This window comes from Chaetodon auriga, chromosome 14, assembly GCF_051107435.1.
Source record: "Chaetodon auriga isolate fChaAug3 chromosome 14, fChaAug3.hap1, whole genome shotgun sequence".
NCBI classification, from domain to species: domain Eukaryota; kingdom Metazoa; phylum Chordata; class Actinopteri; order Chaetodontiformes; family Chaetodontidae; genus Chaetodon; species Chaetodon auriga.
Genome location: NC_135087.1, coordinates 22,269,436 through 22,413,614, shown reverse-complemented (window position 1 = coordinate 22,413,614; position 144,179 = coordinate 22,269,436). Strand labels below are relative to the sequence as shown.

The window sequence follows — 144,179 nt, the reverse complement described above, 5'->3', positions numbered from 1 at the left end:
GATAAGTGTCAGATTGTGTGTTTGTGTGTGTGAGAGAGACAGCATGTAGTCCAAATGGCTGCAGGGCTGTATTTTTAAGTGTGTCACCCAGCATGCATCACGGGGCCCGAGATCATCAATATTCATTTCCTTATGACAGCAGCAGTCAGCGTTGTGTAACGCTTAGCACTTAACAAATGCTGCACTCTCACCACTTAAACATATGTCAGCGTACTGCGAAGATGTTTTCATCAAGGACAAGGGGATTTGTGCATGCAAACATGCCATAAACACAGGGCAACAGGGAAGGGTATCCACACACACACACACACACACACACACACACACACACACACACACACACACACACACACAAGGATACACACAACCCCTGGGCACAAACAGTGAAACAAGCCCCTACAGAAGGCATCATGAGGAAGAGGAGAGGCAGAACCAGGAGACTAGAGGAAGAGAGTAGAGAAGTGTGAAACACAGAGAAGAAGAGACATAGGAGGAGAAAAAGAGAAGAGATACATTAGGATGAGAGGAATAGAAAAGGGGAGGAAAGGACAAGAGAGAGGTGGAGAGGAGAGGAACAAGGAGGACAGGAGAGGAGGAAACAGGAGAGGAGAGGAAAAGAAAGAAGAGAAAGAGGGCAAGAGGAAGGAGAAACATGACAGAAGAGAAGACAAGAGAAAAAGAGGACTAAAGGAAAGGAGAAAACAGGTAAAAGGGAGGGGAGGAAAGAGAAGAGACAGAGATGAGAAGATGGGAGGGGAGAAGAAAAACCAAGAGAGGAGAGGAAGAAGAAAGGAGATGACAGGAGAGGAGGAAGCACAAGAGAGAGAGAAAGGAGAGATAGATAAAAAGTAAAGGAGATGGAATAGCAGAAAGAGGGAAAAGGTGAGAGGAAAGGAAATGAGAAGAGGGGCAAGGGGATGAGAGGAGATACGAGGAAAGGAGTGAGGAGGAGAGGAGAGAAAAGAGGAATCAAGGAGAAAACAGGAGAACAGAAGAGAGAGGAAAAGAGGGGTAGTGAGAAAAGAGATGAGAGGACAGGATGTAGGCGGTTTGCCAGGGCACACAGAGTCAGTCAGAGCAGAGGGCTTGGACAGGATGCCATGTTGGCCGATGGCTGCTGATCTCCTCTCCCTCGCCCACCAGACAGCCTTTGACACCAATGAAACGTGGCTTCTCTGTCCCTAATGACCACATGGCTGAAGGTGGTGGAGGGAGGGAGGAAGTGCATGGGGGGGGGGCTCTGATCAGGCTGGAGAGGAAGGAAGGATCAGTGAGACAGAGAGGAAGCGGATGGGAAGGGGTTACTTCATTATGCATCAAATTAGAAAAATTCATAATTTATCATTACACCCAGCCCGAAATGCCACCCAACTGAGCCTCACCCCCGTGAAAAACATCACACCAAGTGCGGAGAGGGGAGAAAAAAAAGAAAAAGTAAAAAAAACTGTCAGAGCCCCAGCAGCAGCCGATGGGCAAAATTAATATGCAAATATATTCAAGAAATTAAAAAGCAGAATTACACAGGCAAATGAGGTAGCTACACTTGAATTGTTAGGATTATGAATAATTACTGTGAATTTCCTGCTCCTAATATAACTTGTTTTTTGATAAACAAAGACTTAATTATCGAGTTGCGCTGGAGAATTTCCGCGGCACTCATTAATCTTGCAGAAAAAACAAGTCCCCAGTGGCCACCAGTAATGAAGAGAGCGTGCCCTGAATCGGCGCGAGGATCACAGCCACGGGGCGCCGGGCGAGCCACCACCAGACGCCGCCCTGCCACTGTCCCTCGCCATTCCCAGGAGGGTCATAACTTCTTCCGCTAACTATCAAAGGGACTTATTTATGCTGGCAACCCAGCCATAAGTCCAATTTTATGAGGCCTGGGGCTGGGGAGGGAGGGGAGGTGGGTGATGCAGAGAGGGTGAGGGATGTAGGGGATAGGAGGGGGTATCTATTGATGCACTCTGGAAATGCCACTTTTGTCGCTGCAGCCTCTCCACTCCTCCCCCTCCCTCCCTCCTTCTCTCTTACTCTCACTGTTTGCTCTCCTCTGATACAGACATGGAGCCTAAGGTGTCTTGGCAGAGGTCTGCCCTCTACAGGGGGCAGAAGGACACTCAGGGGCTGTCCAGTGCTCTGTGTGTGTGTGTGTGTGTGTGTGTGTGTGTGTGTGTGTGTGTGTGTCTATCCTTTTAGAGACAGTTTGAGGCATAGACCTTCAAAGTGAGTGCATGTTGGCTGGTGTTCAGCTTTTAAAAGGGCCAGTTTTCATTGTTTTTTTTAGGGTGGAGAAAGGTCCCAGTAGTGGTGGAAGAAGCATTCAGATCGCGAAAATGCAACATATTTAATAAGCTAATTATGTATAATGCACGTGTTTATGAAACCTTGATTTATAAAGTGACAAGGAACTGTAGCTATGAAATAAATGAAATAAATATAGTGAAGTTTAAAGTATATATTTTCAGAATCAGAATCAGCATTATGGGCCAAGTATGTGTACATGAGGAGTTTTGGTTTCTGGTTAAAGATGACAATGATGTGCTTTCTTCCCAGCAGACATTTGATTTGTCACAGTGGGAAAAGCACAGGTGTTACTAAAACATAAACCATGGCTCTGTTCTATTCAAGTGTCTCATTAAATCATGACTGTGTGACAGTGAGTCAGCATGAACAATACAGGACCTGATGCAATTCAACCTTAATTTTCTTTAATAATTTACACCTGTGCTTTTCTGACTGTAATGTGTCAAATTGTCCTGTGGGCCTCATTTATAACCACTGAGTATCCACAAAATGGGGCCTGAAAGAGGTGCGCGGCACTTCCCATGCTAAAGTTGTGACCTATAAAAACAAACTTGACATAAGAATGTGTACACCTGCACGTAAACTCGGACCCATGACTACGAACATTTTGGAGACATGAGAATTTGGTGATGCACATGGTGAATTGAAACCAGATTGTATTATGATGCCTCTCACACATTCAATTTCACTTAATTTCAAACATTAACAGTCAGACTGTATGATAACTAACTGATGAAATTACAATCACGGCTTGTAGAAATCCAAGGTCACATCAAATGACATTAAAAAGTTGTTGAATAGAGTGACAATAGTTTTTAATAATATCTTCTAAACTGTGCATATCACCAAGTATGCTTTTAGTTTTAACCTAGTTTAATGTAAAATCGCTGCACTGAATACGGCTGTGCTGTCAGGCACATAGAGCACACGGGAGACAGCACAGTGACTGCCACACGCACTCATGCCTTCTCTAGTCACCTCATCCAACTCACCCTCACCACCTGCAAATATGAACTGTGTAAATCAGTAAAGTCTGTGTAAATCAAAGTCTGGAAATAAAGCCAGTGACATCTCTCACACAGTCGTTACACTCGTTACTAATCACTGATTCCTAATCATAATGCAGGCTAAGTTCACTAACAAAACTTAAATAAATAAATAAATTGTGTTCACCTATCAAACTTCCATTTTCAAATGATATCCAAGGGTGGGGGATACCACTGATTGACACGATCATTTTGGCAGGGTGTGAAGCAATCAGCCTGATTGCTGTAAACATATAAATACTGAGCACAACGCACGAGTGACACTCGTGCGTAATGATGGATTACATGATGGATTCACTGGCATAGCTAGAGGACTACGTGAATGGAAGAATAAAGAGGGACCAAGTGTTCAGGAACCACAAAGTTTCCTTGCCAATGATAATGACCGATATAGAGTCCCTACAGTCGTGCTCTTGGATCTATTTGTTGAACTGGGCCCAGCATTACTCAGACCAACCCCATGAAACCGTACCATCCCACTACAAATACAGGTACTAACCACTTAGGGGGCTTTGGCAATCAGCTGTTAACTACAGGAATTAGCCAACAGGTATGTATTGGATATGATCAACAATAAATAATGTTTACCTTTATGCCTAAAGCCCCTTACGTGAGTAAAACTGTTCAGTTATATTCTGTCCTTAAGGCTGGGATAACATCCTTGAGTGCAAAAGTGACTGGAGTCTTGAATGGAATTATTAAAATTAGACAATACATCAAGTTCCCTTGCACTGTAGGAGAACTGGCCAACATTAACAGGCAATTTGTGACCATTTCCAGTTTCCCAAATGTAATCGACGCAATTGACTGCACTCATATTTCTATAAGGACACTCTTTGTTCTTGAACCCAAATTCAACACTCAGATGCAGGGACAGGGAGGTAGTGAAAAAACAATGATCTTTAATGATAAATTCAATCATTGTGCAACTGATGAGAAAAGACGATCGAACAAAGGGCTTGATAGTTGAACAGGCAGGCACACAGAGAATACAGACGGACTACTCACGACCAACAATTATCAGATACCAAGGAGAAGGTGGCTGAAGAAGGGGTGGCGGTTAAATCTGAAGGTGTCTGGGGAGTGGATAGTAATGTTGGAGAGGCTTGCATGCTATGATGGTTTGAAGGTGGATGAGGTAGTGGTAAATTTTGAGCACTGTAAGAAACCAATGAAGGGTAGGAGGAACAATGATTCAAGGGCTGAGCCAATGGAAGGGTATCCTTTACAGAGGGTTTGGATGCAATAGATGAGGGGATCTGCTGTAAAGGTAAGTGTTTTGAGATTGTTGTGAGATTGTGTCTTTTGTAGGCCTTTGGTTAACATTTCGATGTGGAGGTGAGAAATGGAAGGGGCTCAAGCTCCAGAAAGCAGTTAGATAAAGAAGTTAACACTACCAAGATATACTTGGATTGTGGCTATCCTGATTTTTAGGACTGATTGGGCATGGGTGATGAAGCTGGTTAGTGTTATAATGTCGATGGAAGGAAATGGTGTTTTGTGCGATTATGGCACAACACAATCGTGGATATTATGATGAAAAGGTGTTGGGAGCGAGACTATTTATGATTGCTTGGTGTGATGCATTGACCAGGAGGAGAAGCTGGGGGTTCAGGTGAGGATGATATCTAAAAAAAAGAGGGACTAGTGTCAGATGAGGACCCGTGTCTGCTGCCAAGGATTTGAATCTCTAACATGAAATGGGAGAGGGACACAGTGATGGAGGTTTTGTAGCCTGGAATGTGGGTGGCAGAGATGATATTGGTGTTGGGCTGAGATTAAGGTCATTCTTCGGATGAATTTCATGATGTCTAGTAATTATGAGCAACCTTTGTATGTGATTTAAGCAAAACTGTGGCAACAATGACGATAACGCTTTTAGACCGCTCATGTCCCCAAGGAAGGATGGCAATGGCTATGTGGTAGTTCATAGCGTGAAGACAATTCCAATGGCCAAGTGGAGGTGAACCATCTACGGCCGTAGTAAGCTCTGAACTGAGGGTGCTGCATCAGTGTACAGTTGGATGTTTTTGGGCTGAGTTACGTGGTTATCATAGTAAAAAGGAAACGCTGTTCCAAGAGGAAAGGAAGTCAGTCTCACTTCCATTTTACAGGCGTCATCCAAGAACTTGTAATCATGAAGGGATGGGGCAGTGGCAGACAAGAACAGTAAGTGAAAAAGAAAAAGAAGGTTCGACCTCGAGGGACGATGCAAATGGCAAAATTGAAGAATCTGAGCAAGGAGAAAAGCTGGTGCTACTTACATCTTTTGAGATAAAGTGGAGTTTCTCAGTTGGGAGAGAGCCTTGAAAGGTGAGTGAATCTAGGGTAATGCCAAGGAATTGTAATGTATGAGGAAGGGGAACAGAGACCTGGAGAAAGACAGACTTGAGGGCAAAGAGACCACACGATGGAGGTCAGGAAGATGATGTGACGGAGAGAAAGTCATCTAGAAGGTGAATAATATGAAGTTTGTAGTTGTTGAATATGATCCAGCAGACTGCTTCAAAGAGGAATCAGATATTTTGGGGCTGCTCTTGCACCTAAATAGTAAGAGCCAGAAATCTCTGGGATGTATAGGCAGAGCTTTGACGTGTAGAAGAGAGATCTGTAATAAGTCTCTTCATGTCCTCCTGGTAGCTCCTGATGGCAATGCCAATGGGGCTGATGTGGTGGAATTGAAAGGGGGGGCAAGTGAATGAGCCATCTATCCACTCATGCGTCTGTTCACTGTGTCGGGCTCAGTAATGGCAGACTGGAGATTATGACAAATGAATGATGATCCAGGGATAACCTCAATACCTGGATGGAAACCAAAAGTTAAACCATGGATGAGAAAGTGAACAAACTCGTAGTCAGGATGGTCCTTCATTGGACTTCTTTGGACTTTCAAGATATCGGCATAGTCACAGACCGTCTTTAGCGGGGTTATGGGGTAAACTGGACCTGGTGTGGACACCACCGCAAAAGGAACAGGTATGGAGAAAACAACACCTTCAAAAAAAAGTGCGGCTGTGAAGATTATCCAATTGGAGATGGTTGTTGTATGGAAAGGAGACAGATCCGGGAGCGGCAAGTTGGCCACTGTGCTGCTTGGGGTTTAGCAGCATTTCTCTCTTGAAGGATGTCAATGACAGCTACAGCCTCTGTTTGGATCCAGTGGTGTAGGTGGTGTTTGACCAGAGCAACTGGATGAGGAATAATGGACGATGCGGTGCCAAGGGACATGGATAGTGTAGCATGGACGACATAGCTTGGTGGCTGACTGCATCCAAGTGGGGGTGAGTGTAGACAGAGGAGATTCAGAGACTATGGATTAATTGTCAAACAGATCACTGAGAACCAGCTTGAAGTCCATGGTGAGTTGAGAGAATCTAAATGTTAACTAGATTAACTTTGAAAAGTTAAAGTCTAAGCACAAACAAATTGTATTGAGAAATGAGACAAATGGGAGAAAAAAGGATTAGATACTCAATCCATTAAAAATATTTTCACAGTGTAAGGGAACATGAAGAAAAAAATATTCAAAAAATTGATGTGTCTATTGGCTCCGAGCAGGAATGAAAATGAGGAACAGGCCTACATCCACATGGAAGGAGTAGCCTTTCCAGTAATGTAGGTTAATTAGTAAATGTAATGTGATTCATTCTCAGAGATAGATAGGGGGTAGGTTTAGGTATGCCAACAGCAATTATTTGACAGAAAACCCAAGTTATATTACATAAATACAACAGTCAGTGTACCATGCGGCATGTCTGGCAAGCTTTGAGTCTTACAATAGTAGTATTGTCAGGGCAAGTGTTTCGCCAATTTGAGACCATATTTCCCACCACATGACTGCCTATTGGTTGCTGAAAAGGATTAATGGCAATCCCTCTCTAATATTTAATACCTAGTAAGCATACATAAACATGCTTCAGTCATGGTGAACTGCTGTACTGATTAAGGTGTACTTCCTACAATGCCATCTCTCAGTTTAGGTTGTTACCAGTGTATCGTATCCCTTAACTCAGGAAACACCTACTCCAAAGTATAATGCTAATGAGTGTAGTTAGTATGGAAAAGTAATCATTTTACTACTAACAAGAGAACATATCAGTGGGTATTTTTTCAGTGGTTTCTGCTCCATTAATACATTCAATGAAAATGAGTAATTAAGTACTTAGTAACTATTATATAATGATGAGTAATTTCATATGTTCCTTTTTGACAAACTAATTATTGAGTTGCTATCTATCAATCTGTTCTGTGATTAGATGCAGCATTAAATTAAGAATAAATTAACTTGTTACTGTTAAGTGCTGCATTTTGTGTCCCTGAAACAATCCACTCAACTTGCACTGTTAAGTTTTTTCATTCAACTAAAAGATACAAATGCAAAATTTTTGTATTTGTCATCTTTAAATGTGACACAGTTGGTGGTTATATTTAGTGTCACTGGGTAGAAAGAAGTGAGAGGAGAAGAGATAAAGCTTCAGGGATCTGTGATACAGATGGCAGCAACTTGGCATGGATGAAGCAGTTATTCTTCGAGGAAATCAGTTGTCCGTCCAACATTTTCATCCACAGAACTCCAGCAAACAGACAGACAGACAGACAGACAGACAGACGGAACCAGGGCAGAAAAACAGACAAACTGAAATAATGCGAGATAGAATCATTTTAATGACCTAACACTGAAAATAAGAATAATTACCACTAAAAAACTCTTCAGTACTGTTTGAATTTAGAGGACTTCATTACCCAGAAGGCCTGCACCATGAGAGGCGGGGAACTCAAGTCACATGACTTGACTCAAGAGATACTTAAGTCGCAAATTTGAGGACTTGAGAGAGACTTTCTTAAATTAGATTTTCAGACACTGAGACATTTTGTTTCTGAAACACGATTGGGTGATTTCTAGTGCAATAGATGCAAACCTGGCAACCTATAGGACACGGCAACCCAGCAGAGGCCAGCTCATGAGGAAGCTATCATGGGGCTATTCAAGTGTTGGTGATGACAGTGGTAAGAAGTGAACAGCAGTGTGCAAGGTCTGCAGCAAAAAAATCAGTGACACAATCACCACAAAATCCAACTTCATCCACCACTACAAAACCAACAAAGAAAGGTATGTGACTTTTTAGCGAACTATATTGGCTGGTCAAACATTAGTTAGAAAGCTAACATTAGGTTTAAGCTGTGTTTGACTTGGCTTTGAACTGATTTCCATTTTATTGAGAAGACATAACATAGACGATGATCCAGTGACTGATTCAGGGCCATATAACCAGAAAAACTATGCAGGCTTGTTACTAACATAGAAGTGTGCTCATCACTAAGTGGTTAAAGGTGTAACAATGGTCTTCTCATGACATGCCATTGTACCCCTTTCTCTGCTGTTTTAAATGCATCTTCAACACGAATTTTAATTGAACCTTTTGAGCTGTACTATAATTTAAGAGCCTCACTCTCCGTTGTTGTTCGTTGAGGAGGCTATTTATTGATTGACGCAAAAGTCAAATACCAATAAAATTTGTAAGTACAAGTTTAGGACTTGAGACTCACTTGTGACCTCCTCCCACCTCTGACTCGTTGTCGTAATACTGTGACTTCATTCATATATCCCCCATTTTTGCTCCTGATGTCACTGTGCTGAGTGGTATTAGCACAGGATTTATCTGATGCTAATTTCATTATTTTGCTCAGCATCTTGTTTCTTCTTCTTGCAATGTGTGAAATAAAGTCTGTCAGCATGTGTGCTACCCTCACATGGTCCAACTGCCGAAAAGGCATCACTCATGTCTAATGGAAATTTTAAAAAGCCAATATGAATTAACATAAGGTGCTATTGAAGGTGCATAATAAACAATTTACTTTTAAAAAATATCTTACTTCTTTTTTGTCTGTCTGGCCATCCATCCAGGAATCTGCTGAAGGCCTGATTTGTTTTAGTTTTTTTTTTTTTTCTATCCTGTTTGGCTCCAAACAAAATAGAAATTTTTGATTGGCCAATGTCAGCTCTACCTGCTCACTGCTGGTCTGGTTTTATTAATGACCAACATGTCCATAGCAGTAATAAATCAACAATACAAACCAATAGCAGTGGAAGCAGGCCAAATAATATATCAATGCATAATTCACTGAACATAATATACTGTATTTTACATGCTTTCAGTCTTTAAATACTAGTCTACAGCACCTTGTAAAAACAGAAAATATTGAAGTAGAGACCAGAATTCAAATTAGACATTGATAGAAAGATACTACACAGATAGAGTACTTTATTCATCCCAAAGGGAAATTAATGTATTAATGTGATAAATCAAATACAAAAACAATGAGGTAAGTACAATAAACTAACATAATTTAAGGCTAAAGCACTATATTATTAATTATAGTATATCATTACATTACATATTATCAGAACATCGTAAACAGTAATTACAGTTAAAAAAAAAAGGGGGGGGATCTGTTTCTTCTTCTTCCCAAAATTGTTGAAAAGAAAAAAAAAAAAAGGCTAAACTGTTTGCAGTCAACCTGAAGAGACAGATGGAAAATAATTAGTTAGATTTAGTATAACCAGTTGTATTTGTAAACAACTGACGTACCAGGTACCATCATTGTTAGCTAATAGTTATTAAAATCAACCAGCTAATTCTGGGGTTTAGCTCGTGATTAGTGCCAGGGGAGATATTTAAACAACACCATGTTGATCAGACAACAATTATACGTAAACAAATTGCACATGGATACATTGTTCGCACTTAACGTTACTGGTTCATTCACCAGCAGTTACAGCTAGTAAGCTTGGCTGACCTGCTATTGACACGATACTCCAGTGTTTCAGTTTGACATCTTTCAGTGAAAGCCACACTGACACCAAGTGGTGTTGCTGTTCCACTCTTCACCCCAAAGTACCAGATCAACAAATTCTTCCACCCGTATCACGGCTAGGTAGACATAGCCAGGTACAAAAATATGTTTGTCTTACCTGTGGTTTCAACAAAACACTCCAAATTCCAAAACATGCATGTTTAATTCCTCTTTAATGTCAAACCGTCATAACAAAGACATTTCAAAGAATGTCAACTATCCATTAAAAATGACTTAACTGACCAAATGACACTTAATGACAACAGTCATAAACAGTAATAAAGACACTTTATGTTCCTGATCGGTGTCACGTCAGTCTTATGCACAGCCCTTCAAATAAAGTCTCACCAAAAGTTGTAACTGCAGATACTGTATTATCCTCTAACTACCTTACCATAGCTTTTCAAAACAAAGACACAGCACCATGAGTGTGTGTAAAACACCAGTTGTTTTTCTAACCCTGACCCTGAAATCGATTTTACGAGAGTTGCAAAGCTCAAATAAAAACAGGGCATTATGAGCTGTTGACTCTGGCTCAATAAGATCCACACAATGTAAACCATGAAGTGTCCGCACTCCAAACAAAACCAGACTTTTATTACATCACACCACGGCAAGGGTCTGCAATATTTAACTCATTTATAGAGTTAGGAGCTGTGCGGGTGTAGCCGATGCAGTGCATCTTGTCAATATTTCATGTTGAGAGCAATTTAATATATTACATTCTCTCTCTGTGCTCTTTGAGCCAGAGCAGTCATTGGCCTCTTCTCTGATTTTCTTTGAAACATATTTGTGTACAATATATTTGCTCTGTAAGCTCCCATCATGTACCAGAGCTGCCAGCTCCTCCCTGCTGGCCCTGATCAGACTCCCCACACATGTCAGCCTTACGTCAATAACGGACAGGGCAGCAGAGAAGCACTACATAAAGCAAGAAAATAGGAATGTGATTAGACATTCAGTTGTTAAAGGGGTACGCCAGCAATTTTGTATTGTACTTCCAAAAAGGGCACTTTTAAACAAGAAAACAGACTTAAAGTAGAGGCTTCAACCACAGTGCCATCAATATGTCGACATCCCAACTCAAGAGTACTCAGTAGTTATTAGTACATTATTACATGAGACTCAGTACTCATGGGTCGGACCACACCTATCTTCGAATGCTGCCTTTGTTTTGATGTCAACTACACACTTTCATTGACAAAATGTTCACAGATAGACAGAGAGACAGACGTCTCAGATCTGCTTATCTACTGAAAATTGGCTCAGTTGTAGTTCCCGTAGCTACCGTGTCTCCAAATCCTCATTTTGCCATGTTGACACGCACAAATACACACACACAGAGATTCACAAGGTGAACTTGACATTGGCCTCTTATTTTTACATACTTTGTTAAGTTTATTCACAATGCATATGTTACATAAATTTCCATGAATTGGTATGTATTTGTTTGCGCAGCTATCCTTAGAACATTTCATTGAGTTCCATTCATTGTGGACAGCAGAAACAGAAACCCCTAGCAAAGTACTCAAAACTGCTTTTGTGGTTGTGAATGAATGTGACATCACTTCTGGATAAATTGTAATGATTTTGGTAATCCCCCGAGTTTCCTCTTAGCTTGACATCTACCAGATGGATTGGTGCAAAAGTTTGTGCCGACACTCAGTTGTAATGACTTTTCTACTGACACCATTAGAGGTCATTCAAGGAACTGCAGTTTTTGGCACTTCCATGTGGTTTAATTTTTTAGCCCTGGAGGTTGCTGCTTGGATGCCCAACATCAAGGGTGCAAGAGCCACTTCTACCTCATACATGTCATGTCATGTGGGTAAATGGTCCACTTTTCAGTGTTGGTGTGTGGAAAGCTCAGATCCCGCTGCCTCTCCTTTTAGCCTACCTCCAGATGTTGATTGATAACAAATTGGCTGCATCTACCATTAAAGCATATGCTGCAGCCATTTGATCCTGTTATCCATTCAAACAGTGCTCTTCTTAGCCTTAATGCTGGGAGGACAGGAGCACCTCTAATCTGATCATCACGGATTTGTGGGCTGCATTATGGTATGTAATCAACGTCCCACCCTTCTGCAGCGGCAATACTGTGTGGAGGGAGTGTAATGTCACTCAGGCCCGTTTCCCACACAGGGCATGACATTGTGTTATACACGGCACAGCCAGTGCCTTATTATGCTTTGTGGAGTTGTGAACTGGTATTCTATATATATATATATATATATATAGATAGGTAGATAGACATTTCAGCCCCTCAATCCATTGCCATTAGCTAAAGAAAATGTTGGCTTTTTGAAGCAGAGCTCAGGCCTTGACAGTGTTACAAGCTGTACGAGGACTTAAGAGAGGCAATTAACTGTACAATGTGCAGTGGTGAGAAAGAAAGTATTCATTATTGTGTACATGCGGGGTTAACCCCAGTAGCAACGTCTCAACATCTCCATAGGCTACCGCTACACTCATAGTATCTGGTGTTACGTTCAGAGTGATCCATCCACAAACCTTTGTCTGGCACCATTATGGCTATAAATTAACAACATTCCCCTCATCCTCAGCTGTACAACATGTGCAAATTAGGAAGTGTTTGCATGCCAACACGCTAAACTAAGATGGTGATTCTGGTAAATATTACCTGTTAAGCATCAGCATTTGTACATGTTAGATGCTGATGTTTGTATTCAGATCATAGCACCAGTTTGGCTAACTATGACATAACAAAACCGCTAGCTTTACTGCAGATTCTTATGGTCCGTTCAGACAGAAGGCTGGTACAATATATTGCCTGTTTGACACAAATAAACAAAACTAAAATGGTGTGAGAGAGATGTAAGACAAAAAATTTGCTCCACTTTCTGTCTGAACACATTCTAGTATTGTTGAAGAACTGTCACATTTTTGGGAGCAATAGGTTACTTCCTCCAAATTAGCCAATAATTTGGAATGAAACTCTTCGCTCCTGTTGTTAGTTAGGGCTATATTAAAAAATCTGAATTCTGCACATGTAAAAAGACAGTCAACAACCATATGAATACCAGCCAGCTGACATGACAGCACAGACAAGCTACTACGAGGCATAACACAGGAATGACAGATATCCCAGCATTTGTTTCCATGCTCAGGGCCAGTAAAAGAGTATTTTTCTACAGTGCTGCGGGGTCAACTACAACATATCATTATCTTTGTTAGGAATTACCATGGGGAGGATATGAAGAGGAGAGAGCCTGACAACCTTAATTTAAATCGTGATGGGAGTGACATTCAACGATGAGTGACGCTAACTTTTTTAGGTCAACTCAACGCACACACACACATACACACACACTCACACACAGACACTAATTAGACAACACCCTGCTATTGGCTCAAGATGTCTGTTTGAAAAACAAAAGAAAGGATGGAAGAAAGGAAGGAAGTTGATGAGGCCCGTACCTATGAGCTGACAGGCCTTCTTTGATGCCGCCATCCCTCTCTCTCTCTCTCTCTCTCTCTCTCTCTCTCTCTTGTTCCACATTTGCTGATAGGTCTGGAGAGAGGGAGGGGAGGGAGGAGGCCTTTGTCAACATAAAATGCAGGCATTAAGTGAGCAGAGTCATGTCTCATATTGTGATTGACAGTATCATAAGGAAAGACCCCCTCCCCTCCACACACGTCAGATAGAAAGGCTTTATTATTTTTATCTTTTACTATTACAGTGGAATAAATTATCTGCTGCATGACTAGAAACCTCTGTAAACCTGAGAGTGAGATAGACTAGGTTTGTGTGTGTGTGTGTGTGTGTGTGTGTGTGTGTGTGTGTGTGGGTGTGGATGTGTTTGGTTCAGAAATGGTGTGTTCTAGGCCTAGATTTCTGTGTGTAAAACTTTGGTTCATTGTGAATTTGTTTTTATTTAGCTGTAGACATGCATTTTCCATATTTTGGTCTGAGGATTGTACCATGTGCAATGTTTCCTCAAAGGCATTAAAGCCAGACCAATGAAGAGCCAGACATCTCAGGAGTTGGTGGAGACCAAAAGAGAGCTAGAAGAGAGTGAATATTGGACTTGCATTCATCTGGGGGACACAAACATGATTTTGCCTGGACTAGTCATCAGGAGTACCAGAAGAAATCCAAGTGCCCTGGCAAACTGAGTGGCGTGGAGCATCTGTCCAGTGTTAATAATGCTAAATGAAGTGATTGAATCAAACACAACACAGGACAGCTACAGTCCTGCAGAACTGTTGACCATCAGCATCTGCCTGCTCTTACCCTGACAGTACGATCTCTGTCTGTCATCATATACAACTGGCCGCATGCACAGACACCTCAAAACAACGTTCAGTCTGTGCATGGAGAGTGCTTGGCTGAGCAGCGTGGTGAAAAAACGGATAGCATAGGAGAAAGGGAGAACAGGGATGCATTAAAAGGATAAAAGCCTAAGAGGAAAGTGCAGATAAATGCTGTAAAATTAAAGATATCTTCAAAAGCAAGGTACATGATTGATGTTCAAAAAAGAAAAAGACAAACCAGAAGGGCCGCTGTCCGTGCATCACATCACAACTACCTCTCCCACGTTTATTCTATGCTTTAAATAACAATAATTCTCAGAGAGCAGGAGCTCCGTATGCATGGAGGTGATCTGGAAAATAACTACTTGTGTATTCCTTTCTGTCAGGTGGAAGTATGTCCAGGTACTCTGAGGTACTGGAGCTTCATGGTGATAAACAAGTCCACTCAGAGCTCCAAGGAAATGCAAGGTGAAAACTAAACACTCCTGAAGTGTACAGAAAATATATATATGAATTTTTATCCCTGTTGGCTTAATTATTGAAGTACAATTGATGAAATCCTGAAACTGAGGACACTAGGCTGTTTTTAACTATTTTAGATGTTTGTTTGTTTGTTTGTTTGTTTGTTTATCTAAAAGTAAAACATATGTTGCCGTACACAATAAACAGAAAATGGATGCTTCTTGCCAATCTTGAAAACATCTGTTGTGAATGTGGAGATTAGCCAAGTGCTTGCTCATGAGGGAATTGAAGGGTCTCTGTAGATGAACAGTTTGGTCTGTACCAGCTCTATATGCAAAGTATCCTGAGACAACTTCTGTTGTGATTTGGCATTATATAAATAAAGTGGAATTTAATTCAATTGAATATCCTGGACTGTCACTAGATTCCTGGCTTGTACTATTATCCCAGTCTACCTCTGGTGCTGGATGTGTAAATAAGCAAGAAGTACCTCATATCAGCTTCACTTGCCCCCAAGTCCCCCCCAAAATGCCCCCCAACATCAATCAGTGTTGTGTCTCATTTTGTACATGGTCTACGGAAACAACACATTTTAAAATCAAGTCATCTGTGAAGTGGTAGCCCTATTTTGAGCCACCGCAGGCTCATGCCTCCTTCCATGTTGGCAGCCAAGGTGATTCAGCATTCCCAATTCTTTGTATTCATATCTTTTTCCCATTATGTGCTACAGCTACAATAGGAATATGCTCCTAAATATCAGGGAAATGAATGCCAAGTGCTGCTTCTCCAACTTTTTGTGTCTATCAAAGGAAATCTATGACCATGTACCCCCTGTAGGAAACTGGAATAACTGCCTGACATGAGTGCCCTGCGTGGCACTATAGGGATCAACAAGCAGATGCCCTCCACAAGTGGAGGAAGAGAGGACACTCCACACCACTCTCAGTCAAATTTGTGTCAAATGTGCACTCTCCCTACAATAAAATGGATGAATTCATTCTACTGACGGAACTCTGCCTTCTGTCCATCCAGGACTACAGTAAGGCAGTGTACTGACTAGGAGTCTGTGAGAGGACAACAACTATGCATGTGCTGACACTGTATGCTGTAAGACATATGGTCTTCTGTGAGCAGATCTGCCTCCCATCCAAAACCATCATCAGGTACAATTACCACAAGCTCTGGTTCACCAAACAGCTCAGAGATCTCAGGAACCACAAAGAGTGGGCATTCAGGGAGGGTGAAATGGATACATTCAGGCTGGCTAGACACAACTTAAAGAAGACCATCAAAGTCAGACTGGAACATGATTCAAGTCCCAACAACCCCGTAGCCATCTGGAACACACTCAGGACAATACAAAAATGGACAAGAAGTACACGGATATCACTCCATCGCCTGGACTAAACTGATTAACTCAACATCTTTTACACTATGTTCTGAGAGGTCTCTGCCACACACAATGATTGTCCACTGCCCCCATCACCTTCACGGAGAAGGACATCCATAAACTCATCACACCACTGAATCCAAGGAAAGCCCAGGGAGAAAACAGTGTCTCCACCAGCACACTGAGGCACTGTGCTACCCAGCTCTCACCAGATGCTGTTAACCTCAGCTTCGACCACATACTTCAGCATCTGGTTACAGATGACACAAAGTCAGAGCTCTGTTTATGGACTTCAGTTCAGTTCAGTTCTTTAGTACTGTCCTCACTGTCTGCACACCAAGCTGCTACAGCTGCAGGTATCCTCTCTCTACATCTGTTCTCCCTTTACACAAATGACGACATCTCCAGCAACCCTTCCATCAATCAAGCTGGTCATGTTTGTAAAGGTGTTGGAGTCTGGTAAGTTTCTTGGTACCACAATCACCAGCAACCTGAATAGGAGACACACTCATCTCATGTCATCAAGCAAGCTCACCAAAGGCAGGGGCGGGGCGTGCGGACAGGCAAGCCAGGCAGTTGCTTGGAGCCCCCCAGCTTTTGCGCAAAACCAAATTTTTGCAGTGTGCACGGGTGGGGTGAGGGCCCCAGGGATTTCTTGCTTGGAGCCCCAAGAGACCCTAGCAACGCCACAGACCAAAGAACGTTCTTCCTCAGACAAGAAAATGAATATCTCCCCAAAAGTTCACACCCCATTCCACAGCGCCACCATTAGCCACTCACACAGGACAGGATCAAGTATCTCTGAGTGTTCTACATAATGCCAGAGCCAGACTGTACAGGCAGACCCATCACACCTGGCTGACTGCCCTTTCAGAAAGCTTCCAACTGGCCATAGGTTTGGCTCCAAGAGCACCAGGAGCACTGAAAAAAAACATAAATTACCAAACATTCCTCCATGATACACAGACTCAATCTCATCAACACTGCTGCTTTACAGCTGATTGGGAGTGGTTGCGTCATGTTCAAGAATGCTAACAGTGCATATTCATGTTGGTGCTTACAGTGCATATTCATGTTGGTGCTCGCAGGCTTCTCCCCCCCCCCCCTTGCTGTTGTGATGCAACCCTAATTTTCCGTTGCAACACCACTCTTGCTGATGCAATCTTGTTGGCAGTAGAACATGCTGCTGTGATTACTACTACTTAATTACATCCTGTGTGTGTCCATGTGGGGGGGGCACTGTGTACATGTTCAACTTGCATTGTTGCGCTTAATAAAATCATGTGTGCCTGCTCTGAGCCTGCTTAGCATACATTGTTCATTTTGGGTGTGTATGCGTCACTGCGCTGCACATTTGTGTGTCTGAGGTGTCCTTGGAGATCAATCCTCTGCATCTCGTCATTAATGAAAGCCCCAAGGAGAGAGAGAGAGAGAGAGAGAGAGAGAGAGAGAGAGGCATCAGGCCTCTGGGGTCAAGGCGAGCATTCAGTAGACAGTTAATGCTGCTGGCTGGCATTGTGCTGGCTGAGCCTTGCCACCTCCCGTGGCCACTTTACAATCACTAAACTGACAAGGGTAGGCTGGGCCGTGGCCGGGCAATAGGGAGATCAGTCTGCAGCGACCATCACAACACACTAACTGCCCTGATGACACAGCAGCCATTAGTTAGCATGGCAACAGGCTCCTCATCAGGGAGAGGGAGCTGGAAGAACACATACAAATAGGCTGATCTCAGGGGAAATTTGGACTTATTTATATGAAAACAAATGCTCTCCTTTTGTCACTCCATTTGGAACCACCATGCTATTTTCCATTAAGGTCAGGTAGATTTTGACCCAAAACCTTAAACTTAACTAGTGCTGAAACAATTAGTAAATGAATCAGTTCTTCAGTTGAAAGTGTATCAATTTCAATAACTGATTAATCTCTTTTTCAAGCTTCTCAGAAATCTCACTAACTGCTATTATTCAATTCCAAGCTAAAGAAATCAGAATTGTCAAGCTTTCAATTTTATGTAAACCTCCTCTGTCTCTTTTTTGTTCTTATTTATGTTCATTATGTTTGCAAAAAGTTCGTACTATTTTTCCCTCAGTTTTTGTAACTGCATGTGTCGACATACTGAAAAACGTAATGCCAAAGATAAGCAGTTAAAAGAAATTTGTCAATATAGAAACAAAAAAGACGTTGACAGCACATCTCCAGCTTAGAGGTCAGAGGCTAAGTCACTGTGTCCGCAAATATGTCCAATGTTGTTTTTTGTTTGTTTGTTTGTTTGTTTTTTTGTCCTCTTTTGGAAAATGAAAAAATATATATGTACAAGAACTATACACATTACGAAATCAATATTGATGTATTTTCTTGCACACAAAGTGAGCTGAGTTCAAAATTCAGGTCAGTACAAAAAAAGAGACAGAAGAGGTTTACATAACATTGGAAAGCTTGACAATTCTGATTTCTTCAGTTTGGTATTGAATAATTGCAGTTTTGATGAGGTTAGATGTTTTACAATAAAATAAATGGCCGTATAGGTTGTCTGTGAAAGCAGGTTATTATGTCCCATTTTTACCTTTATTGTTAGGCGGCAACCTCTAGTGGAAATTGTAATTTTGATGGGACCAAGGAGTAAGTCAGCTGACATAGCATAAAAAGCAAGACACTCTGCATTTTGAGGAAGGTGGGTTGGATGTATGAGTCAAACAAACTCAGGACTTTCATTAGGAAGACTGCTGTTTGTGCTTTGTGGGAAACTGGAAGTCAACATTGACCTATTATAACTTACATGACATACTTAAGTTAAATGACATGTTGTAGTAACATAGCTATTTTAACCCATGATCTTTCCTAAACCTAACCAAGTTCTTTTGGTGCCTAAACCTAAGCAAACTGCAACTGTTTCATGTTAACCATGTGAGGACAAAAGGCCTATTCACTTGTTTGGGTAGGAGGATGTGTTGAAATCTTTGGCCCCTACATAGCGATGGACATTGATAATACAACTTCTTTGGAGACACACACTGATTCCTTTTCTTTGATGTTATTTTATCACTCACTGGGTTATTGGGAGTGCCTACAGACTCTGCTGTGTTCATCCCACATTATAGAAAGCTAACATTAGCTGTCTCTTTTTTCTGGGTTAAGATGTGTTGATGGCAGACCAGACTGTCAAAACCTACAGCAAGGTTTGATTATGGGTACTGGAATTACAGTTACATCAATTCAAAGTACAAAGTAACATAGGGATTGCTGAGGTCACAGAGAGAAAGCAAAGAAACATGTATTGGCATCAGCTCTCCAGCACACTCAAACCTAGACAGTGTGGTCATAAGTGCTGGAGTCTTTTGGAATTGAAGTCAGATAAATACATTTCACCACCATGTAGCACTACATTTGCAGAGGAACAACCTTCACCTTTGACACAGTACACTAGTCAAACATGTGTAGGTTTACTAATTTATGAATTAACTTTAAAAGGTCTGTTCCAAATTGGGGATATGCCTTTTGAAAAGACATAGCCATTTACCAGGCAGGGAGAGTCTAATGAAATGACGGTCTTGAGCTATTATGGAAAATTATACTGATTTTTTGGAGCTTGACTCGTGCTAGGGAAGAAACATCAAGATGTCCCAGTCTCTGCTGCTCAAGTCCCCCTACTTTATAGAAGTCCAATATTAAACCAATGAATCAATCTTTAAAAATGGAGTAATGTCAAGAAAAGCAATAGGAGGTTAGTTTAAGGCCTCCAGGAGGTGATCACAGTGATATACTTATTTTAAGGCATTATTGTAATACAAAGTCCAACATGAAGAGGAAGAAAGCTACTCATCTTCCAAATCAATTCTTAACGCAATTTTATCTTAACCTGGTGCGTCAGATAGTTTGTTACACTGAACCATTTGGGAAGTCATCCTTGGAAACTGTTTGGACAAGGGAAACATTCGAAAAATGCTTGGCAAGTGATTGGATGAAACATCTGACTATCACCGTCTATCACAGCTTAACTTCAATGCACAATATGACATAGTGGGATTCTTGCCAAAGAGAGAAGAGTGGAAATCAAAAAATGCCTTCAGTGCTGTTTATTGCTATTCTCTCAAAGAGAAAATACTCTCTAGTTATGATATAACTGATGCCATAGCAGCGTCTTCATCAACCACTGCAGTAGCTCCCATTGTTGTTTTCAAATGAGCAGTCACTTCTCTGGCTGTACCTAAACCACACACAGCATTGCCAATAGTTCTTCAAAGAATATTGACTTGCCCTTGCCACTGTGGTTTAGCCACAAGTGCCTAACTTGAAGCCCTGCAAGATGGTTTCTTGGCTCACATGATCTTGAGTGATCTTGAAAATCAAGCTGCCTTGCAAGGTAATGGGTTTTCAGCATAAAGATCAAATGTTGTTAACACTTTTCCACAACTATCATCCTCCCCCTTTTTTCTGTGATCATCAATATGACCTATATGGAGCCAATCGGACCTCAGAATGTTATCAAGACTGGTGAGAGAAAGTGGCAGTATCAGCAGCAGGATACTAACAGTCACCATCAGTAAGTAGGCAGACTCACACGAGAAGTTAAATCATGAAACGTCATGAGTCTGTTTGTGGTGCTTCTCATTTTGAAAAATGGGTTAGGATTTCGAAAGTCTTGAAGAATGTCCCCTGTATGACCGACATACAGAGTCAGATTGATACGGACAGCCATGGCATTTGTGTCCTTTGTTCCCCGTTGGCAAACACACCTCCATAAAAAGAGGCCTGCAGCCACGCCTGGAGGAAGTGCTGGCTCAGCAGTGCTCTGACTGTCTGACCAGGACCCATGGACCAGCACCATAATGTGCTTTTAATTGGGGACCGGGAAGCATGGTGCGAGGCCAGGTTTCACAACACATGTTCCAGGGTTACTGCTTAATGTATAATAAATGGGATTTATGGCACATTGCTCAAACGTGTCCCCATGGTAGTTTCAGAACGAGTGATATAGGGTGACGCACAGATGGGGGGAGGTCTGGTTTAGCAGAGATTCAAAATAGGGCCACACAATATTTACTGCTTTTCGTTGCGGATTTTTTCTTTGGCATTGGTATTTTACATTTGGCAGAGAGAGAGTGTTGGCCATGGACAAAGGTGACTTAATGGAATCCAGGGTGTTATGTAACCATGACATGCTGGTAACTAAAATCTATCCAAGTCAGTGACTGCTGTCCATTTGATTGGTGTACAGTTCAAAGAGAAGAGGACAATACCTTAACTGTCCCAGCCCACAAGTCATAATTAACCTTTATGCATCATTATCATCATTATGCCATATGTTGTTGGCAAAGTTGTTACAAAATGGATCTAAATCATATCCCCATTTGATTTAGTTCCTCTACCCATTTGCCATTCGCATTATTCCTGGTTATCACAACTTTAGTTTTATTGTCAGCGTTTTGGCCATAATTTCCAATAATTAGATTGTATTCACCAATGTAATTGCTAAGATCAGGGAACACTGCAACATTAAGAAAAAGAAGTCAGAGGGGACAACAAACATGGGCAGTCAGATGATCAGTTGTAAAGAAAGTCACAGGTTAGTCAAATTATTTGGAAGAGAAAGCAAGGTTGAACACTGAAATTATTCAACAAATTCCCGTTAACATCCATCACAGTTTACAGAGTGACTTCCTGCTTCAACTTGGACCTTCTGTACTTGGACCTACTGTCTACCACTGTACTACTGTACTGTAGTGTGCACACAGTCTTCCTGTGCAATAAGGGTTTACAGTATTAATGACATTTCAGTGCACTGATAATCTGTCTTGTCTACAACCTGCCTAATCACGTGCCTGCTTATGTTTCTTGACCTATCAGATTTAATTGTCACAGTACCTGTATTATTTTCTGTCGCTGTCAGACTGACATTATTTAAAAAGAAGATCAAAATTGGTGCTGCTGAACCAGAGATATGCTCTTTTTTATTCACCTTTTTATTTTTATTTTATACTTGTGAAAACCTGGAGTCTACATCAGCCACAATGCAACTGGAACACTGACAGTTTGGTTCTTAGATTGCAGTGTGTTGTACTAGTAGCGGCTAATGTAACCTGGAGCCTCTAGCCTGCAGCAGATATGAGGAGCGGGCTGCAGAGGTCTGGTAAACTCACTTCTTTCTAACTCCATACGCTCAGATATTTTTCATTTTCACGCATACAGCCCAACTTGGTTTGTATTCTTTAAGCATATCAGAGATGTATTCTGGGTCTAAATCATTCAGTGATTTATAGACGAGTAGCAGCAGTTCTAATTCTATTATGTAACTACCTGGAAGTTATTATAAAGATGTTATAACCAGTCTAAAAGTGCTCTGTTCATTTGATCGTGGAGACAACTCTAGTAGTAGCATTTTTGGGCTTTCGCTGCTAAATGGTGTTTTTAGACCCATTCAGACACCTTACAGTAGTCCACTCTACTGGAAATAAAAGCATCTGGCTATATTTTTTAGATTATGAAAAGTTGTTTTAATGATTGTTTTGATATGGCTGGCAAAACTGACATCTGCATTTACAAGATTTCAGACTCTGTCTATGGTTTTTAGGTCCCAAGAGTTGAGTTATTTACTGATACTAACTCTCTTCTCTTTGGTGCCAAACACAATAATCTCTGTTTTTGTCTTTATCCAACTGAAGAAAATGTGGCTCATTCAATATCTGCTCTAAACGATGACGCAGTGAGTCTATTGAGCTGAATTCATCTGGAAAAAGAGCCAGATATATCAGAGTATCATTTGAATAACTATGATAACCAGTGTTGTTGTGCTGTGGAATCTGGCTCAAAGGCAGCATGTAGGATTAAACAGAAGAGCTCTAAGAACTAATCTCTGGGGGATTCCACATGTCATAGCCACTCTATCAGACTCATAATTGCCAATGGTGACTAAGTAACTCCAGCTTTCTAAATGAGACATGAACCAATTGAGGGCTCCTCCAGAAAGTCGTGCTCAATTTTCCAGCAGTATTCTGGAACCTACAGTGTCAAATGCCACACTGAGATCTAGTAAAACCAAAACTGATATCTTACCTGAATCAGTATTCAGTCATATATCATTTAACACTTTAATGAGAGCTGTTTCAGCACTGTGTGTCAAGTCTAGTAATCTAGTGATTTTTTGTTGGACCCAAAAAATGGCATAAACAAAGCACTTGAACAAAGGTAGCCGTTGAACGGTTTATTATAATCCACAAAGAAAAATAACAAATACAACCAAACAATCCTGAATCTAAATGAACACAAATTTAGCCCTAAACTAAACTATCTACTACTCCGTGGTGAGCGGGTAGGAAAACAGAGGATAAACACTAAGGATAAACTAACTAAGGTAGGAACCGCTAAGGGAACTATACAATAACAGACCAAATCTACAACAAAGAGAAGAAAACCAACAACCAAATAACTTGCACAAGGCGACAAGAGCATGAACAAGGAATCTAGGACTAGAGAAATGGCTGGAAAGTCTGGCAAGGACTATAGACAATCTGGCAGCGAGGCAAAGCCACCACGCTGCTTAAGAGCAGGTGAAAATTAGCGAGACGAGCCTCAGGTGCGCTGTCTGCCCGCAGCACCGCCAGGCCACACCTGCACTGCCAACACAGGAGGAGAAAAACATGGAAAATGTGAGCACAAGCAATAATGATAAATAACAAAGAAAACCAACTCATAACACTGTGGTGACAGAAGCCTGACTGAAATTTGTCAAAATGACCATTTGATTTTGAGAAGTTGCTGGGTTGATTAAAAACAACTTTCTCAATGAAATCAAATTCATTTACACTTCTCTATGGAAATAAACACTTCTCTGTGGAAATACCTCCTGGAGCAATCAATTTTGGGGATTTGCAAGCTTGTCAACCTTCGCAAATAGAGTACAAATATTATTGATGTTCCAGTTAATCATCCTGTTAATGTTGCTGTCTTGCTCTGCGTAACTCATAGGTATGACTAGAAAGGCTTTGTTCATAGAGGTCAGAGGGAATTTAAAGTTATTATTTCTCTAACTTACACTCTTTTCAAGGCTTTTACTATCATGGTATTTCTCCATGGTGCCCTCTGTTTGCTTGAACATTTTCTCAAATTTTACAGGTACGACAATGACATTTGAAATTTGCAAGTTAAAGTCATCCAGGAGTATATCAACTACTTCTGCATTCAAGGTTGGTAACATAGTTATTGCTTCCGTAAACTGAGGCCCAGTTCTTCTTATCTTTTGTTAACAGAAACAGAGCTAATTTGAACATCTGGAGAGATCAGTAAGTCAAAGTCACAGAAATTATCAGGAAGTCCTTCACTGTAACAGATGAAATGATGAGACCTTTAGAAATAACCATACCCACAGTGTGGCCTCAAGTGTGTGTAGGCCATGTTGCGAGAGACCAAGAACGTAAAACATTCTATGGCATTATTGTTCATGCCATGTGATGAAAAAAGTTGTAAGGAAGGGCTGTTGATTTAGTTGTTAATCATGACCGTATTGCATCTCTGTGTTACAGCCACCCTCACCTTGTAAAAATCATCAAGGCACAACAATGTACAGTCATTGATCACCCAGTGTTGGGAGAGAATGTTGGGAATCTTTGCATTTAATGCTGACATACTGTCTCACTGGGGAGACAGCATGTGAACACTGATCTGCTGCCTATGTTCCGGATAGTGGAGTCTCCTGTGGTCAGAGTGCTCAGTGCAGTGCTGGCATCAGGCGAGAGCCACTGATTGTTACACCTTGTGTCTTTGCTAGCCCGCTTTGACTTTCTTCTTTGTCAGCATCGCTGATTTTGCTTCATTGTCTTTACCACTCGGATTGTCTTCACCTAGATTCATTAGCAGTTCAAAAAGGTTCAGCAAATGGACCAGTTTTAGCTGCATTATTGCCTTTTTTCCACAGGGTACAATAGCGTGTCATCAGTAGTGATTTCCAACTGAGCCAATACTGAATAGTCCAGTGTGGAGGATGTTAAGACAGTAACCTGGTGTGTTCATGCCATTCATTTTGCTCCAAGCTTTGTGCCATCAGGTTATGTGTTCATCGGTTTTGACTGAGCTCCGTCAAGTTCAGGAATTCTTTTGAACTGGATAGCCATAGCTTAGGTTGTTGTTCTGTGTTAGCATTCATTTGATTTTCTAACCCACAAGCACCTGTGGGATAAGGCTGGAACAATTTCTCCCATTCTCTCTTGGATTTTGTTCCGGCAGAATAAGGATATTTTTTCATCTCTAGCACAGCGATTTTCTGCAAGGGTCTGGTGTAGTTGGAGCAACATGGAGAATCTGTCGTAGAAAGAGGAGCCATGATAGGAGACTGACTACGTCCATACTCTGTGTCTCAGTCTTGATGCAGCTTCTGGATCCAGTTTTAATCTACACAGGGTTCTGTATGGCTGTAGCACCAATTTAGAGTAAGCAGATCAAATCAATCTGTAGTGTATGCTGTTATTAGTGGGATCTGAGGTTGTCAACACAAAACATTGATGCTACCTGATAGCAGATGCAGCAACAACCGGAACTCTCTGGAGAAAGTCCTGGCTTCATTAAAGACCGAGCAAATATAGGTTTGGTCTCATTGTCCTCAAAATAGGCCTGAAAAGATCTGCATTCAAAATATTACTTTCAGAAAAGTACAAAAGTATGAAGAGAAAATTGTACTTAAAGTATCAAAAGTACTTAATATGCAGAGTGCACCCTGTGAGTGCTACATTTTTATATATTATTGATTATATCCATGGTCAACTCACACTAGTGTTTTCACTTCATGCCGCCTCATTTCAGGACAGTATGAGCCTGTACAAACTGTATTTAATTGACACCTCTTTTTGGTATTGTTGTCAATAAAATTCTTAATTCTCAGACTTTTTCTCTTTAAAAACAATGTCCTGCAAGTAAAATGAAAAATTTGGTGATATCAACTAAAACCCAACATCGCTCCACCCATCTTAGACCTGCTTAGAGGTCTAATCAGTCATAGTGATAGAAAACACCTGTGTGAATGTGCAGACACTTTAATTTGCACCGTAACTATAGCAACTATAGCTGTCAAATTAGTGCTGTGGAGTAAAAAGTAAAATGTATCCCTGAAATGTAGGGATGCATTTAAATATAATGTTGTACAACACAGACATGCTTGAGTAAAGTACCTCAAAATGGTACTTCAGTACAGTTCTTGACTAGAAGTACTTAGTTACATTATCTCTATGTGTGTGTGTCCTCTAGCCTGCAGGTTTGGACATTAGTGGGTATGTCACAGATGACTGTTGGCATGTCAAAGTGCTTGTTTGTGGGGAACAGACTCCTCCAGTTAACCCTCTGATGCACAGTCAGCCAGTCAGATAAACACCCAATACAAATGCACTCAGAGCATTAATACCAAATTCATAACCTACCATTAAAAGTTAATGATGAAAGAAATGCTCACAACCATGAAACTGTCGCATGACCAGATGACAAAAACATGTTTACCCATCAGAGTCTTTTGTTCAATTCCATACAGTCACAAAACAGCCGATCCCTGAGGATCATCCCTCTAAGACACGGAGACACTCGACCTTTTTAAATATTAACATGTCCTCGCTTTTTTCCATTTTATTCACATTGCAGGAGTGAGAAAATAAATAAATAAAAACGCGCGAGGTGCTAACAGGCATGCACCACGCTGCAGCCTTGCAGTGTTGCGGAGAGTGCATACAAGTAGTTTAAAGGTAATTTCATAACATCAAAACTGTGCTCTTAACTCTCCAAATCAATTTCATCTTATCATGGCATTTTGTTTTAAATATAGTCATATATTTGTCTTTAAACAAATACAAAAGTGCTTTTTGTATTAGATAATGATGCAATAATCAGCAGAGAAAGGGCACTCTGAGCAGAAATGATAAATTCTAGAGAATACTAAAAACAAATGCATTTACATAGATACACAGAGATTTGACTAATATGCGTATCATTTCCAGGGTAATGATAGAATGAATGTGGTGGGGAATGCTCCCCTGGTGCAGGTGAGTAACAGGTGTAGTATTAGTGAATGTACCCCGAGGACCGACTGCTCCCCCAAACAATTCCCTTATCAGAGCCAGATTATTTTAGTCACCTGCTGGCCTGTGCTGACTCTTTGGCTCCCGTCCTCTGTCTCTGTGTGGCTGGTAGTGTTTGGTGTAACAGGTGTGTAGTTACAATGATCACTTAACTACGGTGGCCGACAAGGGCAAACGCGCCGCAAACGGCAAAACACTGCAAACACAGAAATGATGCAAAACCAAAAACACACAAACACATAAAACAAATGCAACAGAAAAATGCTGCAAGAGAAAAATACTGCAATCACAGAAATGAAGCAGAGGCAAAAACTTACAAACCCACAAAACAAATGTGAAAGAAAAATGCTGCAAATATCAAGAAAACACACAAAACCCCAAAACAGAAGCAGAAATGCTGCAAAAGAGGAAAAAAGTTGCCTAAGTTTTGGAGAGGAGAGTGAAAAGATACGTTTTCCTTTATGTATTTAAAAAAAATAAAATAAAAAATACTTGGCCGTAATATTGTAAAAGATTAAGATTTCTCTCTTGCAGTTGTTTTGGGGTTTTGTGTGTTTTTTTGATATTTGCAGCATTTTTTTTTTTTTTTTTTTACAGCATCTTTTGCTCCTTATTGTCTTGTTTGGCATCATGGCTTGTTTTGCTTGACTTGTCATTCTTTTCACTTGTATCGTTGAACCAACTGGGCTGTTCATTTGTTGATTCTTTTTGTTTTCTCTGTCTTTCAGTACAGCAGAGTGACATATTGTTGGGAGGCCAGACATCCCTGGTGAGATCCATACACTGTACGTATGTGAGTAAAAGCACCTGGGATACAAATGTAGATTACACCCGTTTTGCTGGGAGGATTACTGTGTATTTCATGGTTCAACTTGTGGTTTTTGATCTTGAATTAAGGCCTTTTTTGCTCTATTTGTAAGAAAGTACCATTTCTTGTTTCCTTACAGGAAACCATGAGGCTATTAATATTATTTTCTCAGCAGCAGCTCCAGTGATTGCCTATTTCATTATTTCAATTGATGTTGTTTGTGAAACATGTCTGTCTTGTGTCAGTAATGGGAAATTCAAGACTTTAGTTAATCTGCAATACTATCAACGCCAGTCAACAGTTGACTGGTTCTTCACCAGCAGAGCTCCTGGACTTTGGATCAAACTTGCTGTTGATGCATGATATTTGAGTATAGCTGTTGTCTAATGACAGTTCAGCTCAGTCTTCATCTTACAGTGTATATTTTGTTAATATCTTCACTATTGGGTTTATATTTTTACTTCATTTTAAGTGTTTAGCTGTACTTGAAGATCATGAACTCGACTTTATTTATTGTTTTGTTTATTGTCTTTGCTTATTGGATTTCCATTAGCTTCCAACACAACCAAATCAAAAAGATGCAACCATCAATATCAATTAAGAACTAATGACCTCTTTTAATATAGATAAAATCAACGTACAAAGAGCCAAACAAGCAAATAGAAATGGCAGTTAATTACAACATTACAGCTACATTTAACTGTTTACCCATCCATAAAATTCATATTGTATTTGTGTCTGAACAGAGTTCTCACAAAGAAACGAACTGGTTCAGGTGTCACTTATGCAGTAACAGGTGGTCACATATGGTGGGAGTTTGTAACCCCTGTCTGGGTTCAGAGATGGTCTTCGCATTTAATGGCCTCCTGCTCCCAAGGGTCAGGTTGGGGTACTTATCCATTTCCTGTATCTGTTGGCCCAGAGTGCAGTGTTGTGCTCTGTGTAGGAGGGTCCTCACTACACATCTGCAATGTTGTAGGAGGTGTTTAGAGTTCAAATGGAGATACTGGTTGGTGTGAGTGGGATTCCTGTACACTTCAATCTTCACATGAGGCCCAAGGTCAGCAGGTATGAGCAGCTGATGGCAAGAACATGATGGACCAGAACAGACACTGCTATCTGAACAAGGTCCACTAGAGGCATCACAATGGGGCTCTTTTTTGTGGGTGGGCTGTTAGAGAGTCACAGACTTCAAGTCACAAGTAGTCAACACTTACCCAAAATCATTCCACACCTCAAGATCTCTGTTGGTTCACCTACAGACAGGACCAGAAGCAGACGGTGTTATCAGTCTGAACACCAAACAGACCAAACCTGCTAACAGCATCCAGTGGAAGAGGTCAAAGGTCATGGACCAGGAGTCAGCGGATAATGGGAGAATGATCAAGAACGCAAACCTATACCATAACAGATGTGTGCTGTTTGCTTTTTTCAATTTCCAGACAGAGTCAATGCACACCCTGAAGAATAAGAAAGTACATCCAATCGGAGTTCAGCATGTGTGTGTTGAGAGGACTTGCTGCAGGCCACCAGCTGCTGCAACCAAACTGTGCACATGCAATCTTTTGTCAGTGCGTGTGGTGTCGCCGTTCTTGCTACAGACACGTTTATGCCTTTGTGTCTGTGCATGTATGTGAGTCCATGTCCCTTCTCCCACAGGAGGCCCTTCAACACGCTCTTAATTAAGTCCCATGGAAAGCATGGAGGGGAAAGAGGAGTGTGTGTGTGTGTGTGTGTGTGTGTGTGTGTGCGTGTGTGTGTTCTCCTTGTTTTTCTCCCCCATCACCTTTTGAGCCATGGCCCTAATATGGGCCCAAGCGTCCAATTAACAGTGAGCCAGCATGGCCGTTTGGTACGGCAAACATGCGGTGGCCAAATATAATGTTTTTGTACAGACCCAGCCCACGTCCCCCTCCCCTGACCTCCCCAACCCCCCACCCAGGGGACGTCCTCTTAGCTTGTGAGACCACACGGGTTAACAAGTTTCCGCCTGGCGCCTCGTCCACTCCACTTCACACTTCACACCTTGAAAGAGGTGAGTTTCTTTTCCAACCTGTGTCCTTTGTCAACCACCCTGCATCTAGGTCACAAACAAGGAAAAGGAGGTGGGTGGGTGGAGGAAGAGGATAGCAGGGGGATGGTGGTGGAGGAAGAGGACAGGCTGGGAGAGAGAAGGGGATGCTGGGGGAGTCCCTCGGTCCCTACTTCATTAAAACCAAATAAAAACGGGAGGTCATTTATCTCTTTCCCTGCAAAGTCATAAACACAAATAGGTTCACCGTGGTCCTCCCTTTCTCAGCCTGCGAGTATATATCACAGCAGATAAAGCCGGCCTGTGATGATAGGTTGTATTCAATTGGAATGTAAGTGAAATTTTAGATTGCTGATATGACTGGAGGGGTGTGGAGCTGGTGTGTTTGTATGTCTGCTGTTTCACGTGTGTGTGTGAGAGGGAGATTAACCCTCACCTCCCTTTCTTATTCCCTCATTGAGGACACCATTAAACCACAGCTCCAGTCTGAGTGATGAGCACTGCTGCTTTTCATTCTGCATTCAGGTGTGGTGGAGTGTACTGACGTGTGAGCTATTAAGGTGAGTACCGAGGTGTTGTGTTGTAGATCAAACTACAGCACTCTGGGATGAATTGGGACGTATCAGTGCCCGGTCACAATAGTATTTAGTGCGTACATTTATACATTTGTGAACTTTGGCTTTTGAATTTGCGATGTCAGAGAGCTGCAGGACAGGAATTGACAATTACTGTTGGTAAAGTTTTCACCGATGTGTGCACCATTGGCTTCCTTTTCTTCATCTTCTTGACCACCTTTCACATTTTCATAAGCATGTAATTTTGAAGCAATTGGATTAAACAAAAATTAGGACTATGCAACATGTGAGCACAATCAAGGCCAATCTGAAATCAAGTCTTGACCTATGGAACATGTGACAACAGCTGGTTGTGCAGATGTGGAGATGGTAACCTCTGTCTCTGATCAAAGATGGTCTCTGGTGTCTGATGTGAATGTCCTTGATCTTTCTCTGGTTACCCACTGACTCCTGGTTGATGACATTTGACCTCTCCCTCGTGGATGCTGTGGGTGGCTTTGTTCTAGTGTTCACAGACAGATGATGTCTATCTCTGGCATTCATTCAACTCTTGTCCAGAGTTCTTCCTGTTTCACTGATGTAGTGTCCCCAATAGCTATCACGTGATGTAATGATGATGTCAAACACCACAACAGAGATCTTGTTGGGTCCCCTTTAATCGCCCTAACCCTCCCTTCTTTGTGCTTTGTGTATGTACGCTACGTCAAGTTCAAATCAAGTGCAGTGTGCTGTAAAGCAACCTTTATTCCTGCACAGTCCTGGAACAAGTCACCTGACCGCAGGTTTCCTGTGTGTCTGTTAGTTAGTTTGAAGCAATTTGATTAAATAAAAGTCAGGAATTGCACCATGTGAGCACAAGTGAGGTCTTGAAACTAGATTTTGACACAGGCCTCCTTTAAAAGACAGGACCAAAATGTACTTATTCAGGAGGTGCCTTAATTCATATCTTTTTTTACTTTAATGTTAACAATTGCTAAACAACATTTTTAATGATGTACAACTAATTGACACAGCGAACCTGGAGCTTCTGGGGGTCCTGGAGTTCTAAAAACAAGAACAATGTCATTATTTTCTTCTTCACCTTTATACTATCATTAATGAGCAGATATGTTCCTTTCTTGAATTGATGAATAAGATTAATCCCATTGTCACGAGACATGTTTCGTATAACCAGTCAGTTCGTTTGATCAGGCATTAGTGCTGCCGATCCAGCTACAGTCTGTGCTGTGCTGCTTTTGTCCAGCTGAGTCAGCAAATTCATGATCCAAGTCTGTCTCAGGTCACCTGCGGCTCTTAACAGGCGATAGTTTTACGGCTAGTTTATATTGCAAATATTTGCAGTTTAATGAGGTGTATCAGTCCTAGTCCTTAAATGACATGGAGGTGCTCTGACATTGTGCTTGTTGTAATTGGATTACCATATTAATAAATGATTGGGTGTGACAGGCAACCCCACTCCAGACCCTCCTAACTCCCTCCCCTCTTTCTCCAGCTCTGTTTCTAGATAGTAGGAGGAACCAGGAGGAAGGTGACAGTGAATAATCATTACTAAACAATGGGTATTACCTCCTGGCAGGGAGAGGAGAGCAAGGAAGGGAAGAGGAATACAAAAGAAAGAAGAAGAGGAATGAAACAAAGATTTTTTATTTTTTTTTTATGGCATTTGCGCTTCCAAAATCCCCAAACTGCTGCCATCAGCCACAGGGGAATGCTGGATCTGATATCGACTGCAGCGCTGCATTGGTAACGTGTTGGCTTTGAGTCGAGTGGAAGTGTCCATGCTCAGACATCACTAAGATTTGATTCCACCACTGTTGCATTAAAACATTAAAGTTTTCACTTCAAACGCAGACCATCGCACCAGTGTGGAGCTGCAGTTTTTTTTCTGCCCAGCTTTTCTTAACATCTGTACACAGGCAAGAACAGCACTGATGCATAGTGATGGATCTGGTCCAGATGTGTTTCTCCTCTGTTGCTCTTTCAAAATTAAAGCCTGAAACACTGATGTTATGCTGGCCGCATTTAAAGCCTTGGATCAGTTAGATGGAAGTTACAGTTAATTCTCAAATAGTGATTTTTACTTAAACTGTAGGAGAACCAGGCCTATGATTTAAAAAGGTGGAAAGGTGGACTTTATTGCAGGTCTGTAAAGGGATGTGAATGCCTGATACAGCATCAACGGTTGATGAGCTACATGCACATTCACCACTTCAGCCTGTTACTTCCTACCTTGCTACAAACACTATTTTCTGCATTGCCTCTAGTGTGGCAAAGGATGTACATGGTGATGGTTAGAATCATCTGATGTGGAGTGAAAACCTGCTGATACTGGGCTGGGAAACGTAGGATTATGGACTTTGAGCCACTTGAAGGCTTTTATTGTGTAACATTTATGCGGAGGATGCTGGCAAAAAAGTGAAAGAAAAGTTTTTTCTGTGAAAAAGAGAAACTGAGGGGCAGCAGAGTAGTGAGTATGACGTGACTCTGCTGTTGTGATGGAATTAGAGGTGTAAATATGTACATTACGCTGACTTTACCATGTGAGCCAGGACAGGACAAGTCATTCTACCCCCGCTATGTTTTTTAATTTAGGATTTTACTTGACAATCATGGCATGGCCTGGCTTTTAATCTGTCATAATGTGAAAACAATACTTACTAGTGATACCCGACACTAAAACTACATTTGGACAAGTAGTTTGAGTCTAATTAGAAGGCTTTCTTTCCTCCGTTGTGGCCCCATGCTGTGATTTTGGCTGATGAGACGGCTGGATTTTTCCATGAGCCATTATTCCAATCCATCTTCCTCCTTATCTGCTGTCTGGAGGAGCGGAGGAGCGCAGGTTAGCTGGAGTGAGGCCTGCTGCTTCGTCCTGTCCTCTGAGAGCCGGGGGGAGTACAGGCTGAAGGGGAGCACTTGTCATGTGGACTGATGAGCAATAATTCAAAGATGAAAAGGCATTTTGTAGCTAATTTTACTGTATATCCTTCCCATCTCTCTCTCTCTCTCTCTCTCTCTCTCTCTCACACACACACACACACACACAACTCATGGTTACATTTCCCAAGACACTGACTTCAGGGGTCTTCAAGTGCTGTAAAACAATTACACACACACACACCATCATTTCTGTTGGAAAATGTCAGTTGTAATTTGTGTATTAAAGCTTACATCATTTAATGAAGATGCTTATGAAAATGTGCACATTATGGGATGGGATTTGGTACGACTCTGAACCGAAAGACTTCTTTCACTAAGGTCTCATTTTTTTCTTTGGTTAGTGCAGTTTTTTTATTCAACCTTTGGACAAATTCCTACTAATGACTTTATTAATGCTAGCACATCATTTGCTCTTCTTTACTGATCAGTTATGAGACATTAATAAGATGAAAATTTGCTATGCTAGGTTGAAAAAAAAAAGGCCTTTAATAAATTATTCATAAATTATTAAGAATTATTGGGGGGTCAGAAAGTGGGAGCATGATACAATGTTTTTGGGTTAAAGGGATGGTAGTAGTCTGACCAATCAATAGATTAATTGATAAGCAAAATTATAATTAGCTGCTGCCAGACTCAATATTAAAATACCATTATTGTCTTACACTACAGAAGAAAAATTGCTGTGATTGCAGTGTGCAAACCTAATGGTTGGAGAGGTTCTATGACTACATGCAGAAAAGTGTCCCAGTTAAACAGACTCAGATCCGTTTTCAAATCATTGTTCAATCCAGGAAGAAGGAGAACCATGCAGAGACCCTCTGACAGGCTACAGGCTGGACAAAAACTTCATCTAAAAGATCGTGTCACATTACACCTGTTCATTTTAGAATTGATTTGGAGCTTGAATAGCTAACGTTGAAAGCACTGGATGGATCCACCCGCTTACATTACTCAGCTGTTCCAGCCCTGTGAGCTTACATGTAGTCTGAGATCCTCAAGAGCTGGCCTCTCAGCCACCCCTCAGTCGAGGATAAAGAGTAGGGGTGAGTCCTTTCTGCGGGGGCTTGAAGCTCTGAAACAAGTCAGTTTCCTCCTCGAATTCACTTTTCAAACTTTGCTCCGATCAAAAAGCTTATCCTGATTTTACTAAATAATACAATTTAAAATCCACATTGTCATAGTTTATACTTGAATTGTTCTTCAATCTTTTAAACAAATGCTGCAATTACTTGAAAAAAATGTGACCAAATCAGTTTCACTCAAACACCCGCAGAGATCCTGCCCATTAGCTTCTGTCCTCACTCCCTCTTCCTGTGACTTTCACTGTCATGGACTATGTCAGTACGTCACCCTCATCCTGTGCTCTCGGACAGTCAAACAGCAATTCTAAAACCCAGATATCTATTTGAATAGCCCCCTCTGTAACCCTTCCCAGCTGCCTGTGACCCCTGCTACACTCTGCTGCCTGCCGATTGAATCTAATGCCTAATCCAGACTCCACACTCTGGGCCCCACTCCCACCTTTGGCCCAAACCTCTGACACTTTGCATCCCGCTTGCCGTGTACATAAGTGGGTTAACACTCGGCTAAGACTACCTGCCTCTCACTTCCATCGGGCTGCGAGGGGTCAGCTGCAGCAGCAGGTCTTAGGGAATGTCCTCTTTTGAATGAAACCCATATTCTGTAAAGCGTGGGAGAAGGAGGAGAGCGGGAGGGGACTCGGGGATCGGGGGGGGTCAGAGGAGGGAGAGAAACACCACTCCTTTGGATATGAACTTCAACTTGTCCTCTGACCTCCATCTCCCTGGCTCAGATATCAAAACACAGAACCATCTGCCTCTTACTGCAGGGCTAGTGGGGAGCGTGGGGTTAATATCATACACTTAGGGAACAGAATACAGACTGCAATTATCCTCTTTTCAGACAGAATCCTATTATTTGATCCTGGAGTCGCGACAGATGGAAGGGGGCCAGTCACAGCCTCTCTCTCTCTTTCTCTATCTCACTCTCTCGCTCTCTCTTTGCTGCCATTCCTGTGCAAAGCTAATGTGGAGGGCAGGGTGAGTGGGGATGAGGACATACATGGTGAGAAAGGGCGAGGAAGGGGCAAGGGGAGGGTGAGAGAGGGCACAGGATGAGGCGAGGTTGCAGGGTTGTGGCAGAAAAAAGGAGGTGGAGGAGGGAAACCTGAGCCTGGAGGCGCTGGCTTCCTCCTCCTCCTCCCCCCTCCCACCGTCATCTATCCATCCATCACAATGGGAGAGGGAGCGTTTGAAGGCGATAGATAAAGACATGTAGTCTGTGGTAAGAGGAGGAGGAGACGGAGGGGAACAACTGGTGGAGGGAGGCCAATTCTTTTTTTTTTTACCTGAAAATTTGATATTTTTCATTATATCTCCTGAAATATTAAAACACGGTACTAAATCCTTTCATGTTTCACAGTGTATCGTGTAAGTAATCTGAAAGCAGACTCACAAATGATCAAAAACTCTGCAGTTTCCCTCAGTTCAACAGACTGTTTTAGCCTCTTTCGGCTTGGTTTCTATCGTCTACACCTTCACTGTTTTGGTTCAGTAATACAGCTCTCATCCACCTTATTTCCAGCAGGTAGCTGTTTTCTATCAAATGCTATGAGAAGCTCACTGTACATTAATTTTCAGCAGCAAACAGGACACAGACACGATTCGAGCTGGTGAACATAGAGCAGTATTTAGCAGCGAAAGAGCCAGATATATCTCAGAACTTGGTAGAGACCAAAACAGAGCTAAAAGGGAGTGTGTCTTGGACCTACGTTCATCAATTGGACACACGTGACTCAGACAGAGAGTTAATGTTGCTCTGTGTCTGCTGGAAGTGTAAATAAACGTTTACTGGCAAGTTCATCCTAACAAATTTAAAGCAACATTATGCAAGAATTGGTATTTCTTGGGGACTTGGCGCACCTACAGTCTCAGACTGAGATTTACTCCCTCACCAACAACTAAAAGCAAGACAAAGATTGACTCTTGTCCGACCTCTTGCTCCGTCACTTAGCTTCCTCTGTCAATGTCCTCTCTGGTCTCTTCACCCCTGCCGTGACGTCTAAACAGATAATGTACTATGCCAGCTAGCTGACGACCTATAACTGGTGAGTGATGTAGAGCTATGAAGCGTTATGCGCTTCTCGCGGGACATCATACCTGCTCAGCCTAACGTTTGTGGAATACCTTTATATGTTTTCTTTTTGAGGGTCTAGGACATGTTTTGCCTAATTGGCATAAAATCTTGAAGGTCAGTTCTGGATCAGTTCACTTTTTATTTTATCTTATTTTATTTGGAGAGCCATCCTAGCTTCTAGCCTTTATGCTAAGCTAGACAACAAGCAACGCAAAATTTACTGATAAAGCTTCTTTTTCATTTAGCAATTTATTTACTGGTTACAATTAAACACTTTAAAAGTCTATAAATATTCAATAAGTATGTTGCATGAAAAAAATTTTTAAAACAAGATATTTTTGAAGGCACAAGACATTTTTGAATGTCATACAAAAATACTCACATGAATACCCAAATGTTTTTTTTTTTTTTCCAAATAAATAAATCATGAATATCAGAGCCGCATTTCAAACACAGATTATGATATGCATATTTTGTGGGAGAAAATATTGAGGTTAAAAGATTCATTAAGTGTATTCCCCAAATCCGGCACTTCCATGTACAAGTGCACATGTGGACACACACACACACACACATACACACACAGTGAGGGCTGTGTTTTCCAGGCAGACATCTGAAAGTGGATCCTCAGAGCTGAATTTCCATGTAGTATCGGGCCCAGGAGAGCTGGTTTACAGGGCAAAGAACCAGTCTCGCTCATTTAATTACCGCCTAGTGGCATCAGAGTGTGTAAGCTACCAGTTTAAATGGAAAGTGGGCGCTGGCATCAAGGGCAGAGAGCATGTTGTGCTGCTGTAACAGTTTCATGCATAGATTCGAAACTTTCCTCTCTGGTAGCTGTTGTTTATCTCCTAGCCCTCCATGCAAATGTGAAATATGAATGATTTAGGAGATAAGGCAAACTACAAGAGAGATTCACTCTGATGTCTTCTTATGATAACACATTTGAATGCTTTGTTATGCACTCATAAGTGTGATATTGGTTGGTTTGAAAGCAGTAATCAAACAAGATTTAGACCAGCTATGAGGTCTGTTTCTCAAAAATAGTCTTAATGCAATGTTTAATCCATTCCTCAGGAAAGACCTCTTCCTTTGGGACATATTTATCATTACATGTTATTTTTGTACAGATAAACAAGCTTCAGATTTGCTGAACGGACATGACAGTGGTATTGATCTCATAGCATATTTCCATATGTCAAATATTTTCCTTAACTGGCACAATGTGATTATAAGCTCTCTACTGCTGAGGCATGGGAGGGCAACCTGCAGGAGTGCTGCCTCAGACCGCAGTAACAAACTGGGCTGGTTTAGCCTTGGCTAAGTGATGTAGTTGGACTTAGAGGCCTTGACTTGGTTCTACGTCTGCTTTTATAAAACACACCCAGCTTTGCCATAGACATACTGATAAGCCAAACCACTTCACTGCCTGCAGCAATTCAATCAATAAAGAAGCACAATAAGCTATCCAGTTGTGTTACCTGACACCGCTCTTCAGGTCGTTCTCCCATCCAATGATAGTAGAAGCCAAGGGTACGATTATATTATCCTCCTAAAGGTGTGACAGGCACTGCGACTGCCTTTTTTGACTCACTCAACTCAGATTCTAAAAAAAAATGACAGCTTGCATAACCACGATTTGGTCAATTGATGAAGTTCATCTGTTGGGTTTGTGTCACCTTGAAGATGGTCTCGCTATGACAATCAGCAAAGAGCCTCACCTACATTGAAGGGACACTGTCTGCTGTGGAAAAAAGTTATTGAGAAATGTACCTGGAACCAAAATCAAGCAGAGTCGAGTCAAGCCGAGCTTCACCATGCAGTAGAAAAGAGGCCTAAGAGACAGTCTCACTCTGAGGACAGAGGGAAAGTCATGCAGGACCTGTTCTCCAGCTGACCGCAACTCTGATGTTGCTGAACCCAGAGAGTTTCACCACAACATTGTTCTGTGGCCCCGGTGTGGGACATTGCCGGGGGCTCCCCACTGGCCCTCGTTGTTCGCTGAATGAGCATGACTTCCCCACGGACCACTGACAAGCTCCTCCAACCTCATCAGAAGCCCTCCTCCTCCCAGCTACTGCAGCCCAGCCCTGGTCAGAGAGAGCGCTGCCTGGGGCCAGTCTACCAGCCGGACCCTGTCGCCACTTCCAGACATCCAAGAGTACAAAACAGGCTCCCCAAGGACTGAGCGCCCCTCCCTCATGACACACATACTGTCTGTGGGCTCAAATAATGGAAGATCGTGGTGTGGTGCCAGAATTGTATCGGGTTATTTTTCAACCTTGGTTGGTTTCACTGTTTTTTTCTTGTAACTGTAGCCATTCTGACAATAGGCCATGCTAACTTTGCACCAGCCACTGCTGTAGAGATGTTGGTCATCTCACTTTGGGAAAATAGGCATACAGAATAGGGTCAAGCAGCACAGGCCCTCCGAAATATTTCCAAATTAATTTATACTTGACAGAAATCATTAAGAGCACTTGTCTCTGAGTCTGAATGTAAAGACAGAAATCAGAATCCTGGATTAGCTGCATAGAGATCTACTGCTCCAGCTTGTCTGTAAACTTATCTGACTTTCCAAAAGCAATATATAAAACAAATTTCCTCTCTTTTGCTAAAACTTCTCTAGCAAGTGCACACAGTAAATTGACAAAAACCCAACGTTTAACACATTTTAAGAAGCAGGCGTGTACAAGGTTTGGTTAGCTGACAACTTGCCCCAAATGTTGTAGCGACAGTAGCAAAGGGAGCTGTTGTCAGTCTTTAGTATGACCCAAAGTCAGAGCAGCCACTTATGAGACCAACCCAGGCTGAAAAATTCAAGAATTCCCTAAAAGATGCCAAAAAGTAAGACGTCATACAGTATGATGTTCACAAAGCAGTCAGATCAACAAGCTCCTCTGATTAGCCTCTAATAGATGTTCCATGGCCTGAGGTGCAAAATTACTTAATAAATATGTCCACATAGGTTTATTTCCTCTTAATGGCACTCCCAGCATGGAATCCATTAGTCGCTGTGACACAATTTAAGAGCCATCGCTCACGCAGCCAAATCAGAGCAGTTGCCAGTATCATTTCACCTTCCTGCCGAACACGCCGCCACACAGTGATCCATGATCCGACTGTGGAGAACAGGTCCACGCTATGGTGGGGGTGTCTTGAGTGGCACGAGGGGGGGTGGATGACTAGAGGGAAGATATGGACTGCAACGAAGTTGAATGAATAGGGAAGATAATCAAACAGAGTTTGCTGGTGCCATCATGGTAACCTTTATTTCACTAAAATTCAACCTGGGTCCCTTCTGTATCAGTTGCTATCCCGATCATTGTTATTGATTGATAAAAGTTGTGGGGTCAGCAGCAGGAAATTTCATCTTCTGAAGAGGGGCATGCCAGAAACAGACAGTTCAAGTAACCTTTTCACCACTGAGTCTTGTCTGCCAACCATGCTCGTTTTGTAGACCAGTTTATACTTTGGCAGAGGCAGTGGGGGCTGTGGCACTATGCAGCAAGGCACCCGCGAGCAGACAGTTAAGCATTTACGGCCAAATGCTTCCAAACCCTGCTTAAGATTTGTTTGATAATGTGACTCAGATTTAAAGACTACTTATATAATAAAAAACACAGAGAACAATTAACTATTAGACCCTTCTCTCAAAGGTCTTCACTGTCGATGCAGTTTCATATTGGTCAACAGGATGAGTTTGTTGGAAAGATGGAGTGATGACTCCTAGACACTGCTTCTCTTCTTCTTCACATCACTTGATTCTGACTTTGGTTTCAGTCTTCCACCGTTCATCAGAGTAATTACAATCCTCCAAAAGGTGAGAAAATGAACTCATATGTAGTGAGAATCTGCAGCTCTTGATGGAGACGGTTCATTTTGATGATGGCAGAAACCTGACATGTGTTACCTTGGTTTATTTTGTGCACTGTTAAGATATGCATAAAATAAAAATGAATGTTTTTGCACTGCTGATTCTAAAGCACCTTCAGAGATGATGAAAATTGAGATTTATATTTTTGGTGCCAATCTTTTTCGACATATTTAGCACAGTGTTGTGCAGCGTCTGCGAAGTCCTTCGTGGAGTTAATGAAACTTTCTGAAATGTAGAGAGTTCAGTTCTACATTGTGCATCCCCAGGTGATTTTTGTGGGTTTGTGGTTGTTAGATATTTTTTCGTCTTGGTTTTTAGTCTGTTGGTCAGTAGGCAAAGCCCACTCCCACCGTTTGTTAGCTTTTAAATCACCCTTTGTTTCGGACTGCATCAAACTGTGAAAACAGACACACACTCTGTTGCCTCACAGCTGGCCAAGGCCGTGGGTCTGATTCCGAGCTGGGGCCGGGTCGTTCCGTGGGGAGTTTGTTGGCTTCAGTTCCTATCCGAGGTCAATCCTTTCTCCTGTCACTTTAGAGCTGGAATCAGCTGCCCTCTGCCCCTCAGGATGGGTTAATTGCACAGAACAAATTCCACGTGTTAGACTGAGTATGATTGATCTGCTGCAAATGTTGACAACAACAACATTAAAGCTACAAGAATCCCAGAAGTAATTGTGTCGTGTGTGGCAACCATTGCTTCAGTCATATACGCATTACAATATGTGGCTGGGACGGAGCACTGACGAACACGCTCTTCATGACCACGGAGCCCAGCCACATACAGCCTCTTACTGACTTCACAACAACATCTCTGCAGCTCCCACCTCCCTGGAAAAAAAAGAAAAGAAAAGGAAAAAAAAATGAAATTAAATGTGTGTGTACATTTTATCATGTCTGCTATCGCCTTTTGAAAATTGCAGGTAGCGGAGTGTTTAACATTCTCTTGTCAAGCGTCCTCCTGCTGGGACAATAAATGCCTGTCCAGTTTTGCTCACAGCGGCGGCTGCAGATTACAAACAGCAGGAGCACGCCGGAGTCTGAACACAATACCGATAAGGACGCCTGTCTTAGTGCCGCCGCTTTGGCTGGCTTCTCTTCACGCCAGGAACCTGCTGCTTTCTAATATTTACACACAACTAGAATGGCAAATGTACCGTAACTTCACCCACATACTGCCCCCACACCTGGAATCGGTGTGCATATTTTTGTGTGTTTTTGTCTTTTGGGAGAAGGGGTCTCTTTTTTTGACGAAAACGGGAGAGGGAGGGCTAAATTACAGCCCGAGCGGAGTGAAATTTCCATTGCTTCTTTTCATCCAGGAGTTTCAGGAGGAGGTAGGTGTGGATGATTGTAACTGTTGGAGAGTTTTTATTGTACTTTTTTTGGGGTGGGAGCCGAGGGAAAGCCAGAGTTTGTGTTTCACTTTTTTAGGTGAGGGTGGAGGGTGAAATGCAGATTTACTGTCTAAGCTGTGACAATTGAAGAGCCAGGCAATGTGGAGGGAAGACACAGGAGGCCACTGACACAGCATATCAGTCACAACCGCAAGACAAAGAGCTCCATAGGATTTAGATGAAAACACAATGAAAAGAAAAATCACTTCTTTTTTACCTTTTTATAGCCAATAATGCCAAACAAATACACATACTCTGTCTCGAAATTTCAATACTGTTACATAGAAACTTAGAAAGTGGCTTGATTGAGTGAGCAGTTCACAACATATCAATAATGTTTCTGAACAATCTGTCACTTTGTTCCTGCACTGCAGCTGAAATCACGAACTTTAAAGGTGCATTTGTTGATTTTTTGGGCCGTTTTGGTGCTTATTGCTAACAATTTTCTCATAGTTTTTCATACACACACACACACACACACACTGCTGAAAATAAACATACACCCTCACTCTCACCAGCTACTCAATTTTATACATTGGTACTGAGCCTAAAAATACTTGAATCAGCTGATAGATATTTATGACATGTATACATTTTTAATAGTAGAATGTAAACTGCCACAGGTTACCTGAACCACAAATATGTAGCTTTAAGATATAACTTTATTTGTCCCTAGAGCATGAAAGAGTGCAAATACGTGTATGTAAACAGGTTAACTGTACATGCAATAAATAGAAACTGCCTAATGGTAAAGTGCAGATCCACATGACTACAGCCACAATTCCGAAGTGCACAGGTTAACAGTACTGATCACAAAAGTAAGCAGGATAAAGGTGAGGTGCGATCCAAAAATACACATGATGCCAGAAAATGTCCACAGGTTGTGATAATAAGTATCAACCAGTGGACGGAAAGGTGGAAATGGAAGGATGGTGGATATGTAAGTAAGAGAAAGTGGCATATTATTATGTATGTTCAATATCAGTGTGAGGCACAGTTTAGTGCCTCTGTCATTCAAAGGTGATGGTTACGTCCATGATTTTGCATCATTTATGATCCATGTTGTCTGTAAATCAGAGTTCATGTTTGGAATCTACATACAGAGAGTAATCCAGAGAGGGACATTTAAATGATCAGAACAGAGCTGATGTGGCGGCCGGAGTCATCTCAGCACCTCATGCTCTCTGCTGCAGGCAGGTGAGCTGTAAAGTCTGACTGAAATGGGTTTAGAGTGTGTTTTCCACGTACTTACATCCACCACCAACTCTTTTGTCTTACTAGTGTTAAGATGCAGGAGTTCATTACATCCTCATACTGAGCCTCCTTCTCACTGATGCTGGACTACACTGACCGTTTCACCTCTTAAAGCTTTATTATTTTTATTTATCTCTATTGTTTTTTGGCCATTTGACATGTTATGGCCCTGAGATGTTGTTGTTGGCTTGTGTTTGTGTTCCACTGATGAATGGAAGTCCAGTCTTCACTCCCTTTTGGCTGTCTTTGGTCTCCAACTCCAGAAAAACTCTTCAGCAGCTTCATCAGGTAGTAGAACTGACATGAACTGCAGAGCTGGTGATAATTCTATGGCTTTGTCACTGTTACACACAGTTTTTCCCCAAGATACCAAAACTCAGTGGCTAGAAAGTTAGTCATTTTGAAGAAAGTCAGTTTTATAATCAAAGCAGGTCAGCAACATTTTGTTACACTCATAAACACAAAGAGTTATGGACGAGAGGCACCATCAAAACACTTTAATTGCTTTCCAAAGAACCACCCAACAAGCTCTCAACTAAGGCAGTGAAGGCACGTATTTACTTTGGGTGGCATTCTGTGGCAATCGTGACATTGTGATCTAAACCCTCAGCAGGAACTACAGGTAGGTACATGAATGGCAACTTGTGGACACGGTACAACTCTCTGTACTCCCACATATCTTGTGCAGACACAAGAACAACCAAAGAACAAACAAAAGGAAAAGAGAATACCACTTTGATCGCTGCTGAGTTGTGAGGCAGAACACACCCCAGCAGATGTTCAGGCTAGTTTAGAATGCACGTACACACTGCAGCATTATCAAAGTTTTCATAGGTCCACATTCCCCTTCAAACTCCTCCACGTTCTTTAACAGACAGGGTTCAAAACAGTTCAAACCCCAAAGTTCCACCCTGAGTCCAGAACTTAACCTCCAGGTTTAGAGATCAGTTTGATTTACTGCACCTGTCTAGTCTCTCATGCTCTTTTTAACACTACATGCATTTAGATAAAACAATGAATACATTTCTATTAACATGTCAGATGTCAGCCTGATATCAGCGCACTCATGCAACTTTTCACAACTAGTGCTGGCTTGTCATCCGTAACTACATCTGAACTTGTTGACCCTGAAACCTACCTTAGCTGCACCTTACATTCGAGTTTGAACACTTTGGATCCCCTCCCAGCCCACTCCACCAAAATACTGACAATTGTTCCAAACACAGGAAACCCACCGGCCGGGGAAACTGTTATCGAGTTATTGGCGTGTGGGCCGGGGAGGGCTGTCATCCGTATCGTGAGAGTGGTGGTTAGGCAACTGCTGCGAGGCTTTCACGCTCTGCCGGCTCGCCGATCGGAGGCCAACCACAGCAAACACAGGGGCAACAACTGCCTGCCAGGCCGGCCAGTGGATAACACGTCCATGCTAAATGAAAAGGGCTGGCCGGGGTGAAATTGTGCACCTCTCTCTGCAAGACGAAAAGATGGTAGTGTTGTGTTTAAGTGCTGTCCCTTTTCGCCCTCCATCTTTCCAACCTCCCACCCCCACATCCATTTGCTATCATTATGTACTGCTGCCCCCTATTGCGGGACCGTGGCTGTGGCGCCCCCATGGTCATTTTTTGGGGGGTGGGGGGTGGGGGGGTTGGTGGTGGTGGTGGTGGAGACAGGCAGGGGGCTCTTCACTCCTGAAGAGGCTGGAACAATCGATGGCAAGCCACCAGCCACCACAGGGGACCCCGGGGGCCCTCACAGCAATGATATTTGTGGGGATGTCTTCCTCAATGGGGAGGGAAGCCTGTTGGGAGTTAATGAGGGGGGTGGGGGGTCTATAAACTTGAGGACGGGAGTGGATGGAGGGAAAATGGACAGCCTGTCAGCAGCTTCTCATGTGTGAAATGTTCTCCTGTCCACTCTTTGTGATAGAAATATAAGTGGTGATTTGACGCAAGTTTCACAACAATTTCACAATTTCAGCAGCAGATGGACAGAAGGACAAAGGCCGCACCTGCAAATGAAGGACACTGGTTGACATACGTCTATTCAGAAAATGTGACGTGCACGTGTATCACAGGCACTGAGCTTGGCTTTGGTGCATTTATTCCCTTGAAGGTTTGAGAAAGTCAAATGCGACATTCACATTCATATTGCGTGAGCACTGAAAGTGGTTGCATCTTCAAAAATCCTTCCTCTTTCACGTGTGCTTTCAGTTAAGCAGGGTTGGTGTTGATTGGATTTCCTCAACTCAGTAAATTACTAAAATCCTGTCAAATTCATTTGCCTACTCTTAACAGAGCTACTTCAGTCACACAGAACAGCAACCGTTCCTGGACAATCAGGACATAAATGAATTAAATTACATGTGAATTCATCAATGACCACTAAATATTTCACTCATCTTTTAGAGATCAGTTATTTGCAGGTGTGTACGTAGCTGTTTAGTCTGGTACTCCCTTCATACATAGTGTAGTCTTACAAACACAGTACTCCTCTTCAGCTTCCTGCATGGCAGATGATGAAGATGCACCTCCCAGTCCCTGGTTGAGCCTGTGATTAGCTGTCTCCATCCACAGGTCAACAGCTGGCTTTGGGTCAAATGTCTCTGTGGTCATCTTTGACAGGTGAATGTGCATCAGGGCTGAGAGACGAGTATGCAACAGACAAGGTCTGGACCTGCTTTTTATTATGTTGAGAAGTGAGGCTCCCCTCATGCTGCACTGCTCAAAGGCAGTGGAAGAGACCATTCAACCACCTTGTTGATGTTGGTGTTGGAGTAACAATCTGGATTGCTTGTATTTGGATCAAATCAAATCACAATCATGATTTACAGGGGATGCTGCCAATCATTTACCTGCTGCTTTTTTTTTCTCACAGCAGAGTCTGTGTCAAGTTGAAAGGTGGCCTCATATCTCTGAATCATGGCGAACATCATGGAGTTGCCAAAATGGTGAAGGTTGTGCATGTCCTAGGTAGTGAAGGATCAGAAACCTAAAAAGTGCCCACATGACTTGAAGATTTTAAACTCTTTTATTAAATCCAAGTACACTTTTCTTGTCCCTGTCAGCACCAGCATTAAAAACAGTGTGTGTCCTGTGGCCATCAACGTCAGGGAAAAGTGTGAGCTGCTCAGTGGCCACCATGAGTTTTCAAAATGTTGCCAATGTCATGCATGTTGGTCAGAACACACTGAAAACACTGCAGGTCACTGTCACCACAAAGACCATGAACAAGGCAACTTGGCTTTTATCATGGAGGAGCTTCAGGACTCTTCAGTTTAGACCACACCCAATTCAATCAATCCATGAACTGAGGCAAGATAGCTCACTGGGTTATGATCAAAAAGTTGTTCTTGTTAATGTTAAATAACAAACACAGCTGATCAGTGAATGTTTATCTATTAATAACGACATTAGTTAGAACTTCTAAACCCTTTATAGAGGGCGCCTTATCAGAAAGTGGTGGTACGCAGTACAATTTAACAGCTTGACAAATGACCTCTTCCAAAATGATCATAAAGTTGAATCACGATCTCGATAAATCTTTCAAAACAAAGTCAACATTAGAACCTTCATGAAGGTTCGCAGAGCTGTTATGGACCCCATCAGCTCAGTACAGTGTATATTTAAACATGATGTGTGATAATGTGAGTTGTATTTGCACTCTATCTTCACGGGGATGGAAAGAAAGAGAGCATGTCTGATGCTGCTTCCTGATGATATGTGAAGTCAGACTGCCTTAAACGTACTGCACTGCAAAGCAAACTCTACGTATTTACTGCACGTTAACTGGACACGTCTGGTAACGCTCCTCAGCATCTAATTATACTGTAAAGACCATTAGCAGATGGTGGACAGGTGACAGCTCATGGAGCCTTCTCTGTGGATGGGAACTCCAGCAACTCACTCCTAGGACTCCGCTTGGGAAGATATATCCTTATCCTGCCCTCAAGTCTTTCCAGTTGTTGCCAGTCTGAGTGTTTGTGCCCCAGTGGATCCACAGAGTCACTTGATTTCAGTTTTAAGGAGGCTGCTCCTGCTCGGCACACACACAGAGGTTTACTCATAGGAACAACATGCAGTGAATAAAGATCATGGTCTCATTGATAGCAAATCCAAATGTGCAGTCAGCTGGGGACACACACTCGCCTGACACTTCCCAAACCTCGCTCAAGGAGTGTGTGCTGCTCCTTATTCTGCAATTTACCTTGAATACTTTTCTTTCCATCACAGTTTGGCCCTTTAATTAAAAACCAAAGACGGACAACTTAATTTCCTCTTTATTACAACGGATCTGGCCTCAACTACACCAAAAGCCACCATCGAACATAAACACCGATCAGTGCGTAACAGATAGAAACTTCTGCTGTGTAAAACTTGAAAATCTATCTTTTTAAGAAGCAGTGGAAAGACAGAAGGGTGGAGGGAGGAGTGTAAATCCAAGTCAATGCTCAGGCGCTGCTTTTCTTGGTTCTGCCTTTGGATTTCAGAGCAAGTCCAGGCGATGTCTGGGTGCCAGTCTCCACCAGTCTGGTCTTGGGGTCACCCTGTTTTCCTCTGCTGGGCACCTTCCTTGGTCTAGGAGTCTTCTGGGGACTTTTCCTCACTCCATTCACTTCTGCCAGGGAGAATTCATCATGTTTAAGGACGGAGGTTCAGCCTTTCTCTCGTAAAAGACACCACCTTCTGAATATACAGCTATTTGACACCGCTTGCTATTATTTATGTCTTTGACTTATTTATGCATCTGGCCATGCTCTTCTTCCAACTACTACAGTACAGCATAGTTATGCATTTTTGTTCTCATGCTTCCTTGGTAAGAGCTGCCATGGCTGCTCTGTAAGAAGTGTGTGGTTGTAACTTCAGATTGGATTTCTACCTTCACTCCAGTGAACGTGGAGTACGGTGGCCATGAATGCATTGTCTTCATGGCCACCGTACTCCACGTTCACTGGAGTTCACTGCAGGAATCCTTTTGTGTAGCACACAGCAGAGGTGAAGTGCACAAACTGTCTCAGTCATCGGAGTGTCTCAGCCTCACTCTCAGTGTGAACATCGACATCAACTTACAATCATACAATCGTACATGAACACAATGGACTCAGAGGTATCTGATCGGGGACAGAAAATACTGACCTCTTTTCTTTGTCGCTCTCTTTTTCTTGATGGGACTTCCATCAGTCTCACTCTCATCTGCTTCAGATGCTTCTTTCTTTCTCTTGGTGGTCTTCTGGAAGGAGAAAATGAAGAGAGGGGACATCGACTTGTTGATGACAACTGGACGGTGTGAACACACACATCATTGTAAATTTGTTACCCAGCTGAGAGTCATGTTTGTTGCTCCACCTGTTGTTCAGAATACATAAAGAGACATCTTGATATTTTGCTTTCAATCTCTTTCTGTAGCTGAGGAGGGAATGCCTGGATGGACATTAAACAGTCTGTAAGTTGTCCATCAAAACGAGACAAAACTGCCTAAAAGGGGCCCAACCACAAAGTGCAACAGAGTCCTTTTAACGTTGAAATGTTATTAAATGAAGGCGTTCCTGTTTTTAACTAAAATCAAGAAGCAGAGAGTTTGTCAAAGCTCTCAAGGCCTGCAGCGTTGTCTGATAGTGAGTTTGATGAAGAGACGATCACTGAGGCAAAGCCTTGACTTGGCGGCGAGGCGACCCGACATTTCGGAGCCTCCAGCCTTTTGTGTGAGAAGTCTGAGCAAATGCAATTATGCTCTGCCATCTCACCAGACGCCTCGCGGACATTAATCCATTAAAACATCCGATTATGTGTGCCGCTGTTTTGACCACAGAGTCCCAAACAGAAACCTCCCGGCTTTCCTTTCTTCTGCTGCTAAAGCACGTTTAAACAGTGGGGTCAACAAAGATGAAGCGAAGACTATTCCAGAAACTCTGATTTTATCATCTCTGTCCTCTCTGCCCAAATCAAAGAGACTGTGGGGTCTGCTGAGGAAAGAAAATGAAAAGGTGGCCCCTGAAACAGTCGTGCACTTAATGAAGGCAATCAACTCCTCCGTCCGTCCTCTTCCAGGCCTCTGTAATGAAGCTCCACCCTCAGCCTGAACCATCACTCACCCCCCTGCCCCTCTTCCCATTTTTGCCTCCATTTTGACAATTGCTACCTCATGATCACCATGCGGCGCCCGCTGAGGTGAACAGATTGGCGGGATAATTACATACAATAACTAGCGCCGGGGCCTGGTAACCCTTTGGCTGGCAACGCCATGTCCCCGGTGGCATCTTCCATATGCACAGAGCAAGAGAGAGAGAGAGACGGAGAGAGAGAGAGAGACTGGAAGGATAAGAGACTGAAGACAAATAGGAAAATGGAAAGCAGGAAACAAACATATAAATATAAAGAAATGTTAGAATGTCAACCTGTTAGAGGAATGCACAACCAACAGGTCTGCTCACTACAAAAACAGCACAAGTTACAACACTGTTTATGAATGGTTATTCAGTAATAATCAAAGAGACCTCAGGGACATTGCTGTAGCACCAGTCTTATAGCATTATATCATGTATATGTAGCCATCAATGCATATTTAAGACCCTTTTGCAGGGTCCTCATTTAATAAATAGTCAGATGGAGACACCCAGGTGGATAAAGTCCACACAACAAGTTCCAATTCAAAGGCCACATCGAACAGCTGAGAGCAAGTGTCCTTGCTCTGCCTGTTTTATTAAGGATGCCTTCTTTCAGAAATTGGCTCTCATCTTGATGAAAAAAAAATGAAAGAGCCTTGATGTACTTCACAAGACTGATCCCAGTTTTTTAAAAAAAGTCTTTTTCTCGCTGAAACATATATATATATATATATATCGCAGAAATCATGAGCTTCCTATCAAAACCAGACCTGCACACATGCTTTGAGGACCTGTAAAACGGGCCCCCTCTCTGGCCTGTCACAGGTGACTGTCCACTCACCATCCCCAGAGGAACAGACTTACCTCGGCAGTCCCTTTGGTAAGTTACTGCTGCTGAAGTACTTTGATATCTAATTCTTTTTGGAAGGTACATTTTGGTTTCAGAAATGAGATAAAATATTTGTTGCTGCCACATCAGTTTGATTTTTGATTGCTGATGAAGTTGTTGTGGGACACTATGCTGTCTGATGTCTGTCCTTTGTTGCTATATTTGTCTGACAATTGTCACACAAAGAGTGCAACAGCACATTTTAATCCAAATCAATAAATGACACTGAACAGAGGCAGTGTTTGATATTACATTTAATTGTTCTTATGTAATAAGCATGCTGACTGTAACTTATTGTCAGTGAGTCTGTTTTGTCACAGTACAGTGAGGTACAGTTATGTTGAACTGTAATGCTGTAATGCAGAGATGAACTGAGCTGGTGGTGTAGCAACAGCGCTGCACCCATCATACTGCACCCTCCCATTCTCTAGAGTTTGGACTCCAAACAGAGCCGCTTTTGTCTGCCTCTGGCTGAAATCAAGGACCCGTTCTTTGAAACATTATTACAATATTTCACATTGTCAATCCACTCCCAGGTAGATTAACCACCAAAGCGTGTTTTCATTTTAACATTTTCTTATTTAAATTTTTTCATCTGTCCAAGAGAACGACGTCATCCACGACTGACTAACTTGAGGACAATTTCCCTTCACTCTATCCCTCCTGTCTACTGACAATCCCCAGAGCACATGCTCTGCAGAACAGCTGCCTACTAAACACACCCAGACGACACAGAGCAACATTATCATTCATCTGGAGTCATGTTTGTGTCCTCTGACAAAGATCCAGCTAGTCTCCAACTGTGTCTGTGGCTGTTCGCTGCTAAAATCGAAGGAAGGTGCAGATTCAGCTGATAATTCTCCGTAGGTTCACCACTACGAGAAATCCCTTTCATGCTGTCACTTGATACATTTTTATTATAAAAACATTGATTAAAGCTGCTTCAAGTAAGTTTTGCTGATAATACTTTGAACGCAGGACTTTTACTTGAAACAGTACTGCTACTTTTACATCATTAAACAAGTAGTACTTCCTCCACCGCTGGCCATGCTCAATCACTTCCCGTTAGCAGGTGCAGATCCCTATATGCAGCAGTGAGTGATATGGCTGACACCTTTGCAGTAGCCTAGCTAAAGGGCCAGCCATAGCTTAATACTAGTCTTTAAGATAGAGCACATGGTCCGCCCACTGTTTAACAATTCCACAATAAAATTAAGCAGACAAGATGCAGAGAATTCCTCCTGAAGATTTCTACTACTTAAGTTACTCAAGCTGTTGTTTGTTTCAGAGTGTGTGTGTGTGTGTGTGTGTGTGTGTGTGTGTTGACCTTTGCAGGAGGTGACACAGCTCCATTGACAGGAGTGAACTCTAGCTTGCCATCATCTTTAATCTGCATAGCCTTCAGTCCGGCCTGCAGGATGGAGCGCAGCTTCTCGTATGGTGGTTTGTCTTGGTATTCCAGAGATTTAACCTCCTCCATGAACCTCTGGATCTCATCTGCAACAAAACAGAGCAACAATGTGACACACAACTTCCTGTATCAGAGGAAGATGCAGGCTGAAGTCATTTATTTAACTAAAGAACATAATAGTAAACAAAACTAAGAATACCACGAGGTGTGAGTATGAGTGAAGTTAGTGGTGTGGGTACATGTTTGCATATGTGTAGTGTGAGAAGAACAAAATGTTGGATGGCTGAAAACAAAACAACAGTGTGCGGGTGGAGAGCGAGACTCTGGGCCAGAAAGGAGGGGTTTCATAGTTGGAGAGCATCAGGCCCAGGTGCTTCCAACTCAGACAACCAGGAATCCGGCCCCCAGGCCCCTGCTACATGTTCTAAACTAAGAACATAGAATAAGTAAACAAACCAGGGAACCGTCACACAATGGTAACAGAGAGAGTGATCAGGCAGGTAAGGAATGTCTGTTCAATCTTCTTCTATGCTCCCGTGTATCAGTGTATACATATTTGTAGAAATATAGTATAAATACACACACAGCTGCAAACACACACAAAGATAGAGCTGTGAACAACAGGTTGGTTGTGCTCAGCGAAGCAGAAGGAAGGAGGTGTGACGTTTAGTGTTCGTTTCCTGTGCTTGAACGGACACACTGCATGTAGGTCAAAGTGCCAACACTAACATGTCGACTCTCACCACAACATGAAAACAAAACCTGAAAGTCGCCATTTACAGTCTGCACTAACAACAGATCGGACTTCTATCCAAATGAGGGACAAGAAGACGAGGATCAAAGTGGAGTGAAGGATTATAATCAGATGTGGTTGAATATAAATGAAAATACACTGGATAAGTTAAAGTTCCTAATTTATCTCATTAATAGCAGCCTCCTTGTTGATTGATCACTCTCTAAAGTTGTATCAGAACTGTGTGTTAAGTTACAGCCACTGCAAAAGCCAAACATGTCCTGCTTCACACTGGAGGTTACCTTACTGGCAAAGTTTTGTGCAATGTGTGCTCTGCCCTGAGATATGCTTTTAGGACAAAACCAGGTGAGGTCATGACATCTTAAGTGAAAACTTCTGGTGCGGAGAAAATGACTTCTGATGCCAGCAGTTAATAATCATTACAGGTTTATCACCCACCTTACTAACTGAGGAAGATACAAAGCTACTTTTCCCATATTTATATCTGTGTATGTGTAAATATATGTAATATTTCACAGATATTGCTTGGGTGTAATAGCAAGATGTGAAACATAAATCACACAGTTGTGCAAACAGTAGGTATGTGAGCCCAGTGCTACATTAAACAGTGCTAGAGCTGAACAGACAGATGTTGAAATGAAGGACCAATTAGATTTTGGGTTGGGGTAAGGGTTAGGGTTGCGTTGGAGTTGGGGTACAGCATTTAGTTGCGATGATTACGGTTAGGGTAAGGGGCTGGGGAATGCATTATGTCAGCAAAGGTCCTCATAAGTAGAGAAGTACAACTGTGTATACGTGTTGCTGACATAGGCCACGCTCGAAGACATATTTTTGACAAAAGACCAGCTAAGTGGGGACGACTTGGAGGAATGGGGACAAAAGCTGAGTCCCCGATTGGGAAAAAAGCAGATTTTTGGTTCAGTGGTCAAGTTGGGCTTGGGTCAAGGTTAGGCTTAGGCAAGTAGTGGTTAGGTAAAGGTAAAAACTCCAGGAAATGAATGGAAGCCTAAGTTGTGTGCCCAAAAATGACCCAAGTAACCGTGTGGTGCTTTGGTCTTAACTCCAAGGATTAGCAAAAAATGTGACTGAACACTGCAATTTTGTACTATGGGACAGACCACCTTTGCAAGATGGCAGCAACAGAGATGCATCTCACAAGCTGGATGCATCATCTACTGCATATATCTATGACCGAGTTGAGCTAGATGACATGAGAAAAGAGATATTTTCAAGTTATCAACCAAAAACAAAAGTCCCAACAAGCCTGGAAGGAATGAAGGTCTTAGTGTCTGCCCACAGACCCTCACTGTGCCTTGAATTCTTGCTTTTAGATGTTGCACAGCCTCCCGTGTTTATTTGTGTGAAATCACTGTGTGAAATCATCAAGCCATATTTCTATGGCGATATTGTGAGATTCAGTAAATTGTTACATCCCAAGAGGTCTTATGTCCATGCAATTTACCATGATGGGCAAATAGAGAAATTGTTTGAAAACATTTCTGGTTAAGGTTTGCTCTATATGCAACATCAATGTCCCGTTCTACAAAACTTTTAACCTCTGTAGCACCAGTGCTACCTGCAAAAAAAGTTACAGCTCTGACACTTGATAATTAAACAGGTTCGGCTCCAGTTCAGGGGCGACTGAGATGACTTCACTTTCAGCTGCTTTCAAAATATATGTGGCTGAAAAGGCGAATCTGACCAATGAGCCAATGAGTGAGAGCACAAGCATAGAAGCACAAACATCTAGGAAAAATGATCAAATAAACACGATCTGAGCAAGTCAACGAAGCTCTTCAGGCAAACAGTTTGCTTCTGAAACACAACCGCTGGTCGCCTAGGCCATGTCACAAATACCACCCGGTGGAAGTCCTGGGTCCAGGTAAAATTAGAAGGGACATGACCAAAAGTAATTGGCTGGGAGACAGAGGCTGACAGATGTAATACCCAACAGCGGGGGGGTGCAGCCACACAGCACTTCTCTATTTAAGTGGAGGAAGGTGTTGTTTAAAAATATGTAGATTGCATCGACCCAAACTGACAAGCAGCCCACCAGGAAAACTCCCAGTGCTCCAAACGGTCAGTCTGTCATTGCACCCATCATGCACATGGCCCCTCTGGATTCCAACTGACAAAAATCCATCGTAGCGATGGTGAACTTTAAACTCCGTAACCAATAAATGCTCATGCTGCTGTAGGACTGGTGTGACCCTGTTGTCTGGTGAGTTATCAGCTAGATGGAAACAACAAAGGACCATACTGAGCTATTAAGCAGCTGAAGAATTTGGAGGGTCAAGGGTAATACTAATTGATTTTAAGTGGCTTTCAGTCCTTATTGGCCATGAAGTCTTCCCTCACCCCTGTGTTTGCCACCTGTGTGAGAGTGTGTGCATGTGTGCTTACCTGGCTTGTCTTGAAGGGAGAAACACTTGGTCATAAATTCAGAGATGTTTTCTTGACTTCTGTAAGGGAGAAACAAGTAGCATGAGTTTCCCTGCATGTTTGGAAAATCTCAGTGTAATACTCCTCATTCTACTGGAAATTAAAAAATAACTGCAGAATGCTTTGTATAATATTGAATTTTCCAAATTTCACACTTTTTCTTAGCTGGATGGAGCAGACAACCTCATACATTCATAAAAACTGTCAGAGATGATGTGTGCAGTGAGTGCAGGTGTGCCTCCCACCTGATTTTGGAGTCTCTGACATAGACGGGGTCATGCAGCTTGTCCTCCCAGGGCAGGCGTCCACACAGCCACTGAACCATGCAGTAGCTCAGGATCTCCAGGTCGCTCCGCCTACATGCAGCTGAACCCAAATAACAACATGAGCAACAACAAACACGGTCAGCAGCTTCTTTTAAGTACAGGGATTAATAGCAATACCAGCATTTAAGGAGGAAATGTACTGCTTACCAGTTATGAACAAAATATACTGAACCTTGTATTCTCTGCTTTTATCTTACAACAAATCTACTTAAGGAGTAATTCCATATCCTGCGAAATACACTTATTTGCATTCATTCCCAGAGTAAGATAAGAAAATTCATATAAATCTCATTCCTATGTGTTGTATGAAGGTGGAGTCTGGACATGGTTAGCCTAGCTTAGCATAAAGACTGGAAAGGGAGGGAAACAGCTAGCCTGGTAGTTCAAAAATACATCTCACAACATGCTGCATATTGTGAGTTTGACCCACGACCTATTATCCAGACCCCACCTCTTCAAACTTCAAACTTCAAACTTTATTTATTTATATGGCACTTTTCATACCTCTGTACTTCACACACAGACAGGAGACAGATATTGATCCTCTCATCGTACCATCCCAGCTTTCTTAACTAATTTGGCTAATACATTTTATACTAGAAAAAAATAATAGCAACAGCTCAGCTGCTCGCATTCTGACAGTGTGCTCACGTGAGTGACATGACTTAAGCTTTACTTACGTGTAAGTAAGTAAAGCTTTCCCAGCTAACGTTAGCTTAATAACACAAAGATAACCACTCCGTAGATTTATCAAAATGCTAACATCACACTGAAATTATTACACCTTGTTAAATATATATGCGATCTGGGAAAACCCATCGGATGTCACGCTGGCACTTTTCCAGGAAAACGTGAAAATAGGTCGAAAGTCAAAATATTGGTGAAATTGGGTTTTCATTAAATTATTATTTTACAACATCTTGTCTATCATTCCTGAAAATATCTCATTATATTTCACTTGTTTAATATGTTAAAAATGTTATTTAAATTAGGCACGCTGTTTGTTGTTATCTCCTACGAATGAAAAACGAACAGCGCATGAAATCCGCCCCCAACACGTTAGTCTACACAGCCTACGAAGACAGTTTATCTCTCATAGTTAAGGTGACCAGATGTCCCGCTTTGTGCAGGACAGCCACGCATTGCTATTACTTTTCACACGTCCCGCAAATCGTGATGTTGTCACGAATTATTATTGACCGTGTCGCGAACAATTCGCGACGTCGCAATTTGCGGAACGTGTGAAAAGTAATGGAAATTGCGTGGCTGTCCTGCACGAAGCGGGACATCAGGTCACCCTAATCATCAAAACATTATTTTGACACCTCAGTCAGATGCTACGAGATACACAGAGAGAGATGTCAAAGCTTCAGAAATGGAGAGAGTTTGGGGGAGCTGGTCATGTTCTGATTTAGAATCCTTGTCTTTAAACCTGATTTTCTCAAAATTGTGCTCCAAAAAATCCTACTGATCAGCTGACTTTGAGTGATCACAACAAACAAATGTTTCACTACATCACAGAACTGGCAGTCTGGATTGAAAAGCTGTGTTTAGGCTCATAACTCCACCTGGCATTTGTAGTAGCAGTATTTGTACCTACATGCTCCTTTGTGGGCGTCGATGCTTGTGAACTCGATGGTGCCGTCATGACATCTCTTCGGGTCTTCCTTGTACTCTTTCAGGACACTGTCGGGTGCATACCTGTATGCCAGCCCATAATCTACTAAGTAAACCTACAATTCAAAAACACACCAATTGATACAAGCACACACACATGCTCAGACCATGAACAATGTTTCCTGAAATCAATCTAACTTTCTTATTAAAATGAAAAAAACTTGCAATATAGTCAGAGAGAGGCGAGGGACATGTTTAGCCTGCCTTAGCACAAAGACTGAAAGTATGGGGCGCAGATGAAGCCACGCTTTTAGAATTCAAATTGAAATTCCACCTACACAAGCTTCATTATTATTAATTAGTCTGCTCCATGCTTACATACTACAGTTGGTTACTGGCGTTAATAAAGAAACATACAATAATAATACAAAACCTACATCCCAGTAATGCCAGGGGAAAACATCAAAATAGCATAGCTAAAAAAAAAAAACACCTTACCTAATATTAAAATCCTCAGGGGGTGATTTTATCATTTATAAATAGCTATTTAATAACAGCACCAATGATACATTATTAATCTTCAAATTAAATATTTGCTCCTGCCTTGTTTGCTAGAAAAACCTCTTAGCTGCTACCATCTAATCTCCCCCTCTTTGGAACACACACACACACACACACACACACACACACACACACACACACACACACACACACACAACTCCCTCTTTTCCAGACTTAATTGAATCTAATGAAGCAGCACAAGTGTGTTATGATCAAAAAATACAATCATCTCCCTGCTTTCACGAAGCAGTGCTGAGGTCAGAGGAGCACTTTAGATTCCCAACATTAAAGAGGCCATATTATGCTCAATTTCAGGCTCCTACTTTTACTTTAGGTGTCTACTAGAATAGGTTTGCATGCTTTAATATGAAAAAAAAAAAAAAAAAACAAAGCAAAACAAAAAAAAAACAACTTTATTTTTCTCCTTTTTTCCACTGCTGTAACACCACTATTCTCTGTCTGAAACACTGTTTTAGATCAAGTCCTCCTGAAAGTCCCCCTTCCAATTAGCCAAGTCTGATCGGTCAGATTCACACGGGCCTGAGCAGGCACCATTCACTGTGTTTCCCATCAGCTCTGATGGTGTTTTAGCTTCCAGCTAGCTGTACTTCTACTGTGATTATCATCACAATGAAATAAAATCAAAACAAAAAAAATTAAATAAAAACTTCACCAATGCTTATGTTCGAACCTCACTGCCCAGCGTGCCACTAACGTTACAGCTTCGTAAAGGGCTTTGTATGGTCCGAGCAAGCAAGAAAATTATTCCTACAGTTTGACCATTTCTTTTCACTTTTTACCGTCAGCGCATGTCTTCCAAGTAAATTTACACAAAGCAGTAACACGCACACATTCTCTCGAGGATCCTCGAACAGAACGGGCTTCGTGTAACAACAAAGCTAACACTAGCTAACACGCAAAAAACAAAAAACCAAGTACTCCATTATTTAACAGAAAGCAAAGCATGTAGGACGGTCACCTAGGCAGAGGACAGTCATGGAGCTGGAGGTGGTGCTGTGTTACATAGTGACGGAGGACATGGCTGCACTACTGACCAGGCGTTTCAGGCAGATCAGATGAAGGGTTTTCTGTGGGGAAGAGTAACTCCCTTTGGCGTGGATTTTGGGCTTTGCAATTTTGGAGACATTTCACATGCACAAAAAGCTATTTAATGTACTAAAGGAAAGGGAAAACCCCAAAAAGCATAATATGGCCTTTTTTTTAAATTCTGAGTACTAAAAGATGAAGGTTTTGGAAGCAGATTTCCATTACATTTCCCTAAAATAGAACGCAATCTGACTCTATGATGCTTCTACTAACCTGGTTGGGATCACTGTGGCTCAGCATGAGGTTGGATGCCTTAATGTCCGCATGCACATACTCATGTTCATGGATGTACTCCAGAATATCAAGCTAAACAAAGACAACAGAAGAAAGCAGTGATCTGCCTTAATATTAGCACAAGAAAGAAAAAAGATAACAGAAAATGTATAAATACACGGCATCAGTGCAATGCCCTAATGATGGCAATACCCAGACTAGATCTAACAGTGGCATGATTTCATGAATGGGGAACATTTTGAGATAGAAAAACTCCTCTTCATGATCTCTGTCAGCAACATTTCCCTCAAAATGACATGACATTCCTACAGTGTTTCCCCTAGGTTGCTTGTTTTCCCTACTTTCTGAAATAAAGTACAAAGAAACAAATTCATTCATATCACTGGATTCTTACTGATAGCCGGGACGAATTAAAAGCATTTAAGGACTGTAAAAGACTGTGAGTATGTATAGGACTGTGTGTATAGGACTAAAAATCAACTGTTGCAATAACCACCGTTGCTATAATATTGCACTGAAACCACATTAACTGTATGCTAGCCAGTTATCTTAACACTTTGCAAGGCTAGTTACTGAAAAGTGTGTTTACCAACATAACAGTGGTACAATAAATCGACTAGACAGTGCAACATCATTAAATGCACAGAGGGAATTGAGATATGGTTCTACATGAACCTTATAGCACAAATATTATGAGATGAGTGGAAAGACAAAAAAGTGGAAACAAGCCTGTAACTTCCAAACAAAAATTCAAAGTAAAGACACCAAAACATAAATATTTTGTTTCTTTCGGGGGGGGTGCAAGGTCCCACAGGGGGGCTGGCTTCCTACGCAACAGCAGGGGAAACACGACTAAAATTCCATTAAGCTGTTGTTTACCACTTGATTGCAATTCAGTGGGACATTTGCAAGTGAACTGGAAGCATTTGATGGTGAAATAACGAACCAGTCGAAGGCTAAGCTGCAAGACCAGTTTTCTGGGGAACCTCCTTCCACACTCTTCAAACTTCTTTTGCAGATCTGTGCCAAGCCTGTCAATAACCATGAACCTGTACCTGGAAAGTACACAGAACATATATTTAGTATTTCTGAAGTGTCTGAAGTATTACTGAATTGCTGGTGTAACTGTGCTATTGTTTGCAGTAAAAACAATAGACATATAGCATTCGAAAACAGCAGAACGTTCCGATGAATTTGCCCTCCACAGGTTCAGAGGAAAATCATATGAAACCTGAAGGCATTCTTTAACCGACAGAGTGATGCCTCTGGTCTCACCTGCACAGAGGCATAAAAATGAACATTTTCCCCAAAAGGCTAAAAGAGTGATCGGGGATGGGTGCTGTGGCCTCTGTTAGTGCTCCTGGTCAAAGTCTTACCTTTTTCCTCCTCTCTCATGCAGACCTGAGCCCCAGTACCTGGGAACTCCCAGATTTTTCAACTTGTGAGACTTCATCCAGCTCTGAACTGCAGGACAAGAGGGAACTTATCAGAAATGTTCACAGTGCTTTCTATGAGTATAAATCTATGAAATGCACACCACGTAAATCAATGCAGTCTGACGAGAACTTCCTGTGAATACACTGCGAACTGAAACGGGTGTGGGTGACGGTTGTGATGCTCAAAGTAATAACAGTATGATTCCGTGGGGGGGAGCTGGGCAGCGCGGCCGCAAGCTAATCTGCTGCTGGGACAAATATTTACCAACAACGTGAGATTCCAGCATGAATAAAATATGAGCCTTTGGTTCCTTAGTAATATAACAGCTAATTGTCAGGGGAGATTGACATTTGGATTGTTATTATATAAAATGCAAAGCTGTGGCCTGGGGGGCAATGGCGCTGCCACCAAAAGCTTCCCTTCCTCTGCAGGGCCCCGCCGTGCCTCAGCTACAAGATTGTCTTTTTTAATTAAGCAAGTTGGATTTCTTTTATTTGTTTGCCCTGGTAGTGAGAGACGATGCTGCGCTGTGATCACAAGGCTAACTTTGGCTTGGTGACATACTTCTAGTTGTTTGTGTTGGTGTATCTGTGTTTAGAGGGAATGATCAGGTGGCTTACTCAGATCGGGCTTAGCAGCTCTCATGTAAAACTTGAGCTCAGAGAACAGTGGTCCATTGTCACTGGGCTCCTGTGGACAAAATAAGGGGTACATTTATGTCTAGATTCAAGCATTCAGGTGTTCCTCCAGGACTGTGCTCTTGCACAAATGTGATTATATGGTGAAGCGCCTTGCTGGTTCATGATGCATTACATTGGGGAAAAATTGAGCTAAGTTTAAATGTTTTTGCCAGATGAAATTAAAGAGGAATAATTGTTTTTTGATGCACTGCTTCTGTGGGTCACAGCCTGAGGGCTTGACACACCAAGCCCATTTCCAATAACTACACAAAGACTGGATGATGTGTTGTCAGACATGTTAAAAGCTGCACATGAACACAGGACAGAGGGTGTTGCAGTCCATAGAATCGTCCGTCACAGTATATGCAATTTTAGGTTATACACCATGACACATTACAACTCCTTGACAGTTAATTGAGAAACCATTAGTAATAAAATAATAAAGAATTTTTGGCTTATGTAAGTGCATTACATAGTAAATGACAAATCAGTGTACAATGTCACACTGATGCAAAAATGTAAAAGTCCAACAATGCTATAAGGCAGAGTGAGGGCATTTTTTATTTATTTAGCACATTTCCTTGCAAAGAAACTATACAGTGTAGAGCTGAAACAATTACGCAGCTAACTTATTAGTCAATCAACAAAATATTGATCAGTATTATGAACTATCTTGATGACCAATTTATCAAGACATATAAACAAACTTGCCTACTTTAATTGGTTCTTTGTCCTCTATGACAGTAAACTGAATATCTTTGGATGCTGGACTGCTGGTCGGACAAAACAACCCACTGAAGACGCCACCTTGGACATGTGCTGGACATTTATGACCGTTGTCTTACATTTTATAAATCACATAATTAATTGTTTGAATAATCACTAATGAAAATAATATGTAATAAAAGTGCAGGCAACAAATAACACGCAACAAGCTAGACGTAAGTATGAAGCAGTTCTGATTATTTGATTTGCTCCACTGTCATAATTGACTAACTATAGTGTTTATGAGCTTAAAAACAGAATGAGGAGGATCTGTCTGTTGCAGTTTGTAAACACTATACATTGTTTTTAGGAAAATCCCACTAATCCTGCCTTGAAAGTTAGTTGGAGAGAAGACACATCGCTCTGTTGGAAGTACAGAAACACTCAGTCCAGTCCAAATAAGCCGCAACATTCATTAACTCTTCTTTTCACTCACAAATGCAGTGAAATGCTGCACTGGCAACTACGTAAATTCACTGATCTGACAACTTCTTTAGAACAAAACAGAAACAACCGTTAACAACATGTAACTGAACATTAATTTGTACTCAATGAAGTGGGCAGTGCATGTGAATATGCAATGTATATAACAAAAAACATGTAAATCAGACCACTACAGCTGATGTTTGGGGTTGTTTTGTCTTACCACTTTGATGACGTAGCGAGCATCCGCACCCACCGGTCTGGCAGAATTCTCATCAGCTGGTGAACAAGAAAGGAAATAATTTCTCTACTTACTCATAACATTGCTTCAACGTCCGACTTTGTAGGTTTTATCTTAGTGGTACAAAGTTGGATTTAAATACATGAAACAGCTAAGCATAAGGCATTAAGTTTTGTTTGAGAAAAACAAAGTCTGATGAATGATAAAGATGCAGTCAAATAACTGGTAGATGTCCTTTAACACTGCATGTTTGGCACAGGTCATCAGTCTTCCATCTGTTCTTACCCAAATATATGAGACCAAAGCCTCCCTGGCCAACTGGATGACCCAGCTTCCACGCCTTCTTCCCGGTGTCTGTCAGGACCTCTCCGGGTGGAAACTCCTCTGCCAGCTTCCTTTTAGCCGGAGCTCTGCCCTTGCCCTTTGGAGGCATCTGAAACGCAGTCACCCGTCGACTTAGTGCTCCTTCATCTCGAAAGCATTTTGGACGTATGTTTTCACAGCGAGTAGAACTAAACTTTACACTGCGAGGAGACCGACGAGTTACCATATGACCTCGTTTTAACACGAAAGGGAGGTTTTGCATTAACTGCTGCATGTCATGTTCTTCTATTTACTAGCGAAGTTTGGTTACTGCATCCTGAGTTCGCCCGTTTAGCTCATCTGTTAGTAACGTGAAGTACCTGTACAATAACATAGCTTTAGCTAACACTATAATTACCAGTATGTGAAGTGCAAATTTAACAGCGTCCTGGTTTAAAACAAACAGCGTTAACGGGCAGACTAGGTCAGCAAAATGCTACATTCGGTGGTGAATACTACTAACTTAACGTTCTTATAAAGACGGTTAATTTTAGCTCTCAGGCTAACAGCGCTGTCTCGTTAGCATCTATATATCACGTTAGCTGCTAGCTTAAATGATGATGTTTGATAACAAAAGCTCCTGGATATCTGCGACGTAGTCAGTAAAATCGACACGTACACATTTTATCAAACTATGAGATGAATACACACCTTGATTCTGTTGTTTATTGCAGAGTGTCGGTCAAGCTGTGTGCGGACCAAACTTCCCGCAAAACTACCGGTCAGGAAGTGGCGTCACGACACTTTGCTATTCTATTGGTCGATTACGCTGCGTAAGTTACGACTGAGATTCTTCGTAAGCGTAAGAGCTAAAACTCTTGAAATACCTAGTGGGAATTTGTGACGTTTCGGTTTACTGAACAGGTAAGGAAGAAAGCTTTCCCCTAATTTATTGTTACATATGCTACAAATGCACGTCAGACATAAAATGAATGTCCATTTTTATATCAGCACACTGTCAAGAAGCAGTAATAGGCTAATAATCATCTATCACTGACATCTGTGTTAGTATTGTTCTTTTTTACTTAAACATGAAGTAATGTGTCTTGTGCTCAAATCTTTTTGCAAGTGACATTTAGTTGCTGAGCAGCTTGCTGGTGCATTAGCAATTATTAACGCACCAAAACACATCAGGGTCCTTCATGCATTATCACACAGAGGGAACAGAAATGAGCTGTGAGCCCCCATTTTCACACTCAGCTCCCAAAATCTCTGTGCATTGTGTCAGTATTAGTTAGTAATTAGTTTGTAGTAACATGTTAAATTAAGGTTTTATTTTGTAAACTGTGAAATATAATACTGAAACAATAAAGGCCTTAAAACTAGATTTGAACTCATCTTTACAGGAAGTGGTCTCAAAATAAGGTTATGATGCGGTTATGCAATTTGTGGTGTGCTCCTGTGGTGCATGACTGACTAAAAAGAAAGGTAACACATTTTGTTTGATTTAACGCCCCACTTAGAAAGACTTTTTGTACAAATCAACAATCACAGATGACTTTGCTTCTGTCAAATTGGGATGATTTTGAATTTGCTTCAGGGCTGTCAGTGTGGTGAGAGGTTGATTTCAAAACAAAAGCTAGCCAGTGTAAACAGCAGTGAGGAGCAGTTAAACCTGATTTTACCAACGTATTCTTTCATTGGGCGTGTCTCTAGATGGGAATATCTAGTTGATCCACCACTTTCATCCAGGAGAAAACTATTGGATGGATTGCTATGAAAGTCTGAACAGACGTTCATGTTCCCCCCAGGAAGCATTTGGCCATCAAAACAAAATTTTTGCCCAATAACATTCATGACCAAGTGGTAGAATGCAAAGACTAAGATGGTTTACATGGCAAACATTACCTGCTAAACAGCTAAACATCAGCAAGTTAATGTTGTCATTGACTAGCATTTAGTTAAAGCACTGCTCTGTCTAAGCACAACCTCACAGAGCTGCTAACATGGTTGTAGAGTTAAATTTTCTGAGGTATACAGCTTCAAAGTTTTTTGTCTTGTAGCCAGTGTTGGCTGCTGTAGGAAGTTCAGCAATGACCCACTGTAAATCCTACAATCTTGTGGCCACAGAGAGATTCAGTCAAGGCCAGCAGGGTGCACTGAGTAAAGCCCATGATGTGCCGTCAGTGAAAAAGCTCCTAAAAAGTTTTCATGCAGAATACAAAAATGCAATTCACAAATGTTTGCGATCACTCTGATACCTATCTGTGTTCATTCTCATTCTTTCACGTCAATAATTTCCACTTTGTGTAGATTTTGCATTGCTTACATCTCTTGTTTGCCCTTCATGTTTCAAGAGTTTTTGATCAATGTGATTGTCGCCACAAGTGTTTTTCTTTGGTGTGTCAACAGCTGATAAAAAAGTAGGGAAACGGTGGAATTAATTATATAATACTCCGGATGCAGCAATAATTCCATCTGTGACCTCAGCACTTTGTAATTTTGACACATAACTTTCCCAATTCAAACGTCAGGAGAACATTCAACATTATTATTTTTTACCAGAATCAGGCTATGCTATCAGGCAGTAAGGTTTCCCCCCAATGGAAATTATATGTGAATTATTGCTATTGTTATTAGTGTATTCCTTATTTCATTCTGCCAATAATAACCACAAATAAACAATGCATATTGACATGTGAATAACACTGAAATATTGATTGAGGGGGTTTGAAAGTGAGGCCTATAGGCAACAGATTTAAATGCTGATGGTGTTACTGGTGTTACTGATACTGTTCATTACACGTTTCTTTTTATGGACAGCAATGTGTAAAATCCAATAAATAAAACACTTCTCATGTAACATGAACATAAAATATTTGCAGGATTTTATAGACCAGAGAAGCCAAAACAATGAGTTAAAAAAAGGCTAAAAAGCTCAGTAGCACTGACACTAACTGCATAGTCAGGAGATATTGTATTCCTAGAATTTATATATGTGGTGTCACACCCATGCACATGAAAATTGATCATCTACCTTGTGAACCTGGTTGGTCAGTTATGGGATAAGTTTGCCTTCAAGGCTGTTTGCCAGAAAGCCTCTTAGAAGTCAGATGACATATGAGGAGGGACAAAACTGTGGAGGGAGCTGGTAGTGGTTAATATTTGGGTCAAATAGAGAACATTCACCCAGGAGACCAGGGTTTTTGTTATTATTATTATTATTATTATTATTATTATTATTATTATTATTATTATTAGTTGCTCAGGTTTAGGTTTCAATGCCCAGTAGCCCCCAGGGCTAAAAACAGGTGTTTTTGGGGAGTTACCAACCTTCATGTCCCAACTTTTGAAAAGTGTTGCTCCATCAAATTCATAATAAGTATGTTTACAGAAATCAATGAAGCTGATGAGGTCAAACACTAAATATATTGTCTTTGTGCTGTTTAATTGAGTATATGTCAAAAAGGATTAGCAGGTTATCACATTCTTTTATTGATTTTTACACAGAATCCCAACTTTTTTGAAATCGGATTTGAGGCTGTGCACCTAATGAAAACAGTAATGAACGTATATGTACACATATACTGTATATACGTATACACACACACACACACACACACACATATATATACACACACACACACGTATATGTATATATATGTATATACGTGTGTGTGTGTGTGTGTGTGTGTATACATATACATATATACATATACGTATATATATATATATAAAGAGTTTACCATACAGCACATGGACATAATACTTTCCGTTGCCATACCTGCCCTTCTTATGGGGTATATATTCCTAAATGTTGCTGTAAATGCTGAATAGGTGTGTAAATGTGCAGAGCCTTACCTATTTTGAACATGTCATTTAATACAAACATATTGGATTTCACTTCCAACCCGGTGCACTACTCATGAATAAGATATTGTTTCTTTTGTGTCTTTTCTTTCCAAGCGATCACAGAGTGGAGAGAGCTGCACTTCACATCCAACAAGGCCAATGGTCCAACTGTTTGTTCATCAACTGCTGCACACTCTTTAAATTAGCATTACTTCAGTAACTGTGGCCATGGCTCCCACAGGTAACAGGCTACGGCGGGTTTTGACACGTTGACTTTTTACAGCCTCAACTGAAGTCAACCATCTCTTCAAATAACAACTGAACGCTCCATGGTGGAGTCCTAAACAGAGAGATGACCCGCTGCAGTGACAACGATGAGCAGAGTGATGATGGAACAGAAAAAGCCAACAAGAACCAGAAGAAGAGAAGTAAAGGAGAAAAGCATGTGTCTTTCCCTCCTGACGAACAGATCGTATCAGGATTTGCTGAGCACATGGACACTGACAGAGAGGGTAAGCTGCTGCTTCACCATGTGTTCAGTTAAATATAAGTCTGGTTTGACATCATGATGCCATTCTGGTGGTCTTTCATCATCGGTATTAAAGTATCCATTGACTGGATATTTGGTGTGTAGCTTGTTTTAGATGAATAACATGTCAACAAAAAGTGATGTTACATTCAAAATTAAAATATACACGATGCAAAGAATGCAATAACAAATGCAAATGCATGAATATTTATTGCAGCCTTTCTAGTTTTTTCCACTCGTATGGTTGCCAGCAGGGCATACAGGTAGTTATGTTACTTGTGGATCTGTGCAATCATGTGCAGCAACTACATATAACTCATCCAGAAGAAGTTACATAACAGCTCCTCAGAACCACAAACAGTCATTTTTACATTTTGGTTTGTCTTCATATAAATGGGATACAGTGTGTTAATTAGTGATCTCTAGAGAACTTTGAACACAGCCAGTTAGCTGATTCCCTGCTTCCAGTCTTTATAATAAGATAAGCTAATTCCCTCCTAAACTGATTCCAGCTCTCGTCAAGAGAATTACAACTTCAAGTAAAAAGTAAAATGAAAGTAAATGTCCAAATTTGAAGAGTTACGGCCTGTTAAGTGTATCAGGCCACACCTTCAGAACTTTGGTAACCAAAAGACAAATGGTCAGCGATATCCTAAACAGATTCATATGTTTTGTTTTGGGTTATGTACTTATGGTATGCAGCAAGTTTGGTGAAGATTAGATGAAATATGTGCCAGAAGAAGCTAAAAATGTGTTTACCAAACGATTCAAAATGGCAGAAGAATTACTGGAACCAATGGGTGTGGCCTTTATCAGTACAACTATTACTACACCGCAAGGTTCATGAGTTATTTGCCAAAATGCAAAGCGTAATAGCTGTTATTAATAGGGGTAATACTGACCAAATGGTGGTGCTAGTCTTACCATGCTATAATAAGTTAAGCATTTCCATATGGGACACCCATCCAGAAAGAATGAATACTTCACCACAGTTGTTGAGATTCAGTTTTCAACCATGCTTCCCATAGACTACCACTTTAAATTTTAATATTTTAAAAAACATATCTAGAATCACCGAAACATATGAGCATAATGACAAGTAATTGCATAGATCTCCTGAAGAAGGTGTATGTTTTGACACTGAAACAAAGGTTCTACGACAAACAGTGCAGAGCAGATAGAAGCCGAGAAATGTCACACTCATAATAATGCCATGAATAAAGACTAAAGGGGGTAGAATACAATAATGCAACTACTTTCAAATTTCATGAATAGCTGGTCTTTGTTTATCTTTGTTTTTTCATCATCAATTTATACTCCAAATACTTGAAAAGCAGTCCAGCGTTTGAAGGATACACAGAGATCAAAATGTTTCAGCGTTTCAGTCGTGAAATCCTCTGTCGTCTCCCACATCTGGAATTTCCCATCCCATAAGGCTGTGGTTGAGGAATTGAAGTGCTTGATTGGTTGATTTATTGTTCAGACATTCATGTCCTTCTAAGTTCTCCCTGACTGCCATCTTCCCTGTAGTACACACAAACACACACACACACGCACACTCAGAGCACAGCACAGTTTACGGTATAGCATTCCTGAGCTCCTGAAGCACTTTTGAATGGCGGCTGATGGCTCACTGGGACACAGAGGCATTAAAGCAGTGAATGAGTGTATTCTTCTATTTTAGCTGACAGCTGCCTCACCTTGACAGAGGTAATGGTGGCCTACCAGCAGAGCTGCAGCAGACACCAGGTCCAGCCTAGAGCGCACATCCTGCAACAGCTCCAGGTACACTGCTTCACGTAGAAGTGTTAGTCTTTGTACGTGTCAATCAAACAGCATGAGGAAAGTCTTTCTGCTGGATTTACTGTTGAAGTTTGAGTTCCTGTGACTGATGCTGATCAGTGGCTACCAGGGCTCATTCTGCGGCGCACTAACTGACTGGATTTCCCAACACTGTGTCAAAATGCGTGTCCCCGAAGAAGTACAGTAATTGCGGGGAGATTTCAGGTGAATCACGTGGACGCTAAAAGCGATCAGAAGACTTTCAAATACAAAATCAGAACTTCTGTATGAGACTTTTTTTTATGATCATGATGACATGTACGCACATGTGTGCTCTGCACAACTTACGCAACTGATCTCAGACGAGGTGTCCTAATTTTGAGCTTATACCAGAGATAATTGACTGATGTAAATGATTTAAAATATATATGTGTGTGTGTGTGTGTGTGTGTGTGTGTGTGTGTGTGTGTGTGTGTGTGTGTGTGTCCACTGCCTCCCTCCTTCCCATCCCAGTTTCCTGTTGCGCTCTCATTGGGTACAGCCCATCTCCCTTTGGAGACTTGTCCTCCAACTCCAGCATTGAGTCTATGGCTAAAACAAAGCATGTTCAACTTTGAATCGAGGCTCCGAACCAAGCCTCAAAATGTGGCTTGACCTACAATGTGCAGATGATTCTGTGCTGATATTAAGGATTTTTGCCTCAGATCTCACAAATATGTCTGCAGCAGTTTAGTTACACTGCACTAGTTTTGTTCTGTGTATCCCAACATGGTAGTCGGGGGCCCCACAAAGGGTCACAAAATGATTTCCCAGGTAGGAAGTTATGAGAAACGATCTCACCCAGGGTCAGTTTGGGGGGTTCTTCTCAGCAGGTGGGGCTGTAGATTCTTATACATAAAACGCTTATTTTTTATAGTTTTACCCTTTCAGTCCTCAAAAAATGACAGATAAAAGAAATGACTGAATTCAAACAGTGATCAACAACAGATCGTCATGCTAGAGGTCTAAACCTGATGAAACTTGTGAAACATTGCTTTAAATGAAGTGTGTGTAACCCTGTTCTCCTATGCAGCATCAGCAACTCTGCTCATAAAATAACTGTACCATGCAGTGATATTACAGCGCTCCAGAAAAGATCTTAATATCAACAGTATAAGCTGGTGCAAGCCTCACTCACTCAAGGTTTTATTAAAACAAAGGCACCTTCATGTAACAGCACCAACTTACAGACAGGCTGAAATACTGATTCTGGAGCACCAACACGTACCGTACGCATACACACTCACCATGACACAGTGAGCGTGCGCGTACACACATTTGAGAATTCCTTGGATAATTTGAATCATTTGGTTCCATCAGCCTCAATCAGGCTTATTGCTGCAGAACGCTAACAGCATCTTCACTGCAAACAAGAGGCTAAGAGCAGGTTAACTGCAGGGCTCAAGTTAGCGTGAATGCAAATAATTCACAGCTGTAAGCTACACATACACACATGCAGAGTGCTGTACCGCACTTTATCTAAGTTAATACTGAGCAAGAGGCTTCATTAATTTACAAATATTTATTGTAGCACTGATTTATCTGACGGGGATCTGTTTTCTTTCTGTTAATTCATGCTTTTGCAGTTTATGATGTGTCACATCAACGTGCTTGCTTTGATAGAAAAGACTTACAATTAGGATTTTGTAAGAGTTCTTGTTCTAAATCAATGACATTACGTCATTATTTTTAAGATTAAAGTGCAGTTTTCTTGTATTCGTTCAGCGCCTCTCCCCACAATGCACCATGCATCCGAATCTTTGAAGCCAAACAAATATGGTGAATGCATTTCCTTGCTCATAAAACACTTGCAAAGCTTTTTTTCCCTCCAACATTTTAAATACTGTGTTGTTTTTATCTGTGCTTACTAGCTCGCGTCTTCCCTTTCTTTGTTGGTACATTGCTGCATTTTTTTAGCAGGTCACTAAATCTCGGGGTGCAGTGGTACTTGTGCAAGTATGTGACCTGAACTTTGAGTTACAGGACGTTCAGCTCAGTGACTGTCACTAGTCTGCTGCACCATATGAACATAACAAATGCTGCTGAATAAGTTTAATGTATTGGATATTTTCGTTTTTATTCTTTCCAGTAATATAAGTAAGACATTTTCTGCTTTTATTCGATAATGCCATCCAGTGTTGGGTAGCATTGCGTCTACCTTTGAATGTACTGACTCCACAGTCCTGTTCACACATACCCTAACCCTCTTTTTTTTGTTTTTGTGGAAACAAAAAGGAATAGGGAAATATAGTGAGATGTTAACACTAACGGATTGATTATTTCAAAATGTAAATAACTGATAACTTGCACAATTAACGTTACGTCAATCGTGGAAGGAAAAAGTAATCTGAGTACTCTAATGCGTTACTTTGTAACAAGTTACCGCCAACGATGGTGCCAGTAGAGACGATTTTCCCTGCAGCACAATGCGACCTCATCTGGCAAGGCTTTACATCGGCCAATCAAATCCACACAAGTGCACATTCCTGTATGACTCTGGCATATTTGTACTGCTTACGTCCTGATCATCAGAATGAGAGATAAAGTGAATGGCCCTGTGATTAGAGCTGAAATGATTAGTCAGTTAATCCACTGGTCAGTTAATTGATCGGTCAATTAATCAATTAGAGGATTAGACAGAAAGTTTGGAGCAGTTATTTTGCTAATCAAATGATGGTTTCAGTCATTTTTTAAGCAACAGTTGTGAAACGTTTGCTGGTTCCAGCTTCTCAGACGTGAGGATTTGATGCTTTTCTTTGTCACTTAGGACAGTAAACTGGACATATTTTGGATTTAGACTGTTTGTCAGACATTTTGAAGACATCACCTTTGACTTTTCTGACATTTTGTAGATAAATCAATCCATATTGGCGATTGATAATCATCAGATTAATCAATTATGAAAATAATTGTTTGTTGCAGCCCCTCTAGTCTCCAGGAGCAACAACCAATCATGCTGAATTTGATTCCCTTGTAAAACAGAAACCTTTTTGTTTTTTTAAGATTATTTTTTGACCTCTCTGTGTCATTATGTGATAGTGACAGGAAAGGCAGGGGACAGAGGGGACAGGGGGGACAGGGGGGACAGAGAGGACGGTATGCAGCTCTACCAGGTGTTTTCATAATGTTTTCTGCTCCATTCCACAGACATAAAAGAACCTAAAACATAATGTAGGAACAGTTGATTATGGTAAGCAGCTTTCCGCTTCTCACAATAGAACTTCAACAATCTACTGTGACTTACATAACATAACATAACTCAGCAGAGCAGAGTATTTAAATTAGGGGCTCAGTGAAAACACACCCACAAGCTTCGGGCTGCTGAGAGACAAGAGACAGCCTGCCACTTTGAATCTGCATGAGTGCTTCAAAGGTGTGTTCAGACAGAAAGCAAAGCAAATTTTCACCTCATCTCACGTCATTTGCGCAAATGTCACTGCTGACAGAGCATTGCATGTTTATTCACCACAAACAGCCAGCGCACTAAATAAGCTGTAAACTAGCGAGAGAAATATTCTGTTCCAGTTCTGCTGTTTTCCTCTTCCTCCAATCTCTGTCCTTTTTCTTGTCTTTGTTGCCTCTGTAGGTTTCATAAAGCATCCACGCATCACTTTGTGTCATCCCAGGAGGCTTTGCATCTGATCCTGCCCACTCACGTCTTTCCGTTGACTTTGCATGCAAGTGTGGCGCCTCTAAAATTTGCCTTGCGTTCTGTCTCACCTTCAGAAAAAGAGCTTTCTGATTGTCTTTATTCCCTCTTGAAATCCAATAAATGATATGCAAAGAAAAATCTATCTTATATTTGCAGATGCATTGCTCTCAGAATGTGTAATTCTACATAGGTCAGACTAATATGAGAAATCCCTTATTAGTCTGTAGTTTTGCACACATATACCACAATCATGTGACACACACACACACACACACACACACACATTCTCTGCCTCTCCAATAAAATAAACTCCCTTATTTTTTCTTAGCCACACTTGAATCTCACAAGCTGCCATTTATAATTCAGTTTATGTACATACTTACTTTACTTGGACCGGCACCACCCTCCCACCCCCCCAACGGCATAAATTTTCCTTGAGATCAAGGGGAATTATTTGTGGAAAATTAGAGACTTAGTGCTTACATTAACCATAGAGCCGCCGTATTATCTCCGAGGTGCTAATGAACCCAGTTGCAATGGAAACGAATGTAGGTGGTCCTCCTCGAAGAGTAAAATATGTATGGTTAAGCATTAGCTAAGAGGGGCAATATTTAGACCAAAAGGGCTGCCTGCGAATGAATCCATAATAAGACGATGCAAAATGAAAAGACAAATGCCTAAAGAGCAAATTTATTAAATTAGGTCTTTTCAGGCGAGGGGTGATTCCCCGAGGACCAGTGTTGAAGACTATTTTAAAGCTTTTTTTATTGCACCCTTGGGCCCCTTTGCACTTCTTTGAAATGCTGTAAGTGGATAAAATGGTATTGCCGTTCGTGACATCTTCATAGGAGCGGTAAACAATAATCGGTTGAAGCCGCCCAGGGGTCGAAGGCCACCGTGCTCAAACTCTCTGATTTCACTGTGCTGACTGTGAAGTCTGCAACTCCCCTCTCTGTTTCTGTTTGGCTCACTCTGTGATTAGAAAGATAATTGAGATGATCAAGCTCCGTCTCTACATGACTGTTTTGGCACGAGCGACGAGCTTAACTCCAGTGATTTATATTCAAATTGAGAAATAACTGTGGAACACATTAGAGGCTAATGCAGGCGCTGTAAGGTTGGTGCCTCCCCCAGGGAGAGAGGGGCTTTTTTTTTTTTTTTAATTGATTGATCGATTGTTTTAGTATTTAACTTAAAATTAACAGAAACTGAAAACAGAAAAAAACAGCTCCAAAATGATGACTCAGATTCTAGCAATGGCTGAGAGGGTGCATTCAAAGAGTCCACAGTCCAGCAGTTAAAGAGCAACTCGCAGGTTAAATATTTTATGAAATATACACTTAACCTTGTCTGAAAATGACCATTTGAAAAGTTAATGCAGGATTTGATGTGTTTTACAAGACACAAGGTCACGAATTCAGATTCAGAATGTTTGAGGGAAGCTTTTTTCTCCGACATTGCATCATATTGTGTCACAGAAAACGAGTCGGTGTCTTTGACTCTGCTCAGCGTTCAGCAGTATGTGGTAAGGAGTGTAAGTGGCTGTAATTTTGTGAATCTGTTTTTTTTTTTTTTTTTTGCATTAGATTTCACTATTTTACATCATGGCAAATTATTGTTTTGGTGCAGACTGCACAAACTCTGCCTGTCAGGAAAAACAGTCCGCTAGCTAGCTGGCTGTGGTGCATGTTGCAGATGAAAAGATGGGACTTCACTGCTGCATCTATGGTGAAAATAACAGTCATATTCATGGTCGTGGTCTGATTGTAAGCCTCCTCCCTGTAGACACTGTATTTCAACCACGATGGCGGCTGAGAGGTTGCTGTGATGCTGAGGTGCGTTATTTTAAACCATATATGCATCAACCCTCATGGAGTCTCAGATGTAGGGACACTCCTGGTCACTGGATGCTGCTGCAACATTCGTACCTCACCAATGCAGCGTCTGTTCAATATATGATCTTAAATGCAGAAATTGTTGTGCAGCAGAGGTGGGACCAAGTCATTGTTTTGCAAGTCTTTACACTGAAGTCCCAAGTCCTAAAATTTGACTTTGGAGTCCTGAACTAGTGATAATGCGCTCTTCACCAAATGTAATGTCATTTTAACTACAGAGCCAATAACAGAGCTCAGGAACGTAACATTAGCTCTTCATGGTGGATCAGCTGGATTGGATGCTGTTGGATTGGTTCAGACAAAGTACATCTGGGGAATTAGAGGTCGACTTGCTGGGAATGAATAGTGTTAACATTGGTTTATTCAGAAAATGAATTGTTTCCTGCCACGCGGGGAAAGGTACCAACTCTTTTCAAATCAAACAGCTCAAGTCCGGGTGAGGTCAGGAATCACTGGTGTTAAACTCTCAGTGGAGCTGAAAGTCTTTTTTGATTTTGTCAAGTTGAGATTGATGCCATTAAATGTGTGACTTGAGTTTGACTTGAGTCCAAGTCAGGTGACCCCTGTTATGCAGGATGACTTTTGAGGCCGTGTGTGGACAACCTGCCTGTAAGCTGTGTGAAGGGACTGCTTGGGGACAGGGACAAAATGTCTGCAGTTCCATCTGAGAATCTTTTTATTAACATCATCAAGCAGTGTGATATAAGTAGTCATGATGTAAATATGGACAAGTTCTAATAGAGAAACAAAATTACTCTGATTAAGTTTTAATACTGTCTCCTGTTCACAAGTTCAGATCGGTATAGTCAAACTCCACACGCGGAAGATCGAGTATATGATTTAAAAGCAATGTTTTCTAGACCTGCTGAACACTCAGCATCAGTCTGTACTTCATTACATTACTCCACAAGGCTTTTATTGTAATTATAGAGAAAATCATACAATTCAAGAAACTGACGGATTGTCTCTTTCTGTCTGTCTGTCTGTCTGTCTGTCTGTGCCTCTCTCTCTCTTTCTGTCTCTCTCTCCTGTGGTAATGTTAGAGCACCTTAAAATGTAGTTATAATAGAGTTCTAATATGCAGTGTGAGCTCCAACTGACACAAGGTGATACTTGTGCATTACTTTCTGTTATGGATCACCAGTCCTGCTGGTATTAAACGAGCATTAGACTGATACATGATAGCAAACTTTACAACCTTGTGATGTGAACATAGATACTGTATGTACGCGCAGGTCACTCATCGAGACGCCCGGATTTCCACTAAGTCTCTTCACACCACAACGCAATTTCTGTTTCCATTTTTGTTCTTGTTTGTTTGGTCTCTTTGACACCTGCGCGCTCTTAAATGATCTATCGTGTACGTATGAATACACAGCCACAACCTCTTCAGCGTCTAAGCTAGCGCTGAGATCAGTTCATTTCTTATTGTTAAACTTGGCTGGTTTTCCTCATGTTATGTCTCTACCGGTTTGTCTCTTTTTTTTTGGATGCAGAGGCAAAACTCTCTCAGAAAAACGACACCAGATGGGGTCTCCAACATGCTAGTTTCCCTTTAAAGGTTCTGTCCAGACATCTAATACATGCATATATCCACATACTGCATATACAGCACAAGTGCTCTGACAGAAAATAGAGATTTCATCGCGCTAATTCAGTTCGAGCCACGTTTGGAGGATCACCACCATCACCACCGATGGCCCTGTACAAAATACAAAAACAAAACTCATTGTCCAAAATGGATTTACCATGTAAACAAAGCATGATGGGATATCAAACCATTAGTGATTTGACAGAAGTTGGTTTTTTTTTATTATTATTTTTTTTTGTTTCTGCAGTCACTTCACAAACCTCTCACTTTCTGATGAAATAATAGAGCCAAAACCTTGTGTAATTTTAAGAGAAATCATTTTTTTCGTGAAATCACAACAAAAAGACAGTTTTTGTGAAAATCTATTTTTACCCAGACTCTGTTCAAACACGTACGTTACCTTTGTCATCACCGTGTTTGCTCCTCCATTACAAATTCAAGGAAATAAACCACCCTCCCAGAATTTGGATTTTAATAACACTGATTGGCTCAATTTTCCTTCTCTCATATTATAGATGATTTATTGATTAATTTAATATACAGAGAAAAAAAAAATCCTTATAGTTTCTTAGTTTTAAGCGAAGTATTTTTCAACCCTCCAAACACAAAAGGACTCTAAATCAAGCAAGCTCAGACTATGAGTTTGTATTCTTTCCATGATGTTTGGAGAATAAGCTCGGAATTAGCTGCATGTTGGCAAATCTTCTAATGAATAGCTTAGTGGTTGTTTCTCTTGCAGATTATTCAGTTGAGTGGACTGAAGAGAAATCAATTACCACAACTTAACACAACGTATGCCTCTCTTAAATTCATGGGGTCAGATTCAATACCCACAAATGTTATTTTCCTAAGATAAATCCATAAATCCCTCTGAGGAAGGGGGGGGGGCATCCAGAAATGAAAAGACAAGAGAAAATCTGTTTTTACAGACCGCTGCTGCTTTCTCAGCTCTTTTGATTAGCATTAATGTTGCACTGCGGAAGTCTGCCGGCACAACTGTTATGGCTCCTTACACACACACACACACACACACACACACACACACACAGAGAAAGCTATATCTTTCCCTGCTCACCTAATTCTAAAGGGAACATTTTTTTCTTTTAAATTAAATGCATGCTGATTGTTATTGCACCCCCCCCCCCACCCCCCCCTCCTCATGTGGAAGAGTCTGCAGCGAGGTAAATGTCACTAAGTAAGTGCCACACTTTTTCCTTGGTGGTTGTTAGCACGTTTTGCATACAAAATAAAAGCACAGAGAGGAGAAGGAGGAGGTGGAGGAGTGTTCCTGCATGCGTCTGAATGTGAGGGCTTATCAGGAAACAGCAGGGGGACCGGACATATGTCGCTCCTCTCATTACAGGCCGAGACAGCGATAACGGGGCGGTTAGTGGCGCATTTGAAATGCCATACAGAGGCAGCCGCCGTGATCACACGGAAAAAAAGAGAGGCAGGGAGTATGGGTCGGGATGAGGATCACCACGGGACCCGCCACTAACACACTTCAGTCTGTCATTCAGACGGCCTCCGCGCACACAGACACACACTGTCAGACACAACATGCTTTATTTAAAACACACTGACTCCACAGCCTTTCTATTGTAGTTTTTACACGATTTTGCTCTAATGCCGTTTGGGAAACAGCATGAATAACTTAAAAAGGATAAAACCTCGTCTACGTGTAAAAGAGTCTATTTTACATTCTCTGCCTCTAATTGAATTCGGAGCAGTTGCAGTTAAACTGAATGGCATGTGTGATGCACTATTGGTGGTGCACTATTAGGCTGAATTGAATTTGCATGGTTGGGTGGTCACACAAGTAATATGAGTGCTTTTGTAAGTAGGCTAATATTACAGGGCTGGACTCACTGAGGGTTCACACAGGGGAGACGCTCTGTCACCAAAATGACCAAACGCTTCATAGAGAGAATCTTTCCATCAGCTAAGCTCATGCATATGTAAACAATGTGTGAATCATGTCATTGTCCTCACGTTTTCATTTGGAGTTGCAGTAGATTGTCATTCTTTACTTCATAACGCCCCTAAATGACTGCTGCATGTGTAGAACATACAGTACAGCATCCAGTTCATGCACATGGCAAAGATCAGATGTGTTTCTGCCTCCATCCCATTAAACTGGAGGAGACTGCTCACAGTCCTCAGTGGTGACATTCTGCAACTCTACACACATTTGAAAAAAGTTCATTAAGACTCAAGACGAGCATGTGTGACCAAATAGGACTGATATGACCTACATGGTAGGTAAGTAGGTCACATGATGACGTGTAGTCTTTTCATGAGCTTTGTTAGAAACAGGAAAAATATAAAATGTCATCTGACTTCCCCTTTAAGACGTATTTATCCCAAATGAGCAGAATTTGAGGATCATCAGAAACATGAAAAAGAGAAGGAAAAGGCAGTGGGATGGAATGTGAGGATTCAAGAGCAATGTTTCCACTGAGACCGACATTAAGCTCCATGTTCGTGATGAATGTGTTGCGAGAGCTGCTTCTGTTGTCCTTCCCTTTTAGATGCTTCAGCTCATAGTGCAGAATTTGGGTCTTATCTGCTAATAAAGCTGCTTCTTTCATTTTAAGATCGAGCCACCTTCCCTTTTCTGAAGGGAAAGGCAGGATATCAAATGACACAAAAGGAAAAAAAAAAAAAAGTCCAGGTCATGAGTCCAGATTCTTCCAGCGTAACCACAAACCCATCAGAGGTTTCCCTTGCTAACAAAAACAGGTCTGTTAAATTTCCTTTTTCTTCATGCTGGTGCACATGTGAAATTACATGCAAAACTGATCTTTTAACATGTCTTACATTTCCTTTTGAAATATCAGAAATTGGCACGTGTCTATATAGAAATTTGACCATGTGCAAAGGTGCTCCACAAGTGATTGAAATGTGTCATACAGGCTGCTATATTTGGTCCAAAAACACAGAAATCAGCCTGTAAACTCCAAGTTTTTACACGTACAATGCACCTTCCCCCATATGGTTAAACCCCCGAAATTCCCAGAATAGTACCAAAGACATGACCTCAGTGTGCTGAGTTGTAGCCACCACCCTGCATACACACACGTCTGCATATGTCCACGCATGCAGAACTTTTCTCTCTTGTCTGGACTGTGCAGCTTCTACATTATAATTCGTGTATTCTCAGAAGGGTAGTTATTAGATCATTACTTGGTAGCTGTGTTAGCACTCGGATTTCTGTTTTCAGTCTCATTCCAATTTATTTCATCTTAAAGATTAAAATAAAGATCGATCAAACCAAACAAAAATGTTAGCGCCGATGAACAGACGCTGCTGATGAAAGGATCCCAGGATCCCTCCACACACGCATCCATCAGCGAGCGGTGCAGTTAGACAGGCTGAAGGGACGGCCTGTTTTAGAACGCATTATCCAGATTCGGAAATGTTACAAAAAAGTGTGCATTTCACTTGCCAGCTTCTTATTATACACACTCTGTACACTGATAGAACCACAGAGGGAGAAACTCGCAGAGCTAAATCTAAAATTCAGCAGAGAGTTAAATGTGCAACAAACCAAACACACGGATCAGACTGCTGAGGCTGTACGACGTGATGTTCACACACTCTTAAACACATGCATGCACAGACACACACACACACACACACACACACACACTTCCAACCAAGCGATTGCCACTCAGCCTTGAATGTGTACATTATTTTTGACATCAAGCATTTAAGGGGACAGTATATTTTACACAAAGTGGCATTAATTAAGTCGCTAAACGCACGCTATCATATATTTCAAAAGCAGTGCGGGTGAACAAAGGCAGTGACAGAGGGAAATACTGTGAAAGTCAATTAGAATTTTATGTACGTTTTTAGATCTCTCTTTTTTTTTTAAATGATAAATGAAGTTACTAATTTTGTCTGTGCTCTTTCTAGACACTGCAGCTTTAATTGCTAATTGTTAACAGCGAATGAATACATTTGCATATTAATTAGCTCCCAATTTACATTTTTAATTTGCTGCCTTCAAAGGGTGTGAGATAAAAGGTCGTGTTATTTTAAATAATTTATCCTTTATTGCAGAAAAGATGCTGAAAGGAAAATGCGTGTGTGTGTGTGTGTGTGTGTGTGTGTGTGCGTGTGTGTATGGGGGGGTTCAAACCCTAAGAGCTCTGAAAATGCATGTTAAAAATACATCCAAACATATATTTATTTATATTTTTGTCAGTTAATTAAATGGGTTCAAGAGAGAAATAGTGCAGTCAAACAGTTTTTAATACAAAGGCAGGCGGAGAGGTAGAGCAGCTCTGGACGGCTGAGTGAAGAATAGTGAAAGCGCCAGAGATGACTTCTGTGGAAGTCAAGTTTGGAAACCAGATCCCCCCTTTCTCTGTCTTTTTCCCGCTGCCTGTGTGTGTGTGTGTGTGTGTGTGTGTGAGGGAGGGAACGCTTTTCTTTTTATCACTCCATTTTGTCCTCTCTCCCTCCTGACACATCAATTGATTTGGCAGCCGACGCCTTCGGTTTCCGTCTTTCACCATGAGGCAGCGGCGAGCGGAGAGGGAATGAACAAGTTCAGAAATTCATTAAGATGAAAAACAGCCGCCACTGTATTTCTTGTGAGGAGGAGGAAGTGCTGCGTGTGTGTTTCTCTGTCTTTCTCCACGTGTGTGTCAGTGTATGTGTGTGTATTTGGGAGTGTGATATGGGTAACCCGCCAGTCGCTTGCAAAATTTTACCGAGCGCCGTTCATTGGCCCGGTGCCACAAACAAACCGGTTTCACAAGTAGTGGCCAGCCGGACGCCAGCACACAGGGACACTTTTTGTTGTTGTTGTTGTTGTTGTTCTTGCTGCTGCTGTTGTGACAGAACAAACAGAAATTCGGAGGTGACTGAAATGCACACAAAGTCAGTAAAAGAGATGAATGGAGCAAGATGGACAGAACCACAAACAGAACAACTTTTCTTTGTGCTCTGAGGCGAAAAGCCTGAGGCGGGTCTGAAGCGCTCCGCCCACCCCGGTTTCACAAAGAAAACATAAAAACAAAACCAGATCCCTCAAAAAGAGAGTGGTGGTGGTGCTGCAGCCATTTGGAGCCCATCTTGAAGTGTTTTCATTTTTACACATCGTACTAACTGATGACATGTTTGTGATGAATCAAATAAGGAGCTGAAGTGGGTGTGATGTTGTGTTTTTGGGATGCGGAGCAGAGCCATGTGAGGTACCGAGCCAGAGGAGACCGAGATGAATGTGATTGTTTAACAGCTTTAAATCAGGATAACTCGCATCTGCATGAATCAATCAGAAAGAATATGGTTTATTTTCATACTGTATATATGCCTAAACTGATTCCTGGTGGAGATACAGTATAATATGATGCAAAATGATGACCCTGGTCAGCATTTTTTGCTCACAGGTAAGAAGGAGCACAGGTAAATTTTCTGGTCTAAAGGGGTTGAAGGAACCTGATCGAATGATTCACGTCGTCTCCTGCTGATAGCGAGGACAGTGACAGTGAGGGAGAACGGATCTACCAATCAGGTTTAAGAGGCAGAGCTGTGGTTTTCAGTCGTCTGCAGCCGGCGCATAATAGAAGTCAGTATTTTAGAGTATTTGCCATGTGTGTATGTGTAAGTGTAGCGTGGAAATCATAGGAGAGAAGAATATGCAGCAGCAAATATATTGCAGTTTTTATAGAGAAATAGAGTGCAGAAAAAATATGTACATCTCTGTTTCATCTAAAAGCAACAGCTTTCAAAGGTTCTGCATAAAATGAAAAAGACTGAGATTCATAAAGTGGATGATAAACATTATTCAGATAATTTAAGTCAGTTAATACATAAAGAAACAAGAGACCGTATGAGTGTTGGTTGCTTCTCTAATGCTTAGGTTGTTTGTTTTCACCTAATAATTATGAACAAATCAGATTGTGTTTCTTGGACATTTATGGCACATTTTGGAAGAGTCCACAATTTTTGGGATGAATTTAAAAAAAAAAACAAAACATTTAATCAAACTCACAGTGGCAGAAAACCTTCTTTATTTCTATACTGTATATAGCACTGTGTGTTAAAGCACATACACATGCAGTATGTACACACACTGTACATACACACACACATTTTCCGAACATGTTTTAGTGTGTTAATGTGCATGTAGACACATTTGTGCTTGTGTGTGCGCGCATGTGTCTCAGTTAAGATGATTACGGGGGAAATTCAACCACCTCTACCAATTACACACCAGCCTCTTGTATACATAAACAGTGCAATTTATGTCCCATTGATCTGTCTAATTCTTTCAACAGGAGCACATTATGGCCGCCGTCTTTTTGTCTCCCGCCTTGCTCTCCTCTCTGTAGCACGAGAGCCGAGCAAGGAAAGCCTTCCAAGTCCTTTTGTACTCCCCGCGTCCCTTTGAACAATGAATCATATTTAGCAACGAGAGACGAAACAAGGCGCTGCTCGCAAATAAGGCTGCAATTCAGTGAGCCAGCCAAGATGAGTCGGTGTTGGGAAGGCAGTCAGAAAGCCAGGATTTGACTGACACGAAGGGGGTGGCAGGGCTGAGAAGAGATTTTTTGGGGGCCCTGAGCAGAATTGGGCACCCCATTTAATTTTTCCTTTTAAGAAGCAACAAGAAAATTGATGCTGAAGAAGTGATGCTGAAGGCAAGCAGCCCTTCAAATGTGGTGTATAAAAAATGTCCCTGAAAACTTGCTTTTCTTCACATTAGATGTTCATGTCTGAATAAGTAACAAGCAAAGGTCAAGTATGGAGAGAGGAAATCTTCACTAATTAAAATGTCTTTTCATTATCGTGTCACAAACTCAGCTGACCTGCTTTATCCTGTGTGTGTGGTTGGGTCAGATTTGATTGACAGGGGCCCAGCAGCAGAAGCAAAAGCGCTTATCGCGTTCTGATGTGCTAAATCCTGATTGGTGCACAGAAATATATGACAACAACTTCTTCAAACTGAGCCCCACCCACATTAAAGCAAAGAAAAAAAACACAACCGCAGACATTTCTCAGAACTGAAGCTGGCGTGTTCACATACGGGCCCATCACTTGCAGCAAGAAGCTGGTGGAGAAGATGTTTTTCAGAGCCTTTAAAGCAAAGCAAACCTATTTCTTCCTACAAAATCGTTAAACAACTTTAAAATTAGCATTGTAATGTATAGATGTGTAAAAGTACTCCAATTAAAAGCAATCAGTTAGCACAAATCTGTTCAGCAGAGTTTCCTTCTTGTGAAACAGAGAGAGAACGAGAGAGACTCTTTTTAATTTGCTCACTTTTGGGGCCCCCTGGTGGTCCCTAATTCATGATTCCACTAACTGACATTTTAAATTAATACTCAGTTTTCATGCTAAACATCCAGCCAGACATCTCCCATGGAGAGCTGTGTTCTTATGGAACAATCCTTTGAAAGAGCATTTGATCATGAGGCGACAGTCCTCGTTTGAATCCAGACTGGTGAGGCGGCTGCTGACCTCAGCCTGCGCTCATCACCGACGACGTGCAGCTCTGCCTTTAAATACCCACATAAATACCTTTTTGGTCGCTGTCAGAGAGGAACCTCTGTCCTGTCACAGATGAAACATGCTTCGATTCCAAAAGAAAAAGGCTTAATGATCCCGTGTCACACAATCTCATCTCCCCATCATTTCTGAAAGGAAGCTTAAAACAATCCCTGTTTTCCTCGTCAGTGGAAAACGAAATCTGTGTTTTCCACCAGCCGCACAAATCTGCCACCTCTGGTGATTGATGCAGTCAAATTAGATGTATGTGGAACACTGGCTCTGGCAAATGAACACATCAACTGATGACCAGCTGTTTCTAATTATTATACACTGGTTAATTAGGACGCCGTGTCACCATCAACGACGGCGGTAAACTGTGTGAAATTCATAATTCATGCTCTGGCGTCCAATAAGCCTCCCTGATGAAACCGGTACAGTGTGGCATGGATGGAGAGGCCGTGCGGAAAGAGACTGGGGAGGGTGGATGGTGCACTGCTGTTGCCAAATATCTGTGTGCGTGTGTGTGTGTGTGTGTGTGTTCGCGCCTTTCGCTCACACCTCCTGCTTCTACCCCTTTCTCTGTCTCTCTCTCAGCAGGGTGTGTGTGTAGGTGGCAGTGTGAAATGTCTGGATCTCAAAGGTAAGCTGAACGCTTCACTCCCTCATTATTAAATATGATTGAGGACTTTATGTGACATTCATGATGCACTGAATGATTTTGTAATGTTTTACAAATTCCATCAAAGTGTAATTACGGATAGTGTGTAATAACAGACCAGAGGTATGTTGAATGAAGAATTCATGTCGTAACGACGTTACAACTTTTTCCCCAAAGTGAAAAAACTCCTTTACCACCAAACTGACATAAGGTCATAACAAACCTCTGTGTGATATTTCTGATCAGTATCTGTCACACTCACACTCTCACAATGTCTTGGATTTATTCTTTAAGACTGGTACCAAACCAAGTGTTGATTTATTGAAATCATGTTTGCTGAAGTTTATCACTTCTTTTCATGTGTTTGTCAAAATAACCTCCTTTGGAAACGTGTCTTAAAAACCCTGAATGGAGATAACTGCTGAGCTGGCTTACGAAAGGACTCCATCACTCCATGGGATGGTGCCATTCTACTCGCTCCTGATGTAGTTTCAAAATGTTCAACAATTTTTTTTAGAAATTTGTCAATATATGAAATTAACACAGAATAAGGCTGATAACCATTAAGAAAAGAACATCAACAAAATCAAGAACAATTTAATTCCATACCCCAAATCTAATTTGTGACTATCATAACTGTTAATCTAACGCTCATTCTGCTATTGATCCTATTTTAATCTCAGCTATCGCTAACCGAAACCTGAATGAGGGCAAAATCTTGAATTTCCTTTTCACCATTACCCAAACACAAATCAGATACCAGTCCAAATGTGAACCCAGAACCCAAATCCCAAACTAAATTTGGTTGCAGCTTTTACACGCAAACTACATCCAAACCTAGCTCCAATCTTAATCCTAAATCTGAATCCTAGATCTTAATATAGCACTTAAACTATACATAATCCTCATTCAAATTTGAACTCAAAGTCAGATCCAAAGTAGTGAGCACTGGCCAGAATGTCCTCACTTTGAAGGTCTTAAAACTCTGCAAGTTCTCACAAGTAGAGAAGTGCAGCAGCAGACGCATCAGCATACAGCAGCGGTGTAAAGTTGTGTGCGATGCCATGATGGGCGTCACTGTCGTCACGCACTGATGACATCTGACTGCGGGTGTCGCTGCCTTATTATCTTCCCGACGCAGGGCGGATTAGAAAAATGGGATTTCAGATGGCTCTCCCTTCCACCCCACACGCCCTCTGCCATCGCTCAGTTAAGTGATTATTGTTAAAACACAGGGAAAAAAATCATTTTGGAAATAATTATGATAGTAATTATAATTTCCCCTTCTTGGCTGGGGAGATAAGAATTAACCCAGGAGAGAGAGAGAGAGAGATTGAGTCTTAAAAGTCACATGGATTTGTTTGATCAGTCACAGTTTGATCTGGAGTGTGACTGCTGATCAGGGCTGGGGAGCAACAGTAATCAGATTACCTAATCTTGACTGCGATTCCTGAGATACATTAACCAACACACATCAAATGGAAGATTGCTTCAAATCTGGAGTATGAGGGAGCAACGCATCACAGTAATCAGATTACAAAATGGTTCCAGTGATCCCCGATAATCAACCCCTAAAAACACAGTAATCAGTTAGAAATGACGGGATTAGTAGTGGGATTACTAAAATAAAATCAAAAATGTGGCAGAGAAGAAGGAGAAACAAAAAGGCTTTCAGCAGGGAAAGGTGAACGTCACATGCAGATGGCAGATAAACGTTGAGAGAAAGTGGCAGTGGTGAGTGAAATTAAAATCCATTTTTTTTTATTCATCCCAAAGAACATTTGTCACCCAAGATACTCGACATTGGTACTGAAATATATTTAAGCACATACACTAGATGCTAAACCCAAGCTTTGGTCGCCACCTTGGATTTATGTTTCAATTTGTTTCCAGTACAGCGAGAAAAACCAACACAGAAGATGAAAAATGCACATTTTTAATTACTTTACATTGACCATATTTTTACTGTAACCATAGCACCACTCAAGTGTTAGTTCATAGTTCATTCAGTTCAATTGAAGTTCCAGGTATTACACAGCATCGCTGTAGCCATGGAGGTCCAACTGCCCTGGTCATGAGTAATTCCTGGACTACAGCAGCTTGTGCATGTTTATACAGGCAAAAGTAATGACTAGAAGTTTTAATAAAACATTCCAAACAGGCTCACTGGTAACAGCTGACAGCATCATGATTGGGTATGAAAGGAACATTCTGGAAAGGCTCAGTCGTTCACAAGCTAGGATGGAGCGAGGTTCACCACTTTGTGAACACACGATTGGATAAAAGATATTACTACATGGGCTCAGGAACACTGTGTAAAACCATAGCTGATAAACACAGTTTGTTTGCAACTGATTGCATCCTGTTGATTCCAAAAAAGTTGGAAGTCGCACATCTTGGAAGTCCAATCATGAAAAACAGCATCGTGTTTCTTCTAACTGGACCTGTCATCATTATTTCTGTCTCTGATTGTCTCTGTCTCAGAACATACCCACATGGATAAATGTTGCCTATAAAGGAAGTTGTTTTGTCGTGATTCTTTCTGCAATGTTAATTTCAGAAGAAGGATAATGCACATTTAGAGCCATGCAATCTTGCCTGTTAGCAAACAGCCTCCCAATTATCTTCTGTTTGATTGCTTGCCTGCATCAAGGTGAGCGATTAGACCACCGCTCCTGTGAAGCTCTGGAAGTCATCCTGAAATCGCTGCACTTTGATTTCATCAATCTGCAGGCAGCCCAACTGGAAGAAAATGTGAGTTTTATGAGCAAAACTTATTTTTCTCATCTTCGTCTTCCAATTCCAATACAGTTTCATATTCAGGCCTTCCCTTGTATCAGATTAGAGGCTATTTTTTTCCTTCCAAAAGAACTTCATAACATTCCTGTCAAATTTGGGACCTTGCTTTCTTCATTTTTTCTCCTTCGCTATTTTTTTCTCTTCCAGGGAGCATCGTCCTTGCTGGATATGATTTTGTACTATGAATCTACAACCCATCTTGACATTTCTGACAACAGCAGTATGGGAACATCGTGTTGGAGGGCCCTCGCTCATTTGATAAAGCAGGTTGGCTGACGCAGTGGAAGAGTAATCTTTTCTTGTAGGCTTTCTCCTGGGGATAATGTACATCCTAAAAAGTGAGTTTGTTGCACATTACATGGATTGAAGACACAGGGCAGAGCAAACAGGGTGAGAAGTTCTCCCCCTGCGAACATACACAGCATAAACACAAGCATAAACCGTATAAACCCGCATTACAGCAGCATCGCAGACAGTATTAGCGGGCATAACTGATTAGCTATGAGGTGAGAAACCATCGGTCGGAGTCCAAATATTACTGCTGACTGACTTTCATGAGATCAAAATGGAACAAGCTGAGGGGAAACAATAGAGGGCTTCAAGTGAAGCATTGGTGGATGAAGTACACAACTCCATTACTTAAGTCAAAGTGTAAATACTCCTGGTCAAAACCAACAATTCTTCCTAAAGCCAACACATTGTTGTGTTGTTGCCACAATGCATTTACAGAACTCACTCCATCAAAAGCCTTTTGATTTGATCAACTACAGCAGAAAAATACAACTAGTACAAGCACAGACAATTTCATTTAAAAGTTTTTCTGGTATAAAACAAATGTTTACATACCTCAACATGCTTTCTCAGGTTTTTGGAGGCAGTGATGAAGGATGTGAACGGTAAACAGAGCAAGCATTTTCAACAGTATGAATCTTTCTTCAAGAATCTCAAACACGGGGACTCTAGTGGAGAGGACAGTATATTTGTTTCAGCATAAACGTCTTATAAAAGATCTACATACCTACACATTACAAAATAAATGTATAAAATAAAATATGTACGTGAGAGATGTTGAAGGGCTGTTGAGGTGCCCGAGAGAGAACAACTCGCAGCGCGAGAGAAACCGAGTTATTGTGTGCAAGAGAGTCTGAAGGTGTGTGAGAGAGACCGAGATACACCTTGAGAGGGTTAGGGTTAGAATCTCTGTCTCTCTCACGTACTTCAAGGCAATAAAAAATCTCTCATTTTAGCAGTAACTTGCACTTCCTCACATGTGTATCACCGTTCCCTCTTGCAGAGCCTGGTGCTAGAGTGTGAGCTGAGAATGTGCTGTGTCATGGATCAAAGTCAAATAAAGGATTCGTAATTGATGGTATTTAATAGCCTAATTTTTATACAGGTTAGGTAATATTGGTACTGGTGGCGTATCCTGACCAAAATCTGAAATATTTCCAAATGGAGGTTTTTAGCTTGCTGGCCATGCAAATGACTCCATTGGGTTGTGAAAGCTCTGTCATCATTAGCACATGGTTGTTGTGTCATTCACTTGTTTTACATCTCATTTTCTGTCAATGAAGGTAATGGTTTGTGCAAAGTTTCTAACTGGTACTGGTCTACATGTCCTGAAAGATTTCAGTATCTCAGACAAATGGGAGAAATTTCGGTCAAATATTACTTGTTTTTATGGACCCTATTTTCCCACTTTGTGTCTCAAGTGACTAATAGAGACAACAGTTTTTGAAATTGGTCCAGTATTGAGCTCAAGTGCTGCAGCCAGCAGCTGTGAAACAGACTGCAATATAATCATTGCATAATGTCAAACTACGTCCGCTGAAAGTGTTTGTTTTTGCCACTGGCAGCCTCAGATTGTTGTTCTGAGTGTCCAATAACATTACGGAGCGGATCCCTACAGAGATACACCTTTCTGTTAGAGATTTAGATAAAGATAGTTAGACGGTAGAGATAAAGATCCTTTTTATTTAACCAGAAACAGCCGCTGTATCACTCTCATACTCAAATAAAGAACATATACTCACAAGATGTACTTCAGTACAGGGCTCAAGTAAATGTCCTTTGTGACTGTCCACAGTTTTTCACTTCACTGTTTTGGCACCTTCAGTCTTGTAGTGTTGTAATCTGATACTTTTGAAGAGAACTGACATTTGTTATGTTAAACTGACAAAACTGACATTACTTTAAGAAAGCAGCTCAGTGTGGTGTCAGTGTGTTCGTGTAACAGAGATGTAACAAGTCATCTATGGGGATGATCACTCTCAGGTCTCACAGTCTCATGACAAACATAAAAGAAGGCAACAGTTAACATATTTTCCCTGCAAAGCTCCGCTCAGACCAGAAAGTGGCTCAGCGAAAGTTCATCCACTAAATAGGTGCTACTGGAAAAGTGACTTAAGCGCTACTTCCAGGGCTATTTGGCGGGCTACTGTAGTTGGCAAACGAAGTGCTATGCTGGCACATGCCAGTCACAATAGCCCTCCAAGCTAGCTGGCTTGCTAACTGGCAGTTAACTGCCAGTTAGCAAGCTTTGCTCAGCCCCTGACCCTTCAGAAGTGAACAGTTTATTCAAGAGACTCTCAGTATGTCTCAGTCTGCAAACCATGCCTCTTTTATGGAAAAGTTCATTCTCTTATCAGAGATATAAACACGGACGCTGCGACACAGCGACTATGCCTATGTTACAAGGTTCCATTGCCTTAAAGATCAGCTCTGTCAAGACAGTTGAGTCAATGAATTTGCAATGTTTGCCAAAGCTGAAGTCATCATGAAAGGTTTGCATGGATTTATTTAGCTCACTGACTGTGGGAATGAATTGTGTCTGCTCAGAAATTTTGCTGTTTTAATGCTCTAACTGGGTCACTGTCTGGCAGGTATCACAAAAATCTTACCAGCAGTTTTAACCAACGCTGCATATTACATTTTTTAGGGAACATTATGCTGGCCAGTTTTACAGTTTTTATAATGATTAGTCTCTACATCTGCAAACTGCAGTAGTCCTATTCATGTTTCTTTTCGTTTTTATGTTTTGTTTTGTTTTTGGTCAGGTAGCTTAAATCACTTGCATTATGTCAGGGAAAGATTGTGGTCTTGGCTGCATTAATCATTATTTGTAGTCAAAAATTAATCAAATAACCACATGCAAAAGGTGCCACTTACATTGACAAACCCTCATATAATTACTACCAACACTGCTGTTCCCTTCATCTCTGCAGGCTCGTTTAGCCTCTTTTAGTTTGTTGTTTCGGGTACCGACCCACAAACTCCTCACTGATCAGCCTTGTTTCCAGCAGCAACAGCAGGTCACTGTTTCCAGTGGAAACGCTCTGATAAACCCAACAGACACATCACAGGTGAACATCATTAAGCAGCTAAACAGCCAGATATTTTTCTCAGGAGTTTGCAGAGATCACATCCTGTCCTTCTTTTTGTTCTTTCTCTACTTTTGGGCCGATTAGACATTCTGATGCATCTTGAATGATTTCTTCGTGCATTTGTCTGTATTCATTGTATTTCTGTGTGTGTGTGTGTGTGTGTGTGTGTGTGTGTTTCAGAGTGTCCGTCTGTCCAGGCTGGATGTGTGTAATGTGCCCGTGGGTGACTACCCGGCCCAGTCTCTATCTAAAGCTCTGCTGACCAGCCAGCTCAAAGTGCTGCACCTTCACAACGCCCAGCTCAGCGGCATGCCACTATACACACTGGGTATGACGTACACACACACACACACACACACACACACACACAAAGCATTTTTCCTCACTGAACACTCCTGAGCTTCATCTTCTGAATACTGTCACGATACACAGAGATCATGTTTGCTTGTTAAATCATTTCCGTGTGCAGGGACGTTGAAACTATGCACAGCAGCATCATGGGCTTCACTGTGTCCTTTTCTTCGGTTCTATCTGCGTGATACGTCTGTGTTTTCTCTAACTCAGTCTGTATTGAACCTGCTTGACGACCAGCGACACAAGTCATACACACAGTCAAAGCTGTAGAGAGCGAATACATGCGCTGCAAGCTGTCATGTGCTCAGGCTCTCTTGTAACTTATTTGTTACAAAAGCATAATGATCATCCCTTCGGCTCCTCCATCATAAGTTCACTGTGGGTGTGTAAGTGTGCTTGCTGTGCACGCCCACGCATCATGCGATATCCTCCTCTATTCACACGTCCATGTTTCAGTGAGTTATTTTGCTCCACCGTTCCTGATCCGCTCGCATTTTCCCATTCTCGCATTCATTCGTCCCCATTCTCTCACAGCAGCAGGTATGTCACACGAATGGAGTGTAATGCTTTCACCCTGACCATTCACACAGGGCTTGGGAGTAGGGGAGAGCCATGGCGCAGCTTATCTTCCCCTTCTCCATGTTCCTCTTTTCCATTATAAATATTACATTTAAAAAACGTTTGGTGCCGTAAAGCTCGGGGGGCTGGGGGGGGGGGGCACTCTTACTTCCATCATTGTCTGTGTTTGTGTGCAACTGTGGACTGTGAGTATAAATTCATGTGTGTTTACATGCATTTGTAAATGGGTTTTTGTGTGTGGGTGTGTGTTTGTGTGCGTGTCCTGTGGCCAGCAGGACCAGATTTTGACCTGTGACCCTCTCTGTAGGTCTGGACCCGGATTAGAGGCCTAATCTCTTACCTGTCACTTTACACACTGCTGCACACATCTATAAAGGCTCTTGGTAGCCAGGACACACAAAGACACACACACACACACACACACACACACACACCCCGATATTTACAGTACACTTTGAAGCCTATTGAAGGAAATTAAACCACAGATACACACATATACACAGTTTCTGGATTAGTATATACACATATATGGATCGTCACCATGGGTGAACACAACACTGAAAAGCGGGGTTGAGTACTGTACACGCATGGACGGATGGACATGTGCACACACAGACACACACCTACACACACACAGTTACACAAAAGAGGGTGATTAATAACAGACTTGAGGTGCTGAGCGAGACAGTGATGTGACAATAATAATCATTAGCAGGATTATTTTCTCAAAGTCACTTTCTCAGTTTATATTCATTTTCATTATTCGATAAGCAAATAAAATTCACACTCAAATTCTGTTCTTCAAGTGTTCAGATGTCATGGGAAAACAATCACTGTGTCTGACTTTTTGTTGGGACAAAAAAATCAAAACCATGAACACAGCCTCTCATCTGCTCTCAGCAGGGAACAGAGAAAGAACCAAATGGACACAGTATGCTGCCCACTCTTCCTGACAGCAACTTGTTCCTCCAACATTTTCAGCCATTTCCTGGATCTCTTTGATATTTTAGGGTCTCCACAACCTACCTCCTACTCCCATGCGCATCTCTCATCCCACCCCATTCTCTCTGCCTTTACTGAGCCCACTGCCAACCCCCCCTTCTTCCCTCCCGGTGGGGGGTCCCAGCTGAGGATCATTGCCTTCGATCGGAGGGGCCTCTGATTGCGGGATTGGGCGCTCGCGGTGGAGTCGACCGGATCAATCCCACCGATTCCAACATTTGGTTCCCACTGTGCCTGATGACAATGTTGGCATTCCACATGCAGCCCAACAGGCTTGATCAAATCTGCAGCATCGATCTGGATGCAAGGGCAGGAGGGCTCAGGCAACAGGGACACATGTGTACCGCAGTACAGTACTGTACACAAATACATAGGGAACGCTCTCAACACATACATAAAGACAGGGTATCTATCCAAAACACCATTAAAGATGTGATAAAATACCACAATTAAAACAACAATGGCATACACGTGTTTTCTAAGGTCTGCTGTGCTGAGGAGTCACAACTGTGGCTTCAACAATGGCTCCTTCATGTTAGAATGATGAAGGAGTGCGACTTGATCTTTACCACAGTAACGGCAGGAGGTGGCAGTTCCCGCTGTGCACTTGTATTCATGCTCAAGTTCACTCGCCATCAATCAGTCTATCGTAATTACAACCCGGAGACCCCATGTTTGGCACTCAGAGGACATGCTTGTATGATGGATCATATCATATGTTCATATAATATTAATTCAAAATAATCTATATGTCTTAACTGGGGGTTGTGGGGGAGGTGGTTCCATCTAAAGTTAGAAGAATTTCTGTGCACCCCGATCTTCATCAGTGTGAGCTTTTCTGTTCTTCTCAGGTTGTAGAAAGTCTGTCTACAACTGATCATTTCACATTCCAGCAAGGAGCTTCACTAGTTGTGTGTGATATTCACGAGCTTCACATTGTCCCTGTGACAATGACCTGGACCCCTACTGGCTTCCAACCACTACACTGAATAACTTTCAAAAATCACTCTAAAACATCCCTTTTTACTACAATTACAATTATTATTACAGAGGACAGTATGACCGTAAACTGAGCAAAAAATCTGGACGTTTCAGGGAAGATGGAGTGATGACTTCTGCATCAATTAATGAATGTGATTTTATTTCAAAATGACCTTATTACCAAGAAACAGGCAAACTACATTGTTCCTTTTTCATTTTGTGGTCCTTCAAAGAATGACAGGTGACATCTGTGCATGAAGTTGGAAACAAAGGTGGAGGGTTCAGTGCATTGTCATGGATACTGCTGGCCTCTGAAGACTACCTCGGCTGTCATTCACCTCACCATCAAACTTAATTTCTGAACGCTCGTTTATGGCCTTGTGGCTCCACCTGCCATTGGTGGGCAGAATTCACTGAAAGGACTAATTGATGAACTGTATCTTATGATGCAAGGTCTCCTCAGGTGGGGGCAGTAAGCCAGCCAATGCCGCACCTTGTGTAGTCCACTTGAGGAATAACAGGAAATGATACCGTCTGCTTTGTCTCTGGGGTAAGCATTTGAAAACGGTGGAGGCAGGGACTAACAGTACACTTACTGCTAACACTTGATAAAGCTGAAGCCCCTGATAAAGCTTGATTCGTCACAAAACGAGATAAAGCAGACGGAAGGTATTTCTGTCTGCATTTGTCTTTAAATTAACCTGTAATCATCTGTTTGTCTGTCAGAACGGATACAAATCTGCCACAGATAGCAGATTTAACTAACACCAATGAGCTGAAATTAGGTCAAAGAGACTCTGGAGTATAACTTAAGTTTATGGAGTTTTTGGAATATTTCATGCCTTTATACAGAGACTGTCTGAAGTGAATCCTCAACAGAAAATTGAGCGATATCCAGTAAAATGTATATTACATTTCCCTTTTATTTTCAGTGCATTGCTATATCCTCAGTGTCCATTTATTTAGCTTATTTACTTATTTTTATTGTATTGTAGAGCACAACTTTGTGGTACACACAGTCTCGTCTTGTTTTATTTACTTATTTTTGTTTATTTATTTTTGTGAAGTATCTTTCAGTACTGAAAAGCTTTATATAAGAATAATGTATTATTTTTTTTATTGTACAACAAGACGAGGAATAATTCCTTTTTATCAGATTAATAATTGATTAATGATTAAGTGATAGTTGTAGCCCTAAAATTCACCAACCCTACACGTCACTCACTTAGGTTTTGACAATTTTGAAGTAAAGTTAAAATTTTAATTATAGAAAGTCTTCTCCTTGGCAATTGTGCAACCATAATTACAGCTTGCCAAGCTGCAAGCTTACCTTTTTTTTAATCTCTGTGCAATTTAACGTGATGTTATGTAATGAAGCAGGCATGTCTTGCTGCCCTCTGAGATTGGGTGAAGAAGTTACTTTGCAGTACATGTTTATAAATGTATATATGGGGTTTGCTTTATCTCCAGTTTTATTCTGAAAGTTCAATTTCTTCTTGTCTCATGCTTTGTTTTACTTCCTGCCTTTGTCTTTTTCCTGTGGTGGTCAAATGATTCTCGAATCTTTTTTGAAAGTGTCTAATGTCAGATGACTCGTTGAGGCTAATTTGGTGGAAATGTCGTGATTTTTCATCATTAACCGCCTGCATATATGTTCACTTCTTCACTTTGACCTGAAGAAGATCATTTGTGGTTGAAATGCTGCTATCAAAAGGATGAAGTTCGGCTGTGTATCATTTGACTGGATTCATTAGCAACTGCAAAGACAATGATAGTGGAAATCTGAAGGAACTTCAGGCCACATTTCAAAATATTTGATGATGGATTAGCTACCGTGATACAGCAGAGATGTTAGCATTCAAACACTTCCTAGCTAACATTATGGTTTGAGAACATTATCCTTTTGATTACAGCATTTGAGCTTCCCGCCCTGAGTGCAACGTCAGAGGAAAATGGCGGCTTTGTGAATATGGTCTGCTTTGGATCCAGTTTCTCTTTTGTTGATGATTATAGTTGGTGCACTGAAGTCAAACAAGGCTTTGCAAGAGCTCCACCTTACCAACAACCTGCTGAACAGCTACCAGGACGCCCTGCAGCTAGGAGACCTGCTACGCTATAACACCACTTTACTGACACTGGAACTGAGTAACAATTCTGTAGCAGATGCTGGTAAGATGGCCGCCTTTGTTGCAGAACAAAATATAATAACTCAAAGTTGCTCTGTGCAAAATTTTAAAAAAGTCACGTCTTTATAACAACATTGGTCTGCAAGAGCACTCAGCTTTGACTAATTGAGAACCCACAGATTCATCCGATTTATGAAATTAATTTAAAATGGGGGAAATATTTGGTGTGGCGTGTGCTGAATGATAAAATAACAGGTAATAGAGGTAGTAGGTAGGTAGATGTGTTGGTAGCCCAGATAGAGTTAGACACATGGTATAACTTGATAATCTTCTCATTTCTCTGTGAAAGCAAATTAGTGTACTTCTCAGAATGCTGTGCTATTCCTTTAAACCTGAGGAAAAATTGTGTCGTCACAAAACGCATTTGTAAATTTTCATAACAACAAATTCTAGATTGTGTGAGCAATAGGTGTCGAAAAAATACACAAGTTGGTTGCAAGTGTGACATAATCTTAGTAATACTTTGCTAGCCCTTGTTCAGCTTTTGCTAATTAAAGAGTGACCCAGCTAACTTTGCCTGTCAACAGCTTATAAGGAAAAACAGTGAAGCGACAGCATAGGTAAATATGAGGGGAGGGGTTGCCACACTGTCAGTTTGCAAATGTGCACAGTCCAGCTTTAGTATTATCTAATTAATATAGATGTGTGAAAAGGTTAAGCACATAGCAACCGTCAACGTGGTTACTGGAGCTTAATTCACAAGATGCACCGTCACAACACTCCCACTAAACATCTGTCAGTGCCATTTAGCTTACAAACACAAACATGGACAAGCAGTGTTCTGCTAATGACCATATTTTATTTATTTATTTATTTTGCTATCCAGGTTTGGAGGAGCTGTGTGATGGCCTGAGGCGTCAGACGGCAGGTCTGAAGGTCTTACTGCTGAGGAACAACCAGATCACTGCAAATGGCATGGTCCATTTGGCCAAGGTTCTGGTGAGGAAAAAAAAACAAAGAACGCCCATATGTAGCATGTAAATACATTTCAATCCCAAAGAACAGACCTTTTCTTAAAGAGGAGATGCTTTTCAGCCTGTAGGTGTAGACTGCACGTTGTATTACTATTGCTATCTCCAAAGCTGCTGCAGGTAGCATGCAGAGTTCCAGCTGAGGAGGCACACGTCAGATACAGTGTATCCTATTTCTTGTGTAACCCGCATTGAATTTACATTGAATGCATTTAAAGTTGTTTTTATATACTGTATAAGGTAAATTATACATTGGTAATTCTGCTATATTGCAGTGATTGTTAGCTGACAGGCCACATCCGGCAAAGAATAGCAGGGAATTCAGGTAATATTCGATGTCTGATCTAACAGAACTCACCATCATGAGCGTGATCACAGATTAACTTGTCAGCCCCTGGCAATGAGCCAGAAAATTCATAATTCATAGTTCACCAATTAAGCAGAATCAGATTATTCTCCAGCTCCATCCTCTCTACTCCGTGGACCCGCTATCAAACTGCCCAGCTCCCAGGCTCGCCATTCCCTGACCGGACTACAGAAGATAACTCCAGAGTTGTCAGAGGATCATTAAGCTTGTCTATTATACAAGAGGCATCACCTGTGTTTATCTATTATTGACCTGCTCTTGTATTGAGTCTCAAACTGAGTATTGCCTGTCATCTTAACGTGACTGAAATTTATGGTTAGGGATCAAAATTCGTGAGCCACCCCACCATACTTAACTAAAATTCTGTAACTTTGGAGGATTTCCACTTGATATCCACTTCTTTTTCTGAACGCGAGGTGATTGGAGCAGCCTCATTAGCTTTGTGCTAGACTGTCTGACTGATACCTGCTTTCCTCTATCCGGTATTGAGGAAGTGAAGAGCGTTTGGCCTCATCCAGAGAAATCCCCTACTGAAAACGTCCCGCCTGCACACATTTCCTTGTACACTCCTAATAACATGCATTCCTTCCGCCTGATTGGCAGCATAAACTGCACCTTCCTGTCATGTGAGTGGCGATTGTGGAAGTCAAAAGGCTAGAAATTAAAGGCCTGCCTTTTACACTCACTCACACACACACACACACACATACACACACACACACACACACACACACACACACACACACTTCCCCTGTCTCCTCCACTGCTACCAAAAGAAGGAACAGTTTGATTAAATAATAGATGTGTGTTAAGGAGGGGTGCTCATGTGGCCTGCCAGTCATGGGGATAAGTAGATGTCCTTGCAGGCCATAATGATGATAATTAGACCCGTAGCCAGTTGTGTCGAATATGATGACAAGGAGAGCTGTTATTAACCTTTCTGGTTGGTGTATATGCTTTTTCCTCTCTGTCCTCATGGTTTGTCTGCTTGTCTTTTGAAGGACTAAGCAGAGGAGCAGTTGTGGCCAAAACCCACTTGACTTCCATATCTAGAATTTTGGCCAATGATGTCTAAATTTACTTTTTGTTCCAAGAAATTCAAAAAAATTCTTATTCTGGGGTGAATACGTGATGCGGGGTTCTCGTTGTTTTCTTCTTTGCGTGCATCCCCCTTTTTTTTTTTTTTTTGTTTCTTATTTTTTGTTTAAAGCCAGCATGTCATGTGTGAAAGCATACTGTGTTTTTGGTGGTTTCACACTCCTACCCCCCTCAAACTTCTCACTCCAACCCTCCCGTGGTTTACGTTTGACAGGCTTCAACCACGCTTGACTCTCACACACTCAACCACGCAGTCGCCTCTTTAATTGTCTACTATTATCCCTTGTGCATACCCATTCGAGATGCTCTTCCTCCCTCCCCTCCTCCCCTCTTCACCACGCGTTGGATGTGGTGTTGCCTCTGTGTGCCGCGACTCAGTGAGGAAAAAGGGGGGGACCCTCTCAAGTGTGTTTGTTGTCACCGCGGTGCAAATTAACTCAGAAGAAGACGCTCCTCGGGTCTGTCGGTTGCCTTCCTGCCTTCCTTTCCGCCCCCACGCTCCCTCTCTCTTCAGAGCAGTGACCAGAGGAATTTAACAAGGGTGGCGAGGCGAGGGGACAACCGAGGAGTGGGTGGTGCGTTCCTCTTCAAGCTGTTGGGCAACATGGGCCTCTTGTGCCCCAGACACCCCCAGCTTATGCGCCAGCTAATCAACCTTCAGCGCTAATGTGGCTCTGCAGAGTGGAAACAGAAGTTCTGAGCATTTAACATGAGAGGAAACATTTTGAAAAGGAATAATAATCATCGCATAATAATAATGATAATTAAAAGTTCTCAGGCTTTCCACACTCACTTGTACACTGAAAGTAGCACACTACGCAAAGTCTAAGGCAAAGCTTATTGTCGGGTAAAGTATTTCAAACTTTTCAAACATACTTTAACATTTAAAAACAGTCATTAAAATTCTTCAGTTTTTCTGGGTACCAAAAGTTCCTGGATCCAGTCTGAGCAGTGTTTAGTCCTTGGTAAGAGATGCTAATCAACGTGACCTCAGGATCCCTGTTTTGCAGCCAGTGCTGAAGGTCCTGCAGGTCCTGGATTTGGGTGAGAACCTCTTGGGGAACAAGGGGATCCAAGTCCTCAGGGAGCCTCTGATGGTCAACTGCTCAGTGCTGCAGCTCGGTCTTGCCCGAGCCAGCATCACCTGCGAAGGTACAGCAACACACATGCAGTATGTCTCTTAAATGCAGAACCTTTTTTTTTCTGATTGTGTTTGAATTAACAGGAGACAGAAAGTCATTTCATCAAGATGAGGCCCATTAAATATTATTGTTTTAAATATAATTCTGATATCATATGTAATTATATGTAATATTTCTTATGATAATTATGTTGTAATACATTCTTATTTCTTTTACAAACATATTCGAGTCTGTGCTCAAATGAATGTGCACATCAGTGCAATCTTTGGTTTAAGATCAATCACCTGCACATCTGTTTAGTTTTGGATAGAGATAGGGCTGCAACTCATTTCATTCTCAAATAATCTGCTCATTCTTTTCTTGATTCTATAAAATGTCAATAAATAAATAAATAAATAAATAAATAAATAAAATTAGTATGTAGGATTTAGTGGCATCTTGCACTAAAAATGTGAAAAACGTGACAGGGCCTGCTATACAGCAGGTGTTTGGTTTGTCCAATCTGGGCTACTGTAGAAAGTCGGTAGTTTATAATAATAATCATGATAATAATGTGTTATTTGTTATAAAGTCACTAATCAATTCATCAACTAATCTTTTCAGCTCTAAAAAGAGATAATCAGTTCTTAATTGTTAATCTTTCATTTTCGTCTTTGGATCAGTGACATATAAAACTACTTTCACCTGTTGATATTTTTCCCTACTTTTTTTTGTCCATAAGTAAAGCTTTATTAGTAGTAAACAGAATAATGGATAAGCAATAACTTTTCTTTCCACATATGCTTTATCTTATGATGACTCTCAGATTAATCATTTTAACCATGACCTCCCTGTAATGATCTAATTAGAGACAAACAGCATGCTTACCTAAGCAGATTCAAATTTCAGCTCTAGAAACATTTCTAGAGGTTGATCTGCTCTGGACAGACAATTCAACTAGCCCACTGTCTGAAGCCAATCAATAGATTTTCTTGTTCAGTGAGCTTTGAACCAAAGCACTGTGAAAGAGTCAGGGAATAAACAAAATGTTATGGAAGCCTCCTCTAATGTTTCACCGTCATCTTGCCTTGACTGAAGGTGCTGTGGCGTTGGCAGAGTTTCTTGCAGAGAGTCGGCAAATTCAGCAGCTGGACCTCCGTCAGAATGAGGTGAAGGTTGGAGGCCTGATGGCCTTGTGCCTGGCCCTGAGGATCAACCGTTCTCTTGTTAGCCTGGATTTGGACCACATGCCCACACAGGAGCAGGTAGGTGCAGCTATCGTTGTAACGTTAACAGATCTGTTTCCCCAGCTGTTGAAACACAGCTAAGCCTTCAACGTCTTTATGTGCTACTTCACTGGGCTGTAAAGTTATTCAGTTTGGCACGTTCTGAGACAGTTGTTGAATTTTACTGCGCTGTAGACAGAGCTGTTAGTTCCCTGATTGTAGACATGGTCTCTTCTGTTAGTTAGCTGAGAATGAGATGACGAAGCCACAGCGGGACACAATGATCACTAAAAGGAGATTATTTAATCGACAGTGCACGTTCACTCCTGACCATTGATGGTCTCGCCATAGGGTCTGTCAATCGCCGCTCTGGAGCTTATGGACCTCCACCTCTGCCTGTGTTTAAACGGCTATCGGAGCATTCACTTAAATTTTCCCTCTAATTTAGAATGAAGGGGCAAGGTGCTTTGAGGATTACTTCTTCTTAACATCTTCTCTTTTGTGATATATCCAGGCTCACAGTGGTCACAGATTTGTCACTTGGAGACACAAGTAAGTCATTTGTGTCTCATTTCATCAGTGCTACTTGTTTTTTGTTTCTCTCCACCATCCATGGCTGCAGAGGCCTGAGGAAAACGATGCCATAACTTTAATACATGCCCCTGCTGGATTCACAAAATAATTACCCACACTTGCCATCTGTTTGTCATGATTTTATCTCTGCTAACTTATTTGCATATTAAAGCATTAATTAAAATCTCCAAGGAACGGAATGCTTACTTTAAAATTAACTCTGAAGGCGATCCGTGCACAGCTTCCAAAGTTGTTTTATATTTGTTTGCAGTGGTTTTCTGTTTGTCTGCGTGTTGTTTACACGATTAAGTCTGATTTTTATGAAATGTCTCCTCTGGCTAAAGTCAAACGGCAAGATGTGCCAGATTTTGGAGAAGCAGCTTTTAAGAGCCATGATGTGTCTGTGAATGTGTGTCATTATAGCTGGGACTTCTTTGTCTTTTTCTTCTTCTTCCTCACTTTTTTGCACATGCACCAAAGCCTCCATATTGGCGGCTCTGTTTTCATGCTCTTCTAAGCCGTCGAGAGACGTGATTAGCATTTCCACCATTGGTGGGAGTTAGTGGGGCTGGGTATTTTAAGGGAATGGTAATAAGGGAATTTTTAAGCTCTGTCAGGTTTTGGAGTCACACAGCTGGGATTTGTCTTGGTGTGGCATATCCAGGTGGGAGGAGTGACGATTGTATTAAAAAGCAAATCTTTCCATCAGAAAACAGTGGGTGGCCAGATCAAGTGTTCTTGCTCAGTCACATTCCCTGGGTCGCCAAGGAATACGTGAAAATTTCATTCTTCTGAAGGAAAATAAGTGTGGGTATGAATGTGAGTGAGTGACAGAGGGGGTTATGGCAGCACTTTGTGTGTGTTTGACAGACTCGCTGATATAGAGTTTGTGTGTTCATACATGTGCCTTTTGTATGTGTGTGGTTTTACGACGATGCGGGGGGCAATTTAAGATGCGCATATTTAAAAGGCGAGAAAATAAGGTGGCAAGAGGGGAGGAAATCTGGGTTCTCTTGTCTTTGTTTACAGAGTCTGATTTTTCATGTCTGTTGCCACGCTGCTCCATTTGATCACTGGCCTGTTTGCTGTTAATTATTAATTATTTACCCATCTAAAATATTCATGCACCCTGGCCCTGGTGGAAAACAGCCTTTTCCGAGGGGCAAGTTCTCTCTGTAGCCATTGCAAGGTGGAGCTGTTTATACATCTTTATCAGGGGACTATGTCAACCCAGCTAATGAACTAAACTTTCCCTTGCCCGGAGCTCTTAATCGCAGATCGAACAAGGCAGTCTCGTCAGCCTGTTTACCTGTTTGATGCTTAAATATTTGGCTTCGGATTTGCTGTTCTCCAGCAGAAGAGTTCAGTGATAACGCTGCAGAGTGTCCTCTCCTGAATGTCGCATGTCAGCAAGGTATAGCTGTTAGAGAGTGGTTGTCTCACAGAGTGATAATTACAGCAGCGTGAAGTGTGTGTGTGTGTGTGTGTGTGTGTGTGTGTGTGTGTGTGTGTGTGTGTGTGTGTGTGTATGTGTGTGTGTGATTCCGTAGCTTGTTTTAGTGGTCCTGTGGAGGGGGAAGACAAGAGCAGTTGTGGTGCTGTAAGAGGAAGCCAATGGGACATTAATGCTTGAAGGCTGAAGTCATTTGACTGACTTTACTTCTTCCTTGTTAAACAAAGCCTTTACGTACACACAGTAGCTACTTTATCAGGTACACCTGTGCAGTCCATTACAATTCAATGCTACAGCTCTGGCACAAATGCTACCCTTACAAAGTTTATAATGTTCAGTTTTTGTCGACATTGTCAGAAATGTGTATATTCAGTGTCATGTTTATGACCAAGGTCACTTCCTATTTGCATACAGCAGGTGGTCAGAATATTAGAAACACTAAATGTAATGTAGTCCAATACAAAACCACAAACACTGACCTCAATATTAAAACTAGAATTGAATTACAGCCTCTATGACATGTTAAAGAAAACTGAAGATTAGAGGCATCAGTAACAGAGACTTTATAACAGAACAGTTGTATTGGATTGTATTCGGTTGTACAGGTGTACCTAATAGTGGTGTTTGACTTTAATAACTTTATGTAGAGTAATCAGAGAAGTTAACTTCTTTACTTCCTAAAACTCTGTCTTAAAAACAGCAGACAATCATCATCTTTGAACAGTTGCTCAGCGCAGTACAGGGTCAGACTAGAGCATTACAGGGCCCAGAGCCTTATTTGAGCTGTGGACCACTATTGAAGCTCAATTTCCAGTTGCCCTTAAGCACCCATCATATATGGTGTACATGGAGCCCTGGAAACCTACTGGTACTCCTATTCTGGGATACTACATTGCTTCATTTGTGACATGTGTCAGTTATCTTCTTGTGCTAATTTAATTTAACAAAACGTTATTTAGGAATATGCATCTGTAAGAATAATATCAACAGACACAACTAAAGACTGGATTTTGAGCCAGGACCCCTCTTCGAGACACATCTGAAGACGGGATAAAAATGTGAGACCTGCATTAAAGTCTATCATTTCAGTGTACTTTTGTGAAGTAAGTTATTTGCCATAGGGTGAAACTGGGACCTTTGGTAATCCAGCCATAGCTCATAGTTTGGAGGGCCATTGCCAAGAAACACTTGCCAAAATGAAAGTATAGAATAAACTTTCATTGTGAATGTATGTTGTATTAGTTGTGCTTTAGGTGCCAAATTTGAATGAACTTTCAAACAAATATTTGTCCCAGACACACTGCAGTACTGCTCAGCTGTCTGTTCATGTGTCCAGCACTGTATGTCTATGATTTAGCAAATGTTATTTGATATAACGATAATTAGATTGTACTAAAGGACTGGTTCACTGTGATCTTGTTGAGATTATCTTTGGTTAGTTGCTTATTTTAGAAACTAACCACTCCAGTTGAAACTGGCTGAAACTGCTGAACGCTTTCTATTCTATTTCAGTCAACATGTATTGAATATATCTGCAAACTGTTTGCTGCCAATACGAAATATTAATGTCGAATAGATCTGCAAAACAATTTGCTCTCCTGGCAACTAAAGCATGTTTCATGTTCTTTAGCCACACTAGTGTCAGTATAACCCATCAGTTGATGGGTCCATCTGTCTGCTGCTTTGGTCCAGACTAAAATATTTTGGAAATTATTGAATGTATTGCCATGAAATTTGGTGACATAGTCAAGGTCCCCCCAGGAGGAGTTGGACTCACTGGACTCAAGCACCATCATCAGATCAAAATTTGGATATGTCCAATGCTTTATTGACCAAATACTTGCAAACTGTTCCTAATAAATAGTAACTTATCTACATTCTCTGTGTGAACATTTTACCATGCAGATATGCATTTGAAACAATCAATTATGCAAACAATCAACACCATAGCTTGAAAGGCCACTGTCAACCCCCAATTGGATGCAGCCCTTCTCTTTTTTGTACTGTTTTTCCACATAAAGATTGTAGCAAGCTAAAGCCAAAATGTAACATAGCTCTGAAAATCAGACTGGCTGTCTTTATTTCATCCAACAACCTTAACTGCTCACACTTCAGTTTAGTTTACTGGCTTTTATATTTCTGTGCATGTAAGAGGAACAGGAGTGACATCTGAGAAAAGATACATGTGTTTGAATGGGTCCGTGGAGAGATTGCTGTGGGAAATGCACTGCACAGATGGCACCGTCTGAAGGAGCATGGATTCTTATTTTAAGAACAGTGTGAAACAAAGAGGTCTCTTGGTATGTTTTCAGGCACCCTTCCTGTCATGGTCAGGCCCAGTAGGGTGGCTAGGTGACAGGACGGCCTGACCATGCATGTAGTTGGCACTCAGGTTTCAGTTGCATCATAATGACATTGATGCTCTGGGGATCAGAATACGTAGGCAGACAACGGCAACCAGGCAGAACAAACCTCCGAGCAACGGCTCAGAGGGCAGCAGGGAACAGCGCCGAGTAGTCAGGGGCACCCAGGTTCACACCGCTATCAGATCAGTCAGTCACCTGCTGAAACCACAGCACACAGCACACAGTACAGCTCATATAGAGCTGTGAAAATGAAAAACAGTTTTTAGCAACTTTTTAACCATTTGAATACCTAGAGAACATCACATTTCTGATGACCTAACAAAGGAAATTCACCCTTTAATGGAGAAAAGGAATAGATACAGAAGTTTACAGAAGATGTATGACCAAAGGACAGAAAGACTGAGCGATGCGTGCATACAAGCCCAATAAATGACGTACTTAATCGACATTTACCATAGCTAAAACAAACTTTTTTTGTCATGTAAAGTACAGTATCATTATCAGTGTCATCATCATTGAAGCCAGTTCATGGAAAAGGCAATGGAATTTCATTTTGGCAGACCCACCCTTCCAGGGGCTTGGCCCTTCAAGCAGACATCACTATTCTTGTTGTTATTTTTTATTTATTTGTTTTGGGGGGGGGGCTGTGATTTTTTTATTTTCATATTGTTATTGTTGGATATGTGCTTCATCCAAGATTTTCTTTTGTATTCAACTATCTTGCAACATTAGTGTATGGAATATCACGTTTTTAATGGATAAGTACACCATCTGCTGCTGATCCATTAGATTGGTTTCAAGTTGTGTGTAACAACGTGACTAACATAAACCTCTCGAGAGTTTTATGTATTTTTTTAGCACAATGTTTCACTTTGGTCACCGTCTGGCTATCTTAAGTATTAGCAATCGTATTCTCTGTGGAAATGAACATAAGAAAATGGTTCACCAACAAGAAGAGCTCATCTAATCAGGTTCACTCAGCAGGTGCAGCCACACTACAAGAATCAGCTCCCGCCAGCAGTTTTGTAGATTCCAGTAATGAAACAGGAACTTGCGTTGACGTTACCACCAAGCTAGTAACCACAACAGGGACACGTGCAGCCACCACCACCTCCATCTCCTCTCCCCTCTCCTCCACCACCATCTCTACCAGGGCCTGGGCCAATGTTCCTCAGAACCTGATGGAAGTTGTGAAGTTGTTAGCAGCCTTGCCAACCCTCATCATGGAGAAGCAGTGTTTGACCAGCTGCAGCTGTATTTGGCCCTTTAGTAGGCTGAGCCACTGAAGAGTAGTAAGTTGGCCACAGTCATATTAGTTGTATTATTTTTATATATGTTATATTCCGGGTGGCACGGTGCAGCAGGTAGTGCGCATGCCTCACAGCAAGAAGGTCACTGGTTCGATCCCCGGGTTGGACGGGGCCTTTCTGTGTGAAGTTTGCATGTTCTTCCCGTGCATGCATGGGTTCTCCGCGGGCACTCCAGCTTCCTCCCACAGACCAAAAACATGCAAAAACAATTGGTGACTCTAAATTGTCCTTAGATGTGAGTGTGAATGGCTGTTTGTTTCTATGTGGCCCTGCAATCGACTGGCGACCGGTTCAGGGTGTACCCCGCCTCTCGCCCGTTGACAGCTGGGATAGGCTCCAGCCCCCCCGCAACCCCGAAAGGGATAGGTGGTATAGAAGATGAGTGAATGAATGTTATAGTCCTGAACTGTTTTTCAGTGGTCAAAATATTGGATTTGTGTCAGTACATGTTTGCCAATATTCAGACAGTCTGAGAACCAACTCACCCACCCAGAGTAGTGGTTTGAGACTCCACGACTTTACCATGCTTTGCCATTCTTATATACTGAATGATAAATAATAGACTACTGACCTTCATATCAACTGAACCGATTTTTAAGCGTCATCATTAAAATATACAATGAATAAGCGTATCTGTTCATGGTACTCTTTTCATATATAAATCTACGTATCTGCTGTTAAAAGTTTAAAAAATCACTGTTGATTGATTGTCAGGACCTGCCCATAAAAACTAAATGCCCGGCCAGTTACTTTTCTCTGCCACTGGAATAATAATGATAATAACTGCAATTATTTTTAAGATTTATTTATTTATTGCATTTTATTTATTCTGTTCAGTTCTCCTGGCTGTAAATTCTATTTCCCAGCATAGCTATAGAGATAGATGTTTCAAAGCCTTCTCAACACAGGCAGTAATATCATTTTGGTTTGCGCATACTGATTGCACAGGCAGAGAAAAAATAGTCAAATCCTACCTGCCACAAGTTTTCCTTTTGTCAATCAATAAGGGCTAATTTCAGCTTTACTTTGGACCTTGTACCTTGTGAGCACAAAATAAACAAAAAAAAATTCAGATTTTAAAAACAAAACAAAACACTGCTTTGACACAGCACCCCTCTGACTTGATATTGTACTTGCAAATTTGCAATTGCTCAAATTACAACCAAATGACACAAATTGAACCTTGGGGTTTTGGGGTCTGGAGCTTGAGGCCGTTGAAGGCTTTGCCAGGTTTGTAATCCAGTGCTAAGTAAAACTTCCCTTTTTTCCATGATATGACCAGAGTGTCCCTGGTTGTAACTATGGCTCTGATTAATTTCACTCTGAAAACTGTTGATGGAGAGGTAACCAGGATACTGTTTCTGAAAAAATAATCCACATTTTTTTTTTTGTTTGTTTGTTTGTTTTTTTTTCAAAACTTCATTTTTCAACAACCCATCAGGACCCCCCCACATACACACAAATCCTGGACAAGCCAAATCTAACCCGTGTATATGTTTATCATAGATTTTAATTTCATAGAAAATGTCATCAGCATTCAAAAGAAATAGCCTGTACAGTCTCCCAAACAAAGAACACATGTTTGAAAACCACATTCAAACAGTTGAATAAGTAAACGCAATGTGCCAGTGTCAGGTTTGGACTGCTTTCACTGAGACTGCTATCAAACCAAAGCTGGACTAGATGATATGAGCCCCGTATTATGAGACCACCGAACCTGTTCCTGTTGTACGTCCCCGACTAATATGCAACATTACTTGCGCAGAGAGTCGACTGTTCCTCCTGATACCTCTGAAAGGGACAAAGCTGGATGAGTCACTCCAGCAGACGAGGGGGCTTTGGTTGCTGAGGGGGAGGTGGTGGTTGTTGTGGGGAGGGGGGGCAATCCCCTGTCTCTCTGCAAACACAACAACAACAGCAGTAACACACTCCTCGCTGCACTCCTGATGTATTTTCAGGCAAAAACAGGCATATTTGCCAGCTGTGTAATTTACTACGGCTCTCATTTGCATATTAAAGCCTTAATTAGCCCCTCTGAGCGTGTGTGTGTCTGTGTGTGTGTTTGTGTCTGAGTGTGGGGTTGGGGGGGGGGCGGGGGGTAATCACTTGGACGTGTAGCCAGGGAAAGGGGGGTGATCAGCAGTTCGGGGTCTGGATTGGGGCCGGAGGGGAGCAGAGTCTCCCGCCCTGGTTCCCCCTGTGGACCGGCTGGTTCTGATGCAGTGCAGAGTGAGGTGGAGCTCTTTGATGAATAACACTCGACATGTCTCCTTGTCATTTTTGATCAGTCCCACTCTTCCAAACCAGGAGGTGCGACCTACACTATCACAGGAAGAAGATTTTTTTTTTTTTTTTTTTTTCAGCTAGCCTCGCTCGCAAAGTGAAAAAATATACCTACATAACACCTCTGGAGCTCACCTACTAATACTTTGTACTCTCATCTCATTTCACCAAAATCATCAATTTGTGGTTTTAGCTGTGCACAGGGAATGGATAATATAAGCTTCAAACAGGTACTGTTCATTCTTGCACCATTTTTTTTAGATGAAATTCTGTTATGTAATTGTTCATGTTATTATGTCCACCCCCATTTATGCCTCTATGGCAGCTCTTCAGAGCTACACATCCAAAGTGTTGATGAGTACTGATGGGTGTAGACTGAATCATTGGTTTACTCACAGCTAAATTAAAGGGTCAGTTCACCTAAATAAAGGGAGAAGAGAAAAAAAACGTTACTTATGCTAGCCTCTAGCAGTATAGTTGTGATACAGCATCTGTCTCTTAGATTTTTGCCTTCACCTCATTGCAGTGGAGGTTAACAGAATTCCATTTGTGGTGTTCACAGCATTAAATGACATTTCAAAAATTGCATTTACAAATTTAACAACAGCGTGTGACTCTGGATGATTCACACACTGTAGCTTGTTGCGAGCAGTTTTCATTCAAACTGCTTTCAACCGAAGTAGCAGTATCTATAATAGGGACTAGTAAATTATACTCACTTCCGTTGTATAGGGCTGAGGCAGACACCTCATGGACGTATGTCTTTAAACCTGGACGAAACTATCTGTATGGTCAGATACCATCAGAGGTAAGAGAGGAAACGTGATTTGGTGAACAGATCCTCTACCTGTGCATCAGACCTATTCCAATTTCAGAAGATCTGGTCATTGCTGTGTGTAATACTGTATAGTATTATTTTTCTCTCATCCATAGAGTGAGCCCAGTCCACATATAATACCCCAAATGTACATTTTCAGTGGTGAAACTAAGTTGCTTTGTCAAAACTTTATTCAGCTTTGCTGACACACCAGACTGTGCAATTCAACATTTTTGTGGAGCCACAAGGTCATTTTATGCAGAGGAGGCTTTTCTCAGTGGTCATAGCCCAGTAAGTCCACATTCCCCATTCAGACATGCAAGACGCTCGCTCAAACAACTTGGCATAATGACCAAAACACTGGAAGTTCTGCAATTGATATGGGCTTCCTCTGCATAAGGGGGCATATGTATATCAGCCCCACATAAGTGGGGGTATTGGATTGCATCGCCTTTCAGCGGGCATGTCCTGAGGCGCCACGCTCAAACAGTTACCCATCAGCAGCTGGCAGCCTCTCATCTGACTACCATGAAGCCCTATGCGTGTCTATCTCTCTCGCTCCCTTCATCCACAAGCCACATCCCTTTCACTTTTGAATGGCGGGCTGACTGCAGAAATTGCCCCTGTCCACCATGCGCGCTGAATATTTAACTATGAATGTGAAATATCTTGGCAAGACTTCAACCAACTTCAAAAGTGAGAGCCCCTCCAACTCTCTTAGCATACACACACTCCCAGTATCCCCTCTTTTTTACACTCGTGGATCGATCATCCCATCCCCATATGGAGGGATGTCAGGAGAGGAAGTGGTGAATGATCTTCTCCGGTTGGGCACCAAAGTCACTGACTGAAGGCAAAACTCCCGACACTAAAGCTCTGTGGATGATAAGGTGAGACTCCTTCAACACAGTGCACGATTCTGGTGGAAAGAGGAGATTGACAGAGTGGGGGAAAACATTACAGCTCAGGAGCTCAGACTGCTTTGGCGCTTTGGCCCCTCCATTCAAGGCCCTCCCTCCATTCTCACTGCCAGACATGGTTCTCCTCTCCTTCACCTTAATCCACACAGGGCACAGCTGTGCCGATTGTCGATCAATACTGGCCCGCGATGATCAGCACTTAACATGTTCCGTCCCAGACCAACAGTAGGAACCAATTTGTTTATGGAGGTTTAATTGAGTTAGTGTTTGAAAGCAGGACAATTCCTGGATTTGAAAACTGGGCCTGTGTCAGCTCATTGGGTTTGGGTTTTGTCAACTTCCACATCCCCCCCTGCTTGATGTCGAAAGAAAAGAAGGACTTAAATGAGGTCAAACCAGCTTTGGCACGTTCAAGGCCACGGTCAAACCCTGCTGTCTGTGCTCGGGGCCAGTGATCCTCAGCTGATGGATCCTTAAGAGGGAAATGCTTTCATTTCATACAGCAGTGTCATAGCAGTGACTTTTAAGAGATTCAGTTCAGAGAACAGTAATGCATTTGATTGATACTAGAGTATATAAAACAATTGGCTCAGGCATTTTGACATGTGTCATACTGCTCATTTGAGTCATTTTGTATATAAAAAAAAACTGTATATTGTTGGGTGAATACATGAAATGTGTTGTTGATACTCATGGTCCCTAGAGGATAGACCACAATGAATTAGGTCATCTTGTGATCTTAAACTTAGCTCCAGCTATACATTAAAGCTTCAAAATACAGCATTAATTGCCATGATATAGTCAACAGTCCACAAATGCCATGAATTGCTCACCACATTCATGGTCCTAGGAGGGAAAGCTTTGGGTTTGTTGAGTTCATGGTCTGGTCTTCATTGCAGTCATTAGGTGAAATCTTACATTTTGGCCCATGCAGCTGAAAGGTTCTAATGCAGTACATCAAAAGGACGTTCCATTGACCTTTGATGTGTTACGGCCTGAGAAATGCAGCAACGTCGTCTGACAAAACTCTATGGCCACAGACAAATCAGTCTGTTGTCAGTATAACACCCCACCCCCCGAGTCCAGTGATTGGGGGTGGGTGGGGGGTAATTGGATTTGTTGTCCACTGGCTAGCAGGCCTGGCCTGTCTGCTCAGCTTAGTGATGAAGACATCAGTGTGACAGGGACCCAGTGAGAGGATCAGCTGGTGTCCTGGATGCCACTAATAAAGCTGTGGTCATGCCACGGCCATGCCACCACGGCTGCAGCCAGCTGTTACCTCTGCCACCTCTCCCCCAGTGCTAGTGCCTATTCCACAGCTTGGGGAGTTGGGGGGGAAAGGTAGGGAGGGGTGACATGGTGAATCAAGAGTGGGCAGCCTTATTAAAGCAGATGCCAGTCCCCTATTTGCTCTGTTGGAGAGGTCAGAAAAACACTCCCCCAAAACTCCTCTGTGGTTCCGGGCAATGCTGGCACCAGATAAGTGTCCTGGCATTGCCTGTGATGCTCTGTGTCAGTAGGCATCTTATTAAAGCACTGACAGGAGGCTAGCCAAAGTCAAGGGCTGTAGTTTAGGCTTCACTGCAGTTGTCCCCTGGTTCACCCCATCAGGGATCAATAGTTTATGTCCTTAGTGTCCTGCAAAATATGCCATCTTTAAACAGTCTACTAATTCATGCAAAAAGAAAGTTGAATCCTAGAGATGCTTGTACAGTTTTAAGAATTAGTGTGGCTTAGATATAGGGAGGGACAGATTTTCCTCTTGCAGCTCATAGAGATGTGTGTGGGGTGGTGGTTCTCAGTTACAATAGAAAATCAATTTCACATACAAAATAAAAAGCAGTAGATATGCTGGTGAGTTGCTCTGCATAGCAGTTTGCAAGCATGTAGTATCATCACAGTACATGTCACATTGGGGCATGAATGAACATGGTGGATATGAAGCTGACCTGGCGCCTGTGAAGCAGAAGGTGTGCACTAAGTATGTGATGGCAGTGACAACTGAAGTTGAGACAGTGTGATACAGTAATGCTGCTGCTGAGAGCACCAGCAGTATTTTCAGCAAACCACACCTTCTTTAGATTACCACAAACCGTTTTCCAAACATTTAGACTTTTGAAAGTTTTGTTTTAGGTGAAATTTGATTTTTCAGGGTAGCAGAGGTCAGAGGCCCAACGGGCTGTGGGATAGTTACATTTTTTAAGACTGGAGCAAACTTTCACATTATAGTGAGGCTAGGCTATTAATATTTTCAATTTTGGCTTCCAGCAATCATGAAAACAAGATAATCCAGATACAATTATCCAATTGTAACAGATCATATGTTCTTCCTTTAGCTGGTCACTAGACTGGTTAGGAGTTGCGTGTAACATCAACCTCAAGAGTTCTTTTTTCGTTTTTGTTTTTTTTTAAGTCAGTATGATGCTTCACTTCATTCATTTGTGGCTATTTCTCCAGATTGGTCCTTCAACTCAATATGTCCTTCCAAATTCATTGTCGATGTGGCGGAAGTCTGAACTTGTTTTTTCAGACCCTGCTGGCACAGTTTGCATAAAAATGTGAGATCCTTTCCCCTGGAATTTGCCACGATTTATTCAGAAAACTCCTTCAGATATTGAAGGAGTTATGAACAAAAAACTTTTCTAAATTGTCAATTGCACTAACCATGCTAGCATGCCAGCACCCATGTTCACAGCCATTAGTTGCAAACAGATACATTCAGTTCACTGTTCACCAAAAATCCCGTGTTCACTGAACGTATCATTTTACTCTCTTCATGTGCAACACTAAAAGCTTATTTTCCCCAAAACCCTTCTACAACCCCTCCATGTGACCAAGTTGTTAAATGGAGTAATTCAGTTTGGAAGTGTCACTCGCGTAATCACTTACATCTACCACATTTAAGAACTGGTTGTTTAGTGGTTTAGCGGTTTGGAAAAGATACTCAACTCAAAACTCATAAACTTCAAGCAAACGTGGTTGATCAGAGGTAACAGGCAGTTAGTTAAACTCTGAGAAAATACTCCCAGAATCTCAGGTTTATGGCCAAGATGTGAGCTGTGTTGCAAGTCATTTCCATTCTGTCTAATCCTTCCCGTCTCTTCAGTCTGACGTGCCTCCAAATTATCAGTGTTTCTGTCTTCTACATGAAAGCTAGATGACTGCTGCATGAACAATGTGTGTACCCTTAAGGAAGCAATAGTGCAGAGTAGTCTGTCATTAGTTCTTTATTTGCTGCATGTATTACTTTTGTATGTAGTATGAATTTGAATATGATTAATAAGGAGGAGACATTTTAGTGTATTTCAGTGTTCATAAAGCAAGGGAAAGGTTGCTTTCCATTTAATGTTACAGCTGGTTTATTAGATGTTCAGCAATGAGTACACTTTTCCAAAGAAGCGAAAAAAAAAAAGAGACAAAAAGAATGAAATTTCTCTCCCTCCTCTCTGCAATTGTTAGTTGTTGAATGTACTGGAAAAGTTTTACATCAAACTGTCATCATTTATTTCACTTATTATTTAGTAATTGTTATTATTTTAATCAGATTATCATAAGCAAATTAGATCGTTAGCCTCTCCACTGCAGTTTACATTGTGAGCCACCACTTCAGATTTGTTTCCTTTAGCTTTGGCAAAAAAACAAAACATTTGCACCGTTGTCACTGAGCAATCAACGGCAGAGGTTTTCAGGCTGGGAGAAAAGGGAAAGCAATGGGGATTATTGTAACTGTTATCTGTCGTTATCTGGGTGGTGATTCAGTGGGCTGGAAACAGGCTGACAGTGCTCAAATCTCTGATTTTTTTTTTATTTCACATAAGGAAGTAATGATTTCACCTCTCCACTTAAAGATTTACTTGATCATTGCCACTGGCGGCAAGGAACTTCCAGTCTGTCTGCCTCAGACTGACTGCTGTTCAGCAGCACAAGTCAACGGTTCGATATTTAAATGCAGTACCATCTCCATAGAGGCAGGTATAGTAATAACAAGCTCCAAATATTCACAGTGGCATCATTTTAATGTTAACTGGATATTTTCTAATTCCTCAGCTGCCAACCAGGACATACTTACTTTGGATTATTTGAGAGAATAGTCCTCAATTAGCTTTGTAGCTAATCATATCAATTTAGCTAGCATTACCTGCTCAACCAAATTTTAAGTTTAAAAGAATGTATCATTGGGCCTGAAAGTTCATTCTTGGAGTGGTGGATGACACCACATGAAACAGTTGTGGGAAACTCTTCCATGGACAAGAGATCAAGTGAACAAAAGAGGCAGAAAGAACACCAGGCCAAAACCACAAAGCATCCCCTGGGAAGAGGTCAAAGGTCACCTAAACAGCAGACACCATTTTTGAACAGGTGGTTGTTACCTTATCTCCACACATACAACCACCTCTTACCACCAGACCACAGTGTTCACCCTTAGACCAACTCCTCTTAATTCTAACTCCAGCAATAGCTGGCTGACGATGTCAGATGTCTCATCACTTGTTAAAAACTAAAAAAATATGTTGTTTTAATTGGAGTTATTTCCATTCCTGTTTCAAAACAACAGTGATTGGCTGCTCTGGAGGTGGGGAGAACACAGTCAGGAGGCAGAGAGAGTCCCCAGATGGAGACCCAGTCTGCGCTTGGACCCCTCTCGAATTTTTGAAAAGACAAAATTACACAGAAATCTATTTTAAGGCTCGTTCTACCAGTTTGTGAGAAAATAGATCATGACAGGTGGCTTGTTGATTATTGAGATTAAGATGCTCTGACAGATGATCTGGCATGACTAAGGTGTAGATGACCCATATTCCATTCACACACACACACACACACACACACACACACACACACACACACAGAGTAACCTCAGAGAGCATATGCGGCCTAACTTCTGAAACACTTCCATACATATGGCAGCTCAGCTCCTTCATATGGCCTCTCCTTTCTCCTCTGCCCGTCCCTCTATATTTTAAATACATTTGTGAACGCACACACTCTTACAAACTACATATAGTTCCTACCAACATTCTCACATAAGCCGCAAGTACACATACATGAATAATATTTGCATATATTTACTAATGATTTGATCAGATCATTTCTGTGTGCTGATGAATAACAGCTGCTGTCAGCTGATGTTATATATTCGTCACTTGTCCTCTCCTCTGGATCGACCCTAACAGTGGAATACATGCACGAAAGGCATTCAAAAAGCCAGCCGTTATTTCTCATCCTCCATATTCTAGTTTTTAGGTGGAACTAAACAGCACAGTGCCAAAGACTTGGGGGGTGGCACTCTGTTTTGTGTGAGAAGTATGACTTTTAAAGCAGTCTGCAAATCAGCCACCCTTATATACAACATAGAGACAAAACTAATGGTAAGGCAGGGTTTGCCCTCAGGGAGTCCATTTGGGAAATGTCACAGACATGGAGCTTTTTTACCAAGCCCTGGATTGCATATTCACCTGTGTAACGACCCAATCACAGGTAGCGCCACGGACACTGTCGACTCACTCTAAGTCATTAAACGCCACAGAGAGGTGGCATTGAGGAACGTCGGGAAAGCTGAAGAGGAGACGAAAGTCACAGCTTTGGGAGTGAAGGTGGAAGGGGTGACCAATAAGAGAGGCCTCGAATATCTTTCAACAAACTTTGAAAAAAAAAAAAGAATTGAAAAGAAGAAAGGAAGCAAAGATTACGTGCTCTTTGTTTTTTTTCTTTATGGTCCAAAGTTGAATTGTTTTTAATAGAAGTAATGACAGAAATTATGTAAGAATGCTCAGAGTCAACAGTAGGGTTGAAATGTGGAAAAATAAGGGCCAGAGAGAAGAGAATTATAAGTTTCTATAAAAGTTTCATCGTTCTGAGCGTTTTGAGAGGTTCAAACTTTTTGCATTCCAAATAGCAAAAAGGATTTGTGGAAAGGTCTCTGTCTTAGATGAAAATGATAAACACCCTAAATGTATAGTCAATGTACAATATCAAAATGTCAAAAAAAAAAAAAAAAAAGTTACATTTGTAATTTCTTTCTATCTTTCTCTCTTTTTTTTTTTTTTGTTTGGAAATATCAAATGCCGATAGAAAAGCAATGATTTTCAGAAAAACAACAGGAAACATAATTTCTTTTCAAACATAAAATTAGTGTTGTAGCCGAGTGTCTCCATGTATGAGAAAGTTACAGTAATGCTTTCTAAGACAGTTTGTATAGCAGGTCAGTGTTAAGGCAGTGTTAGGTTTCGTTTATATCAGAAATATTGTCACTGGTGCATAAAAATATGTCTTATTATGGGGGGAAAGGCAAGAAAAAAAGATAGATGGAGGAAATTAGTGTTTATGTTGTATCATATCATGGATTTTATTGATGGTCTTGTGAAGGACAGCGGTACAAGCAGCAAGGTCAGATTGTTCTTCCTGTTTCTTGTCGCTTGCCTCTCAATGTTAGAATTAGCTAAGAGACTGCCATTAGGAAGCTAATGTTAGCTTGCTAGCATGGTAGCTAAAAATGAACATAATCTCAGCAAGCTGTAAAATAATTTAAAGACAAGGTTAACTTAGTATATATTTCTACGGCAAGTAGCATTAGAACTGTTATTTCTTCACATTTTGTGTATAATGTTCACTGTTTGAACTTTTCAAACTAAAATTCTGGCCATATCTGACACATTGCATTGCATGCTTTCATCAGCAACAACGAAATGGGGAAGTCTGGGGTATCGTGAACTGAGCGATCTCTGTGTCCTCCATCCTTGCGCTGCTCAGACGTGGTCGTCCCCTGCTGAACGTTGCCTCAGATCGGATGGTCCACCATGGAAGACCTAAAACGCTCCATGGCAAAATGTGTACTTTGCCTTGTACTCATTATGGTCCATCTAATCAGATGTGTATTTGGACAGCCTCTTCTTTTTACGAGGGTAGGGGGCAACAGTGCTGTTGTTGTTTAACAGACAAGTTGCCAGTCTTTTGCGGTGTCATTCAATGTCTCGTTGAACTCTTTTTTGGTGTGCATGAAAATGCAGAACAATGACATCAAAACATAAGTATGGTTGTTTTTTTTGTTTTGTATTGCACATTTTTCCCCAAATTCTGCTTCTGCATTCCAAGAGCTGGATTTAAGAAAGAAAAAAATACTTTGTCAACATCAACAACATCCAGTGAACAACAAGATGGAGTGTAATCTCCTGCAGCCAGAACAGCCAAACAGAGTTTTACCTGTGTTGATTTCAGGAGGAAAATAGTTCTAAAAGTGTGAAGATCAATTAGGCAGAATTAAAGCGGTGCTGGCTTGGGAGAGCATGGCTGGGGGTCTCTGCGGTGGTCTCTCCAGATAATCACCAGCCCAGGGCCCTCCATAATCACATGGAGGAGTGTTAGCTTTCACACACCGCTGCTAAAGAGAGGGATTAGAAAGCCACACAGCCTGATGAATACAGGGCAGGATGGTGTGTGTGCTGGTAGATGGGGCATTGTAAGTTCAAGTTCAAGTTCTTTATTGTCACACGAAGTTCAGTTATAGCCAAGCAGTGGTTTTTATGGGTCAGGCTCCCTCCGACAGTCCTCTTTAAAGCATGGATAAAAAAAATATGGATAAAGAATCACCTAAGTGGGAATAATTAGAATCAAAGACATAAAATATCAGGACCAAGTGGGCAACTGCCTCGGGACCACAGACAGGAGGTGTTCATGGGTTTCTTTTGTTTCCTAGAATCCGAGACCAGAACTGGGTCCCAGCAGATCTGAGTTAGATTCAATCTGATTTGCTGCAGAACTCATATTGACCCAAATCAATGTTTATAATATCAAAGTGGAGCAGAGTGCACCAGCCTTTAGTTCTGATCATGTGGTGCGTCATGTAATTTTTTTTTTTTTTTTTAAGCGAGACTGGGAGTGTGTGCAGGGAAAATATTAGGTATTGCTCCTCTTTTTAGCTTTTCTTTTGTTGCTGTTGTCTGTGCGTGGGTCTGTTTGTGGTGACTTCATTTGGAATGGGTCGAGTTGTGCTCTGCTCTGTTTGAACTGGGCCCTTTAATCCCCGTTTAGACTGGATCTTTTTTTTTTTTTTTTATTAAGTTATGCGTGTCAGGTATGAGTACATTTTCCAGAGGCCCATTTCAGATCTGTGAAATCACTGCACTGTATGTGTTGTATGTTAATTAAGTGCAAATTTATTTGTGATTATTCACCACTAAATCATAGTATCAACTGAAATCAACACGGACAAGAGCACTGTGAGCCAAATCCTGCATGATTAGTCATGTAGAAAGGCCTGGTGACATCTTTTAATAAGTAAAGTTTAAGTTATGCTCGCATGGAGTAAACTCACACAAAAAACTAGTTTAATGTTGTGCTTTCTGATTTCCACACCCTGTCTGTGGCTCTCAGCTCCAAGCTACTGGTTCCCTCTCAAGACGTAAATCTTTAAAAGCAGCTCACAAACATATAGTTTCATTATTTTCAAAGATCTTTAAAAATCAGTATTTTCTGAAAACAGCTGGTCACTGTAGTGTTTGTCAAACGTTACTCATATTGGAGGACACAGTGCATTCGGGGACTATTTCCAGATTAATCCACACTCGGTTCCTCAGTGAGTATCTGGGGCAGCAGGACGATGTACGTGGGACTGAATTAAAATAAACTCCAGCGTGTGTGTTCCTGGTAATGAAGGAACATGTCAGCCAATGCAACAGTGTGGCGCACTGATTAGTTTTTGGACATGCCGTCACACCGGGAAAGACAGAGGAATTTTCATGCGTCATAAGTTCAGAAAATTCAGCAGCATTCATAATGGAACTGGATCGGCCTAGAGCGTGTTTCATTATCAGGTTCATTCATGAAAATAATAATTCAAATATTTCTTATCATGATGTTTCAATTAGAGATGAATATTGTTTTGGTCAAGTCTTGATTCAGTCGCTCCTGAACACAACACTGTTCTGCACACTGATCACTTATCTAAATTTCCCAGTGGGCTCTTGTCACTGTGGGGAACACAAGCATGATCTGTGACCAGCAGCTGCATATTTATCTGTTTAATCCATGTCCATTAAAACCTCAATATGTATCAACATTTCTTTCCTGATTTATCAATTCCTCAGCATTTCTCAGCCTTTAAAGTAAGATCATCTCTGAGCCACGCTGCTGCGGATGAATTCGGATGCTGGGTTTAACCTATTCCCTGAACATCTGCGGATGAAGTTAAGTTTATGGAGAAAGCCATCAACCAAACTGCAGCGCAAAATCAGAGCAATTCAACAAAAAATAAAGCACACGCCAAAATGTGTCTCTGATGGTCGTAAAAATCCTGTTGAATCAGTTCCCTCGCATGAGACAGAAAGTCGACTCAAATGCACCGGCACAAGTTTGCCGCAAGTGTGTGTGTGTGTGTGTGTGTGTGTGTGTGTGTGTGTGTGTGTGTGTTTTTCTGCGCACAGGGTCAGACATGTTGAATTCACGGACCCTTCTTGGAGCGCCTCGTGTTCCGCCTATTGTTTTCCTTCCTGTGACTTTTATTTTGACTCTTTTTTTAATTGTCTCTCTCGCTGCGAACCTCAATATAATTATCAAATCATAACTTCCCAAATATGTTGCTGTAGTAATTACCAAAGCCAACATGTACAGGAGAAGACTGCAGTGACGCCGGATAACAATGCATGTGTGTGCTAAAGCTGAGCGTGGCACCACCTCCCACCCCCTTAAACACCAGGCGTCATTTTCATCATTTTTGTAATGAATACTTCAGCTCTGGAATGATTTCCATTATTTTTTGTATTTTTTATAAGCCATGTTAAATCAGTTTGCGCTGCATGTGACGCTGCAGCGCAAACTGAAAGTAATTCTTAGTGTTTTTGGACTAGATCAGGTGCAAAATAACAAGAAAATGATAACAAAAGTGGCAGTTTTCATACCTTAAAATTGCACTTTAACACAATTTCTCTTAATTTGCCCGACAGTCAAATTCAAAATTGTAATTTAGTTGTGTGGAGTTTACGTTCGTGTGTTTACCTCTTATTTAAAGATCATCCAGCTGGATTAATTCTAATAGATTTCTTTTTTTGTCTCGTGTACCCCCTGCATTGTCAAAACTTCACAGTCAAACGCCTCAAATACAACATAGCTTTGTTTCTCACTGATGAACATGAAAACATATTCTCTCATCTGCCACACATGCACGCAACATGAGGGAGCAGGTATTTGGTATACAACAGTGACATCTTCAGTCGGAGTGATGGAAGGCTGCAGACAGAGCGGAGGACAGGGACGAGGAGGAGAAGGAACAATAGACGAGCGTCTCAAAGCAGCTCTGTGTGTCTGTCGATGGAGGAAATGCTGGTAATTACTGCCATTTATAGAAAGAGAAACAGGCTCTGTGAATAAGCTCAAAATGCATTCATTAACATTTACTCAGCATTATTCCACCTCCGCTGAATAACAGAGTTTGTTACGAGCTGTTCAAGTTTCCTGATGGAGGGAAGCAGCTGACCGACTTTAAGCCGTTATGTGTAGTCTGTGAGAATGGGTGGAGGCTTTAATGGCGGTTTTTTTTTTGTTATCGTTAATGAGATATTAATGATCGAAGACAACTTATTTTCCTATTCTTTCTTTCTTTCTTTACAGGAGTTCATGCTGTGAAACTGTATACTTCTAACTGTAAATTCAAAACATGTCTCCTACCCCAGATCATCCCTCTCAACCCCCACATCCACCCGGTGTTTGATGTCACTGTGTTTCAGTTTGACTGGATTATGACTGCGTGCGCACATGCATTCATACATTCTATATCCATTTACAATATTTATCGGTTTAGAAGTTTGGCTTCTTTTATGAGATGAAAACAGGCTGGTGAGAAACAAAGCTATGTTGTACAACAGCGCTGGAAAAGTGTTGGTTTGAAACTGAGATTGAAACTGGAAAAAAGAAAAAAGTCAAATGAGTCTTTCCACAGAAAGGTCAAAGGTCACATTCACTGTTTTGTTCAGTATGCATGGAGTCCTCATAGGTCGCACTTTATTTCAACCTCGCCTATTTAACATTTTCTAACAATATATAAGCACTTATGAATAAGATACAAACACACTATAACGTACCTGCGAATGATAATTCATGTATTTCTCAACAGCTACATCTCCCCATACGAAGCATCTTTATCGTGTATATAACATTTAATTAATGCAATATGGGCAAATTATTTGTAATTTGTAATTATTATATACTAATATGTCTTCGTGCATGTTGAACATATTTATGGAGTTTTAACTCGCTCGTGAATAAATGCTTTATACTGTTAGGATTTATAAATGCTGTAGTCATATATAATGGTCTGCTGTGTTATCAAGCATTCATGAACTGTTTATTCAGTAATTATGGAGGATTTAAAATCACTGACAAACACGTCTATAAAAAAAATCCTTCATATTTGTTTACAATTTTGTTTAATAAGTGTCACTCACTGACCTCTGACCTGAGAAGTTGGCCCTCTTATGTTAGTGTTTGGAGCGGTTTGGGCCAGTTGAATTAGGACCAGTATCATCCAGCAGTTTAATCTCAAAAGAAATAACATTTGTGAATAAATTATCATTTTTTGTCACTGTATGTCCTAAAAAATCGTGGACTGTCCAGTCTCAGCCATTTGGCTTTTTACATTAACGTAAGTGAAGCACTGACCAAACCAAAATCTGGAAGGCGGTGTTCAGTGTTACTGAACAAAAACATGTCATCAGCTTCTCCCACAAAGACTCTGCTCTGCAAAACCTGACAAAACAATTTGTCTTCATTTTTTTTTTTTTTTGCTTTGCCCATTTTGTTTATTTAATATGTGCAAACTGCACAATTATCTTTTGTCTAAATTAATATTTTATTTAAAGACTTTTCCACCCCCCGAAAGAGGAAAAAAAAAAAAAAAAATCAACGGCAAAATCTTGGAATTCATTTGAAATGTATGGCGTGTGAGTCAGTAAATGCATTGGCTGCAGTGTTTTATGAGGAAACACTGAGCCGGTGAGGAAATTAATAACTTACACACCTCCAAATTTAAAGCACTCGCATTGTTGATCAGCCTCAACAATATGACTTAAAAAAAGGACACAATACGCCACTCGCATAACACTTGAAACTGGCATCTGAGATGTCATTTACATATATTAGCATATAAAGTAATTGGCACAGATGCCAAGGAAGCAGCCGCAAACAGATTAATTGTCATCGAGCAGTCGTGGTGACATAGTTAAAAATGAGCTCCTTTTAAGGCACCAATTATCAGAGAATTTCCAAAGTAACCTTTTTTCATCAGCGATTCCCTTTCCCACTGTTGTCGCCTGGAACACACACACTGGCACACACACACATGCACGCACAATGGAAGACAGACATGTAATATGCATAGTATCAGCATCCTAAATGTATAAATATTGTAAATAGCTGTCTGTCGTCTTTCAAGTTGTGCCTTTGAAATCAGGCCGCGCCGCATCCCGCTCTGAAAACGAGCACATGTGCCTTTGTTTAGCCCGAGACGAGAACAAACGGTGAATTCTCACACACAGTCATTGTGAGAATCCGTAATGAATTTTCACAGATAGAAATAAGAATGCTCTGCTGGGGCTTCCATATGCTGTTTTCTTCTCTTTTTTTCTTTTTTTTATGAGCGCATTTTAATACTCTGTGAGCCCCTGGTTTAGGCACAGGTATTGTTATGCTTTGTGCATGCGTGCGTGTGTTTGTGTGCGTAGGTGTGGGTGTGTGGGTGCGTGTGTGTGATCCGCCTCTGAACCTGCACATGTTCACATTTGACAAAGACCGTCTTCTCTCCTCTCTGTAGCTTTACCTCCACGCTGTTTTCAGAGAAAGGCTTAATGTCAACATTGAGCATAAAACCAGCTCCTCGTGCGCGAGCTTCGGTCTGACCCCGGTGACCCTTCGGTGTGCGTTTCACTGTCCTCCCTCAGCGACGCCACCACGTTGGAGGCATCGATTCTTTCCTCCCTGCTAATAATAAATGGAGAGTGGCTCCATTTTTAAGGTTGTCTTCGGGAATGCAGGTAACAAATGAGCTAGTTTAAGCTGCCTGCACCTCGGAGAGATTTAAACGCTCGTTCCCGGCAGCCGCCGTGCAGCCATCTTAACTAACGCTGAGCTGACGGAGAGAGAGGGAGAGAGAGAGAGAGAGAGAGAGAGAGAGAGCGGCTGAGGCAATCCCACATGGAAACATCAGGCGAGGAGGAAGGGGGCAGACTTTTCAAATCAGAGCCTCCCGAATGTGTTGTTGTTGAAATTAGGGTTCAGTATCGACCACAGCTGCAGAAAATATGGCCCGGCGTGCCCGACGTTCCAGGGTGTTTCTGTAAATGTCATTTTTTAAGAAGATGATAAACACCTAAAAAAATTTCACTGAGACAGGTTTTGATTTGAGACTTTCCAATATCATTTTAATGGCAGAATCCATTATTAGATTGCTAAAGAGGTATGAAATTCACTCCCAGTGCACGTCAGAAAACTCAGCACTTAGTTTACTGTTAATACTCAAACATGCAAACATTAGGACAGCAGTTGTCTTCTGCTGCCATCTTGTTGTCCGTCTTGATCAGTCCTCTGCCCTTCCCTCTTTTTTTCTTTGTTTTTTTTTCAGTGTATCCTTGCTCTCCGTGGATCGTGGCTCACTATGATGTGTTATGCTGTGACATTAGTGATGGAAAGTCACAAAGTACATTCACTCAAGTCCACTTCACGACATTTCAAAGAATATTGTTACGACTTTTTATTTGACAGTTTAAAAATGTAAAATTTACATGCACTGAAAAACATATGATCAACACACACACACACACACACACACACACACGCATTTACCACGTGCAATTTTGAATGCAGATCTTCTTGTAGAGTTTATTGTTCTTCCATCTTCAGCAGGAACCAATGAGCTGAGACGCTGAGAGCCACGGGTTGAAGTCAGAGAGACAAGAGACAAGAGTCGTTTAGTTGCATTTAGTTTTATCTTATTTCCTAATAATTTCCCCTTGTAGGGTTCCAGCCTTTTTAGTTTGAAAAGAATTGTTTTCATCAAGGTTGTAGTTATCATTTATTCTGCTACTGATTGGTTCATTTGACTTCAAATTTGTATGGTTAGAAAATTATGGTTTGGACCACATTTACACACTGACAGCCCTTTTGGGATTGGACATTCCATTGGTCATGGGAGCATACACACACACACACACACACACACACACACCAGTCAAATAGAGCCCTTGACACTCACGTTAGAATTTTGACATGGCAGAAAATGGAGGAGAATGTGAAGAAAGAAGTAATTGTGTGGTGACAAAAAAGGAGTTCCCCCTGGCACCGAGTCGGGAAACAAGACTTTGTTTGGATTTCTAGCACTGACAGAAGGTGTGGAAACGTGTGTGTGTGTGTGTGTGTGTGTGTGTGTGTGCGTGTGTGTGTGTCGTTTCGAGTGTGCATCCTGCACTGATGTTGCAGAAGCAGCCATTGAAATTGTTCAGAGCGTTTTTTGTGCATGCACGAGTACCTGTGCATTTCTACTTATGCACATGTGTACATGTAAGTGTGTGAGTGTGTGTGAGTGTGTGTGTGCGTGCTCCCATGTGTGTTTATATTCCTTAATGACTTTCTAATTCAGGGCCAGCAGGAACCTGCCTTTATCTCTATTAGTTTAGTAGCAGGGCAAACAAAGAGAATCTGTGGCCGTGGCACCGAGCCAGAGGAAGACTCAACCGTAAAAGCACTTGTCCATCTGCGTCTCCTCCTCCTCCTCCTCCTCCTCCTCCTCCTCCCACACTCTTATTCCTCCTTTTCTGGGTGTGAAACGCTCTCCTCTTCTCTGTCGGTGAAAAAAAAAAAACAAAAAAACATCTTGATTCCAGGCTCAGCAGTTCACTTACTCAATCTTGAGGTATTGATTGTACATAGTGTGTATTGGGGGAAGGAGTGTGTGTGTGTTTGTGAAATCAGTAAATTAGTTTTTCTTTGCTGAAAGTCTGGCACCTGTATTCCATGTAGTAAACAGATATATTAAGGCATGATATTCCCATGAGGCATAATTTTAGACATCAAAATGCACAAGAAGGAATCAGATACTAAAATATCTTTAATTAGCAAGTCGATTTAAGAAAATGGGAGAAGATGGAACATTTGGCACGTAAACAATGACTAGACGGTGTCAAAGATGCTGCTTGATGCAAAAACTGAGGTATTTATTTACTCTGCAAGCAGCACAACTGGGTAAAAAGAGTGAAATGTGTACAAAAATCGCTGTGACACTGAAAGAATCTCACATGGATCCTTATAGAAGTCATTGTCTGTGAAGGGTTTCTTTGCAAAGACAATCTAATTAAGAATCACACATTTAAAATGAAAATGAGAAGGTTGAAAGGAGAAAACTCAGCTAGAGATTTAGCCACAATGTAAATGTATATATCCCCTAACTCATCCTGTAGATATGGCCACTCTTGAGCATGTTTTTAAAAACACAGTTATTACATGAACAGTTTGTTCTTGACTTTGGGGAAAGCAGATTGATGAAGTAATCTTAACTCTTACTGGCTTTTATCAAAGCCAAGATGTGCTTACAAGAAGCCAATTAGAGGACCTTGACTTACAGTTATTTTGTTAGTTATTGGTTGTAAATGCTGAAGTTTAAAGTTTATGGAATTAAGAAAGAGTCATTTGGAAAACAGTCTCAGCTGTTGTGGAGCTTTCGGTCATATCACATGATCTACATCAGCAGGTGTAATTAACATAGCTGTCATGGAATTGTAGATATATTGTTTTTGTTTTCATTTTTTTCCACATCAGCTTGTCATACCAACACTTTACACAAAAACAATGTATGGATGAGGAATATGTAAATGTAACAAAATCAATATTTAAACATGAATAATTCAGTAAATTACAGCCAAGCCGCTATATGGTGGCTTCATGGTGTATATGTCGATGACTCACAGGATAAGGTTAGTGATATTCTTTATTTTTATTATTGTCAACTAATTCCATGACATAAAATGACACCGTTCTAAAGGTTATATAAACACGGATCATTTCATTTCTTTCGGCCTCTAAAAACCTGCAAATGAAACACTCTCTGAATGAACAGCTCACACACATGCACACCGAGGCCATGACCTGTGAGCGAGGACTAAATATTCCATTAATTTAAATGGTCACAAACAAAAAAGGATGGAAACGTCAACAGCTCTATGGCACAGAGGAAGAAGACGTATCGGTCGTTGATACGTTCATTATTGAATCGGCTCAGATGACGGCACCACATTTATTGTCCAAGTACGATACCATAATTAGACTTAGTGCGTGAAATATAACACACAGATGATCATTTTACAAACCAACATGGCCTCTGACCTCTCCTGCTTTACTCAGGTCAGCCGTGTTCCTTTAGCTAAAGCACCCCCAGGCCTCTTCCACGGGGGGGAGGGCAGCTTGTTCCTTTGTGTTTCACCTTGTCAGCCTCATTACGTGGCATATGCTCCTCGCCGCTACAACAGCCGCTCGCTATATGTTGACTGTGGGGTTGTTTTGTGCCGGAGCACTGCCAAAAAGATCCCACGTGACTGCGGAGGCAGGTTGGAGATATACTGATATTTAATACTGATGTATGGAAAAATGGTAAGTGAGTGCTGTCATCACTACATGAGGTCCACCAACTTTCCTGGCTGGGTTCTCTTCTTGTCTCGAAGACAAAGAGCGGGTGAAGCTACCCCACCCTCCTCCTCCTCCTCCTCCTCCACTCTTCTTCCACTCTCCTTGACACACGTTCCCCTTGAACAATGAATGAGCTATGGAGAGGGCCGGATAACAACTGCACACTCTCCGCCTCTGCCCTGCTGCCTCCAGTCTGTGGAGGTGTTCAAGGGTTATAGGAGTGGTGGCAGATCCGCCTTTACCAGCTCCCACTGCACACATTGAGCCTACATTGTATGAAATCTGCTATATAAATAAAGTTGATTTGATTTGATGCCATCGGAGGCCAGGTATAATTCAATTGTTTGTGCATGTGCGTGTGTGTGTGTGTGTGTGTGTGTGTGTGTGTGTGTGTGTGTGTGTGTGTGTGTGTGTGTGCTGGCGGTGGGGGATTCCCAGCTCCACACACTAGCAAAGAGAAGACCGGTTCATTTCGTTCACCTGCCATGAGGACGCCTCCTTTGGTTCTGTAGTTTTTTAGTACTCGACAGAAGCAAAATAAAATTCACCAAAACCATCGTGGTTTGTCTTCCCACTGTTCCAACAATCACCAACTCTGGTTTGGTGGAAATAAACCTTTAATTTACAGTTCGATATGAAAATATTCTGCCTCTACACGCTGCTTTTCCCTCCCTGCCTCTCTTGTGCTACTGAAGGAAAGCCTATATAATCATCCACTTGACCAACCCTAGTGTGTGTACTTACATACATGGATTATCCTGTGATGGCAACACATTATAGAGATTACCCTAAATAAAATGCCAAGTGAGCTGTGTCATAAGAACAAAAATAGATTTTAGAGAATGAGTAAATGAAAAGAGAACAGTATGCTGAAAGAAGGATTGAGTGGACAGGTTGAAAAAAAAAATGATTTAAAGAAAGTACATGTGAAAATCAGATCTGTTCTTCCTTTCAGCCTGTTTAATATCAGATACAGTCATTAAACACTGTCATGATGCACTTTACAAATGTGTCTTTTAATGAAATACAGTAAATGGTGTCTCATACAAAGTTCTGTGTGCAAAATACTCTCACTGCTTTACATAAATAGTGACCTCTGTTAAAGATGTACCTCCTGATCTGACTGATTTTAATGGTGCCACAAAATCAAGGAGGCCAAAGGCTTTGAGTTACATTGAAATTGACAGTTCAAGCAGGTCTATGGAACCTTTGCTGATGAGCACCACTGTGGCATTATGGGAAAATGGGAATGTCCAAAATGTGGATGTTACACCGCTATCGAGAGAAGGATTTGGAGCATGTCATTAACAGACACTCGGTAATCAATAAGGATTGTGTATAGGAAAGCATCCTTTTGAGCAGATTTAACTTTGGCCACTAAACCAAAACTACTACCTCACAGCTCTGAGCTATACAGACTCAAATGCAACATGCCAACAAGCTTCATTCGTCAGTGTGATGTGTTGAGTTTACCCACTGGCATTTACCAGTGCACCTGTGTGTGTGTGCTGGTAGGACGTGAGTGTATAAATCAGCTGTATGCTGGGTTTGTCTTGTGCTCACAGATAGCCAGCACTGTGTGTGTGCGTGTGTGTGTGTGTGTGTGTGTGTGAGTCAGTGTGGTCCTGAGTCTCTGTTGACCCTTTTGGGTCTTGTGTATGGCATCATTGGCATCCCTCTGACTCTCTCACCAGAAGGCAGTGGCTGTGAACTCTGACCGCCCCCCACCACCACCACCATCACCACCACAACAGCACACACACACACACACACACACACACACACACACACACACACACACACACACAGACGAACCTCCTCCACCAGCAGAAGGTTGCATTGCTGTTCTCCACATGCCCGCCTCTCACCCATCCAGCCCCCCATACATCCTCCTTCTCCACCACCTCACCTACCCCCAGTGTTGGCAAAGGCATCTGGGTGTGCGTGCGTGTGTGTGTGTGTGTGTGTGTGTGTGTGTGTGTGTGTGTGTCAGGCGGGCTGCTGCGTGGTGAGCGTGCCCTCTGTCATTCACGCAGAGCAGCCCTGTCCAACTGTCACTTCCTGACAGGCCGATAATCAATCTCTTTATTAACTGCTCTGCTGCAGACCGCCACCACTGAGGGGAGGAGGGTGGGAGGAGGGGGAGGAGGAGGAGGTGGAGGTGAACAGAAAGGAGGAAGGGAGGAGAAAAGCGAAGAGCCTGCTGCAGCTTAGAAAGTTAATGTTTCGGTGGGGAAAAGGTTCGTTTTTTTAAGGCAGCTGGTTTTACTTTTGGACGGTGATGTCACACCTGATGACACAAAAAATCAGTGTCAGTGACGATTAATGACCAAAAAGGTATGTTCAAGTGTTTCCCCACAGGGGGTCAGGACCCCCACAGAGGTCGCAGAATAAATCAGAGGGATGACAGGATGATTTCTATGTCTTATTCATTCTTTAATATTATTTTATTTATAACTTTGGGTCACAAATAGTCACTGCTTCATTTTAAGGCTACACCAAACGGCTGGGATGGAATCAGTATTTTGTGTTTTTAGCTTTTAATTTCAGTGTTTTTACGTTGGCGTGTAGGTTGTATATCTGTGATTCTGGTTAATGGATTGTGTGTGAAATCCAAGCCACAGGTTCATGCTAGTTCATTTATTCCACTGTGTGTGCTCGAGCGATTCAGGTGTTCAAAGAGGGACAGCAGCAGATCCAACTGAATCTGAACATATCAGAGATGTGGGTGGGGAAGACGTTTGGAACCAGGCTAGAGTTTGCAGGCAGGAAAAAAAGCAAAACACAGAGCTGAAAGAGGCTAAAATGCTGAGCAGAGCTGCGGGGTTGAGTGATGATTCCCTGTGAATTTTTCAGCAGTGACCTCTTTCACACTGCATTTTCATTTGATCTATTATTAACATAGACACATTTATCAGTACAGCTTTAAATAAAAATATGTTTCAGGGTGTTTTCGTGATTGACAGGTGTTTCAATGACGGTGCCACTTGTTTATCACACTTCAGGTCCGCTCATGCTTCGTTCCCTTTGCGTTCTTGACAACCATAAATGGATATTTTCAGAGTTGCTGGTCTTGGTGTCATAATCTATTTCCATGTGTTTGAAAAGACAAAGCTGAGAGTGATGACAGAGAGAAGCTGGCTTGAGCTGCCGTCCAGACCTGCTGCTGCTGCTGTTGGTTTTTGGGATGCTGGGCTTTCCTGACAGCATCACACCCGTCATCACAGCGATAATTTATGAGGCGGGAAAGTGCATCAGTGATTCTGGCGACCAGCAGCTAGCCAGGAGTCAGCACACTGCCTGTCTCCTGCTCTGTCCTTTCATTCCCCAGCCTTTCCTTTCTCTCCTCTGTCACCTCTCCACTCCTCTCTTCTTCTTGTCCTCTCATCCGCATTTAGTTTGGCAAAATTCTGCATCCTGTTTTGTCTGGTGTTTGGAGGTGCTTTTTTTTTATTGTCTGAAGATAACTGGGAATACACTTCGATGTAGGAAAGCAGAAACTGAAGAGGAGCAAATAAAGCAGGCTGATGGAAAGTGGGTACCGTTGAAGTATATTACAACGATTAATCACAAAGGAGAGTTTTGCTCCGATAGCGAGGAGGGCGATGTCGCTCTGTCCGCTCAACACACATAACGTCTTTACAACTACTCTGACCAGATCCCCATGAATCGCTCCCAGATGATGAATTCTAATCATTTTAGTGATTCTATGACCTGAAGTGCCACCATCAGGTGAAAACTTCCACAATAACACAAGAAATATAAAAATGTAATGGGCAGGCTGTCATGGAGTTGATACACATTTATTCTCCTCAGAGGATGAGCCCCTTGCATTTTAGACAATGATGAGCTAATTGAGCATTTAGGTCTTATCTGCATAGTTTCTCTCATCCTTTCATTATTGGTAATAATGATTCTGTTCTTATCAAGTTGCTTGCTGAGTCCTGGAACAAGGTGACATCACAAAAACGCAAGAAACACAAGCAGTGAGACGATTTGATGTGTTTTCAGCGTGGACGCAACAATCAGACTTTTTACTCTCCCATCACCTGTTCTGATCTCAGCTCAAGGTATCTGTCCATACCACGAACAAGTGCAACCCCAGTGCCCTCTGTTTCCCAGATTTCAAATCGACACCACGCTGTGCATTGCAGAAACAGCAAATTTTATAATGACATCTCTAATGTGGATCAGGATCCACTTAATAAGGCACCAGGTACTGTAGCAGTATCAATACTGACTCAACAGACTGAGTCAAATCAAACCCCGACGTCAGTCACACTTCTCTGGAGGAGCAGTTAACTTTGTGAGTATCATGTTATCAGAGCTGATGGAAATTTGGACAAAACTATGAAAATAAGTTGGAATAAACTTTTTGAAAGAAATACTCCTTATTTTGCCATTTTTCAAGAGTGCTATCTTATGTCAAGAAATCACATAAAATAGTTCCACAAGATAAAATTAATTCTGGGCTCACAAAGCAGCACAATATCGAGCTGATGACAGCCCAACCTGACAGACCTGCAGCGCCAGTAGCTCATTTTATCGCGATTAATGTAACGTCCCAGCATCTGGAACACTTGACTGCATACTGACAAAAAGACTAGTAGCACAAACATTTGCAGCTTCTCTCACTGAATCTGACCTCTATGACCTGTTCCATGATGCTGACCAATAAGAACACAGAGCCCTTCTCCAGGCAGAAGAGAAAAAAGAGAAAGAGGACTTGAGGTCTTGTTGGTGCTGTCAAATGACACTGGGCACTGGTACCTCCTTCCTGATCACCTGTGTAGGCTACAACCCATGAAAGACGGGGAGGGGTCCAACATGCAGTCTGCCATGTCTCTGTGATCACCTAATGTGACAAGCGGCCATGTCATAAGTTAATATGACATAGACTGATCCTTGAATAACAGAGGTAGTTACAAAGTTGTCGTTCCCTTGACAACAGTTGCATTTTAGAGACCGTAAACCTCCTTGTGAAAAGAATTACACAAATCAAGGATCAAGGTCTTTTCAGCAGTCAGTCAAACAAACAAAAGGAGATCCTGTTTATTTTCTATCTGAGAGATGTCATCTCTGTGTGTGTATATCAAAGGGCATTTTGCCAATACTGACGCCTCGTGAAGATTTTAATGGCTGGTGTTTTTGTGTGTGATCACCAGGACGACTTTCTGATGGAGACTCAGGTGAGGTTTCAGTCGGAGATCATCCAGCGCTGCCTCGCCAACGCCAGCCGCTCCCACCTCGCCGCGGACACCTCTGAGACATTACCCGCCGAGGCCGATTGACGAGCTGACAGCATGGCTGCAGCCTGTGCTCGCACACACACACACACACACACACACACACACACACACGCGCGCGCGACGCAGAGGGGGAAGCTGGCTAACCTTGTACAGATCACCTCAGAAAGCACTGGTGGATTTAGTCACACAGACGCTGTGTCCCAGTGTCCCAAACCCAAACAGCTGACTAGCAGATATATGTGAATAATAATTCTATCACAAATAATGATAACCATAAAACTCCAAATCCGGGTAATAAAGGCGGAGTAGAGCTCCCTAATGAAACGCCGGCCTCCCCGCTGCTTCCTGCCTAATGTTCCCGCCGAGCCGCTCGCCACTTTCCATAAAGCAATTTTGCAAGCCCACTTCAAACGTGAATCACCTAGAAATGAAGAGAACTGCCCTCCCCACCCCGCACCCTTCTGAACCCCCCCCCCACACACACACACACATACATACACACACACACACACCCTCACCCCCTCCTCTTCTTACAACACTCACTCTAGAGCTATGTGTGTGTGTCTGTGTTGCAAATCCCTGTTTGCTTGTCTTCCATCATCACTTAATGTTCACAGTGATGCATTGTAGGACACTCCTCAGAGGTGTGTGTGTGTGTGTGTGTGTGTGTGTGTGTGTGTGTAGGGATGTAGCGTCATTACTCTGACATTGGTAGCAGCCATGGACTCAGCCAAGTTCCATCTGCATTAATCAGTTGAGAAGCAAAGGCAGGCAGGCGGACGTTCAGCAGCAACACAATGTGAAACACAGAGCATCCAGCTACAGTAAACAGGAGGTGGATGTGTGTGTCAGGAGGTCTGCATGGCTGTACAAGCTGCTGTACGAGCAGAGGAACAGGCTCACATACAGAGAGTGTTTTAGTTTTCAGTTATTTTCAGTGGTTTGGTGCTTAAGGTTGTCCAGCTAAACTACCAGTGAGCCTCTCTGAATGAAGACTACACTATAAGCTCAGCTTGGCAAGATAAACTCTGGAGTTCAAACTCCTGCAAAAAGTACACAGTACAGTGAATTTGCTGTTGATATGGTTGTTTGTTGCTCAGTCCCTGTAATTTACAATAAAATTGAATCTCATATCATACACAGTGCCTCCATTCATTTTCATTTATTTATCGGCCTGTATTCATTTACCAAGTTTGATTTAAAGTGTGGCGAGATCTGTGTGTATGAGGAACCAAAATTAGAGCATGTTGCCTACGTAATAAAAATAAAAAATAAAATAAAATAACATCAGACAAGCCAGCAACAAATAGTGAAACAGCAAGCTGTATAACTGCTATTTCCCTGATATCACTTGTGTTTATTACATTCCAACATTATGAAAACAAGAAATCAATTATTACACCCAGAAAAATTATTTAACTATTTGTATGCACAAGTTAAGATCAAACAAGGCTCATGACTTGCACATAGCTAATGCTAAAGCTGACGTAGTAACTTCATGATGGAGTCTACAGTGAGAGAGTTAGTTGTACTTGCAGCCTCTGCGGATTTGTACTTCCTGCTGTGGTCTGAAGGCTGCAGGGCATCAAACTACAAGGTAAGGTGTGTGCAGATAAAGTAGACCTATATGTGCTGTGATCTGCTGTGCTGGATGTGACAATATCAGTTTCGTCACTCTCATGACTAATACACCCACAGCAGCCTGCTCCGCCTCCCCTCCCCCACACTTGTGAAAGATCCAGTGATTGACAGATGAGATCAGACGAGTGGATTTAGCAGGGGAGATCTCTGCCTTCCCTCCATGGGATCTGAGATTCACACCCAGTGCACCCGAACATAACCCCCTCCACCCACACACACACACACACACACACACACACACACACACACACACATACACACACACACGCACACACACTCTCTCTACTGCCCCCAAGCCAGAGAGGGAGGTGGGTGTGATTTTTCTGTGTGTGTGGAACCAGACTGACAGCAGCATGTGACTGCCCCCCAACCCCCAACTTCACCTGATGTTTCATCACCTTGTCTTCATCCACCTGCACCTCCTCCTCCTCGACCTCCTCCATCATAACCCATGTGGGCATGGCGGCCTCCCAACCTCCCTCTCCTCCAGCCAAAGTGGCCCCAGGAATGGTTTCTAGCCCAAACGCAAGCCCATTGATTGGATCCCCTCCTCCAACCTTCCCTGAAGCCTGGGTGATCTGAACCTGATCCAGTCCTGATGGCAGAGGCAGAGGAGGCAGATGCCTGGGCAGTGGGAGTAGGGCGGCGTCCATGACAGGACCGGGCCAACTTTATCATACTTAAAGGAGTGAGGGCAAGGCATGAATATCAACATACACACAGACACATATAAGTATTGACACTGCATACTGCATCATTAATGAGGAAAGCTTCATAAAAGCAAACACAAGTAGTGAATTTGGGGCAAATATGTCAAGACAAAATGAATAATCCATTGAAATGTTTCACCGTTCATCCAAGAGGTTTCTTCCTCACAGAATATTAACATGTCGGAGGGAGGGAACAACAAGATGATGATAATTGTCTATTCCTAAACCTCTTTCACACATAGTTCCTGTTAAATTACTTGGATGACCTTTTAGGCACTGCTAGTAATTTTCACTATTCACACATGCAGCTTGATTCAGGAACATTGTCCTTTGAGGCAAGGGACAGTCCAGCAAATGGTGATAACGCAACACTTATGGTTGCCAACCACCACAAAACTCAACAGACAAAGAATCTGGGGCAAGGCCACTTTGGAAGATGTCTCTTTATTATTTGGTGGAAGAGGAGCTGGTTTTGTCTAGTGCTCTTGTGATGTATTTAGTATTCAACAAGTTTGTCAGACAAGTAATGTTTTTATATTTTCTACTAAAGGATTCAAATACGTCATCCGTGGAGTCTTGTGATTGGTTCATTACGTCAGACAGATGTATCCCTTTACGTCCTTGTTGCTGCGATGTTACCGCTTTCATTCACACAGCTGAAGTGGCATTTTTCCTGAAATGTTACGAGGTGTTGTGGTGAGAAATTAGCTGCGCAGATTTCCCTGAATACCGATCCCTGCTCCCATTCACACATGATTGCTCCTGAACATTTCAGGGATAGACTGCATGTGTGAAAGGGGCTTTAGATAAAATGTTAAACTTCTCCTGAGGTTGGCACCAGAGTAAATTCCATTAAGCTTCCAAAATGGAAAGGGTTCATCCTATGGGAGCATGCATTTGCTATGAAATATTCATGGCAATCTGTAAAGTGGTGTATTTCATTTGTATGATGGTCATGATGGATGAAAAGTGAATACATTAGGGTTTATTTTATTTAGGCACGATTAATATCTGCAACAAATTTAATGGAAATCAGGCTATTATCTGTCATGATGCCATATTATGGGGAAAGGGGAAAGTCTGGCCTGATCCAGCCTTCATTAATAATCACCATCTGAGGACCATGAATATCTATAACAGGTATTGTGCATTTCTGGACAGAAACTGCCAACCAAAGAGCCACATTAAAAAAAAAAAAAAAAAAAATCAAGTTCAAGATGTAATCATTCATATTTTTAAAATAAAAAACTGTTTCTACAACTTTGCATAAAAATACAGACTACACTTTTGAGGCATGCACACAGTGTATCGTCTCCTGCCTCGTCCCTTGAGGGATGATAAGGTGAAGTTTTCCCCACCACTGATGGAAGGAATAGGTCAGTGCTGGTTGTAATCATTCATCGCAGTCTGACATTATGGCTGAGCAATTAGGCAGGACAGTTGTGTACTTTACTAATGAACAATAGTTGAACGAAGCCTCCCTCAATGCTCCCATCCATCACCCAGAAACATTCCCAACTTCTCCAAGCTCGCACACACACAAACACACACACCGCTGGCTCCCTTAAAGTATCCACATCTCACACACACACACACACACACACACACACACACACACACACACACACACACACACACACACACACACACGCATCCTGCTGTTGCTGGGCTGTTGGAGGTGTTTCCATCGGTTTGATGAGTTTCTGGCCGATGCTCTCAGCCTCCCTGCTGAATGTGTGGCTGCCTCTCCTCCTCCTCCTCCTCTTCGTCTTTCCCCCTTGTCAACACAATCCCTCCATCCATCCGTCCTGAGGACCGGGCCCGGCGGGGGCTGTTCCGCCCCTCGCAGCGTCCTCTGGGTGCTCTCTGCTTCTCCTCTGGTCCCCCTCCCACTGCACACACATATGTTTGTCTTTGGACACAAGTGAGGACATTTGATTTATTACATAAGTTCTTTAAACCCACATCCTGCTCCGTAGTTCCATATCCACTTTACCCTTACCAGTATCAAGCTGTAACATATTAATCTAAAACTAATTTAATCTTAACCCTAAGGTCCTTCATGCTCAGCTAATGTTGCATGAACTTGAAGTTGGCGTACTTTGCCATAATCAGAAATGTCATATAGTTAAATATATTCTGCAGTAACGAAAAATACTTGTACATCTATTTGGCTTTGTTTCCAAGGCTTCTTCCTGGATCATTTCATGATACTGCAGCTTCATGTTGTCACCATTAGCTCTATTATTTCCTCTACTTCCTCTATTATTTCCTCTCTCTGAGAAGTCACATTTTCTCTGTTACTTTGACAATGGCAATGCCCATTCAGAGCTCACACAATGCAACCAGATCATAAGCTCTGTGATTGGATGTTTAGACTGAAATGCACCTTGGGAGTTGTGCTTACCTTCTACACAGGTGATTTTCAGCAGGTTGTTTACCATGTTTACCAACATGGCTTAGCTTGTTAGCATGCCGACACTTGCCAGTTAGCACTAAACACATAATAGGGAATGTTAGCGTTTCAGGAATTTGGTCATAAAGTATTGGACAAATCAATGTGTTGACCTGATGGTGGAGGCTGGATGAAAAGTCAAGGATCACCAACTTTATTACAATTCATCCTGAGGGAAGCATGACTGTAAATGTAAATAAAAATACATTTAATGACAATCTGCACATTAGATATCTCTGTGTAGAAACATAATGGTGATACTAAATGGAAGTCAGGGGTCCCATAAAGCATGAAGACCCTGAACATCTACCGCAACCTTTCATGGACAGTGTTGATGATGGGACAGTTTGACCCAAATGTGGCGTGTGAAACAATTGGAAACATCCTCTGGAGACTATAAACATTCACATATACGCTTCCACTGGAATTACTAACTCTTATATGTCATGAGGATACTGTATAAACATCCTGTTGTATAGACAAAGATGAATGTATTGCGGCCTGCACTGACTGGTTCCCGAAGACATTCTCCTTTGATAAAGCCAAGAGGCTGCTGGTACTCATTAGTGGAAAAGAGGAAGCAGACTGCTCCTCTTCCTCTCTTGTGTTGGCCTGCTTGTTGGAATGACACATGCCCATTCATTACTGGGGAAATAGGGAGTGAAGAGGAGGAGGGGATCGCTTCTGCAGGGCTCTTGTGGCTGTGCCAACTTTTGCGAAACAGACGACAGGAGTGGAAGCGGGGAGCAGGCGAGTTAAGGCTCCATGTATACTCCCAGTGAAATCCAAATTTGGCTCGTTCACAAAGACTGTCAAACTGCAGCTGCATGTGGAGATGTGAGCAAATGTCAGTGCACTTATTGAGACTCCAGGTCTGTTTGTTTAATGATGAAGGAGCTCAAGAGTCTTGACAGGAAGTGATACAGTGGGAAGACATGATACAACTGGAAATATGACAGTGATGGAACAACTGCAAGAGATGGTCTATTGGGATGCTGGGAAGAAATTTTTGAGAAAATTTTTTGAGCATTTTAAAAATGTAAAAAAAAGTTAATCGATGACAAGATGTGATCTCAAATGTAGGCTGGGCTACAAGGGATGCAAGTTCATCCATTACATATGTATTATACTTAAACAGTTTTAAATGGGTTTAATGCTAGATAACGCACTTTGGAAATGTAGCAAAGTAGCGGCTATTCCTAGAAAGATTTAAAAAAAAAAAAAAAAAAGAGTGACTCAAAAAGCCTTGACCAGAATCCCTACAACTGTTTCTGTTAGGTGATAAATCTCTCATTCACAAGGGTCTTGGTTTTTCATACTAAATGTTTCAAAAGATAAACTGACAGCCATGCTGTCAAAATACCAAATTCGGAGCATGGTGAAAGTTTAAAGTTTAAAGAATTGATTGTTGTAAAATGGACTGACAGCAGTCGGCCAGCAAACGGCTGTGTTGGGACCTCACCACATGGGCGAACAAAGACAGGCCCACATGTGAAGGCAAAAGCCTGAACAATGAAACACCTCCAACGTCCCGTCAGACCCTGTGAATCCCACCTGAGTGCAAGATTCAGTTCGAATGGTTCCCTGGTTTCCCATTGGACGAGAGCCACCAAGAATCAGGGGAATCCTCATGACGTCACCAAGGATATAACAATCAATGTGCCCTTTTCTACCTAGCCTTTCCACTGCAACGTCAAGTTGTTACAGGAGGTGTATTGTTCCTAATCAAACATTTGTACTTCAAGTAGCCAAGACAGCACTTTAACTAACTGGTAAACACCTTTGCAGGGTAATGCTAAACAGGGTTAAAAGTTGATGGTTAAATTTCAGGGTTAAAAATCTTTACGTGCACAGTTACAACAACTTTTTACTGTGTTTTAGCACCAAATATTTGTTGTTTACTGTTGTTTTTCTTGAGTTAATAACAAATCTTGACTCTTCATCTCGTAGAAGGACCTGCTTTAAGAAAATACGTCTAATAGCTTAATCAAGTTAATATTGTGTTCACATGGTGTGTATTTCTACATTAATCTCTTCAATTTGTGTGCCTTAAGGCAGAGGTTTTTTTAACTGTGAGGTGGGGTTGCAGAGGGAGAGACATGAGGATACTTCCTCTAAGAACAGGAAGTAAGTTATTGCAGTTTAGCTGCTTTGATTGCTCATCAGAATGGTCAGCAGGTGGAGCTACAGCACTGACACAGATCGAAGAGGAGATTAAGGTACTTATATTTGGCTTACGCTTTCTGAGGATGTCATTATACCTTTGCAAATAAACGTTCATAACTACATTTAGGAATCAGAGAAAACAGATGCTCATACAAACTTCAGAACTTCACCTGAGAGTGATCCTGCGTTGAGGTTTTCTTACAATCAAAATAGTCCAGTCACAGTTATCTGTGCATCCATGGGTACAGTGCAGGCAGCTAATACAGTAGCTAATTCAGCACACTTTAATGGAGCCAATTTGACAACATGTAAACAAATACAGGTTTAAAAAATGGTGGTGCAGTTGTTTTGTTGTTGTCTGTGTGTTTGCCTGTGTGTGTGTGTGTGTGTGTGTGTGTGTGTGTGTGTGTGTGTGTGTGGTGGGGGGGCAAAGCAAAGCATTGCTACTCCTAACCTTGACACCTGCCATGGCGCCGTGCAGCCGTTTTGATAAATTTACATTAAAAGAGGTGAGGCGTCTGGCGGCGGAATCTGCCTTCCACCGCCTTTAATCAATGAAAACGTTTTTGTGGGCCTCTGGAGAGCGAGTGGAGCGGAAGATAAATATTGGCAGAAAAGAAAAATGTGTCGTCCTTCCCAATCGAGGGGGACATAATGATATTCAAAAGGAGACCCCCTGCCGAGATGCAAGGCAAACTGTTCCTAAGCAACAAAACACATTTTCCCTCTCCTAGTGCTCAGAGCGAGCCTGGTGGTGGGCTTTCTGGGGAAGAGTGTGTGTGTGTGTGTGTGTGTGTGTGTGTGTGTGTGTGTGTGTGTGTGTGTGTGTGTGTGCGCACGCACTTGTCGTCCCCTGATGACTTAAACCAGCAGTTCGATGTGTGTGTCATTCTGTCTGTCTCCTTATAAGTGTGTATTTATCTATTTAGGTATGAACCTGTAGTTTTAAGTCTGTGTAGGTGTGTGTTGTTAGTGTTGACTGTCAGTTCTGTATGTGTGAGCATGCATGTGTCTGCTTGATTCTGTGTGTGTGTGAGTGTGTGAGTGTGTGTGCAAGAGAGATCTCTCCGTGGATTAAGGGGTGTTAGGGAACAGTGACCAGCATCAGTGAGAGTGGATTCAGTCCAGATGCTGCCAGACACTCAGACATATATGGCTTACTGCAGCTGATGGCTTGTGTTAGACATGATGGAGGAACGTATATCATCAGGAGCCAAATGTTAAAGGTTCTCACTGCCATGTGACTTGGTGCTGCGGCAGTCAGCTGACAAGAAGTCAGTTCATTACAGTAGCAACACAACACAATGTTCAATTCAAGATCTTGTGTAGGAATAAATGAGTTCAGGAGTAAAGCTGCTGAATTAAATGTTCTCATCATTACCTAAAAACACAGGCTGAAAGATTAAGAGAGCGGCTTTGTAGAAAGTGTCTGAATGTATTCCTTAAATTGACAGCATCAGAGACCAAATTCATTTTCATGCTGATGTGAAGGACGAATAAACAGTGTTTTCATGTCATTAAATACATGCCAAAATACATCAGTGAGTAAGTTAGCTGCTCAGGTGTTGTTGTTTATGGATGGGAGGTGTTTTAGCAGGCTGTTCACCCTGCTACAGTTTCATGTCAGCACCTTACATATAACCAACACACACTCTCTCCCACACACACTGATTGTGCTCATTGTGTGCTGCTGGTGTAGTCATGAGTGCAGCACAGGACATGAAACTACTGCACAGAAAAAACAAAAATAATGCTAATTAATCTCCTCTTGTTTATCAATGAAAATAAAGTGAGATTTTTATAGTTTTTTCTTATTAGAACCACATTTTAGTCTTTCATTTTTAGTCTTTGTCGTCATATTTAGTCACAGTTTTCTTCAACAAAATGAATCCAGTGTTCTACTCTGGGTGGTTACACAGGCAGACATTTTGGTTCAAACTTCAGTCCATGCAGTCATAAACTCCAAGCTGGAGTGGATGACCATGTGGACCCTTACAGACATGGACAGAACTTTTCCATCACAGTGAGCCTTGCACCTCAGCAGATGCAGGAAGTATAATTCATACATATTTAAGCGTAAATGTGTGTAAAATTCAGCAATTTAAACAGGTTTTGCAGCAAGTTAGTATGGCACCTCTGTAACATTGAGGGACTCACAAGAAACACAATAAAAAAAAAGAAAAGAAAAGTCAAAATGATGCAGCTGGCTGAGATATCCTGCCTTTATCTCCACTATGAGTCAAGCTCCAAAACAGTAAGTCCGACATTCCCCATGATGCAACCAATTTTCAGCCAAGGACTGGATAAGAAGCATTAATAATGCTCAGACAAAAAAAAAAAAAAAAAAGCAACAACAACAAAAAAACAACTATAATTACATACAAATGGACAAACTTCTTCTGGTGAAGCTCATGTGACGTGGTTCAGAGTTCTTATTTGTTCCTATTGTTCATTTTCTCAGCAAACAGCATCTTTTAGTCAGACCCTGCCGCCTGGTAAAAGCTCCCCCCCACGCTGTAACACAGTCTAAGCTGAGGTAAGAGCTTCACCTGGCATCATGTGGGTTATTTTGTGAGACATGACAAAGCCTCTCCAGAGCCGCAGCAGACATCATACCCCTTTATGACCTATATGTGGAAAATTGGGGGCGTGTCCCTCAGAGAGTTCGCCTCATAGGCTGTGCGCATAGGTTGTTGATGTTTGTTTGCTAATATGTGCAGCTCCTCTGTCAGCAGGAGATGTACACAGTGATGTTGTCAGTTCATGAATGCCTTTAGAGTTTTTGTTTGTTTCTATGGAATATTATATGGGATAAGCATGAGCACTGATGCTCATCACAAAGACAAAGACCTGCAGAAGCTCAAACTTTAACACAATCACAATACCTGCACCTCATTTGTCTTTTGTTCAGTCAGAACTGGTCAGAGGTCAGTGTGGATGGTTGCTGTTGTGCATCCTAAACTGTACATTTAATAAAAATCAGTAAAAAAACATTTCGTCATAGATCATCTGAAGAGTCAGAACACAGACATCCCGTAATCATCACCTCTGGAGTGAGAGTGACCCACTCCTGCCAGCCAATAGATGATCTAAGACTGCCACCTATTGGTACAACACTGGTAGTAAAGTTGACTGAGGCCCGTCTCAGCTCTTAAGCTGAAGTCAAAGCAGATATGTCCAAACATGCATCCCAGACAGGAGTGTTGCTGGAGTCTAGCCTGAAGGTCAGAGGTCATTCTGCTTCCAAAGCCTGAAGGCCTGAAAAACTGCCTAGAAAACAGTATGACAGCACAGACTGACATCTGTGCTGCCTTTTTGACATATTTTAAATGATTTGCAGTATGTACTTTCCTGCCTGGTGCTTCAAATGTTAAATACTCTCAACATTACACCTGGACCCATTATTTCACTAACAAATAGTCATCGCAATTCATTATAGTAGTGTCTTCACTGTCTATCTACAGCCATTTATCATATAGGATGCTGTGGGTTAAGGTGTTTAGCATTTGAATTTGATTGAAAAGGTTTCACTACATTTACTTTAAGTCATGTAACCAAAGTCAGCCAGTGTTTGAGATTGTTTTCAGTTTCTGCTATCAGCTTGCAAAAAAATTGAATTTTGCTTGACCGTTCATCTTAACGTCACATCTGAACATGTAATTGCTGTCAAAGCTACATTTAGGTTGTCTGGTAATTAATTGGATTATTGCATATTTTGATCAGAAAGCCTAATTTTCCAGCTCTATCAGAGGGAAATCAGTGTTTCTAACACTTATTTGGTTGTGGCATTATCAAAAACTGCATAACAGCACCAGGATTTATAACTCTAAAAAGAGAAAAGTATTGGCTCTTATATTCAGTGCAGATGGTGTTCTTTCTATTAGCCAATGTAAAATCATGCATTGCAGTACTGGAACAAATACTCAAAAGTTTTGAGTATAAAGTACCTGACTGTGATACTGTCACACAAGCTATGATCCATTAATAATAATACATACAGGGATTACAGCTTTATACGAAGGAACTCACATGCACCAAGTGAGTGCTTCGCATAGAAAAGACAATGGACATAAAAACTGTTAAAAATTGAATAAAAGAAAATAATAAAATATATGAATGATGCATCCAGGCCCATTCCAGAAGTGCCCATCTGGATGTTCCTCAAAGCATTCTTGGCTCAGCCTTGGTCTGTCAGCCTTAAGGTGTTGATGGATGATGGATGGATGTTCACGTCTCTACACTGTATTCAGTCATCGACAGCACAGTGCTGAATTTTTAGAATCGTCCCTGATGTGATCTCAATGTAGTCAACCCCTCAATTACTGTATGGCATTTATTATCATATTGTCATGAGCTACCTGACATCTCCTGTGTTAATCTATGGACACCTACCACATACAAAATACATTAATACATGTTCTAGACCGGTTGCTGGATAGTTGAAATGACAGCATTGCATTGAAACACCCTGACAACTCCATATACTTTGCTTTAACAGCGAACCTGTTAGTTCCGGCTCAGTTTAACACATGTGCTTTGGCCTGTTTGGTTACTTCAGCCTGTGTGCAAGCTGTCCGTCAAACTCCTGTGCTGACTTAACAACTGGACCGAGACCGCCACAAATGAAAAGTCTGCTTCCAAGCTGGTGGAGTTTGTTTGCGGTGTGAAACCGAAGCAGATCATCTGCAGGAATTTGTGACATCATATATCTTTTTAGCATTGACTCCGAAGCTACGCTGCTATCAAACCCATCTGCCAGTCTTGGGAACTGTCAGGAAGCAATCAACAAAACATTATTTGGTAATGTGACACCTACAAATATATGAGAACAGCCTGCTGAACAAACATGACTAACTGCAGAAAACAGGTTAATAATGTGCGTCTGTTGTCTTATGTTGTTTTGACAATGCTTGAAATGGATGGCTGCTTTATTGTTGCTGTTTTCATACAATGTCACTGTAGCGCTTCTTACCTATTTAGCTAAGGTTTGATATTTGGTAAGTTAACCACTTCAACTGAGCAGCAGAATTGTACATTCACAAGCTGTGAGTTATCAATTACTGCAGCAGTTTAATACATGAACCCTCGGGTGTTGTAACGCAAATGATGAATTGTGACACGTGTCGTGAGGAAGATCACTGTGAACAATAAAGTTGATAAATTCTCATTAAGATGTGAATGAAACGCCACGACAGCACAGTAACTTTCCCCCTGCAATATTATGGCAAGACTCCTCTTTTTGTTTGTCATGACTGACGTGACATCAGTGAATAAACACATCAGTACTGA

At 41.6% G+C, this 144,179-nt stretch overlaps 2 protein-coding genes across 2 annotated transcripts; one reads left to right on the top strand and one right to left on the bottom strand.

Annotated features, from left to right (window-relative positions):
- Positions 1-47,685: 47,685 nt before the first annotated feature.
- vrk1 (VRK serine/threonine kinase 1) lies at positions 47,686-63,502 on the bottom strand. Its single transcript, XM_076749602.1, has 13 exons — positions 63,429-63,502; positions 62,700-62,847; positions 62,397-62,452; positions 60,926-60,995; positions 60,245-60,332; positions 59,815-59,923; positions 58,848-58,940; positions 56,950-57,082; positions 55,269-55,389; positions 54,985-55,043; positions 51,744-51,913; positions 48,560-48,653; positions 47,686-48,041 (listed from the first exon to the last, which is right to left on the bottom strand). Exons 2-13 carry the CDS (start codon positions 62,845-62,847, stop codon positions 47,875-47,877), a joined length of 1,308 nt encoding a protein of 435 aa, XP_076605717.1. The 5' UTR covers positions 63,429-63,502; the 3' UTR covers positions 47,686-47,874.
- A 3,419-nt stretch (positions 63,503-66,921) lies between these two features.
- On the top strand, positions 66,922-131,960 carry LOC143331230 (protein phosphatase 1 regulatory subunit 37). The gene is made up of 11 exons (XM_076747908.1): positions 66,922-67,081; positions 68,783-68,883; positions 84,158-84,203; positions 86,875-86,975; positions 87,168-87,287; positions 90,584-90,731; positions 95,333-95,488; positions 96,332-96,444; positions 98,952-99,093; positions 100,161-100,327; positions 131,835-131,960. Exons 1-11 carry the CDS (start codon positions 66,922-66,924, stop codon positions 131,958-131,960), a joined length of 1,380 nt encoding a protein of 459 aa, XP_076604023.1.
- Positions 131,961-144,179: the final 12,219 nt, after the last annotated feature.

Excerpts from the sequence above, each read along its gene's own strand:
- LOC143331230 (XM_076747908.1), top strand. The coding sequence starts at position 66,922 with ATGACCCGCTGCAGTGACAACGATGAGCAGAGTGATGATGGAACAGAA. Across the intron at positions 67,082-68,782 it reads CATGGACACTGACAGAGAGG|CTGACAGCTGCCTCACCTTG; the intron begins GTAAGCTGCTGC and ends CTTCTATTTTAG. Across the intron at positions 86,976-87,167 it reads CAGCCCAACTGGAAGAAAAT|GGAGCATCGTCCTTGCTGGA; the intron begins GTGAGTTTTATG and ends TTTCTCTTCCAG.
- vrk1 (XM_076749602.1), bottom strand. The coding sequence starts at position 62,847 with ATGCCTCCAAAGGGCAAGGGCAGAGCTCCGGCTAAAAGGAAGCTGGCA. Across the intron at positions 55,044-55,268 it reads GTCAGAGACTCCAAAATCAG|AAGTCAAGAAAACATCTCTG; the intron begins GTGGGAGGCACA and ends TCTCCCTTACAG. Across the intron at positions 48,042-48,559 it reads GAGAGCGACAAAGAAAAGAG|AAGTGAATGGAGTGAGGAAA; the intron begins GTCAGTATTTTC and ends TCTCCCTGGCAG.